Below are 124,220 nucleotides of genomic sequence, written 5' to 3' on the forward strand. Positions count from 1 at the left end.
TGCCCTTGCAGAGACTGCAGAGGGGAATGTAGCTAGTAACTATATCAAGTAAAAAGCATCTACTCTCGACTGAGGAAAGTCTTGTACATTATGCTCTGATAAATAAACCTAGACATCAGCATTAAATACAGGTAATGAATACACCTCTATCTGTAGCTCCTCCACAGGGCCAGTACTGCATGCAAATCATTGATTCATTTGAAAAGAATCTTTAAAATTTGAAAATGGCAACTAAATAAAGATTCTCTTGTTGCACTGCATTCATTTGTGGCTGAAAAGACATCCTTGACTGATGGTATGTCACAGTCTGAACATTGAGTCCATGTAGAGGCTAACATCAGTGTAATCTTTCCACAGTCTGTTGAGTGCGATTATGTCAACAACAAACTGTATTGATCACCCATGAAACACTACCACAGATATCAAGTAGCAACCTTGAATTGTTTGAGTTCCTATTTTTGTGATGGATGGTTCATGTGCCATACTGTGTACATATGAGGGTTCGACTGTACGATATGTTTTCATAATAAAATATACATGCCATTGTAGCTAAGGCTTCATACTGAAGGATTCTGTTTGTAAACGGCCTATGGAATTTTCAAACAGTGCAGGACACAAAAAACTGTCATGTGCAAAATGTGCATTATATTTGGTTTTCTGATATTTTTACAATGTCAGTAGATCTAACTCTGACCTGATGCACAAAGGATAAGAGAGAAAAGGTTTGGAAATGGAAAAGAAAAAAAACTACATACAGCTCATCATACATTTGAGGATGAAAAAAATAGCATAGTTTGCTAAAAAAGGAATCTGCTTCAAAACAATGTTCCACACTGATGCAGAAAAAAGGACATTATCATTACAACTCTGCTACCACATGTGATGCATGTGCTCATTTAGAACTGAAGCAATAATGGAAGGGTGCAGAGATCATTCAATAAAAGACTACAAAATGAAAACAATCTTTCTATTAGCTATATTCATTTCTGAAAGAGCAATGTTTCATTGTGCCAGTAGTGTTATTTTCTGCCAGAAGTGTTATTTTCTGCCAAGCATAATTAATATAAATGAAACACAATTATTGAAACCTATCTGGTAAAAAATGCCACAAAATATGCATATACAGTAGTACCCACTGCATGTGTTGGGCAGGTCTTCTAATTATAAGATCACATTTTTTTACACCATGGAATAGTCCGTAGTAAATGAAAAGTAACTGTACCAGGCAAAATCCTCATTCTTCACTGCTGCCTTGGATTGCTTTAGTTTACCGATACCTTCTGTATAAGGGGAAAAAATGCTGGCTTGCACATGACAGTGTGTGTGCCGTGCTACAATCAGGATCCTCAGGTCTGGTTCAGCTACTGCTAAGCCATTTGTCTTTCCTTTGTGGAAGTGAAACACTTGCGGTAACTACCCTGTCAGTTTGTGCAGGATGCCGTGAGAGTGATGTGGTTACATGAAGCAGGCTATTTTAGATTGGTGGACCAGGGAGCCACACAATAAGACTGCTTGAAACCAATAGAAAAGGAAAAATAGACTGCAGGTCAATTTTAGGAAGTGACAGAGGTTCAGATAAAGAGGGAACGCTTAGTAAAGTGAATACAACAGAAATACGTCTTAATTTCTGTGACTAAAGTATACAACTTCACTACATAATTATGTATGCATGGGAACATCATTATGTATAACATTAATAATAATTAATAGACCTAATGTATGTCTTGTTTAAAAGCAGATGTTGCAAGTTTAATAGTAGTAGAAAATAAATAGTATCCACAAAGACTAATAATAATAATAATAATAATAATAATAATGTCCTTTCATCTTTAATTTTACAGCAAAGGCTTATATTCTACTATGAAGTATTTAAAGGAGTACACAAAAGTAGGTGTACCAGAGATGAAAGAGCTCTGTACTTTGAGAAAAAAAAATATATCAAATTTACAGCTTTTATGATACAAACATGACAACACAGAAATTCATTGCTAAAAAATATACAAACATCTATTGACTGTAAATGTCAATTGAAATAAACCATTACTTTAGTACATCGAGTAGAAATTCCAATAATCAGCCATAGAGAGAAAATATATTCAAGGCAATTGAACCTACAGTGCAAAACTGCTTTGACAGAGCGCTACTAAGATACGCTTACAGTACCATTTACTAGTTTGTTATTCAAAACAAAAACATCTGAAGCGAAACAAAGTAGCAAAAAAATCAGAGCTTTACACTGACATATTCCATCATAGACCAGTTAATTGAAGGAAATACAGGAAAGGGAACTTTAGTGTGCCCCCCTTCTATCTAACGGTGAATTATAACTGGATAGTAAAGAGAAGTGAAAGTGACATGACCGTAAGCATAACAGCAGTAATTAACTAATAAACATTTGAAACCACCGACTCGTACAATGTTATCACAACGCCTTACTGAGAGTCAATAGCAATGAAAACCCTAACATTATCTTTTGAAATCCACAACTGATCTCTTTAGTACATTTCAATCTCCCCCATTCATGTTAGAGATCGAGAGTTTCAGGATCACAGGAACAAAAAAGTCCATTTTTAATTCAAATACTCTTACATTTTCCATTTTCTTCATTTTCTCAAAACCCATGTTACCCCCAAGCTTTCTTTTAACTCTTCTAACATTCAATATTGCAGCACAACATAAACTTTAAAGTCTAAAAAATACACTCTTTCCCCCAACATCACACACATACGCACACACCCTCACGCACACATGTGCATGGGCTCACGGATACAAAACACATATACACACACACACACACACACACACACACACACACACACACACACACACACACACACACACACACACACACACACACACACACATATAAAGAAACACTATGCTTTTTGGCAGTGCAATAAATAAATATAGGATCTGCTAATCTTGCACGTACATTGCTTCTGTTAGTAGAACACCCATTAGCCACACTCTTTGGCTGCTCTCGCCTGTTTACAGATGAAGGCGTTGAAATGCATTCCCAAAATTCCATGGGCTTCCATATATTTGGTTGGCATTGGTTTGGCACAAGTAAAGGAGGCTTGTAAGTGAGTCAAGGCCAGGTTCTCCATCACACTGCAGTCTCTTGATCCTCTCGCTGGATCATCTGGTAGTGCTGACGGTTCTCCAGATAGGCTGCCAGCTCTGAATCCTTGGCCTTCTCAGCACGGTGCTTTGGGGTTTCACCCTGTGAGAGGAAAGAATGGTATCATGTCAAAGAGAAGTGAGAGCTGGAGGGAGACGATGAGATTATTATAAGGTAATCAGTAATAACAAATCATGGCTGTCAAATAAGAAATTGAAATGTAAAGACAGCAATAATAATAAGACCTGTGTGCACTTGCTATATTAAAGGCACCAGCTTAATGTGCACACATCATCCAGTCATGAGTGCAATCTATCCTTAACACCATGTGTTGGTGTGTAGTTTGCATTTAAGTTACCATTCCTTTCAGTTGTTCTGAAAAATCTGGTGTAGGAGGTACCTGAAGATTTATGAATATGAGGCAGTTCCGGTTCCTTGCTCCCAATTCTGCTATTTGGAATTAGGCCCTGACTGCTGCATTATTTCATCTTTTTAATGGACAGTACACAGATACTCAAAAAAGAAGTAAAACTTAATTCTAGATGTGATGTCTTTTAACACTAAGGGCCCTATCTTGCCGATCAGAAACGCAAGTAGGACGGCGCCAAGCGCAAGTAGCTGTGTGGGCGGCTCTATGGCGCAGTTGCTATTTTAACGGCGGAAAAAACACACTTGCGTCCAGCGCAAGTGTCAAAAGGGTTGGTCCAAAGGAGGTTACTCAGCCATAGGTGTGGTTTGGGCGTAATATGCAATAAACCAATCGGAGCGTCATTTCACATTCCCTTTAAGAGCGAGAAGCGCATAGTCCATAGCGGCTTGTTATTTTGATGGCGGAATTACCTGGTGGAAGACCGGAGAAGTTCACAGCCGAGGAGACCGACGTGAGATTTACACCAATTTTTTGGCAAGCCATATATAATTACAAGGAAAATAAAGTATTTACCACTTGAGGAAATCATTGTGAAATCCATATCCAAGATATTTAAAAAATAAGCATACATGTAGCCTACACATTGACCCAAATGATTCAGGTTAATTGAAGCTGCGTGACATTTGATTTATTGTATGGCTTTGTAAAAAGCCGGGAGATAGATATATATGGGGATGCGAGAAACCCTCCAAAAGTAAGCAAAGTCAAGCAAGCATGTCAAGATATTGCCGTGATTGTTTCTGCAACGGGGCACCCGAAAACGTTGCCGAAAACGCTATAATGACGTCCGGAGACGTGGGACATCCAAGCTGGAAGGTAACACACGTTGTCGTGCCTTCACGGGAGGTGGATCTGCCTCGACCCAGGATCTGACGGCAGCAGAGGACATCGCCACGTCTACCCTCACGCCTGAAAGCGACCAGGGATTTGGGGGCATGGAAATCGGCACCCAAGCCAGTGCACCAGCTGACCAAACCCAAGGTACATAAATAAAGTCCACATACACAGAGATGAGTTTACAAGATTTATAATAATACTGGCATTAAATAAATGCAACAAAGCCATACAATAAATCAAATGTCACGCAGCTTCAATTAACCTGAATCATTTGGGTCAATTGTGTACGCTAGATGTATGCCTAGTTTTTAAATGTCTTGGATACGGATATCAAAATGATTTCCTCATGTGGTAAATACTTTATTTTCCTTGTAATTATATATGGCTTGCCAAACAATTGGTGTAAATCTCTCGTGAAGACGACAGAAGTAAAGTGTAGTAGCCTACAGGTCCTATACTGTGCGGGCAAGCACATGCGCCCTTAAAATAGCGTTCTGAATACGCGTTACAGACTTTAGACATTGCGCCTCACATTAGACCAGCTTTTTTTTGGTCAATGGCGCACGGCGCACGGCGTTGTTTTGAAACTGCAAAATACCACTTGCGCCAGAGAAACGCCTTCTCTGTTCCGCCCCCGCCCATGTCGACGCAAGTTCATTTCGAAGCGCGCCTCTGGAGGGAAAATCGCGCTGTGCGCCGGGTGCAAGATAGGAATGATACATGCGTCGGTGACAATGTCAATTGCGCTGGGTGCAAGATAGGGCCCTAAGGCTATGTTTACAAGTGGCACAGAGCGGATATGTGTCACGCCAGTCTAAACAAGCCAAAATTGCATGGAATGGGATATCTTCAAATCCGATCTGTCCCTCATCCATAGGTAGTACTAAATCGGATATTAATCTGATTATGGGCAACTGCACAGCTCAGAATTTGGAGGTACATGCGTACATGATTTTCAAAGTAATTTGTGCAACAATGGCATGGTGTGTTATTCATGTAGAATCACTTATACAAAAGTGGAAATACCCCCCCCCCCCCACACACTTACACACTGCTCATTATCAAGGGTTTCAAACACCACTGAGAAAAAGTACTCTTCCCTTTCTTATTCTTAAATGGAACTTGCATAACAAGCGCTTAATGTTAATGAATATTAATGCTGTTTTTGGCTTTTGTGTCATGTTGTTTACACCCTTGTGTCACCTTAACTTCATTTAGATTCAGGTGTACACGAATGTCGTAAATGTTGGAATAAATAGATGTAACCAGACATGTACTAGTCTAGACCCAACAAGATGATGCAAGTCAAGGAAACAGCTGTGATTCACAATATTTCTGTGCATTCTATGCATTTGGGGTTTTTGTTTGAAGGTGGTTTCTATACATTTATTGAGAATTGTAAATAAAAGGCCTGAAACAGAGAAACTGGGAATCTCTTCAAGATTACATAGTTATTTTAAGTCTGCAAACATTTTTGTTTTTACAACACAAATGTACCTTAACGAAAAATGGAGTGAAAGACAAATAAAAACAGGTTGAAAAACTAACATAACCTTTAAATATTGACCCTGATATTGAGTGACACAGATAGAGTGGGAGTGGAAGGCCTGTTTATTAAGGGTGAATTATGTTGGTCTATCAGGCTAACATAAAAAGCTACTGGATGGCATATCTCTCCAGTGGCTTATATCTACCACGAAAATCTATTTTCTTTGATGGACAGTCACAGAATGCCAGATCAATAAGGGTATATGACTGGTTGCAGGAATAGAGGAAAAGAAAAACAAATGCCATGGGAAAAGGGGTTCAGAGCTAAGGGTTATTAAGGCACATTCTACACCAAAGTGACCAATTAGGTACATACTAGCAGCCATGCAGATGGTATCTCATGATAAACCCTTTGAGCATCAATGAGAGAACAGGAATCTCCAGTAAATCCACTGTTTGGAGGTGGCGAAGATGCTGCTGTTGCTGCTGCTGCTGCTGATGACTAAGTACTGACTGTATTCCACCTCTAGGATAACTAATCAGAATGGCAAGAAGCCTACATGCCCAGTACAGAGCTGACTGAATCTTCACATGACCTTTAACGGAAGACTTATGCTCCCTCTCTTTGCAAGACAGAGTTGCTAACTCTGCAGGGGAGAATAACCCTTACACCAGACGTCTTTATGGCCAGTGCAGTGTTGAGTGCTTTCATTAACATGGTGCAGAGTAAGCCTTTGGAGGAGTAGTGGAGGAGAGGAAATGGGGAGCGATAACAGGAAATGGAGATGGATAGAAAGCGTGATAAGGGAAAACGGGTCTCTGCTAGACTTTGATGTGGGGAAAAAAAGCACATCTTGGCAGCAGTTGTCCCAGCTATTAAAAGTTCATCTGGAAATGAAGTTTAGGATTACAGTGAGTTTCCCAAATGTGCAAATATTTGCCCTGCACAAGGCTTCTTAAAGTGATCCAATCCGTTTTTAAGAAGGTGCATGGTGCACATCAGTACGGAGGCCTCTCTAGCATAGAGGATAAACAGAATAGGAAGATTTGACTCACTTGCAAGTCTGTCTTCATCAAGGAGGCTCCTGCCTCCACCAGGTAGTGACAGATGGTTCTGTGACACAATGACGCAGCTTTGTGCAAGACGGTCTCCCCACTGTCAAACAAAATGACGTCCAGTGTTGTGAGAGGTGAGCAGATACGGCTATTTTCCATTAACTAATCTTTGAGGTAATTAAAGTACAAAATAATAATAATAATAATAATACGTAAAAAATAAAAGCATTGGGGATAATACAGGTTGTCACTGAATGGATTGATATGTTTTACTTGTAGTCATGTTCTATTTTACTATGACACCTACTTTTCTCTTTCTGTTACATCCAATATATCGGCGGGTGCTGTTGAGGAAAAGAACATGGGTGAAATAAAAGCCAAAAACAGATTGATGCTTGTGAGTAAAAACGGAACAGGCCCAAGGTTATTCATGGTTTTTTATACAGTGCCATAAAAAGCCTGCGTAGGAGTGATTTCTGACCAAGAGCACTTCTGCCTCCTCAACCACTGGCATCAGCAATGCCCAAGTGCTTCTGACACACAGTGGCATAATTCACAGAACACATAAACAGAGCATGTGGAGCTTATTCTCTCTTCTGTACGGAGAATTGAAGATAAGATATCTGAATAAATGTCTCCTTCTCTGCTCTCCCTATCTGTAGCTCTGTGCTTTGACTTCCAGAAACATCACAAGACATAACTGCCTTTTCCTTAAAAAAAAAAAAAATCTAAATACATACAGCATAACACAATGTTATATGCTTATGGCAGCATACTGTACATACTATGTAAAAACTCATTGTGCGTGATTTGTAGTATCCTAAACACATGATAACATTAACTTCATTCTGAGGTTTGCTAAGAAAAGCGAGATAATTCCATTATCTGTCATATTAGTACGATGGCAATCTGTAGAAGTCTTACCATTGTCAATAATGTAGCGGACTATCTCTTTGCTCCCCACATCCACTGCATGGTGCAGTAGAGTGCAGCCATGTGAATCTTGCACTGTTAGGTCTCCGCCCATCTTATGGAGGTCTTTCAGCTGTCAAATATAGAAATTGATGTTGTCATAAGATGTATAGGTTGTAAAAGTGGTTGAGAGCACATATAATTTGTTAAACGTGTCACTAGGTCATTGAGAGTCAAGACTTTATCACTATTGATATATTTGGATGAAACTAAAAGCTTTTCAAAACATATCATGAAGTCACACGATGTAAGTACACGAGTATAGAACTACAGTATCACAGATTAATTAATAGCACAAATACATGTCACTACAGTAAGCTGTTTTGTATGAGGTCAAATGTGCAAATCAAATGAATTTGTTGGAAACTCAGGCAAAAGCACCAACATAGACAATAAGAGTATGGATGGTTAGTATTGACTTAATACAAGTGATGAAAAAACTGGTATCTAATCAAACAATGGAGTTGCATAAATATGAATACATAAATACTTAAACTATCATGTGTTTCAAAGCACCCTGAGGAGTTTTTTTCAATAGTGTTATTAATCAGTTATTGCTGTGACCTTACCCTTTGGTGGTCCTTGCTCTTCACACATTCAATCAGCTCTTCAGTTGGGACTGTAAGTGAATAGTATAAGGTATGGCACTCATCAGATCAAATATAGCATGGCCATGTAAAGTAGTTTTGGTAATATTACCAAACCATAATATTGAGGACCACCTATGGATGGACTATATGAGTAGAAAACTACAGTACAAAAATATCATTCATAGTGATTTTACATCCAATCTAGACAACAACACCAAGCTACGTTCAAAGTAGGTATTAGCCTGGCTCAGATGAGCCAATATAATCGCAACTGCCAAGTTCTGTCCGCCTGCATATCAACAGAATGTTTACTAGTAGATGTTGTTTGCCTATTTTATAGTATGGTGTCTTGAATTTCAAGCTAAACTCCAATTAGAATCCATCTCACTTCAGTGATCTTAAATCCATCGTTACAGTATCATACAGTTTACTGTATTCCTCTCTACAAATAACCCATGTGGCAAACTGCATAGTGTACATATATAATGATAAAGCAACATATAGTTGGAGAAGTGGTCCATACTGAAGGTGAATCGCCTATACACAATTATATTGAGTAGGCACACTTTGTGACGCTGACAACAATCTCTATTTTCTACTCTCTGTGGTTCAGTTTTCAAATGAAAGGAAAAATAACATTTTAATTAAGACAGATAATCACATTAGAGTCTGCTGCAGCTCTCATGGTCTCAGTCTCAATATGGCAAATCCTCATCCAGAGAGCAAGAGGCACCCTTTGTAGATTGTGCCCTCTAATCCTCCTGTCATGACATGTCCCACTACAGAGCCAGAACAGCACAAACAAACCCATGTCTTCTAACTGCGTTTTCTAAGTCTGGAATATCCAGCTGAAATGCTCTTGGTAAACTGTTCATCCACCCATAGAAATACCTGCACTATTTTAAAACACTTCACATCTTCCACCAAGTCTGGCGGAGAGCAGGAATGAACATAATACAGTTCCATAGAGATTTGAAGGAACTCTCAGGAGTGTCAAGGCAGGGCATACAAATGTCTGCTGCTCTTGCCAGGACCCAGGATGTCCAGAATACAAATAAGGACCAATGTCGTTTTTCCTACCTTTCAGCCGCTGAAATCCAGATCTGACTGCTTTGAAATATAAATCCAATCCTCTAGTAACCCCACTGTCAAGGAGGGTAAGCCGAAAATGATTTTGCAAAGCCCAAATATCAAGACTAAGTGCTTTGCCAAAGGTTCTTTACAAGCGTGGCCTATTATCAGCCTACTGACAACAGAAACCTTTTTCTTCTACCAAAACATGTTCCTATGAGAAAATGGAGCACTTCTTGTACAGCAACTGAAAAACAGTAGATACCCTGAGTGTCAATGCACATTTGCCAGTGATATTTTTATTCTATTCATAGAAGAGATTGATTTACCTGAGTCTGTACTGCACAATGCATTCCTCTCAGACCTGCAGAAGACAAATGAAGACAGATATTTATGTGCAGTGGTATTTGTCACACTCAAATCACTGTCATTTCCAAATACGTTTCTTTGTTTTTGTAAAGACACAGGAAAGGACGGAGAGACAGCATTAGTGATGTAGGCCTTGAGTGCTGTGTCTATCTAATTCTGATGATTTGATTTTCAGGCTCTTTCTCAGGAGAATTAGATCTTCCTTGGCAAACCTACCTTATTATACGTCTTGGTGTATCGCAGTAAATATCCATAATTGAAAAAAAAAAGCTTGAGTACAATCTCATTTAAGATACAATGACCCCGACTGGTGAATTTGTCCCAGAGAAGATAAGAGATGATGGGTTAGTCAAAGGACCTCTAACTGGAGTGATAACATATCAAAGGGCTACTCTTCGAATCCTCCTGGTTCTCTTCCTGGCCCAGGGTAAGATATTGTATTATGTGACGAAGCACTACAGCTTTTCCAGCCTCCGTATCTCTTCTTCCTAAACGCTTAGCACTGTCCTCCTCCTGTATCACACCCAGCCAAATACACACTCATTTACACCCATGCATATAAGCACAGAACTCTCTGGAGATCACCATCCCCTAATGAGTTTGCCTAGTTTAGAGGGAGGCTGTGTGGCACCATCTACACAGAGAAAGATTGTCTGAGCCTCCTGGTTTTCTGCTTGTCCACAGACGACCCCCTGCCCACTAATCCACCAGGATGAGGCCAGTCCCCTGAAGAATTAGCTAGGATAATTGTCTGGAATGAGGTGGCAGAGTGATCAGTCAGACTTTGAGCAGACAGACCATCTGAATGCCTGTGGGGGTGACCACATCCCCATTACTGCAATTAAAGGATCATATTAAGTGTTAGTGGCCAATACCTAAAGTGTTTTTTTTTTTTAGAGAGAATTTGTTTTAAACTATAGCTATTTTCTTCTAGTCATTTTAAGATTTGTCATACACTCTGGGCTATCGATAAATATTATTTTCCTAAATAATCAACAATGCTCAGATGTTTGTTCCAAAAAGTATTTAAATTATATGTATGAAATACATATTTTAGCACAAGTTTTCTTTCATTCGTTCTGTCTGTTTGTATATAATGTGTGTTTCTCCACTGAGTAAGGATTTATCAAAGAGCTACATGTCCACTGCCACTATGAGCCAGCGAAGGAGAAGAGGCTTAGTACATTCTCATACATTTCTGACAGGTGTTCGGATCTAAAAAGAAAGCCAGTGGACTGCAGAAAAAAAAGAGCAGACATTAAAAGAATCTAAGGAATCTAACCTCATGCCTTTATCCAGTAAGGGGTAATTAAGAGGAGGGATAGAAATGCTACTGCCACAGTCCCTCGTATCTTGTCAGATGTGAGCAGTCAGACACAGCATCCTGCATCAGCGTTGCTCCTGAATGAATATTTGATCAAAGGCTAAAGCTGCCTCATCAGATTTGCTTGTTTGAAAAATGTGGGCCTTGTTTTTCTGAGGCTGGAATCAGTTGGATGCATAGGGAGAGTTGCATAACCTGATACCGGCTTCACCACTTTAAAAAAAGATATTCACACACACTCAGCTTCTAGCCTTCAATGCTGACTGCATAGGCATATAAACATAGATACTGCATTGGGCTCTAATGGAGGAGGACACTTGACAGTAGACATCTATGGAAGTCAATCATAAAACATTAGTCATTATGTTGAGAGCTAGCTTTTCACCAGAATAAGACTTTAAGTTACTTTTAAAGCATTAAAGTTAACCATAGTCCGCTGTTTTTTCAAGGAAACGTAATGATGACATTAGAATGATGTTGCTAAAGTTAATGTTACTCATAAAATCACTTTCTCCGCAGGGCCTATGACATTGTGGTGAGCTACATATAAATGTAAAACATATATAATATTGGATTGACCTAGGTATTAGTTAGGACTAGCTTTACATAACGCAATATTAGTGCAGTGACAGTGTTTACTCATTTGTTATTGCTTGGCTGAGTTCGACGAGAGGCTATACATTGATGATAGGCCTAAAAGATTAGGTTACGCTATAGGTCAGCCTACAATTTATTATTTTTTTATTTTGTGGAATTATAGCACTTGAATGTGCAGATGCCTTTGATGTGTTTATTAGACAAGCATTTAAAATGTTTTGTCATTATTATAATAAAGTAGCAATAAGTTTACTTGAATAAATGTTTTGCTTACTCTATCTACCTCTTCCTATTGTTTTTATCTGAATCTCTTTATGCGCATTACAATTTGGACAGTTCCTGAGCTACATAGTTTCTGTGTAATGATAAATGGTAGTGATGAGCACAATTCAGGGAGAAAACAGAAGCATTCAAAATCTGAGTTGAAGCAAATTTACCTGCCATACACTTTGGTCAACCAAAACGAATCTTTTGCAGATGAACATCACCAACAGCCCATAATTAGGAGCTTTTCAGTAGCAGCAGACACATAACTCACCCCCAGCCTGGCAGCATATCCCCAATCATTATGTGAAGACAGAGGAAACCCCCCAGCATATATTTGTTCCCTAGGTGTATGGTGTGTGTGTGAATGGTGTCTGCGTGTGTGCGCACAAGGTGTTTTTAGTAGGTGCATTCTTGTGAGGAAGCTGCTATTTCTTGATGAACAACTTTATCTCTCTGGATAGCTGACCTAGATTGAATAACTACATTTGTAATTTCTAAAAGTTGATTGGGAGCTCCACACCACTATTTACTCGATTCTGTTAAACCCTTCATGTATATATCAGCCCAGGTAAGGAGGAAATATAACGATAGACATGGGGCAAGACAGGCCATACTTGAGTGTCTTAATATCAATCGTGCATTCCACATTCTAAGAGATATTGTATGGATTTTCTTATTTCTTCTTAGCATTTGGACTCTGTTATGTTCTTAAATATTTTGTAAACAGTTAGTTTCAGATGTGTCAAATATTCATTTTAATGGAAATATTGATGTGAGAGGTCACTTACCTGAATACTTCCTGCCCTTCTGAACTACAGGCAATTAAGAACTAAGAGTCCACAATGCATTGATTAAAAGGCCAAAGGGGATAGTCCAATAAAAGCCATCCTTAGGGAGTTTCCAGAAGGAACCAATAGAAAAGGCATCCACTCAACATTTTAATGAACAGTTTCCAGGGCCCGTTTTCTCTGTCACACTCAATGTTCCTAAAGTCAAGGGCTTGTTGTATCCAACAGCTTGTATTGTTATTTCAAGATGATAATGGGCTTTAGAGTGTTCAAAGTCTGATGAAAAAAAATGTGTGGTGACAGACTAACTGCCAAAAAAACCAACAACAATATTTTTAACACAAGACGAAGTCAGTCCTTAATTTACATCTCCTCCCCAAGGTACTACATGATTTGCTGGGTGTGTAGGTGGATTGTCTGAGTGTGAACACATTTAATGTAAATGAGGTTGTGCAAGAAAATGTTTGCTATTTTTACTTTTCACTGGACTTCTGACAACTAAGTGCAGTCTCTGTGGAAAGTTACCTGTGTAAATCATATTTGTGCGGATGATTTCAAGAGCAAGTCAAGTGGAAATGCACAGCAACTATAGTTACAGCCGTTAACTGTTCAACATTTCTCCAACTCATATCTAAAAAGATGTTTTTATAGGGTAGCTACGTTTTTTTCAACTTAATCTTCTTTATAGTTATTTTGATGTACAGGTTCAAAACACATCTCTTCAGATGAGCCAGCCTTGCTGTTTACTAATGATGTTTTCTAAACAATGCTGAGGAGGAGCCAAAAGGGAAGACTCACAGCTGTCAATTACCCCACTTCTGCATTCTAGGATATTACCTGTTCAGTACATTATGCACACCACCGTAGCAAAGCATCCCACCTTCTCCCCAAGCATCCCCCTCCATTGTACTAGTAGCTCTAAGCTCTCATTACTTTTTATCCAAAGAGGGTGTTAGCGGACATCACACGTAAGGGCACAAAACTCAGCAGCTCAAGTCACTGTAACCCTGCATATCAATTTGCTGAGTCCATCTTGAGGTTTAAATGAACTGTTGCTTTGTGACAAGAGTTAGAAATCAATGGAACGATGGCAGTACAGTGAGCAAAAGAAGGCTCAACAGGAGGCTAGAAGAGAAGTCTGGAACCATAGAAATAGAAGGAGAAGAATGGATGGAAGTGACCTGCTTCCATTTACAGACCTTCTTACTTTATTGGGGACCTCAATGATAACTATGGATACTTCTAAGCACACAAATGCATGTTATGTGTGTCATTTTTTTTGGAACAGTAAGCATTGAACATCATTGCATTATCAGCACCCCCATCAGGCGCCCATTGGTCCATCTATGTTTATGTTTATAGTGTGTAAGCGACTTACAGAACATACTTGAAAAATATATAATATGAACAACAGTCAGAATAAAGCATTATGCATATTACAACAAAATGCGTAAAACAATATACAATATCAAATGACAGTAAAAAAGCATGGATTACTATATTAATAATAATAACAATAATAATTATAATAATATTAATATAAATCAGAGTTGCATTTCCGCAAGAAAATGCAAAGTGTGATTACTTAACAATAGCTTAGTCTTCGAAAGATTGAGTTTAAGGTGATGGTCCCTCATCTAAACTGAGATATCATTGAGCCATGTGGGAGGAAGGACAAGTACAGCTGAGTGTGTTCTGCATAACAGTGGCAGGAGAACCCATGGGAGTGGATGATCTCGCTGAATGAATTTGTGTAGATAGAAAATAGGAGTGGCCCATGTTCAGAGCCATGAGGTACACATGCAGGCAGTGAGTTTTGGACTTGCCTGCCAAGACACATTGAATGCGAATCCAATGAAATACGACTCAAACCAACTCTGTGTTCTCCCCAAAATGTTCAGATCAGATGGTGTAGATGACTGTGCAGAGGCTCATAGTACTCTCAATGCTTCAGTCACAGACAAAAAAAAAAAAAAGAGTAAGAGTAATTTCGGTAGAAGGCAGATCAGCAGAGATGGAAGCAACTGATGGCCGAGGTGAAGGGTTGAGAAGATTGTTAAAAGTAGTAATGTTTTCTACTGTCTGAGGCAACTTTTTCTTGGTAGAAGGCCATTTTGGCAGCTGTGACTGTAGAAGAAAAGGCAAATAGCAGATACTGATAACTCTGGATTTCTCTTAACTCTGGACATTTATTCATTTACTTCATAGTCCAGGTTTCACATGTAACATAATGTTACGAATACGAATGTCGATTCTAAAGTTTCTAATTCTATTTATTGAACCAACAACAAGACATTGGTCATCGTTTGTAATTCTACCAATAAGTCTGTTTTAGGGATGATGGCACAGCAATTCTACAAATGAATGTGAGGCCCAATCTCAATACTTCCCCTTACCCCTTATCTTACCCCTTACCCTTGAAATTGCGCGTTCATGTGAGAGCTAGTGGTGTCTCAATACCCAATTTGATCACGATTAAGGGATAAGATCGAGTGCTATGTACCCCTTATTTTTAAGATTATTTGAGAGCTCACTTGAGAGCTCACTTACCTACAAGGGCTATCCCAGAGCACCTAGCGAAACCAGTTCGGGAATTTAAAAAAAAAAATGGCTGCTTGAAGCGAGGAATATTTTACATGAATAAAGCTATCTACACAACTTTTTATATGTTTATAATGACTCGGTTTGATCTGAAATGTACTACACGAACGATGCATAGTATTGTAGGTCTTAACTGAAGCTTTCAAACGGTAGTTTTAGGATACAATTAGTGCGTATACCACCACTCCATTGGCTTATATGGTAGCTTGCCAGCTATCATGCTACATACACTACATGTAAGTATTTTTGGCTTATAATTAATTTAAAAATGACGACAGTCTTGTTAAGTGCTCTACACAGTTGTATACAGTACCTTGCGTAAGTATTCACCCCCTTGGATGTTTTACCCTTTTATGGCTTTTATAAATCAGTCATGGTCAATATAAGTTGGCTTTTTGAACAAAAAAATTCACAAAATAGCTCTCTTTAATGTCAAAGTGAAAATATATTTCTACACAGTTATGTAAATTAAATACAAATATGTAATGAAAATAAGTGATTGCATAAGTATTCACCCCCTTTATCACCCCCTTTATATAGACTGACCTAATTCAACAGAGGTCCAGCCAATTGGTGCTAGAAGTCTCACAATTAGTGATATGGGGATCAGTGTGCAGTAAATGTGTCTCAAGTGATTGTAGTATAACGACACCTGTGTCTGGAAGGTCTATTCACTGGTCAGTATTCAGTAATCAGTATTCCTGGCTACTGTTACACCATGAAGACCACAGATCACCCTAAGAAACTCAGAGAAAAGGTTATTGAAAAGTACAGGTCAGGGGAAGGATACAAAAAAATGTCCAAGGCACTTAACATCCCCTGAAACTCTGTTCAATCCATCATCAAGAAATGGAAGGAATATGGCACATGTGTAAATCTGCCTAGATCAGGCCGTCCTTACAAACTGAGTGACCATGCAAGAAGGAAACTAGTAAGAGAGGCCACCAAGACACCTATGACTACTCTGAAAAAGTTTCAAGCTTCAGCAGCTGGTATGGGAGAGACTCTGCATACCACCACTGTTGCCTTGGTTCTTCACCAATCAAAGCTTCATTGAAGAGAGCCACTGTTGAAAAAATGCTCCACTTTGGTCTCATCAAACCACAGAACCTTCTTCCACTTGACCATGGAGACTTCCACATGCCTTTTGGCGAACTGTAGTCGATCCTTTTTTTCAACAGTGGCTCTCTTCCATAAAGCTTAGATTGGTGAAGAACCAAGGCAACAGTGGTGGTATGCAGAGTTTCTCCAATCTCAACTGCTGAAGCTTGAAACTTCTTCAGAGTAGTCATAGGTCTATTGGTGGCCTATCTTACTAGTCTCCTTCTTGAACGGCCCCTCAGTTTGTGAGGACGGCCTGATCTAGGCAGATTTACACATGTGCCACAATCCATCCATTTCTTGATGATGGATTTAACAGAATTCCAGGGGATGTTTAGTGCCTTGGACATTTTTTTGTATCCTTCCCCTGACTTATACTTTTCAACAACCTTTTCTCTGAGTTGCTTAGAGTGATCTTGGGTCTTAATGGTTTAACAATAGCCAGTAAAACTGATTACTGAATACTGACCAGTGAATGGACCTTCCAGACACAGGTGTCGTTATACTACAATCACTTGAGACACATTTACTGCACACTGATCCCCATATCACTACTTGTGAGACTTCTAGCACCAATTGGCTGGACCTCTGTTGAATTAGGTGAGTCTATATAAAGGGGGTGATAAAGGGGGTGAATACTTATGCAAGCACTTATTTTCATTACATATTTGTATTTAATTTACATAACTGTGTAGAAATATATTTTCACTTTGACATTAAAGAGAGCTATTTTGTGTATTTTTTTGTCCAAAAAGCCAACTTATATTGACCATGACTGATTTATAAAAGCCATAAAAGGGTAAAACATCCAAGGGGGTGAATACTTACGCAAGGTACTGTACATATATATTTGCAACCATGTTCTTCATTAGACTTTTTTTTAAATCGCTAGTTTCATAGCTCATACAGTCACGCATGACGTACCCGAAACCGAGTGGCGTCTCATTTCATAGGGGAAAGTTTTCAGCCCCTGGCCCTTACACTTGCAAGTGCTAGGGTTAAGACAAGACAAAGACAAAGCAAAAGGGGCAAGGGGAAGAATCGAGATGTGTGTGGCAACTGTGGCATTGAGGTAGCAGAGAATAACTCACTTTAGAGGTGTAATGGGCATTCTTCTTTGCATAGTGGCTCCAATACCACCCAGCATGCATTTTTAAGGGTCATCCAATATCCCTTGCTTAACTACTTTTTGAGATGAATCTTTTAGAGATCATCATAGTATTTGAATTTGTGACACAACACGTTCTTTCTTTTAGCACCACAGATACTTGGCTCAAACATTCACATCACAACCATCAAATTCCTCATTGAGAACTGAAACAAGCTCTCAAGTGGGAGATGTCTATGGTAAAATAATCTCAACAGAGGACCGTTACAATTCAGTTTGGCTGGCTATCTAAGACATGTTGGGGCAATTTGTAGTTAACCCCGATCTAGCCTGTCTTTTTTAGTTCACTACTTTTGAAAATGTGGTTCTTTAAACTTTTTGGCCTTCAGTAGTAGTGATGTCTAAGAAAGATTATACTATATGGTACTTAAAAAAGGTGCTGACCAGCCTGTAGGCGCAGGTAGAACAATGCTCGGCCGCCCAAATGTTAAATTCTGGTTATGCCATTGCCTGTATACATCATGTATACATAAACACGATAAACAAATTTAAAGAGTGAATGTGTTAAATAGTGAGGGTGAGTGGCAGTTTAATTCTGGCAGTGGGAACTAATTATAATTTAACAGATGGGACAGGCATTCCATATAGTTGAAATGCAATGGTGAATGGTGCTTCAGAAAACCCAGGTCTGATTACATTAATCAATACAAAGTAAATTCAGAAATAAGGACAAAAGAATAGTCCTAAACAAATAAATGATGTACTCTCTCACTCTCACAAATGCAATATTTTCCCGTCAGGTTTGGTAACACAGTAATGGTCCTGAAATGTTTTACCCAGACAGTAGACATTGACAGAAAGGATGGGATGGGTTCTCACCTGCTAGTTGGTTTAAAATCAGCTGCTGTTGTGTTTGATCGGTGAACACCCCCCACCCTTTGAAACAACCAAAGAAAAAACATGGAAACAAACTAAGAACAGACATATTATGGTAGATGAGTACAGACATTTGTCACATTTCACAAATGCATGATTAATAACAAAACAACAAATATATATTTGAACAAATATATATTTACAACAAAAAACACTGAGGGAGTACACATATATCCAGTGTCAAAAAAGGCACAAACAGATAGGGAAGACATTTTTGTTGAAGTGTCCCTCTTGAATTTGATATCATTTTATACATTAATAAGACCTGATCAAAATGAACTCTGAACACCCAAGTGGAAGACAAAGGTGGATGTCTACAATGTCGCAAGTATCAGCTGAGAAGGCTCTATACCATATAAGTAAATTTATGCACAGCAACACCGAGGGCAATTATATGTCTCATTTAAGCTTCACCCCAATGACCATGCAGAAATGATTACGGCACTTTCCTATTTTATAGCCAATCAATTTCACCTGAAGAGAATCTTGTAGGAGCAGTGGTTCCCCTTTCTGTGATAGAGATGTGGCCAGAGACCAGCGAGGCTTTAAAAAAGCATGACTGTGACCATCAATATCATTTCCCTCTAATATCAAAGTGCAACGTATCATCCTAATATTTCACAGTAGATTCACTTTGATGGCTGGATGACTTTGTGGTAGTTGCTATGCATTACTTCTTTCAGTCGGCCCTGAAACTAATATAAAAACTGAAAGGATTTTGGCTGTCTATGAACAGTTGATCATTTCTGGAATGATTCTGTACTTTGCTGTACTGCGTACGTTTTCACAGGAGCGGGTCAACCATATAATTTAGAGAAAACTCTCAACCTCTCTCCACTTCTTGGAGACAAGTGGGAGGAATACATATATACCAACAAATCGAAGGGTATTGTAACTGCTGTTCACCCAGTACATTTCACTTTGCACTGTCTCCACAGTGCCAAAGGAAATTATGCAAACCAACCTCTCTCACAGGACACTGAGTCTGTTGGATGAGCATGAACCTCAGGCGTGGAGGATGCATTTCTTCATCAAAATCGAAACGTCTTGGTTTTCACAAAACTGTGATGCCTCCATTGTGACACAACCACTCCACACAATTCCTCTTTAGCAGTTTGCTATCCATTCCCATCATTTGTTAAAACTCCATTCAGCTTATGAATTGTATGTATTGATTATAATATATCAATAATAAATGTTCCTGTGATTTGCGCCTACCCTGTAAAGTTGTGCTCATATTAAAATTAACAACATATTCTGGCAAATCTATGATGATCTAATCTTGTTTAACTGAATTTAACCTATAGGAAACCTCTTCTATGAAGCAGATCACTAATAGAAATATCCACAAAGGCAAATAGGGGGCACATATAATAAACTGTCTGCTTTAATATGCATAAAAGGGCACTATTTGCATTGAAAAAGCTAACATAGAACCATTGGCCTCCCTATAGACACTCTACATATTAAATAAATCAGATCATAGCAGTAACACCAAATTTATGTGCTTATATAACATCATCATAATACCTTAAATGTCATAATGCATTTATTAATATATAAATCCATGTCGACAGATCGTCTATCAGATGAACACATAGATGAAGTGTGTCAGTGGACACCCTTCCCCAAAACCTGCATTTATACTTTTTATACACCACAACAATGCCTGAGGCCAGTCAATACATGTCATCTGTTGGAAAACGTGCAATTATACAGGATTGGTGAGCGTCAGTCAATGCAATCATAAATCACAGTCTTTCTGTGTAAACTGGTTGCCAAAATGCAAAAACAGTTGAGAGCACTATTATACTGACCATTGTGTAATAATCGCTGTGTTGAGGTATGGCTCAAGCTCTTACCTGGTGAGGGCTGGTTTGTTGACCCTCATTGAGTCGCCATGAGCGAGTGCCTCCGCCACCGAGCTGTCACTGGAGACACGTTTTCTCTGAGAAGTCCGCTGAAGCTCTTGAACTCTGTCCGGACAGACAAGGAAAGACACAAAACATAAAGTGCTACTGCTGAGAGTGCTGGAACAAGGTACAAGGTCAACCTCAAGACCACATAAAGTTTGTGGAAAAAGTCCACACCGAAGCATATGACCCTTAGGAGAACAAGTCATACGTGACTAAAGCATGATTTGATCTGAAGGGCTAGATCCAGTGAGATTTCACAGAAGCTGCTGTACCCATCTCTGCAGGGTTTGTCAGATCACGGAATTCACCACATACGCACAGACAGACAGACAGACAGACACACACACACAACAAATGACTGCACTGGTCATACAGCGTGATGTCATGAAAACCTCCTTTAAAATGAATACGTTTCAAAGTAGTTTTTTCCACAGATGACGTAAGGAAAGACCACATTTAATTTGTGTAAGATAAGTCTGCAAGGTCTAATTGCTTTTTTTGGAAAACTCATTCTGTTTTCTCTCATCTACCAGTCCTAGAAAGCCTGCCTCTTGTTGACACGGATCATTATTCTACCCCTCTGGGTTTGATGTCAGAGCAAAGCACAACGATCTGTATCTCGTCTCTGATACTTCTGCACTCCCTTCAGCATTCATCAACATCTCAAAAGGCAGTCTGCTTTGCCCAGTCATTCGCTGAAGGGGAAGCTCACCAAACAAACACACACTCCAAACTGGGTTAGCAATAAACTTTGAGGAGCTGCAGTGCTGATGAAAGTTTGGAAGAGGGCTGCAGTGCCCTTGTCTTTATGTTCAGGCACAATATAATTTACAGTCATTCAATTTCATGTTTCATAAATCAATTCCCTAACCAGCATGTGAAGGCAAGAATAGCTTTTGTTTGTTGTTTTCTTTTTTTGGAGCTGTCTACACCTGACTCAGATGTCTCTGAAATATGTCCTGTAAGCTAACAAAAAAGTCCTATGAAGTATCAACACTTACTTTGGAAATTCACAAGTTGTCCCTAAGGAATATGTCATCAATTGAAATGTTCCTTACTTTCCCAGATCAGGGACACAGAAGTGTAGTTTATTTGTCCCTTTACCTCATGAGAAATCTGTGCCTAGTATACTGTACGTGATGCATACCTGTAGTTCTTAACTTGAGGTCTGAGATTAAGCAATAGCTTAAGCCAAGATTCTCTTCAATGATTTATATATATTTTGCCGTTAGCTAGCAAAAAAGCATACATGGAGCACACATCAAACAGTCAATGAAAGAAAGGGAAGAAAGGCAGGTAGGGTGAGAGATCGTGTGAGTGTGTGTGAAAATATGTGCAAAAACAGGCCTGTTCTTGGCAGGATGCCGAGGCAAAAGGAGAGAAGGCAGCTCTTGTGCTCTACTCAGGGTCTGAGTGTGGGCTGGTGGGACTGAGGACACAACATGGAGGGCAATGTGGGCGGAGAGAGTGGAGGATGGTGGGGGAGCAGGTGAGTAAGGCTGACAGGTTGGGGAAAAGGATAAGCAAAGGACAAACTAGGTGCAAATCAGCAACACTTCTTCCTCCTCTCTCATCTCTCTTGCAATTTTACCCAAGTGTGCGTGTCTGTATGTGGTGTGGGTGTGTGTGGTGTGTTGGTGTGTGTGTGTGTGTGAGGTCTTTTTCATAATTTCCCACGTGTTTTATTCTTTTCACTGATAGATATAAATAACAACTAGTGAAATATGAGACATGTTATCCTGCTCTCATTCTCTCATTTGTATCTGATAGGAGGAGTTCATTCCCCTGCCCTATCTACCAGTCAAGTCATCCCACATTAAGGCTGAAACTTCAGACCATTAAATCTAGGCTTGGAGAAAATATGGTATTCAATATTTTCAGGAGCTAAGGCCATATTAGGCCATAGACACAGGACAAATCAACTGGCCTATCAGTCTGTGTGTGTCCAGTTGACTCTTTCTCCAAATCCCACTCACACTCCCACACATATTTTTATGTTTGAAGACTATACAAATCTAAGGGGGTGGGTGGGTGAGTGAGTGAGAGTGAGTGAGTGAGTGAGTTTGTGAGAGAGAGAGAGAGAGAGAGTCTGCCTGAGAGTTTGCCAGCCCACACACTTTCAAAGTGATAACTGTTCAAGCTCCAGCTGCTGATTCCTCAGTAATGATGTGCCTGTTCTGCCTCCAGGTGTGCTCTGACAACAAGCTGACGAACAGAATGTCACTCGAATGCAGCTTCATGCTATACTTCACAAGTTACATTAAAACAACTGGCATCTGAGCATATGTTGGAGAAGGTTAATTTTGAGTAAAACTACATTTAATACTTACTTTCAATAATATGATTACTTTCTTGGCCTAAACCTCTCAATGTGTACAGAGGTACAGAGGTACAGGGGATAAGATCCTGAAAGGTATTAAACCTGAATATGTCTTTTTATGTCACAGCTTTCCGAAAATAAATCTTAGTCAACAAGGACTGAGGACTGAGAACAGAGCAACCATCAAAAGGAATCATAAGGATGCCCTCCAGTTACTTCAGAATGGTTGGAGCAGGATCAGGTCTCTTCACCACTAGAATACAGTCAGAAAGAATTGATGGGGGAAATTTAACTTGCGTAGCTAGAAAATGTAAGGTAAGGGATATGCCCTTGTAATTATTATGACCGTCACTGCACGCAAGTAGGTGGGCATATAGTGTCTATCAAAGTTTTTAATTTTTTTTTTTTTTTTACAAATGTTTGGTTATGGTTATAGCCCCAAATGTCTAATATGGAATATAAGTTGGGCTAGCACCCCCTGAAGTAGGGAAGGGATCAAAGCACGTTTTAAGCAAAAGCCCAAAACGTAATAAAACATCATGTCATATTACCCAAGCTCATTTGTGAAGTAGTGATTTAGATTGAAAACTTCACTAGCCAATATCTTGTGATGTTAAGGAAATCTGAACACGAAATATGACACCCTGCATCACTACCACATTCTATGGACTCACGTCTAACTTAGGGGGCACTCCAGCGGACACATTTCAATATCTCAAGAACCACTTAAACTCACATTTTGAAATGGTATGCTTATTAAACTTGGCTTCATTTGGTCAAAGCGAGCAGCCTGACTGAATGGCTCATCTCAATAAAATGTTGCAGGCTCAGTCATAATGGCATATAGAAGCTCTTTTATTTTCTTTGTTCTATCGTATCTTTTCATTTTTTTCTTTAAATCCTTATATTATATTTACAAAATTAAAATGGTCTTCTTTCACTAGAAGTTGAAGCGGCAAATCTTACAACCTGGCGCTGCTTAGGGCAGTGCTCACATTCTGTTTGGACCTGGATGATCGCTGCTATATTTAAACGTATAATCATGATCATGTTTACCCCTGTCTTGTTAGCAATATCAATGGCCTATATGTAGAATGTATTCTATTATGAGAACAGTTATACAATGAAGCTCTTATTGTTGCTTATGCGTACATGTAAATTACACCAAATGCTTAAAATAGCACAACAATATATCTGTTATAAAGTTACCGCTGAACATAACTCACAGGTATTGCTTCACACCATAACAGTGTACAGCCACCACATCCACAAACTTGTTTTTTAAATATTCACTCAGAATAAGACATACAAATACACTTTTTTGGTCTATTGTCACCAGAAATGTAATCATTTAAGATTTCACACTGGAAAATATATTTTTATTTCACTTAGTTCTTCTAGTCTACTTATATTACACACCGGTATGCAGTACGTCTAGTTTTCAAAATTATATAAAATATTACCAAATTGTTAAGCATATTGCTTTGTGTGTGTGTGTGTGTGTGTGTGTGTGTGTGTGTGTGTGTGTGTGTGTGTGTGTGTGTGTGTGTGTGTGTGTGTGTGTGTGAAAAATGTCAAGGATATATTACCTGGGGCCAGGAGAAGGTGGTGGAGAGGAGGAGGACGATGGGAAGGCAAATTTGCCCAGGGTGGCTGTGAGTTCTCCTGAGTTCACCAGGTCAGGCATCCCAGGTGATGTACTCACAGTCTCTGTGACAACCAACTCAGGATCCAGAATGAAGAGCTCATCCTGGGAGATCTCAGTCACATAGTTGAGATGCTCCTAAGAAAAATGTAACTGGGTTCAAATCAATTTGGAATGACTTGTGATATTTGTGTTACTTCATAGCTACCTAATGTAGCACAGATGCGGTACAAATGGGACATGTCAATATGAACCATATTGATTTGGATTGTTTAAATCAGGGTTTTGGCAATACATTGAATTCTGGTTCAACTGAATTACAGAATTACCTGTGCACGATCAATCCTGTAAAAGCGGTCTGCAGTAGTAGCTGTTGGCAAGAGATCAGACAATGTTAATCATTACACAGGAAAAACTCTGAGGCATAAATTAATAAAAATGGCATGTAAACCTACACAGCCCTTTAAAACACCAGCGTGTTAAATTGTATCCATTCATAAAGACAACAGTCCAATTGTTACGGTGTCTTTAATCTCAGATGTCCGCTCTGCAACAACCATGTAAATCAGCATGGTAATGAGGTAATATATTTAAGATTAGTGTCATTTAATATAAAAAATGCTAAAATTGATTCGAAGCGCAAGGAAACCCATATTTTCTCAATCAGAGTGTCTCCTTTTAAGGGAAATGGTTGAAGAAAGCAGTATTCAATTGCTGGATAAAACTTTCAACAGCAAAATGACATTTAAGAACTGTTTAAACTGTTTTCGATTGTTGAAATAGGTGACAGAATAAAGAAAGATTGGTAAAAAAAAAAAACATCAAATTATAAGCAAGTCTATTGATAACATAACAAAAAAAAGAAAATGTCATCAGTTTATAAAATAATGAAATTAGGCCTGCTTGTCATTCATTTATTTTTGGCTGAAACCCCTACCATTAATTCTCACTAGCTTTACCATCATGTTACTGCTTTGTGATTCACTACCGACACATACAAATGAAGAAAATAGTGCAAAAGGCACTTTTATGCAATCATGAAAGCTGCGTAAATGGTAGAAGAGGAAGACAGAATGCCATTAACAAGCACATATCTGTGAGTGCACTGTTGTCACACCATTTGGTGTTGACCTGATGATAAACATGTATCAGGTGTACAAGGTATCTTAAGCTTCATCCTTGTACCTACAACTGTAGCACAACAGTGCCAAAATAAGGTGCGCTATCACTCTGCCATTTTTGTAGTTAATATTAACTACTTACTGGCCGAGAGTGAGGTCATGCAGGTAAATATCAGACAGAGGCCGTAAGGTATCGACCGAGCGATAGCGAGGTTGATGCTGCGGGGCCGAAGTCTGATATACCTGCATGATCGAACGGTTGAGGTTAGTAAGTTGTTTATTATATGGCATTTAAGCTCTTTTCATTTTGAAAATAAATGGTAATTGTAAATAGAAAACATGTCGTTTTGTTCAGCTCTCAAGTCTTCTCACGACAGTGTTTCAGGTGTTGCCTAGCAAACAATGACTTGCTAACTTCAAGTTACAATGATCAATAGAAAACGGACAACAGGGCTCAGCTTAAATGGCTTTAATTTACAGTTAAACGCAAGGTTTTCAAACTACAGTAGTCAAGTCTTCATCATCACTTTCACTAACACATTTTCGCTGCTTCTGAAGTCCTATAAAGTATTACCCGATATCAAAATGTTCGCGAATTCTGTCAACTGTCATGTTACCACGACATTCAACTGGTTTCCTGTTCTCAGATAATTTCATAATAGGAGTCCTGATTCTATCAATACATGCTCAGGGCTGTTGATATATCGCTAATTTTTAAGGATGTAATGTTTAGTACTTGGTACATGGTATCACTCATTTTTAAGATTGATGGGGTGTGCAATAAGAATACTTATCAGACCGCAGACCGGCTAGAACGTCAATGCGCGGCTGGCACGACTACCCATTAGCCAATCAGAATGCTCGTACTGTCGTTGCCATATAATAAAATTTAATATCAAAAGCTCTCACTAAAAAGGCGACACTCTTAATGGGGGTAAGCAAGTGTTCCCACCCAACCTCCCATGCAAAGAAAGCAAATTTTTCTCAGTGTTAGTATTTCTGTTGTGCTCTTTCAACGTTATCTTGTCCTGTTCGAAGGAAACAGTCATGGCTAGTATTCATGGCTAGGTGGTAGTATCATGGGATACTAATAAGAATGATGACAGCATTGTAGTAGTCAGCTGTAACTCAAGCGTTAGTTCAGTCAGGTCATGGTTGTCTGGCTACTGTCTAGCTCATTAGCTGGGGCTCATCTGATTTTAGAACGGTCGTCCTTTTCCTCATACATGTCAGTTCCCCAGCTGTTCCTTCAAACCAAACACCCAGCACAACTCTAGCTCCAAGTCACTTCTGTTGTTCGAATTGTTGTACAGCATGTCCTTTAACATCGATCAATATAATTTCTTAACTACAGTACAACTCATTTTTTATTCAAGACTGTCCTGTCTAATTTAGATTTTCTCCTTTGCTGTATAAATATCATGTCAGCTGTTGGCTGTGCTTCAGGGGGGGCTCTAAGCTTCACTCCTAGACTTACCAGTGTGATGAGCAGAAACCCCCCTGGAATAAAGCAGTTCACCAAAGAGAAATGTGCTTCACAATACTCTAGGAAATTGTAAATTCTTGCTTGATGAGAGTGGCCCTGGCTCAAAAGAAGAACATAAATTACAATCACATTTCATGATATATTTTATGTATTTATCTTCATGGGCAGATATTTGGTAGTATACAACTGCACAAGCATAGGAACTCATACTGGCATTATGGGAGGTTGGTATGGGAAGTTCTTCTTCAACCCCCAGAAAATCTTTAAATTCTTCATGTAAATTGATGGTTATACTGTAGGAGAAGCTTACCATATAGTGGGCTTCTCAAAACAGGATGAGTCATGCACATGCACCCTCACTGTAAGTGCATACTTTTGGGCGCCAACAATAAGGAGCTGAGGTCTGGCTATGCTTAAGATTATTACTAATGACATAATGATATCGATCTAATGGTTCATTTATAAACTAAATACTTAATGCATGAATATTTAATGCAGTTCATCATGTCTTCTTTTTGTATCACTTTAGCTTAAGTTGTCTAGAAAGTTCTTCAAGCCAAATGAACAGGTCATGACCACACCACAGTTGCTGGGTGGGAGGGTTGGCAAATTAAACTACAGATGCATTTCCTTAAGAAAATGTGAATGTGATTGCACTGCACTGTTAATGGCCTCCATTCATTGAGTGCAATGCACCTTATCGAGATCTAGGAAAAACGTGACCACTTTTTTGCCCTGAAGAAGGTCTGCTGTGTTAGCCTTCTCTCCAGAGCAAGAGATGGCAATCGAGACTCTTTTCTTTGATGGCACCACATCACAAAGCTTTTAAAGACTCTTTAGAACTCATCTGTCTTCTCATATATTTAACTGTTGTACGCATGTTGCTGTATTATGCAAAATGCTTTGGTTGTTGTTCATTCACTTTCATCTGAGAAATACCATAACCATTGTTATCCTTTGAGTCTCAAGCGTATTTAAATAAAACATGCATTTTATGAAGGCTTGGGGGCTTTCTATTAGTGCATTGTTGTAGATTTAGTTAAACACAAACTATGTGCGTATGTGTGTATTCTGTATAAGGATGAAGAAGACCGCAGTAGTATTTCAGGAAAACAGTGTGCCAGTTGAATTGAGTTGACGTGAGCTGACTAACATTACTGTAATGAACAGCTTTGAAATTTTAAATTCTAAAAGGCTAAAAGGCTAAATTCTGTATGCATATGATAGGGTGTCTAGGTTTGCATGTATAGTAACTTGAGATGTGTTTGGAAGGTGGTGGTTTAAGCAAAACACAGACTTGGTATGCAAGCCATAATGCTCAATTTGCCTTTTGAACAAAAAAAGTATAATCATGCTAACTGACTTGTCATACTCCTATTGGTTGGGTTTGTTGGGTTAGCAAAGCAAACATCTTTTCATCTTTTTAACAGTTTTATAGATCACAGGACCCACTCAAAGTCAGATAACAAAAGTATGTAGGGCAAAACACAGTTTGGTAGGTCTGAGTATTCAAACCCCCAAGCTTGGACCAGGCACTCTATATATGGGCGATATATGTGTGAGTGTGTGAGTGTGTGTGTGTGTGTGTGTGTGTGTGTGTGTCCAGTCTTTAATGTGTATATCATTACATAAAGATGCTTCAACAAAGTTACAAAAAAGGCTACATTATATAATTCATCAACAGCCATGATTCAGCACCATAGCTCAGATGGTCAGACACTCAGCCCTATAGGACTGTCCATCTAATAAGTTATCTGGCAGGCAGGGGAGCGGCTGTGGAGGAAAGCTAGGGCTGAGTGGGTGCAGATGGGCAGAGAGATACAGTGAGATACGCCAGCTTCTGCCAAGAGCCTGTCAACGCCACCCCCCCCCCACACACACACACCCCCCACACACACACCCCAAACACACAGACACACACACTTGCCGGACACACACACAAACACACAAAGTTTCCTCTTGCCCATGGCTGCCAAACAAGATAATCCCAAAGGACACTCATTTATTTTCCGTAAGAACAGTCAGACAGGGTTGATTACTAACAGTGGACAAAATGAGTGCATGAGGTCTCTGCTTTCCAGGTAAATTGACACACTAAAAAAAACAGTTTTTAACTAGTTTTGACATGTGGACACATGAGTTCAAAACTTTGTTGCCCAGTCTGACCAATGGATTTGTAGCCCATATTTAAAAGCTTTGTGAGAAGAAAGCTAGAGTGAAAACACTTGATGTCAGCAGCCTCCATCTATATGTCCACAGCACTACATTGATAACAGTGCAGCACAGATAACTCACCTGTACTTATGGGACTGTCTTTCCAGCCACCTTCGTGACTCACACTCAAAGTTTCTTTGTGCGTACTTTATCACCCTAACTAGCTCAGTAATTACCAACACAAAAATATAGTTGAAGGTTTACTCTGGAATATTAATCATAAGTACTTATTTTAATGAGAAGTGCATAAATCCAACAAGATTTCTTTCAATGGTTGATTTAATTAGCTACTACAAAAAAGAGCTGTGGTTACTTTCTGTATTTACTTCAAGAAATAATAAAAATGACACAGTTTAAGTTTCCACTTCATACACGCTCCTCACAACTGAGAACTCCTTGGCGAGCCTTTAAAGCTTTGGGAGTCTCTTTTGAGGAATTAAAGAAAATGTATCCTCCCTGATCTCCAAGAAGGAGGTGAGCGATTTCATGAGGCCTTGAAGAGCTCTACCACACAAGCACAGCAATTTTCACACCCTTTCAACCATTCCCTCCAGCTCATTTGTATAGTAATGTAATGGACTTCAGCTGCTTTCAGTGGTGTGCTATGGTTTTAATCCTAATCTTTTTTATCCTGATGAACCCCAGAGCTTTATCAAGAATGTTCTTTGTTCACTAATGAATGCATCAGAATTTTGTTAGGGGGAAAGTTGAAATATTCATGGAATCATTAAATAATGTATGCTGAAAATGCAATTTTGCCAGTTAGAATTGTGTACAGTTCTGGACAAAGCTAAAGAAGGCCACTGCACACACTAAATCCTTAATTAGGACAGTTACAGTCCAGCAGCTTGGCATCCCTTTTACAAAACATTGGAGCAAGACCACCCTCGGTTGCCATATTCTGGCCTTACAAGACAGCCACCTGCCCTACTGCTTTCATAGGGGTTGATCTTGTCTAACATTCAATTAAACCAGGGGGAACCGTGACTCACATGAGATTGGAATGAGGGGTGGTCGGCATAGCAGCTGCCTCATTAGGAGGAAAAGTATCAGCAGATATATGTTCCTTCCCAACTGCCCATTTACCATCCTTGCCTGATATCTTGTAAGCAGGAATCTAAATATAACATCAGCCAGCCAACTAAACTGATGTTAACTTTAAGTGTCATTTCCTGTTTGTTAGAATCGCTGCAACTTGCAGATTTGTCTACCTACTCCTCTCTATTCCTAATATTCGAAAAACCCCGGACACCTTAACATTTTAAATCATTTAAAGGATTCAAACTCAGACTTTATCTCTTGATCGAGAAATTCGCCATCAGGATTTGAGGCCATCTTCAAACGTTTTCTAAAAACAACTCTGCTGGATTTAACCTACAGCCTACTACTGGATTAAACCTCCGACTCTCGTCTTTATTGACGCATTCGTCATCCGCATTAAGAAGAATCTCTCTGCCGGACTATCACTTAAATCCAGGTAACCCTTAGGGGAGTGAAAAACAAAACTTTTTCTGGTCAACTTTTTTTGCGGTGGAAAACACCTGCAATTACTATAACTGCCAACTCACAGGTTAGCGGAAGGCGCTGTCGTTCTTTTAACAGAGGGCAGAAGAAGAATTTTATCCTACAAACATTAGGTTTTTGCTTCTTCCTGTGAGCTCGGAGTTGTATAGATCACTAAACTAAATGTATCACTACTAGTCCTCATTTGGACTCTGAACAGCTAGCAAGTCTAGCAAACAAACACCAGGTAAAGCTTAACGTTTAACTATTTCACCGCGAGTCACCGCGACATTGTAGCAAACAAAACACATTAACGCAAGTTTTGCCTGCCATCTGACATCACCACGATGCCTCCCGTCAGTGGTGCACCTGGATGCAACTCCTGCCTCCTACTCATCCAGCAGGTAGTAGAACTCGAAGTCAGGTTAGCGACACTCTACCAGATCAAGCTGGATGAGCAGTTTATTGACTCCATTGTCTCCGTGGGTCCTCATCACACACACACACACACTGGACATCTAAATCCCTCTCCACCCTGCATGCACACCAACCCAGAACACACACTGATGGGGACCCAGACCACCCTGCCTGTGAACTCCACTCCTCACCAGCCATGGAGAACAACAGGCAAAAGCAAGCGGGATGGAAGACGCTCGGGACGACACAATGAGCCAGGCCCACCCCTGCAACTGAGGAACCGCTACACTACACTGATGGATCAGGAGGAGCCTCCTGGGCCTGATGACTCCCCTCCTCAGCCCGCCCCGAAACGCCCCTGCAGACCAGCTCCAGAGCAACACCAGCATCGCCCACGCCGCCCTGCTCCCCATCCTGGGCCCTCAACACAGTCATCATCATCATCCCCTCGACGACTTCTCCCGCTGGATGTGACAACCACCACTCTGGTCATCGGCAGCTCCATGGTCCGAGATGTCCACATCCCCCCTTCGACAAGCGGCCCCTGCAAGGTCCACTGCTTCCCCGGAGCCAGGGTCCGTGACATTCAGCGTAGACTCCCCAGCATCCTCGCTGGCTACACCAAGGTTAGCACCATAGTTGTACATGTAGGTACAAACGACATCAGGGCAAGACAGTCAGAAGCCCTGAGGGCAGACTTCAAAGCACTCCTCACCACCCTCGCAGACACAGGAAGACGGATCGTCATCTCTGGGCCTCTCCCGACCTACCAGAGAGGTGTGGAGAGATGGTCCAGACTGTTCGAACTCCACACCTGGCTGCAAAAAACCTGCGCCTCATCAGACACTAGCTTTGTTAATAACTTTGACTTGTTCTGGGAGAGGCCCAGCCTGCTGAAGCATGATGGCCTCCACCCGAACCGGAGCGGAGCCAGTGTGCTGTCAGACAACATGAGGACCACCCTAAAGAACTGACATCCTGTAGAAAACATCACAGACTCATGCCCCCCAGGTAGTAACTCTAACACTTTCTATGAAAATGCTTCTGAATCTGTCAATGTTTTCTACAGTGCATTAGGCCTATATGATTCCACTACCTCAGAACAGGCTGCTTCATATAATTTTATGGCATGCACCTATAATCCTATTCCAGTTTTAATCTCTACTCGACGCCTAATTAAAAACAAAGGCCATAGTTACAATACTAAAAATAGAAGCCCAGCAAATATTCTATCTATACCCCGGCATATTCCTCCTTCCTGTGACCCAGTATATCCAGAAAATATTTCAATGGCAATACTAAATATTAGGTCACTATCAGGCAAAACATTTCTCATTAATGATCTTATATGTGAACGTAAATTAGACTGTATGTTTTTAACAGAAACCTGGCTAAACATAAATGGGTCTGCAGCTCTTATTGAAGCGTCCCCTCCCAATTATAGCTTTTTTCAGTCCTTTAGAAATGGTAAAAAAGGGGGCGGGACAGCCACCATAGCCACGGATGCCCTGTGCTGCAGGAGCATCTCCTTCGATGAGTTTGCCTCATTTGAATATCATGCCATAGTTCTTAAGTGCCAGCCTACTGTTCTGTCAGTAACTGTGTATAGGCCACCCAAGCAATGTCCCACTTTTCTAACAGACTTTTCAGAACTACTCTCCATTATCCACACAAACTACGATAAGATTATTATCACTGGCGATTTTAACATGCATATTGATAATGGGAACGACTCAAAGGCCCGGGATTTTATGAATCTCTTAAATTCCATGGACTTTACCCAACACATCACTGAACCCACTCACAACCGTGGCCACACCCTTGATCTAGTTATTACAAAGGGTCTTACGACTGTTATATCGTCTATCTGTGACCTTGCTCTTTCTGACCACTTTTGTATTTTCTTTACAGCACTGGTACCTAAAGTTAAAAATAGTGCCGAAAGTTTTATTAAGAAACGCTATCTTAACTCTGCAGCAGCTGAGAATTTCAAAATAATGATAACTAGACAAGACATAACTAATAAAAAAACACCAGAGGCGGGGCCATCATGTGTTAATGATCTAGTAACTACTCTAAATACAAAATTAAGGACAGCACTTGACTCTGTAGCACCATTGAAACAAAAAAAGGTTTTAGCCAAACAAAAAGCTCCATGGAGAAATGAGGAAATTATTAAACTTAAGAGATCCTGCAGAAGGTCTGAGCGTACATGGAGAAAGACCAAGCTACAGGTCCACCTTGATATTTTTAAGGATCAACTCTCAGTTTTTAATAAAGCAATAAGAAATGCTAGGAAGGATCATTTCTCTAAGTTGATATCTATAAACTCTAACAATTCCAGAGTCCTCTTTTCAACAATAGATAGCCTTATAAACCCTGCACCCAAAGTAGATGATAGTCTTTTTTCCACCTCCAAATGTGAGGAATTTGCAGCATTTTTCAGAGATAAGATAACAAACATTAGAAATAATATTGCTCAAGAAATTCCAAATGTTTTGTTTTCCGATCCCCCTCCACCATGCTGTACCAGTATTAGCTTTTTTGCACTGACTGATATAGAAACGCTGAACAAAGTAGTATCACAAATGAAGCCGTCTACATGCCCTCTTGATCCCATTCCCACCAAATTTTTTAAGACCATCTCTGACTCTGTATCTAAGGACATTCTAGCCATTATTAACTGTTCCTTGCTTACAGGTGTTTTCCCATCAGAACTTAAAACCGCCTTGGTGAGACCACTGTTGAAAAAAAGCAGTTTAGACTCTTCTGTTCTAAACAACTATAGACCAATCTCCAACCTTCCTTTTCTTAGCAAAATCCTAGAAAAAATTGTCTTTAAACAGTTAAATATTTTCCTAGATGCTAATTGTGTCTTTGACACTTTTCAATCTGGTTTTCGATCCAATCATAGCACAGAAACGGCATTAGTCAAGGTTGTAAATGATCTCAGGATTAATGCTGACTCTAAAAAGCTATCTGTCCTGGCCCTTCTGGATCTTAGTGCAGCCTTTGATACTGTTGATCATGATATCCTTATTGACAGACTTGAAAAGTGGGTTGGCCTCGCTGGTCCAGTCCTAAACTGGTTTAGGACCTATCTAACAGGCAGGGAATACTTTGTTGCCCTCGGAGACCACAGCTCCAAAAACATTTCTATGACCTGTGGGGTCCCTCAAGGATCCATTTTAGGGCCCTTACTTTTCAGTCTTTACATGCTACCCCTTGGTAGTGTAATAAGGAGGCACAACATCGACTATCATAGTTACGCGGATGACACCCAGCTCTATATTTCTGTAACACCCAACAACTACAGCTCTATTGATTGCTTGGTAAATTGCATTTCTGATATAAATGTATGGATGTCACAAAACTTTCTCCAGCTCAACCAGGATAAAACAGAGGTATTAGTCATTGGTGAAAGAAATGAAAGAGATAAACTATCTGCACATTTAAAAACAGTAGCACTTAACACCAAGCACCAAGCCAAAAACCTAGGTGTCATATTAGACTCAGATCTCAATTTTGAAACCCACATCAAAAATATAATTAAAACATCTTTTTACCACTTAAGAAACATTGCTAAGGTGCAACCGTTTCTCGCTCAGGCTGACACCGAAAGACTGATGCACGCGTTTATCACAAGCAGGCTAGACTACTGTAACTCTCTTTTGTCTGGTCTACCAAAAAAAGCCATTAGTCAACTACAAATAATACAGAATGCAGCAGCGCGAGTCCTCACTAAAACAAGAAGGAGAGCGCACATCACACCAGTATTAAAATCCCTGCACTGGTTACCTGTTAGTTCTAGAATAGATTTCAAGATTCTCCTACTAGTCTATAAATCACTCCATAGTCAAGCACCTGAATATATAACAGACATGCTCTCAAGGTACACACCCAGTAGAACCCTGAGGTCCTCCGGCACTGATCTCCTTATAGTACCAAAAGTTAGGACTAAGAGACATGGGAGAGCAGCTTTTAGCTTCTATGCCCCCAGCCTTTGGAATACTCTGCCAGAATACCTAAGAATGGCTGAAACGGTTGATACATTTAAACATACACTCAAGACATACCTCTTTTATCTGGCTTATCACTCACTGTAAAAATGTATTAATTTAACATATTTGAAACATTTATTTATTTACGACTCCGTGCCTCTTTACAAGTGTTTGTAACCCCCAATTAAGTACCGCTACATCAAATGTGTTTCCTGTTTGCCGAGTGGATGCATGTACGGCCCCGGCAAACAGAACACAACAGAGATGTGGTGCCCTGTTGTCATGTGATGCCCTGTTGACATGTGTCGCCTGTTGACATGTGATGCCCTGTTGACATGCGTTATGTGATGCCCTGTTGCTATGTGATGCCCCGTTATCATGTAAAATGTATCTATTTTACATTTATGGAACGTTTACTTATTTATTTATCTATGTCTCTTTACAAGTATTTGTAACCCCCAATTAAGTACCGCTACATCAAATGTGTTTCCTGTTTGCCGAGTGGATGCATGTACGGCCCCGGCAAACAGAACACAACAGAAATGTGGTGCCCTGTTGTCATGTGATGCTCTGTTGTCATGTGATGCCCTGTTGACATGTGTCGCCTGTTGACATGTGATGCCCTGTTGACATGCGTTATGTGATGCCCTGTTGCTATGTGATGCCCTGTTATCATGTAAAATGTATCTATTTTACATTTATGGAACGTTTACTTATTTATCTATCTATGTCTCTTTACAAGTATTTGTAACCCCCCCCCTTTATTTCCCTTCTTTCCTACTGTGAGGCGCATTGTGTTACCTTTGTGTATGAAATGCGCCGTACAAATAAAGTTTGATTTGATTTGATTTGAAGTGGTTTAAGTGAACGAAGTTGCAAGTATGCAACAACTTAGTTGTTTGTCGCCATATTGCTAATAAATAACGCAACAAAAGATGACAGGTCTATATGGAGTCAGGAAGAGAAGATATAGCTCTGGGATCATAAAGACAATTCAACTTTTAATTTTAATGACAGCTTACAGCGGCTTTGGTTTGGTCAGTCATAGTCATTGTCTTTATCAAGGTCACCAGCAGACCAGCTTATACTTAGGCACTCTGTCCACTGCTGAATTCCAGCAATTTCTCTCCAATGAATGTAATAGTGTTGCCTTATACTAGCATCTAATTCTGACATACAATGGCCTGATTTAATGGCTGCCATGGAGAGAGGTCGTAGTATCCGAGGGACAAAGGATTTGAACAGGAGGTTTAAGAAAGAAAACAGACCAAAAGAAGGTGATAGATAATAACATGGCTCCAATAGAAACCCATACTTACAGTCCAGGAAGCACCACTTTGGTGAAAGCCTCTGAGAGGACAGCGTCTTCGATTTGTTCACATCGCCCTCCTAGGAGAAAAAGTGGGCAACAAGATTATTTCTACGGCAGTTTCCTCTACAGACTACAGCAGAGACGAGACTGAAGAGACTTAACCCCATTTTGTCCTGGCAGCTGGTCTATTAGCTAAGGCGTAAGCTTGGCATAATGAAACCCTTCTGTGTTTCAGGCTGGGTGTAATACTGCCCTTTCACAAAGCTCTGCCTTTGGGGAGCCCCACAGAAGGGCTTCTGTGAAACATGAAACATTTATACGAACTTCCAGAAGATGGCTGTTATATACTTGCACAGTGAAGAACCAGGTTCATCACTTTCCTCTTTTGGAAATTGTATCCTTAGCTGCTCTGATAAATGAAGGATGAATATCAAAACTTGCAGAGGGATATGTATGCTTGTTATTGCTGTGTTAATGATATAGTAAGAAAAATACCACTAAGAAATGATCCCTCTACTCCACAGTTGCTTGTGTAAACACAGAACTGCAAATGATCTAACCCTGATGCCAGATAAAGACTGCTAAAGCAGCTTGTTTTTAATGTTCATTGCTATGTAGAAACAATAATAGGATGCAGCTATGATGGGATGATGCCATGTCTTCTCCTGACCCAATTACAAAGATGTCTGCACTGGAAATATCAGACACTGTGTGCTTAGAATTCATAATGATTTAAAGCCCCATGCACAACCAACATCAGCATCACATACGTCAACACAACCATGCAACAACATCTACAAAGTAATTAAACGTACACACAACCGTAACATACATGCAAAGACTAGACTACAATGACAAACCTAGACCATAGGTACCGGAGTGGGGTTATGAAGAGTGGGGGGAACTGTTTTCATAATGGCAACTTCTCTATACTCTGTTTTATCTCCTTCACAAGAAATTTTGGTTTATCGGACACCAAAACAAATTATCACTAACTACTTACACTGTAGTAAAATGGCAGACAAGGTATATGACTCCCATTTTCGTACTAAGTGCAGATTTTAGTAACAATGTTGATGTTCCATTGATTCATCCAGCTGTCATATGCAACACAATGAACCGAGCAGTGGATTCACACAGGCAATCAATAGGGAATATCAGGGAAGCTCACTGATAGAAAAAGAGCATGTGCAAACACCCCATTCTCAGAGATGAACAGTAATTCTGCAAACTGAGAAGGCTGCTATAAAACCACACAACAGCCACCTGCGAAGGTCTGATACTTTATGATGCTCTCCCCACTTCGTTTATTCCCCAACACCACTGACCTAGACTCAATTGAATGCTATGCACAGAGTCACAGGGAGGGACATAGAGGAACAAGGAGGAGAAGATCCTGATGAAATGGGGACTGCTATGAAAATCTGGGGAGAGTAAACCAAAACCCATACGCAGAACTATCAGGGAAGAGACAAAGTGGGAGAGGTGGGTCTTTAAGAGGTTCTTAATAATTGAATGGGTTACAGTATTCCATTACCAACTGGCTTAACAATACTGCAGAGGATCCGTAGAAACAGATCCCCTGCAGAGAAAACAAAAAGCATCTGGCTAATCAGAAGCAGGAAGTTGCAGCATCTGTTAGAACCAGATATTTGGATTAGGCTACTTCAACAGCTCCCTCTACACTGAAGCAAAATTACTTCCCCATGAAAAAGCTCATATTCTTAGAGATATTCTGTATTTATTGGGTGTGAAAGTGTCAAATTTCATTTTAGCTATAAATTCACAAAATAAAACACACATATTTCAGTGTTTCTTGAGAGATATATTGTTTGAGGTGAGCTTTCATTTCATGAGGGAGTTTCCCCATTTCAGACTGGTTCCTCGTGGTGATCCAGGATTCACAGCTGTCTTATTACAAACCTGGAGCACCAGTCGCTGAAATGAGGGTTGAAAAGAGATAAAGTCCTGTGGAAGAGCCCACAGCATTAGACAGGGAGCACCACATCAAGACATACACAGCTCAAGGGCCCTTGTAAATCAGGGGAAAATGCACCAACGTCAGTGCTGCGCCTCAGTATATTTCCACTCACATCAAATTTTAAATTAATTTGGCCAGTCTATCGTTATGAGAGAGATGATACTACATTTGCATGAGAGTTTATAAGACTCCACTCCCAGCGCTCCTACAATTACACTCCATAGAATCACAAGGCTTAGTATATTCCAAAAAGTATTTGTGAAATGATTACCAATGGGAATATTAAGTAATTCTCAATTACAAAATTCCATTTTGTGTTGCCCAGTGTATAATATGATTATTTCAGTTATCTGGTGTATGTAAGGCTTGTTGAAATGCTTTAAAGCAGGAATACCAATTCACCTCTAGCCATTAAGCAATATGTTAGTTAGGTCAGTGAAGTAATGTTTTGTTGCAAATGAACCAAAATGACATGAAGCTGATACTAAGAGCCATCATGCATTGACTATATCAGGCCTGTGGGCATCCCAGCACAGCATGTCTAAGGGCACGTTTGGGTTAGCATACTTTGAGACTGGAGAGAAGAAAAACACACTGCAGTCGCACCACACAACGAGGCGGCTATTCCGCCCCACAAATTTCATGCACTATTTACTGCATTGGGTATTTTATTAAAAACTGGGGGGGGGGGGGGGGAGAGAAGGAGAGGTTATGGGTTCCCTTATTTTATGCGCAGTTACATCACTGTCCCCTTGAAAATGTACTTTTGCACGTAGGTCCAGCAAAGTGGGCAAAATAATGTGTTGGGAAACCAAGCCGTGATGCATGGCACTGATTATCTTTTTTTTTCTTTGTGTTCTCACATTCACACTCTCTCCTACTTTATCCTGACAGTCTTTCTCCCTACATACTGTCCTTACCTCTTGTAGCCTCTCAATGTGAGAGCGGCATGTTTCCAGGTCACTGTCTCCTGGGACCACGATGAGCCCCAGAGGGATGGCTAAGAGACAAATAGATGGGGAGAGAGAAGGAAAAAAAACATTGTGTTACATACTGATGCACACCTGAGGTCAGGCTCTCAGTAAACACTTGACCCAAATTGCCCAATGTCTGCAAGTAATACTAGGAGACAGAAAAATCTGCTGCCTAGAGCTTTACTTGCCATATACTCATGTACTGACATAAACATAAAATACAAAAAATATATTTAAAAGCACCCCACAAACACAGAATACATATTAATACATTAATTAATACATATTATTTTGCCTCTATCTAAAGCACTTGATTCAACTACGACATTTGTGACAGCCTCGCATGAAAGGTGCTTTAGAAGTTAGTGTCACTATTTGAAAACAAGTATTACAACTAAAGCTATTACGATCATTCTTAATATTATTACTTTTATTATTAAACATAAGGGTAAATAGTCATGAGCTCCTCTTCTCGTCAAAAAGCTAATCTAAGAATATTGCAACATAGTTTTAAGTGAATAACTTGTAGCCTGTCAAACACAGATTTATGAATTTTAAAAAGCTTATGCCTCTGGAGGTCTTCAAGAATCCCAGGCAGAGAGTGGGAGAAGTGGGTTGGGGGATGGGGGAAAGACAGACTTCTTCACTGTGGAATGTTCGGGTTGCTTAGCAACCGCTAAACAGTCAGTCTCTAATTCAATTCAAGTTCACTCTCTCCTTTCTTTTCTGGCTCTGGCTCTGTAGTCAGAGCTCTTTAGAGGTGTCAGGCAACTGTGACAACAGCAAAAAGGGTAGCAGCAGCTTGATATATTTTTGGATCAAAGGCAAGTGAAAAGAGCAAAAGCCAGCCTTGTTTACCATTGCAGATTCATGTGTACCATCAGGGATACAGAAGAGCGATTACAAACAGTAAGATTAAAGCAAGACACAAATGCACCATTCCCTACTGCAACAGTGCAAATAATATTGCATAATGCCTAGAACCGTTTACATAGACCTTTTGGAAGGGTACAATACAGTAAGAAGGTCTGTGGGACAGATCTCCACACAAATCACTCCAATTACATTCTTCCAAGAAAATCTATTATTTCATGTCATGTGGATGAAAAACATCAGTATTTTTAGTAACCATTTTTATCAAAATCCCTCCACGTTATCCCTTGCTTGTGAATTTGATCTGTTTGATCTCAATTTGGTTTGTGAATGTGGTGACACCTAGTGTATGGGGAGATACAAATGGCAGGCAGCATCCAATTACATTAGTCTAGGAATTGAATAACCAACTGAAAATGTGAAAACAAAAATTAAAATGCATTTGCCCAGCAGGCAACAAGAGTGTAGGCTGCTCATTCCCATTCAGGCTATACCCAGAGGAGTTGTCCAACAAACTTCTTACTCCAGGCTAAACAGATGCAGGCCACCAGAGCTCAAACAGTCAAACAAAACATCTTTCCAGGCAAGAAACTCCTCAGGGTACTAGCCTGGAAAGAGCCATGAATGCATAAGCACAACATTTATTTCCATCTAGAACCTTCTGTGCAGGTAGAGACTGACAGAAAGCTCTACTGAGGTTGAAGCGATTTCAGTTTTTTTCTGACAAGGATAGTCAATGCCAAGTCACCACCACAGCTGCCAAGAATATGGGCACCTGGGTCCGTAGGGCATCAATTAGCAGCAGTAACGAGCTCTTCCCCTCATTAGTGCCTGATGGCTGGCCGGAGCTAAACAGAACTGCACCGCTTTTGCTAATCTCATACAGCTGCAGGTTGAAAAAAGGGAGGTGACAGACAGAGCTCTGAGCCTGTGTCCCACCCAGTGTCAGACAACCAGGAATAGACAACAAGGTATTTTGCTTTCTGTGGGACCTTTGCTGGCCATCGATTAATCAAACAAACCTTTTTCCCTTCTCCACAATTAGCCCAGCACAGTTGATGAACATCTCCATGTAATGATTAGTGGCCAGGATGTGTCCTTTGACATCTAGGCAGATGTTTGTATTGACATTCATGTGACAGTAAATATCACTATCCGGCTGGAAGCTTTTGTTTTATAAATCAGTGGACACTGTATATATTGAATATGTTTTGATTGGAGAAAAGTTTAAGCTTTGACATTTCCATGCTCAATCATGTACAAAGGGCATAAATATATACGTAGTAAAAAAAGACAGATCCTGAAAATGTAATCCAATCTGGTGCTCTCAGAGACACAATCACACAGTATCAGTGTTAAAAACCGTCAGTCACGCACTGTCAGCCAGGTACGAACAGCATATGCTGTTGGTAAAATTACTGGGGACACACTGGTGACTATGTGCGAGCAGAATTGTATGTGTACTTACAAGCCTCTTTGAGTTTCTCCTTGTCATAATGCAGGGCCTCATAGTCATGCATGCTGATGCGATTCACACGGATCCGCAACCTCTCTGGAAAAGGCTGTTGGCTGTTGGGAAGACAGAAAGTTCAAATTTTATTAAAACCATAATATAACATATTACAGGATTGAAGAAAAAGAACAATGCAAATGAATTGCTTTCATAGGTGAGTACAGACTACAGCAGAACGCATCTCCTCTCTCACAGGAATCACTTTCAATTAAACAATACAAACTGGGATGCTTCCTTTCATAATTAATGACGGTCTATTTGCATAATGATCACAAATTCTAAATTAATATGAAGTGTGTCCCTCTCCCATGACTGTCATGCATGGGTGTGCCTGGGGTTTCTGTCTGGTAGTGCCAGACTGAGGCACATGTTAGGAATAAAAACAGTGGTAGAGAACCTGTCTTTCAGTGAATTTGCAGACATCGGCATAGAGCCAAACAAAGAAAGCTGCCATTTATAAGAAAGCATTTACTTAAGCAGTTTACGTACAACATCTGGTGCAAATCTCAGAGTATTATGAAAAAAAAATATGGCAGAAACACAGTTTACTTATTCCCCCCCCCCCTCTTTGACTGCTGTTAGAAAACATGACACTTTGATAATGTGGTCATCTTCTCTAAATTCTGTGATTAATTCAAGGGGCTGTTGAAGGTCTTTCCTACCTCTTCACACCACTAAAGATATAAATGCCTTGAATTTTCTGTCACAGAAAATTGTCTCCATCTTATCACTGCCCTCCAAAAGGAAGAGGGTACTGCATTCAGAGGTCTAAATGACATAACATCCTCTGAATGAGTGTGCTGTTACCACGGTAATTGAATTAGTCTCAACTTCCATCTTCTACTCTATAATTGAGGATTTGTAATGGCTAGGCGGTTCTGTGTCGATTCCTAGAGCCTTTGCAGTTTCATCCAAGCATGTAATTAGTCAAGAGGTACAATGTGATCACACTGGGAAAAGATCATTTTATTACGGTCACGGCTAACAGGGCCTGTTTGTCTACTGAATATTCAATTTTTCTAGTTTTCCTCACAATGAATGTGCAAAAGAATGGGGGGTGTACATAGAGTGATTTATAAACTATTATAATATAATACCACTAATAAAATATAAACTATTCTGCTTCAATGAAGATCCATTTAGTGAAAAACAACAGTTCTCCAATAACAAGACAAATTGATCAGATACATTAGAGGAAGTGGATGGAGCTCCATTGCTTGTATATTCTTTCTAACCGTCCCCCCAGCAGCCATACATCTAGAGTGCCTATCTTTGTCAGCACTTTGGGAGTCCGATAAGATTCAATAAATCACACCAAGTCAGCGATGTCTGTGACACATACCTGTGCACCTCTTCAATCATAAAGTGAGAAATTATAAGATGACCTTGTATGAAGAATAACGTCAATCTCTACATCGAAGTATAACAGAATTTATGTCTTATTTTCCAGTGGTGGCACTTGACATCCTAATTTGCCTCCCCCGGAGTGTCATCAAAGATCACTTCCTCAAGTTATCTAGAGGTCTAGCATTTATCAGACCATATGAGAAATGTGTGCTCACGAGAAAATGTGTGCTATCAAACACATTCTTGTTGATCCAGCGGAACAGCAAGGTTAAAAACTCTGAACAGTAACATCATATAGAGCTTTCATGTCACATTATCAAGGTATGCATAAATCTCCCCAGGATCTGTATTTGCATTCGACCCCATAAGTAATGCTGATGCCATGCTTCCAAAAGGGATGATAGGATACACGAGAGCTCATTTATCTCTTTTCCTCAGTCGCCTGATGACCCCGTCTCTGCTTCGGTGGGTATCAGAGAGACAGATGAATAAACACGGGCCAACAGCAAGCTTCACCCGTACACTGTGCTGATGTGCTTTCTTGGATTTCTGCCTCACTGGGGAGTTGACATCTCACTGGATGACAACCAATTGTCTATTCCCCTGTTAGTCAGAGGTAGACAAGGCAAAGCTGTCAGCTGCTTCAAACCTGCCTGCCACGGTGAAGTGGCCACCTGGAGACTCGCTCTTTTTTTTTTCCTCTGGGAAGTTTGAAACAGCATATTTGATGTAGGCTTCTTTTTATAACAGTCTGAGCTACTAGCCTGTCTCTCCAAGTGAAGGCAACATAATGAACACAATGAAAAAGAACATTGCTCACAAATGAAGCAATGTGTATTCATGCCATTTTAACACAAAAAGGTGTTGTATAGTTGGGTGGATGAGATCTCTCTCTGTTTATATATACTGAATGTGTCTATACATCTATATTATTTGCTTTATGCGTGTATGAGTATTTGTATGGATGTGCCCACACCTGTGATTTGACATGTTATAATAACTGCTTATGTTTGTCTGCCACTCACTCATTTAGCAGTGGGATAGAGGTCCTCCTTTTGGTCTTCTGCACCATGTTGGCTTGGTTCCTCAGGGAGATGTGAATGACGGAGGGGGCCAGCTTGCAAGGCTCCCCGTCCACCTGCATGGGGATGGACTTGTAAGTAGTCAGGGTGACTTCCCGGCACTGGTTCAGCCTCTCGCCATGGCCTCCCACCTGCAGTGTGGCCTGCAGAGATAAAAGATCAGCATTAAAGGGGTTAAAACAGTCTGCACACAGGCTTACTGAACAGAGGACAGCAACATGCTGGCAGCATCGCTTCTGACATCCGCTGATGCAAACATAGTGAAACTTAGCCATCATACAGAGATATATATTTGGATGTGCTGAAGATGGCACATACATAAATACGCCAGTAATTAATGGGGACTGCTGCGTGAATAAATAAACTTCTACACTTGCAGTAAAATCATCCTAAAACTTCAACATGGATGACCAGTACAATGGTGTCATCAGCACAGATGCAATGCTACATACTGTTTTGACACATTTTCTTTGTGAAAAAAAAAACCAGTATGCGGAACAGGATTTAAGGATCTATCAGAGAGGTCCACAATTAAGGACGGAGGAGGGAGGCCATACCAGTGAGGTCATGGTGAAGCCGATCACTTCGATACAGCCGTCGTCATGCCGCTGGGGCTCAAAGTCATGGTGCTCACTCGGGTTACCCCACGGCATGGTGCCAGCACAGTACCTACATCACACAGGAACACACACACATACAAACACACACGGACGCATATGAAACAAAATGATAGTTGGATTAAGGAAAATTATGGGAGAGATCACCCTGGATGACAGAAATGAAGAGGATTTACCTAGGGATGTTGAGGAACACGAGGCATTGCAGTTTCAACTCCTGCACCTTTGAGGTGAGATCCGTGCCATCACACTAGTAGGGCAAGGATGGCAGAGCATGCAGAGGGGGAGGGAACAGATGGGAAATCTCAGTTCACTTCACACATGTGTTGAGATTCAGCACACTCAGGGATTCACTTGGGATGGACATCATGTTATTTACATCACTGCAAATTTGAACAAATCTATGTGTTGAAGAATAATTGAAATCTTGTGTGCTCCTAGCACAAGCAAAACTTACCACCACCTTAATGTGCTTGGCCAGATCTTTGGAACTACCCATGAGGAAGTCTGAGAATGCAGTCTGATAGAGAAGAGCAAAGCATTAGGGAGCGGGTAGTGCAGATTTCACTACTTTAAAAATGATTACTCAAATCAGTTCCACATCATGTTCCAATGGCCAAATCATTCTGTGATTATTCTTGGTCCTCTTGCATTGACACAAGGCATTCTCACCCCAGCATAGAACATCTTGTTACGGAAACGGCTGTTAAATTTCTCAGGGTTTGCCTCTGGGGGTATAGAGAAAGGGCAGAGTTTTCACTGGTGTCACACACTATGATGTGTACTTTATTTAATATATATATACAGATATACATCTCAATACAAAATGAAGAACAATTAAAGAGAACTATATATAAATATTAGTATTTTAAACCAACCTCGAGATTCATGGAACTCTAGTGTCACATGGGCGTCAAAGCCAAGGCTGAAGTAGTTGTTGAATACATCCAAGGGAAGCTGTTGAATATATTAAATGCTGTGAAATACTGTGATACAAAAACTTGCATACCTCTCCAAATTTTGGCATACAGTCAGATTCTACTTTTTACTGTGATTGAATAAAACACATGATTAGATCAGATTCAGATAGACATGTCATTGAATTTCCCAACTATCTCTCAGAATACAAGATAGTGGCATAAGGTCTTGTAGTGCTAAATCAGCTTCTCTGAGCTCTCAGCAGTACCTACCACACCCTGTTCGGAAGTAGGTAATTAATAGCAGGTCAGACAAGAAGTCAATTACACGTCAGTGAACATCACTACAGCAATCACTCGCCCCTGTCCGATGAGTGCCCGAAAGACACACACTCACGCATGCCCTAAGGGCAGGGGAAAGAGGGTTGAAATGTCTACTTTATGGCCCAATGGACCCTGCATCAACTGTAATTACAAAACATCAATCACAAACTGAACATTGAAAGAGTGCCTCTTTGAAGACCTCTTCTCTGTCCTCCTCTTTCTAACGATCTCAGTGTCTTTCCCTCGCAGATCCAAACATACACAAACACACACAAACCACACACACACATTTAATGACACAAAGCAGAGACTGGGCTGTAATGATCTCATAAGGGTTTTAATGTCCTCCCTCTGTCCTGTGTTTGCAATCTCCTCTGGGTACAGTCATTCACTCACAGAGATACAAGGACACTATGGTCTCTGGAACAATGGGGCTGTCCTACTGCCTACTATGAGGAACTACTGATAAGAATTCTCTGTTGGCATCAGTCCCTTATGGCACTTGGAGGATAACATTATTGATGCTCTGTATCTTATGTCTTACCTTTCCACCTATTCGACACAGAAACTTCCAGTGGTGATAAAAGCTTTTGGAATGTGAACTGTGAGAAAAGTGGCTTCTATAGAAAGCTACATGTATGGGTGCAATGAAGACAGAATTTTCAAACTATATATGAAGTACTAAAGTATCACAGCATTGAATTGACCTAACAGTATTACAGATTCATCTATAGTATCCTCTCAGAAACTTGGTAAAATGAATGCTAATAACAGCTTAAATGGCAATGCATAAAATATGAAACTAAATCGGCACCCGGAAGAAAATAATGTACTTTAATAAAAACCCTGAGTGTTCCTCCTGCTGAAAGGAGAGAGGGATGGAGAGTGCTTACTTTATCTGTCTGCTGGTCGTCTTTATCCTCTCCTGAAGCCTCAGGGTTGGACTCAACAATGAGGTTCCAGCGGTCCAGCTGGACAACATTTCCATCTTCAACATGAGACAGGATCTTTGACACAGGTTCATCTGTATAGCCCTATGACAAAGCAGAAGAGATTATTGTGTGATTTTGGGCACCATGTCATGCCAGAGATCTGCTCATCATGGTGCCGATAGCTGATGACCTCAGGGCAGAGTACAGTGTATCAATTGTGAAACTATAAACAGAAATGTGATGAGTGAAATTGTAATCTGATTTTAGGATAGATAGAAAATCTATGTACATTTGATTATTCTAACTGAAAAACCTAAAAACTACATTAGAGAAATTGAGATGGCCATCGAGCACAATAAGTGACAATAGACTCTGGTATTACTGGACATACCCCTCCCCAGTTAAGTGTCCTGGCCAGATCATTTCCCGTGCCCAAAGGAAGAACAGCCACAGGGGGCTGAGGATTCAAATTGAGCTGATCCAAGGTAGAAAGGATCCATCCCACCTATAGTACACCAGTGACAAGACAGAGGAGAATGAGAGAAAGAAAGAAAGAAAGAAAGAAAGAAAGAAAGAAAGAGGAGGAAGAGATGAAAAACATTTGTTACCAAAAACATTTAGAATGCTCTAGATCTGTCTTTTGAAATCTTGATTTCTACGTTGATTTTTTATTATTTCTCACTCATACGGTCATTAAAAACATATTCATTATTCATAAAGCATCTCTGTATATAGATTCAAGCGGCAATCATCAGGGTCCAAGCAGCATCTCCCGAGTGCCCAGAGTGGCAAAAGGTTGAAGGATTTGAATGCTTCAACAGGAGAAATAGGACCATTTGAATTTTGGAAATGTTCCGTAAGGATTTAAAAGGCTAAATTAATTTTGGATGTAGACCAAACCATGCCAGAGGAAAACGTGTCGTAGCATGTTGTAGCAACATCTTATGGCTGATTTGTTTGTATTCTGTATACATTTATATTTTCCCAAAGAAGCCATGGGAAAACAGGCTGGTTTTGGACCTAATATGAAATGAGCTTCCTAAATCGGTGCATTGCAGTTAAGGCATAGATTTACACTACTTTAATCTTTTTTGATGTAAATGTATTATAACAAACATAAAACAAGTATCGTTTGAGTGTTTAAAGCAACATTATGCAGCAAATATATCATACCTTACAAGTAATAGTAGGCATTTGAGGATCAATCTTTGTAGCACTGAATAATGAGGCTTCAGATACCCAATCCAGGAGGTTCAGATTGGTTCATGTTTCAATACTGTGTGACTGCTTTGTTTAGAAGCAGATAATGGTTTGAACCTCAGGTGTTGTTTTTAGTCTGAGCGTACCCATATAAGGACATGTATGTTCATTTAGCTTGATGGCTATGACTGCTAGGAGAGGTTTCCATGTAATGGAGTGGCCCAATATAAGGTAGTAATTGGATGTTGGTGTTCCTTTTGTCATCAATACTTTATGACCCATAAGGGTAGGAGCCTGCCATTATAAGCCAATTTAGATGTTCATGCAGCCCTATAAGCACTTCCTACAGTTCAGCCATCAATCCTTAAAGCATTCTGCTGTCTTTACGCAGCTCTTTGTAATGTTTGTATAGTTAATTCAAGTTGGTTTCCGACCGGTTGGTTTATCCAGTTGCAATAGTGGCTCTCTCATGAGTGTTTTGCAATATTGGGGAAGAAGTTACTTCTTTATTTTTGCTTAACCGTTATGATTTTCTGCTCTTGTTTGGTCTATTGGTCCCATTGGTCATCACACTGCTATTTTGATTTTGATATACAAGTACATTTTACATAACGAATCAGATAAGTAAGGGATAATGTATTGTCCGGAGGTCATTATCCAAAAATTAATCCTGACGGGGCGAACAACACCCCTTTAAAAAAAAAAAAGCTGAACAAGAACAACAATGAAGCGGAGACACTTGGAGCCAACACTGGTGCCAACACAACTAGCAACGCATGCACAGGTGAGTTGGGTCTCTAGTCCCCAGAACCAGGTCAAGTTGAGATTGAGGGAGACGGAGGTGATGCTACAGCTGCTATCATAAGTAACCTGGGTGAAAAGTTAGGGGTTTATTGTGTAGAAAAGCAATGAGCTTGCTGTTTACTGTTTATGCGTTTATTTGAAAAGGGACAGTGTACATTGATAAACATTTCCCCCCCAAAAATGTAAATGCACCTGAATAAGCTAGGTTAGCAAGTTTAGCAATCCACACAGCACACTCAGCTGTGTGGATTGCTGCTCTATGAAAAGGGACAGACACCCCGAGAAGAATAAATGGTGAAGCTAGTGGTCCCGATGCAGAGAGGAGCGGAAAAAGATCTACAAACACAGGGACAGCCAAGCCCAGACATTGTCAATGCAAATAGTCCAAGTGAAAGGTAGGAGATAAGATCAATTAATATAGATGCATTTATTTCAATCTATGGCCTTAATTGCTGTGACTGAATTGTAGGTGAAAAGGGTGAAAATGTGTACAGCAAGCAGTCAGGTTGGAGTGTGTGCGCATGTCAGGTAAGGCGAGTGTGCTGTGTGGATTCTGTTGCAGGGCATAGTTGTTGTGTGGTTGAGTAGTTGCGTGAGTTAGCCTTTGTGATGTGTGTGAAGTGTGTACAGTAGTTGATTGCCTTGGCTTACATCCATGGAATCTTGAGTATTGCATATCGAGTCTGTGTAAGACATCAGCATAACACTGGAGCAGGTTAGGTTGGGGGAACCCCTCTGATTTACTCTGGGTATTTTGCACATTGGAGACTATCAATCAAAATAATTTCATTGCCAAAAAAAAGGTTTGAAAATCCACTGCTGTATCACCCTCTACTACAGGGTTTAGAGTTCAGAGACAGGATTGTTTCGAAGCACCGATCTGGGGAAGGCTACAACATTTCTGCTGCATTGAAGGTTCACAACATCACAGTGGCCTCCATAAATCGCAAATTGGAACAACCAGGACTCTTTCTCGAGATGGCCGCCCAGCCAAAATGAGCAATCAGAGTCCAACCTCCACTGGCTGCATGTAGCGGCTCGCATTTAGTTAAAATCACTTATGCTTGCTTACAGAGTGATTGCTGGTTCTGCTCCCACTTACTTAAATGCTCTTGTAAGGGCAAATGTTACCTAATGAGCTGCCTCGTCCTACCAGAGCAGGGGCGTCCCTCTCTACCAACTCTTCGGAGAGCACCTTCTTTCTTAACTTGGACTTCCTCTACCTCTCGGTATCTTTGCTCTAATGCTATCTCCTCTAACCAGTAATTAACTCACTCTTACAGTAGTTACATTATTGCACTTTTTACTCCTTATGTAAAATAGTATTTATTTTATCACAAGGTCTCTAATGCTCGTAAAATAGTATTTATTTTATCACAAGGTCTCTAATGCTCGTAGCTTGATTGGTTTCTCCTTTGTACGTCGCTTTGGATAAAGGCGTCTGCTATATGACTAAATGTAAATGTAAATGTAAATGTCAATGATGTCCATGAACCCGATGGCCACTGTGGCTGAGCTCCAGAGATCCTGTGTGGATATGGGAAAACTTCCAAAAGAACAACAATCACTGCAACAGTCCACCAATCTGGGCATTATGGCAGTGTTGCCAGATGGAAGCCTCTACTCAGTGAAAGACACAAGAGAGCCTAGTAAGAGTTAGCAAAAAAGCTCCACTCTCAGACTGTAAGAAACAAAGTTATCTGGTCTGATGAAACCAAGATGGAACTGTTTGGCCCACAATTCTAACATGCCTACATGATACATGGCTAGTGTATTTATCACCCAATACAATACCAACAGTGAAGCATGGTGGTGGCAGCATCATGGTGTGAGGGTGTTTTTCAGTGGCATGGACTATGTGACTGGTCAAGGTTGAGGGAGTACTGAATGGAGCAAAGTTCAATGATACCCTTAAGGAAACCTGGTCTAGAGCATTCAAGACCTTAGACTGGTTCCGAAGGTTCACCTTCTAACAGGACAATGACTTTGAGCACACAGCCTAGACAATGCAGGAGGGAGAACTCTGTGCATGTCCTTGAGTGGCCCAGCCAGAGCCCCAACTTGAACCCAATTGAACATCTTTGGAGAGACCTGAAAATGCTGTCCACCGACAGTCACCATCCAATCTAACAGAGCTTGAGAGGATCTGCAGAGAAGAATGGCAGAAAATACCCTGTGCAAAGGTTGCTGCATCATACCCAAGAATACTCAAGGCTGTAATCTCTGCCAATTGATGCTTCAACTAAGTACTGAGCGATGGGTCTGAATACTTATTGCAATGTGATATCAGTGTTTTGTTTTTAATACATTTGCGAAAATGTTTTAAATAGCCTATAATAACAAAGCAACAACAGGATTATAGTGTTGATTGACAAGGTAAATCATTTATTTAAACAATTTGAGCACAAGGCTGCAACATGTAAAGTGAAAAAAATGAAAAAAGTGAAGGTCTGAATATTTTCTGAATGCACTCTACACCACAACAACATCATATCACACATATCTCTTTGCCTGAACAATGTATAATGACACACCAAGACACCTTACTATTAGAGGCAAGGGACCATGGAAGAGAAGAAAAGACAACAATAATAAGCCACGGACTTACCGTCCCATCACCTCCGCATGCTAAAATCCGCAGGTTGTGGACTTTGCGATACATTTCTAAGCTTAGGAGGACAAAAAAAAAGCAAAAATAAATTACCCAAACAAGCACCTGCAAACTGTTGAGTGCAATGAAGGATTAGGACTCAATGCATACCCCTCTTTGGGCCCTCCTTGGCTAAGGTCAAATACTTGTCTGGGATTGAGGTACCACATGAAAGACTGGATGATCTTGGCTCCCTGGAAAATAATAAAACAAATCTTGCAGCCTTGACCATGTCAACCACATATTGAATAGATTAATATTGTGACAAACAAATGAGGATAACTGGCTTCCAGATGGCAGCTGAGGATTCCTTCTCACCTGATTCCCCCCACTCTTAGGGTTGACAAATACAAGCACAGGCTTCATTAGTTGAGAGGGAATTGGCCTGACAATGAAAGGCTTCCAGCGAGTCTCCTATCAGGAAAGAACAAGGAAAAACATCCAAAAGTATTGTGAGTTGAAAATGTATTAACGTTGTGTGTGTGTTTAGTACTTAAGAGACCCCCATAGGTTAATTCCAAGTAATTTATGTCAGAGGCCAGTCATTAGCATCATGAAAGCTAATCAATACAGGCTCAGTATTGACCTCAGATGCTGAGCCAATGCAATTAAAGGCTGAGCGGCCCTGTGGATGCCGCCAGGTCTCGTCATATGACATGTCTCTGTACCGTCTGTGTCCGTCTACGAACAAATGTGCTCTTATTGATTTAGAGTTACAGTGAGCTCCTGGGCCTTACCTCAGCTCCCTTCTTGCTGGATTTGCGTTTGAATGAGGTCCGTTTCTTCTTTTTACTAGCTTTAAGTGATGACTGCAGAAAGGGACACAAAGACATAATAGTTATCCACAATGTACAACTGCATCATACTGCCCAAGAAGGAAATGAATGAGTGTTCTGATTCCACGGAATGTTAAGGACTGCACGCGGTCTCTGCTGCCATCTGCTGAGAGAAGCGGTTGAATAACACACAGCTTCCATCAGCAGGCATAAAGCAATGAAGCATAGAAACTAACTATCTCTGAGTGGTGGGGAGCGCTATAAATATTGTGTAGCCCCCCCCCCCGCCCCCCCAAAATGTGCTTCACTTAATTAAATCTGTCAATGTATCTAAAGCAGCCAGCTATTATTGAACAAATCCAGTGGGAAGGCTACTGTTGCCATGACTAACTGTAGTTCACCTCTGCTAAAATTGATTGAATCACCAAACTAAAACCCACTGTGCCATCTCAAAATCTCAACATTGCCTTCCTATCCACTGAAATAATAGCTAGGCCTACTTGAAATAAAATATATGGGCCATTCTACCGAATTCGTGTAATATGCAGTCCCTCAACAATAAAAACAATTTACAAAACAATTAGGTATTTAGGCATAGATATTTAATTAGAAAATGTTATGGTCTAAATAAACCCAATGCATTACATGAGATAGTAATAAGCTAAATATATACAAAATCATCATTTATAGGGTACTTTCTATTGGGAAGTAGCTGTCCCCAACCCTGACATCTAAATTTCAATGCCTTTAAATAACACTTTTCAATTTTTTTTGATTTTTTTCAATGATTTAATTTCAAAGATCGTTATGATTGGGTTGAAACAGAACTTGGAATATTTAGATTTATTGTGGGTTTAATTTTTAAATCAATTTACTATACTCAAAAAATCATGTCCCTAGTTTTCATGTCACTACCGAAACACAAGAGTTTTAGTCCATTGTCTGAGCCTGTGTTTTAGCCACGACTCTACATTTTTGACCATGCAGTGACACTGCATCTCTGTCCCTCATGGTTGAATGGTAAGTAGCTAAATCCCATAGTTTTTATATAAATGTGTTCCAAAGTCTGAAAATCGACGTGTAACCTTCAGAATTGTCACTACCGAAACGCATGTTTTCTTCAATTAAGTAAACCTTTTGGGGTTTCATGGAAAATCTTATGTTTGTATGTGTGTTCACCTCTTCAAAGATGTGTTTGAAAGCCGTGTGCTTGCTAGAATTCTTTATTTATGCTTAAAGTTAGCTAGAATTGTCACTACCGAAACATATGGTAGTGACCAGATGATTTGGGTAGTGACTAAATGAAATGGTAAGTAGTTCAATCCCATAATTTTTAAATATACGTGTTGTGTGGACTAAAGGGAGGCCCAGAGCACCTTTTGGATGATTTTGGGAGAGAAATGAACATCCATCCAACAGTGCAGTCGCTACCGAAACAGTGCAGTCACTACCGAAACAGATAAATTGAACTTGAAAATTTGGTAAAAAATTGATTTCTATGGATTTCATTGTGAAAACCTTCAAGAAATATTTGTAAAAATACACTTCAGAGAAGGGAAGGAAACACAATCTGAACAGGTCAATAATAATACTTTTTTACTATAGTAAATGTGATGTTTCGGTAGTGACAATTTTTGGAAGAGGAAAAACATTCCGACACATTCTGAAAATACAATATAAAACTTGACTGTTCTTTTACTAGATATATGTACTTTAGATATGGTACAATATACATACGGACAAAGTTTTGGGAATAAACCATAAAAAAATTCTAAATATATCCGACATGACTTTGCATCAATTCGGTAGAATGGCCCATATACCAAAAAAATAAAGAAGGTGGCAATATGTTCAATGTTTTCAGCCAGCTCTCATTTTTGGTGGTTAAACTGCAACCTTAAATGTGTGTGTGTGTGTGTGTGTGTGTGTGTGTGTGTGTGTGTGTGTGTGTGTGTGTGTGTGTGTGTGTGTTGTAAACTAAACTATATGACTGTACTGTGATACAAAATTACCATTGTTATAAAAAAAAATGTGTACTTTGTGGGTAAAAAAATAATAACGTCTCAATAAAAGTGACATGAATGAGAATGAGATTAATGTAGGGCGACAGCTATAGTAAAATAAGTAGCAAGAATAATGTTTGCCTTCTTCTCTCTTCAGTAGCCTGTAGGCCTAGTCTGGGAAGTCCCGCCCCACTTCTTCCGGCCAAATTGATTTTGCCTCAGAACTGGGTCTGGCCAAGTATGGATACCCGTTCATTTCAAGATTTCCACAATCCTTGGAGCCAATCACAAACTGGCTTTTGGCTACCTGGCGCGCCATTGGCGGATTTAAACTTACCACGGCTACGTTACAAATTCTACTGCACGGAGAGTTTTTAAACATTGGACATGGTGGCCGCCGAAGCACCGCAAAACTTCGATAAGGCAAGTTTTCTTTGAAAACAGAACAGAAACTTGCCCTGGAACAATTCATACAGAAAAAATATGTGTTTGCTTTATTACCGATCGTTGTATTGTTGTATAGTATCGTTGGTCTGATTGGTTAAAGGCGTGTCCAATTACGTGAGTGAAGTGGATCGCTGATGATAGTTGGCCAGACTAACTGAGCAAATGCAATGCAGTGAAGGGGCAGGGAATTCCCAGACAACTGTAGGCCTTTATCAGGCAGGAAACAATTGTTATTTTTTATCACTGGTTGGATGATATAGCCTACGAAAAATTATATGGGAGGGGGCTAGAATAAACCGAACATTTATAGACCTATATCTATGCGCACAATGAATGAAATCGCGATTTTAGAAAACACCTGTAAACACGCGAGCCGTTTGTTGGTTTGGTGCAATGCTTATTTATCTCAAATGAATAACAGACACAATGAGGCTAACTTTTATCCATGGTGTATAGACATCCCTACAGATGATAAAGTTCCCCCACAACCATATATGACATCCCTGACCGTTAGGCCAACCGAGTATTTGTTAATTTAAACTCTTCTTCGCTAACATCAGGAGCTAGTGGTTGGCTACTAGCGAAGGTCTTTTCACGTAATAATGAACTCGAGAAATCTAAACATCTTTGATGTGTCTGTTGCTAAGGAACTTCCGAATGCTTCGAAGACTGAATAACTACAATCAATGTCACTAGCAAGTCTTTTCTACCAAACCTCGCCCCAGTGCTGTGGCTGTTAGCACAAAACCAGGTGAGGTGAGTAGCCTACTATTGAGATGCAGGCACTAGCAGAGCTTTAAATAGATGGGGGTCGGCCGTGTTAGCTAGTATACTTACTATGAAAGATGTCTTCAACAAACGTGTTAACCACAGTTTCTGGTGTTTTTTAAACTGATATTCCCCTCTAAAACACACAACACTTGTCTGGAGATTGACGAGCTCTCCAATGGTCAGGTTTCAGCCTTTTTTTAAATAGCCAATGCAATTCCCAAATCTGGCTGCCCTTTGCGAAATACACTTTGAATGTGGGATCAATTTACAGGCTGTTCGCCTATTAAAGGATCTAAGAATCAGTTGTATGTCTACTCAGGGGTTAAATTGGGATTTTCTATGTAGGGGGGCTCTGATCCGGAGGGGCAAATTTCACAAATCTTTCGAGGATTATGCAGTAAATAAGTTGCCAAATTAAACAAAAAACACATCACCGTTAAAGTTAACTTTGTGAAAAGTAACCTACTAACAAATACTTTCCATTTTCCACCACTTGTTTGTCATGTCATCCATTCATATGGATGTGAATCAATCAATACTAATACAATTATTAGTATTTGTTAGTAGGTTACTTTTCTAAAAAAATATTCACAGGGTCAATGCTAAAATACACTACTCACCCAAAAGCCAGATATCACTAACTTTTTGTGAGTAGTGTATGTTCAAGGACCAATGCATAGCCAGGAGGAAGATTCAGATGATGAGCAACCATCCACAAGCAGTGAAGCAAGCCGCCAACAACTCCAGCATTTTTTATATGTTGCTTAATATGTACTCTGTAGATTTTGAGTGTGTTTGATGAGGTCACATTAAGAGCTGATTCATTGATACAAATAAGTTTGAAATTCATCCAGCTAGGAATGAGAAATGTGATTCGGAGATCGCATAGACTACTTGCTAAATCATTTAGAATTAGCAGCATTGTTCTTTTTAACTAGCGCTTGCGAGTTGACACACCAGTAGCAGGCTATCCCTGCATGTCTAAGGTGAATTTTTCCTGCTTAATGAAAATGCAAGCCCATATCTAATGATATTAGCCTATTGGTGATGATCGACCTCTTTCAAAATACCGTGCACCTTTAATTTTGTTTCTCTTACCTCGCCATTCACCTGTCTACTACGATATGTCTGATGATGACCGATTGACGTTGTGTCGTCTGATCGCGGAGGAGGAGCTGCTGCGCAAGTTTCGTGCGCGATATGCCTACTTCTCAAACTTGCTCCAGATGTCTAGGCCAGCCTTTCCCTACCATTATTTAGATTTTTGTTTTAAAACAACATAGATTTGCAATGGAAAAGTTGTAAATGAGTAGGACAACATTGCTTGTGAATGGACTAGGCAGATTGCCAAAATCGGCTGGAGCTGCTGCGCAGCAGATCTGCTTTGCAGAACTCCAGACCCGGCAGCTTATGTGCCGGGGCTCTGCCCCGGACAGCCCCGGCCCAATTTAACCACTGTGTCTACTACATTAATGCAATATATTGTAAAACAGTTTGTTAAATTAATAATGTTAATACAATGTATTTCTACAGTTAATATGCTGCAAATTAAATCTGTTCTGTGGGTAGGATAAATCTTTTATCCAATGCCCATTAGTTACAATGATTGCAGATGAGTTTTCGCTATTTGCAGAAAATAAAGAAAACACACATGCACTTACAGATGGACATAATAAGCTAATAAAAACGTTGATTTCATATAATTTCACTAACTTTGAATAAGTTGATTGTTGATTTAATTTCCCACAAAACAAACTAAACTAAACTAAGTTTATTAGGAAAGCTGCAGTCTGATTGGCTATTTGTTTGTCAATCAGATATATCCTGAACTTGCAATAGGTGGAAAGCTCAGGCATCCTGTAATTTGTAAAAAGGATAATACAAATAAAAAGCTGTGTATGTACAAAAGTAATGATCAAACATGATTTTCCTGTTAGGGTTGAGCATATATGGTTGACAAACTGGTGGCCCTCAAAATGGAGGAGTTTGAAACCAGTGTGTGCAGAGACAACGCGGCTAGGATGCAAAACACATTTACAGGGGGTGATGGAGAGGTACGGATGCAAAAGGAAGAGACGAGTCAACAACCAAGGCAGAAGAAGGACATGGTGACTGTGGCTGATGAGAAGTCCAGGGTCACACTAAGCAGTGTGAAGTGTGTGAGTGGAGAGGCCAACATCAGAGCAAGAACACAAGAAGACACTCTAGTGAAGGTTAAGGAATATCATGAAGTGGCAGAGATGAGAGAGAGGCAGAACACGAAGGAAGAGGCAGGCCCTGAGAAGGAGAGAGACATTTCAATAGATGTGGAAACACGACTAGAAGAAGTGGTGAAGACGACCAGTGTGAAAGAGGAGATGGTTAATGACATGGTAAATGTATCTGCAGCCGCCAAAATACATAAGGAGATTAAACTACTTGTTACTGAGGAAGACATTGATCCTCTGAACTGCACAAGGCAAACAGAGCTCCAGGCAGAGGTGAAGGTGGGGGAGAGTGACACAGTGAGCTCTCAAGAGGCAAAGTCCACTGTGGAAGAAGTCATAGAAGAAGGTCCAGAAGCCATCAATGGTGGTTTTATAAACCAGCTCATTGAGTATCTGAACACAAAGGTGGAGCAGTATCAGAGAAAAGAGTTTGTTGCCAGCCTTGAAAGAGAAAAGGGCAGGAGCAACATCATCGGCAGGATTCCGGTGAGGACCATTGGAGTGGTGGAGGAAGAGAGAAGAGCACACATCATTAGAGCTGAGTTGTGGAGGAAACGCTGCCTGAGCAGATGGAGAATGTGGGAGAAGAGGAAGAGAGAGAAGAGAGCCCTGAGAGAAGCGGAGATCAGAAGCACTCATAGGGCGCGTGCATCGCAGTGGCCTGCATTCATCAGAGCTCTTCAGGGAGTTAGGTATGATTCATGGGAATAAGGTGTTTTGCCCACTTAAGGCAATGTACTTAACAAATTGCCCACAATAAAATTGTCTGAAAGAAGTCAGGAAGATGTCTGTAATTATTCTTATTTTTTTTTAAATAATGATTAGTTATTATTTACAAGTCCCCTGGTAGACTAAATTAGCATGTTCTCTCTGACAAGTAGCCTAAGCCCTTCACTATTTGAATTTTCACCTGAATTTGCAGGCTGCAACATTACAAAACGAAAGTTAGAGAATATTTGAGATTACCTTATACCTGACGTTATTTTTAGAGGGGTTTGCAGAGAGTAAATATTTTGAGTCATACAAATGTGTAGTCCTCTAAAAGTCAGTAAAATGCCCTGACGAGTGACTCATGTAAGACAGGTCTTTAAACATAGGTGCTCACACATCATAGGTGACCATACCTTCTCTCCATGTAAAACGAATCCCACCTGACTAGGGTTTCAGACTAATAAGGTTAACCCTCATAGTAACCACATACTACTCTGATCAGTTTATATTTGTTTCACATTTTACACCAAACATTTGGTAATGCATTCCTGTTTACACGTTTAGGCATTATTACCAAAAAATGGTTGAGAAGGTTCAATGAGGTGATGCACTATATAAAGTGGACAAATGGCTGCTAATAGTGTGCAAAATGTTTCATGTACTTAAGATGGTTCAATGATGTGATGCACTATATGAAGTGGACATATGGCTGCTAATAGTGTGCAAAATGCTTCATGTACTTAAGATGGTTCAATGATGTGATGCACTATATGAAGTGGACATATGGCTGCTAATAGTGTGCAAAATGCTTCATGTAGTTAAGAAACAGCATGGAAAATGGGAATAGGAATAGCGGCCTGAATAGCTGAGCACAAAACTTTATGAAGGGCAAAGTCTAACCAAAAAGAATAAGAGTAAATTGCTGTTGAAGAGAAACCCACCAAAGTATGACCAACAACTCACAGTCTGACTGATTACCATAAGAGCTTTTCATGCTTATACGGATACCCAACGTATCTTCCATGAGTTCAGTCTGAAGTGTAGGATGTGTTAATTGTGAATCGTGTGGAAGCGAAACATGATTAAATGTGGGACAAGCATGTGATCTGGTGTTGGACTGTACCTGAGGTCTGCGTACACGGATGATCCATGTGGGTGGGACAATGACTGAAGCATGAGCACCCAGAGAACAGGCCTCCTCAATCTGCTGTAGCATGAAGCATGACACCTTATTGTGGTACTTTAGGAAGGGGTGGAGGAGAGAGAAAACAAAGAGTGGTGGAGGCACATCAAAAAACAGAATCGAGTATTCGCCAAATACCTCCTTGGGGTGGTCAAAGGAAAATGACCCAAGTTGGCCCATTTGACACAAATGTATCATTACTTTTGCATACAAAAATGACAATTATGTGAATTTCATTAAGTAAATCTTCACAAGGCTGTATTGGTACTACAATGGCACACTGGACGTCTGACATTGATTTTCTGTCCCTAAATAAAGTTAAAGGTACCCAGTGTGAGTTCAATGAAAAATCATTGATGTTTCAGTGCCCAAACAAACTGTATGTCCCTGAAACCTACCCCACGGGATTAAATCATTTCCAATGACATGAAATGTAAACAAAGTTATTTTGAAGGTTACATTGTTACATCATACATCTCACTAGCAACTAATCAAGCCAACACACACAACACGTGGATAACGGTAACATTTGGAAACCAATGTTCTATAGTGCACCCATGTGGCGAAAGCCTATACTGGGTACCTTGAGACTACAGTGTTTACCTCCTATTAGAAAAGTCTGCTTGCTTCTTTCATTTGACCAGAACCATATCTAATGAACACATCAAAACATGTCTTGCAACAGTGCACTTTCCAGGAACTGGAGTAGACTTACTGCTTGCTTACACCACGAACAGCTGATGGCCACAATCTCTTTGCTATGAAATGCAAACTTCTGCTGGAAGCCCTGTAGGAAATAATGAAGTGCATGAGGAAGTTTCCTGAACTAAAAACAGATTTTACTGACAGATTTTAATTCTGAAACAGAGCTTTTTTTTTCTAGCATTCATGCTAGTGCCTCTTCTACCAGTCTTACAGCAAAACATGTATTTAACATGACTAAGTTTGTTTTGTTTTATTTACTTCATGAGGAGTTGATACACTGTGCAGTGGATCTTTTTCATTTGTACACTTTCCTTAAATGCACTATTTGAGCTTTCCTAGTCAGCAACATTATGTATTTTTTGTTATTTGTGTAACTCCTGTGAACAGCCTTTAAGTGTCCCAGTTGATCTCTGACTAGAACTCTTAGTCTGATCTAAAGGTAATGGTTACTCACCTTCCCACACTGTCGACACTTTCCATCCTGACGGCGCCTGTGGACCCAGTGATGTCGCACTACTGAAGGCTGTAGTGAAAAACATGAATGTGTTGTGTCAACATTGCCATGTTATTGAAAATGACACATCTTTACCACCATTGTACTACATCTGTTAACTTCAGGCTCTCAAAAGTATTGACCTAAATATAAAATAGCCCTTCACACTAAAAAGGTTTGCAATTACTTCTTGAAAAAATTACAACAAATGACAAATGTTCTGATACAGATGATACAGATGATTATTTCTCAATTCCCCACAACTCTACAGAGTATCCTGCTTGGATTTTTTTTTTTTTTAAGAAAGAAATCTCATTAATACAATTTGTTGAAATGAAAACAGTTGCAGACTTCTGCCTCTCTTTGTTAAAGAGAGTGAATTCTTTGTTACAGAATTTCAAATTGATGGAAGAGTTTAGAGGAACAGTACACATTTTAGTACAGCAGAGGGCGCTTTAAACAAAACGACAATTCAGCATGTTAGGGTCAGCTTCTGCCAAACAGTATGCAGAAACATGATAAAAAGACCCTGCTATATTATAACTTTTCCTAGACTGGTATCAATTCAGCAATTACATATATGAGGCCTTCAAAAAAGATTCTTGATTTTGGACAGGGAGAGCACCGAAATAAATGAAGGAAATGATAAACTCCTTAAAAAAAAAACGTATTTTCGTATGATAAACGAATTACTTCACAAGTGATCCCATAGCTACAAAAAATTAAGGACTCACTGTGAATCAAGAAATACATACACCCAAATAAATTAAAATATTCTATAGCCAAACGTGGAGAAACAGTTCAACTTAAAAGTTCATGTTTTTGTGGAGTTATAACAAAAAGAACATAGAGAATCAGGGACATTTGTGAGTGTGAAGTGTTGGGAGGGAAACATTAACATGCACTGGCTTATGGGGTACGCTTAGAACACAGAGTGGTACCTTCTGATTGGCTACAAATGCAGTTGCCTTTGGTTTAGCCACACGACTGTGCTTTAGCAAAGCCCAGGGCCTTTTGAAGGCCCTACGGCACCAGGGTGGCTAACCAGAGAAAGGCATGATGGGAAAAGGAAGGTCAAAGGGCACACACAGGAGGAGGCACATGGAAGAGAGGAAGGAAAAAGAGAGGAGATAGGATGGTAAACAAAGTAGTGGAGGGGAGGACGTTTCCTGGAAAAGTATCAATGGAGCTTGTTTCAACACAACATGAAAGGTGATTTAGAAATAGACACGGGACCGTTTACAATACCAAGCAATGAGTGATGTATGTACTCACCTCCCGAATGTTTCTGGATCCCGATTCCCTGAATGATGGTTTACATCTAAAATTAATCTGAAGGCAATAGAGAATCGCACATGTGTAAGTATGTGCACTTTCATTTCACTTCAGTGTTGGTAAAAAGCCCATGAACCAAAAAAGAGAGCCCACACAGTCAATGACCCAAGAGCGAAAGGTTAAAGGTCAGTATGTGTTAATACTGATCTATTTGTCCAAGAGGAGATCCCAGCACGATTGAAAGACCATCCCAGAAAAATCATTCACAAGGATTAATAAACAAACTACCAAACATGACACAAATAGATGGGAAAACAGCACTACTAGTTAATCTCTCCTCATCTCCAATGCACAGTGCATAGAACAATGGGTTCAAACCCTGGTGCTGTCTAATACTCTGATCGATTTGACATGATTCCTTGAGGTATCTGTAAATGGTGACCAAAATTGAGCGCCTGAGCTTTGAGAATCCAAGATGATAGAACTCACACAATGGAGAGACATTTTGATTTAAAAAATTAAATGGCAGGCATCCTCTGGGCCACATGTATCAATCTTTGTGTACAGCTTGCTGTAGTACCATGTGGATGCACAATCCCATAATGGTTTGTCGACAGAGTTATCAAACACAATATACATGCAAAGTATATTGGCAAAGTATTCCTGCAATTCTCCATGTTGTAATTTTCGCCATACATTTCTTTACCAAAGAATTAATAAATAATGCAGGGCACTGCCCTACAATGTTTTTAAGTGTCATAGTAAGGTCTCAGATTTCTTTTTTTTAATTATTACAAATCTATCATCCTCTGTTGGTGTCTGTATGTCAATATGAATATAGTCAGTTACTGATAAGCTTACATTGTGAAAACCTAACATTGTTGCTAAATGCATTTTAATATTGGCCTCAGTAGTGTTCTAAAGTCAACCGGGTGGTCCCTTTTCCACCCAATTACCATGATAGCTCTTTGTCAGTTCAGTTACGGCAGTGATAGGCCTACACAATAAGCATTCTGTGTGCAAGAATTCCTGACTGGAGTGATACACAGACCATTTAGCCTACTTGCATTATAGTTAGTTTCTCTTGGTGTTGCCAATCTGCAGATCACAAACATTGCGGGTAAGCCACCTCAAGACCATATGCAGAGGAACGCCTGTTTTCCCAGCACCTGCACTTAAGATAACTTATACTATGCATATTTTATGAAACCGGTCCATGCTGTTTTCAAAAGGTAAGTATTTTTGATAGATTGGATGCAACACCACAACCAGAGGCCAAAGCCCTCATTCAAACCCTGGTTACCACACATTCAGTTGGAGATCAAAGAGCTGATCAAAGCCTATTACACATTGAAAAAGTAGATGAGATGAGAAGAGAGGCAACTGAATGAGGGAGCCCGCAGGAAATTCTTTGGCAATTAAACCCAATGCTATAGTTCACGTTTGGAACAGCTGCAAAACGCAACTTAAACTGCTTTTAAACATGCTTAAATGTGTTCTGGATGGATCAATCAAGGCTGGATGATCTTTATTTAAAAGAAAACCCACATCATAAATGTTAACGTTCATGGCCAAATGCTTTCATATTCCATGCCTAGTCAGTGACAAAGCAGGAAGCTTATAGTGGCAAGCCAGAAAATTCCCCCGGGGTCTCTCCTACGATCAGAGCACGGATTCTTATCCCAAATAGACAGCTAGAACTGCGGATAGGGAAGGGCACGGTGTTATGATGAAGGTCTCACTCGGAAAGCTGGGTCTCTGTGGGGCAGGTTATCCAGCCACTGGCCCTCTGTTTGCGACAACTAAAGATGGAACAGGAAGGTGAGACAGATCTTGGGTGGGACAGAACACCAGTGCATGTTCTGCCTCTGGGTTCCAGTCCCTTCAGAATGATTTCTAAATGGTAGGGGAAAAAATCAGCACTGTTACCTTCTCCAGCTGCTCGATGCAGATGGTATGAACCACTATCTTGCAGGCCGCACATTTTTTTCGTGTGACAGATTTTTGCTGTGGGAACAGAAAGAGGAAGAGGGATAAAAATATACTTCTAGCTATCTGTTCTGGCAGCACCATTTTGCTGAAGGGCTTATAGCCTGCAGGTGCATAATACAATGTTGGGTCATTAGTTCTAGGCTTCAGGCTGTTCCATATTTGCCTGAAAATAAATGTGCCATGTTGTGTATTTTCTTCCAGCAGATGGCAGACTTTTCTTTATGACAATGAAAACACGTCAACAAACACAAAAACTAGAGCAAACTAGCCTTGGGAGGTTCTGCTTGCAGCACATCTTCATCCTTTTTTGAATACCCTTTCTCATTCCCACTTTTATTTATGTTCCCACTTCAGCTTCTGTTCCACTCCCTTCTTTTCCCAAACAGATCTCTTGTTATGCTCTCCCTTCCTCTTCCGCTGTAATTCCATCTTCCTTTCTTAGCAACCCCCCCCCCCTCCCTCCCTAACTCTCCCCACCTCTATTATTCCGCTCTTCCTCTCTACCCTTCTGCTGTGCTTTGTTGTTGTTTCTCCACAGAAGCTCTCGCTCTGGCCATGCCTGTGGGGAGAACTGGTCTAGCAACGGCCCAAGAACCTGGGCCTGGGGGAGATCTATCTCTGTGTGACGCAAACAATATATCCAGGATATTTCATGCATAGCATACACACAAACATGAAGGAACATACACATAGAAATGCACAGAGACATAGACATCAGACGACGCACAAATACACACGTACACTCACCAGTGTCTTGGCAAGGCAGTGCTGCTCTCCAACATAACAGAAGTCCCCAGAGACATTGGTCTCAAACCAGATGTGCTCTCCATACACAGCAGTCTCCTATAGGGAACACCAGACAACCTGAGCCCAGCCATTCACACGGAGCAGCTAGAGGTGCACTATAGCCTCTGTCTCTGATACTTAGACCATTAAACTCCTGTTAGCCCATATCTAAAGCTTACAATTCTAGTGTATTGCTATGGTTTGGACTGTTTATTATCATTTCCTGAAAAAGACATAATATTTATGTAGTAACATAGACATATACACATTGAACCTATAATCACATAATCAATAACAAGGCCTGACCAATGGAGTGCAGCACAGGCAGGCAGCGTCTCTGGAGACATCCACTACTTACACTCCAGTCCACACAGGAACGGATCTCTCGGTCCAACTCACACTTGGCCAAGGCGGAGGCACAGGGCTGGGCTGACAGGTGCTGCAGACCCGATTTAGCAATGGCCTTCCTGTAATACAGAGACATTGGGAACATCTGTGTTATAAATTCACAACAAGGTTTCAGGAATGACAGCTACCTTAGTGTTCATTCAGTAGTGTAGTTGAGTTCTACAGTTAAGTTAAGAAAACCTCAAAGTAAAATAACATAAAATGTCCCACTTTTATGTCAGTTTAATTCAGTAGTTTACTCAATTATGCCTTAGTTTATAAAACAAGAAAAACTTATTTCAGAACATAATTTATTAAACTGTGTGTGCAGAATTTTCCTGCTTCTATGTTAGGGCCATCAAGTAACCACTTTTATGGTAAATTAACCAATATATCTCTAAAGCAATTATTTCTCAAGCCAAGCATCAAGGCTTTTAAAAATAAAAAATCTTCATTAGGTTGTGTGAAAAAACCCAAAACAATTCATTAGTTCTGCCTGCCAATTTTCTGTTGCAATGGCTTGTGTACAAAAATGAACCTTTTACTTGGGAGCAAATGTCAACCAAAATGGAGCCCAAATCCAGATAAAACCCTCTGATCTACATTTGCTGCAAATGGGGAAAAAAGTTGGAGGCAAATTCATTACTCTTTCACTGACGAGACAGACACGAGATGTTGGTTACATTAAAAAATCATACCCTTTTATCAAGGAGTGGTGGGACAACCAAAAAGGACATACAATAAAAAGAATATTCTTTCACATGTCAGTCTAAACTGTACATCAGCCTCCCATTAAGGAGAAGCCACTACTGGGCACAGCTCATCCCTTACTCTCAGATTACGACTTCCCAATTGGTTGTGAAAGCTTCTAAACAGTTCTAAATAATTTTTTTGGTGAATTCATGAATTCAGGAAGGCAGTTCCATCCCTTATTCCACGGTTGGGCTTGGCCCTAAGGTGTGTGAGGGGTAATCAGTGTCACTAGAGTCATTCTACACACAGCGCTACACTCAAAAAGCTAGCATCAAGCAGTACAGCGCCTTTAAGCTCTGCAGATCACCTGAATATACTGAGCAAGGAAACAGTGGAGAAGGATGTAAAGAGAGTGACTAAGAGAGCAAGACAAAGGAGTCAGGGAAAGAAAGATAAAACAGGACAAAGGATAAGAAAAGAATGAAAGGAAACTACTAGGAAAAGTTTGTTTTTGCGAGAAAGAGCCAGACAGAAAGGGAGAAAGAAAGATAGAGAGAAAATCAGTTAAGCGCTCTGATTTTATGAAATTAGTGCTCTAGACAATAACAGTTTAACCTGGTGCAAAAATATTAGCACACCCTGGCTCAAATTACAAGCTGTCTTTATGTCCCTCTAATCTCTAAAAGACTGTGATCAATTCACAGGTCTTTGGTTGCATACCACCCACAAGACAATCTGGAACCTTTGCAACTTGAGCTTGAGAAACTAGGTCAAAAATACATGACATGGAGATAACAGATTCCAGTCCTCCTCAGGTTGCGCTTTGTCAGTTTTTTTTGTATCTTCAAAGGATTGAAGTAAATCGAACAGTTCTTCCATTAAAAATGCAATTTAAATTCACTACTAACAATCTGTCTCATTAAGGAATAGGTTTTTTCAGTCATAGCCCAATGGTGCTCTTGACCCTTTCAATGGTGTCTCACTTTCAGGCTAAGGTTTCCATCCTGTGTTTGTTACTGAATGTGTACTATAACCTCACCTTTGCATGTCACCACTTAAAAACTAAGTGATGTGTACAAACCACATTGAATGTTTCCAAACTACAAAATATTTAAGGAACTGAATTCGTAGTTCTGTTTTTTTCTGATCCATTCTTATTTTCCTTACTCAAAAAATTGCGCAAATACATGCACATATAATGGCAGTTGCTGATGGTAGCCTGCAACCTGGATAAACATAAGGGTCTACATACGAGAGGAACCCACTCCATGTTTCCACACGGGGGTCATAGTATGGGCACTGGAGGTAGCCCAGGGAGTCTCTGCGCCCAGAGAGCCTCCAGCACGCTGAACAGTTCCTGTAGAGGGACGTGGAGCCCCTCCGGCCAGACACTGAGCTCCTGCGCCCAGCTGTCAGTCTTGTCTTCCTCTGACAGGGTCCAGGTGTGTTAGGGCTGAGGGAGGGCCGATGGACCTGGCTGGACCGGCGGTACTGTCCATAAAGACCATATGATGTCCTGCTGTGGTACACAGCATCAGCTGGTAACAGGTGAGAAGAGTTGCGGCGCAGGCAGCGAGGTGCACGAATCAAGGGCCGTGGCTGGATGCCCTCGGCCGTTGTAGCCTCCAGGCCTTGCAGAAGGTCCCAGTCCATCCAGGAGGTGTTTGCGGTTCGCTCATCCAGGCACGTCTCCGCCCCATCCTCAAAATCACTGCTGCTATCACCCTGAGATTCAAAGCCTGAGGCGGAAGAGGCATCATCCTCACATCCCTCCTCCGTCTCCGCCTCATCCACTGGCTGAATGTCTTCCTTCTCTTCGCTCATCTGCACCATGCTGGCCAGAAGCATGGAGGGCCCGAGCAGATGGGTGTCAATGGTGCGTAGCTTAGCGGCGCGGCGCCGGCGCACAGAGAACCGGGGACTGAGGCAGGTGGTGGTGCTGGTACTGGAGCGCCTGCGGGTCATATGCTGCCTCCTCAGCGGCTTCCCGCCAGAGGCCTGAGGCGTGGAGGGCCGGCGATGGCCCAATATAGCCACGGGTCCCGGGAGCCCCACGCTCGACCTGCGGCGCTGGGTCAAAACAGCGCTCGCCAAGCCCACACTTGAGCGCCGGCGGGCTTTGCTGGCAGGCACGGCAACACTGGGCCGGCGACACCGGCATGGATCTGGTTTCCGGCGGAAGTGCCGGCGGAAGAACATGTCCATGATGACAGCCACAGGGTGGACAGATTTATTTGGATTTCACTTCACTTCACTTCACAGGTGGCTGTGGGTGCAAAGGTGTCTGTCAGCAAAATCTAGTAATCAAAAGGGTCTAACTGTGGACTGACGAGGGCAGTGCTGCTCTTTTGATCTCATGAACACCAAGGTGTGTATCACCATAAAGGATGAATGGCACTTCACCAGAACAAGGCAAAAAATGAAAAGCTTTGAACAATCAATGCTGATTAAGGCACAAGTCAAAGCACTTGGCAAACACCACACGAATGGACGTACACAGCTAAACAAACAGTGAATCTAATCCACCACCTCTCGGCAGTCTTGCAAGTTAACATACAAAATAGCGCAAGCCCTGTTAGGCTATCCACCAGTAGAGTCCTAGTTAAGTACGTGTCCAAGTGTAGTACGTGTCCTATTACAAAGTGCTGCCAGTATCTAGGTATCTACACATGATAGTCTGCACAGTCCAGCATCCATCACAAAGCATGGGACTATTTTCTTTGCTCCTGAAAACTTCTCAATGACCACATAAGTTCAAGTAGACTTGAAAAGTAACCTCATTCTCAAGTATCCAATTTTAAAGGACAGTTAAATAAATGATTATACAATGTGCAATTAGAACTTATTAGATTCTGACAGGATATTTTGGGAATGTTCTCGGATCTAAACCACCTATAGTATTCTAGAAAAAGACTCTGCCAGTCTTACACTTGTATGCCATCTGCAGATACAGCACCACTGGTATTTGCACAGCTCAGCTCAGAAAGGTCATATAAGCCACAAACAAACACTATGCTATTTCCACTGAGTTTTCAGAGAAACATGCAAAGTGAAGAAGATGAACTTCTTCAAACACATAGGCCAAAGTTTACTTCCATCTGCAGGGTGCTCACTCTGAATACTAATTAAAAGAGGGGCTATTCACTCAACAAGAATTTAAAAGTAGCCACATACAGAAAAAGTGACTGATGTGGAAAGACTGCAGTTGAGGAGTGTACACTGTTTTCTTTGTGGTCTGGACACCGTTTGCTTAAGAAATGTAGTCACCCCAAAAACACAAGGTTTTTTTAAAGGTCAATGAGACATTAAAGGAAATGGACAACAATGACATAGTCAGGGAAAGGTTGGTTATATAACTACAGATGAAGTATCCTACAGGGAAACTATTTGAAAATATTAAGCCTTGCTCACCCCTTAGTTCTAGCCAAACTCCTTCAAAGTCAGAATGTTATTATGAGGGCAAGAGAAAGAGAGAGAGAGAGAGAGAAAAAAAGAAAGAGAGACGGAGCATGCCCATAATTAGCCCAAAAAGGAAGAGGCTTTAAAAGTTGACAGAAAACCGTCAACGTGCCCTTGACTATAAAAAAAGTTCACAGATGAATAGTAAGGAAATGGAAATATCTGGTAAATCATACACATGAGGACATCTTTGTCATGGGACAGTCCATTAGGAAAGTACCCGAAGCCAGATTCATTATTTGGAAAAGCACAAACAGTCAGTTTCTTCAAACCAAAGTTGAACATTATTATGGAGAGATAAAAGTCAGATTCATGATTGACACGTTAGCCAAATGTTTCTTCAATTCACAGATCATTGTGGATGGCCACAAGATAAATATGCCCATTCTGTTTGAAACATACAACATTAATTTCACTAACTAGTCGTTTAATTTACTAGACCATTGAAAAGTGATCAGCAGGCAGCGGGCTGAGAGCTGACTGTTCGCGGCTATTAAGGAAACTCTTGCATTCAGGAGGAGGAAGAGTCATGTAGGGACCTAGCTAGACATTGAGGAGGAGGAAGAGTCATGTACCGGACCAAGCTAGACAAAAGCAGCTGGTGTGGCACCCGTACTTTTTGGTTGTAATGGTTAATTCCCTCCATTAAAAAAACCCATTTGAAAAAAAAACAAACAGATGTTTTCTTTTAATTTCAATCAATATTCACTAATGTTGTCTGCAAATTGTGCAAAGCCGCAATAAGCAGAGGCAGGAATGTAAAAGCCTAGGCTATCAACAGACAGTTCATAAAGCTTAGTTCAGTTAAAAATAACAAGAGAGAGAGATGAAAAGTACAGTATGAGCATGTGGAAATGTATTTCATTATTAATTATATGCCCATATTAAATAAATGTGATGCTCTGAAAGTACAATTGCATTGCCAATGAATATTAAGATAGAAAATACAGCATTTGCCCAATTTACTGTGACTTCCTGTATAAACCACGCACAATTCCGGTTTTCTATCCAAATACAGACAGAGACAGATCATTTTGTTTGGGGAACAGATACAGATACAGATGACACTTCGAGTGTCCATTATGATTTGATCTAATTCAAAGATGTTAAGAATGACTGTAAACACACTTTGGTGATTTGGCAATAAACTGAAGAGTATTAACCACTGGTTCTATAGTTGGCTGCAACTACAGCTGTGGAAACACTTGTATGAACACTTTCATGAGGAAGTGCCAATCTCTCTGTTAACACTTACACACATAAGAATATGTTATACAAATAAGGAGAGAAGACATCACCCACCATAAAGCAACAACATGCAAACACACTAACATTACAATGGTACTGCATGACATGCTCCCCCTAAACACACAAACACACACACACACACACACACACACACAGACACACACACACACAGTTCAAGGACTTCAGTGAGAAGTGTCTTTGATCTTCGTAATTACTTAGTCTGCTCTGAGCATAATGTAGAAATAATGAAATATGGTCTGCAAGCAGCAAATGAAGGCGAGAGAACACGAGCAGGAGGAGAGAACAGGCACGACGGAACCTTTGAATAATAATACTGTAAGATGAGAGGCCCATAGACCTGTGCATTAGTTTCCATAAATCATTTCTGTATTCCAGCTATATCAGGAAAATGCCGAAATCTGTCCTAGAGCATATGAGACTCTGAAGCAATACTATGAGTCTGACTAAAGCACATTGTTGTGGTAGACATCTTTAATAATGAAAGATGCGCAACCAATAATTCATACAGAATGTTTTCAGGCTCTTCCAAGTTTTGTACACTATATTAGGTTTTAGACTCCTCATTAATTGGATTAAATTAATGTATTTCTCGGTTTTGTTAATTTATTATAAATAAAATACTAAAATAAACCATTTGCATAAGTATTCAGACTAGGGGTGGGCGATATATATCGTCTGCGATAATATCGTCATTGTTGTTCAAACGATGTGCAAAATTACATTATCGAGTATTTAAATGACTTTGCCAAAAACAATGACACACATGGGGAAACTGTTCACATCATGTTCTTAATATAGCCTACGGCGCAGCAGCACTCCCCACAGCACGGCAATCACACGACTAGTGGGTCTACGTGATCACGTGACATGGCTTCTCGCATCCACTTTGCAACAGGTTAGCAGCGCATAGTGATGTCTGTTGTGCCTCCGTTGGTGTAGCATAAAACGTGAGTTTTATTAAAACATAGCGTGTGTAATCTGTAGCTATTTCATTCCGTTTGTTAACATTTCCTGCTGTCTGTCTCTGAACGTAGTTGAATATTGCAGGGGAGTCAAATGCTCCACGGCCGAAGTAGATTGTATGTTTTTAACTTCAGGGTTAATTCCCTTTCCTTTACGTCTGCTGCTGGTTAGTAAATACAGACAGCAGGAAATGTTAGCAAACGGAATGAAATAGCTACACATTACACACGCTATGCTTTAATAAAACTCACGTTACTCACATACTTTCACAGCACATAAATGTTTGTTGCTACATCCACACTACAACACCGTTGTCCCTCCCTGTACATGCTCCTTAAAGGAGCCGCACCATTTTACTAAACGTTCTTGCAATGTGAATCATTTAATTTAAATATACTTATTGGCCTTATTGTGTACGCTTGTGAGTTTAACAACGCTTGTTTGTGAGCGAGAGCATTAACTGCAGGGATTAAAGCATTCCGGCACCGTGCCGGATTTCCGGCGTGTGGCGTTTGGCTGCGGAAAAAAAGTCTAATATAATTATATATATATATATTTTTTTTTAACACACGTCTCGATATCATCACCATTACTTTCGAGTTTATGAGTTCGTCTGCCAATGATATGAAAGGAGCACAACTTTCAGGCGCTCAAAATAACATTATTAGCCAATCAGAAGTAGATTGGGGCGGGTCTTGTGAAAATGTGCTTTCAGCACCGGCTTTTCTATATGGCTCTGCCTTATGCTACGTAGAGACAAACGTAGAGATACTGTCACACCGAAGCAGAGTAAATTCAAGAATCCTTGGGATGATGCCCTCCTAGTTGATAAAGGATTGAAAAATACATGGCGCTGGGCATGGATAGAAGAGATGGGGAAGGACGGTAAGCCTTTTGGTAGCCGGTGTAAGAAGTTAAGAGAAGCAGGTGCTCTCTTGAGCTCAAGAAAGCTTCTGTATGCAACTAGCGGGGGAAAAGTGCTTCCAGTGCTTCCACTTCATCACCCGCTCATAGAGCAGTTCGCGCTATCCAACACACAACGCTTTTACAACCACATCTGATGTACCAGCATCAATAACTGACCGTTAATGTGCCTGAAATACGCTTGTGTACGTTCATCGCAGAACACAATCTGTCTTCCAGGCTCGCCCAACCCCTGTTGAATATATGCCAAAAAATCGCTGAAGTCAAAATTGCTTTGAATAAACTGTCAATATCCAATCAGCATGCCAGCTATTTTAACACATGGCATAACACCAGAGTCCAAAAGACGTATTTCGGAAAAGCGAAAAAACGGCATGTTTTTCTTAAATGTCGACAAATTCACCAACAACAACATAGACAATGTCCTCGTTCGTTTTTTGGATGAAGATGACAATGCATTCAAAACGTAACACTTGCCAGGCAGGAACATGAATATAGCCAATGCCTCAGCACTTACTGCTAGAATAAAATATGTACATTTTAATTTACGATTATTTCTTTTGAACAAAGTAATTATGGAGCTGTTGCAATATAAATCTGTATTATCTACGTGTATTATCTACACTGTTGCACTTCAACGGTTTAAAAAGTGGATCACTGTCCTTTTTCATAGATCCTCAATGAAATGGTTGCAAATCAAATCTTCTTCCACTGACTGAATTTCACATACCCTTATAACATGTCACCTTATGATTGTAGGTCATCTTGAAATCTTCCAAGGACAAAGCTTAGCAGCAAAACTTGATATCAAGAGAAATCGTAAATGCTACATGTGTTAGTACCATATTGTAGTGAGGTGGAGTACTATTGCTGACCTTCTTGGGATTGCAGTTTCAAAAGTCCCACCATAATCTGCCATCATTCATTTCTAAATGTTTTTTTTTTTTTTTTTGACCCTGTAAATGTGTGCACCATCGGACCACACACCCCCTCGCACTCAACCACATTCAAAAAAAGTTCAGGCACAGGATTTTTTTTTGCTTTAAACCCTGTAACTGTTGATGCCCCAGTTTAATAAAGCCAGGCTATTCATAAAAAAACGTACGTCAATGTGGCATTAGTACTATGAACAGTTGAGAAATTGATTCCGTTGGGCTGTAGGACTCGGTCCGGGCTCGGTTACTATTCTGTCGGACTGGGCCGGGCTCGTACAGAAAAATTCGCCCGATCCATGCTCTAATGCTCATGTATTTGTATTTTTGTACAATCCTGGACAGAATTTTAAGTTTAATAAGGCCATAAGAACTGCTGTTGATGTGCAATAATTCTCATGGATGCATGCACTTTATTACAAGAGTTCAATATTTCTGCATTGCAGTTCAATTAAGTTATTTTTGTTTAATGGCAATAAAGAAGTGTTTTCCTTAAACATTATGCCCATTATTGTAATCTCCAAGAAGGTATAACTCTGAGAATTCCAATCACATTTAAAAAAAAATATCGTCTAATTATCGTTATCGTCAAAATGAAAAAAAATATCGAGATATTATTTTTTGCCCATATCGCCCACCCCTAATTCAGACCCTTTTTTTTTTTTATAAAACTTGCTATGGTGCAGCGTACTTCCATCAAAAGTCCTTGACATGCTTCTACAACTTGACTAAAGTCCATCTGTGCCTCACTAAAGTCACTGGACATAAAAGGCACACTCCTGTCTATATTAGGTCTCAGTTGATGGTGTCTGTAAAAACCAAGCCATGGGGTCTAGAGGTTTGCATCTCAGGCTGGGGCGAAGGTTTACATTTCAATAAGACAATGACCCAAAGCATAACGCCAAGAAAACACAGGAGTGGCTTTGGAAAAACTCTGTGAAAGACTGGGAGTTGCCCAGCCAGAGTCTGGACCTGAACCCAATTGAGCATCTCTGGAGAGACCTGAAAATGACTTTGCACTGACACACCTCATCCAACCTAGTTGAGCTTGAACAATTCTGCCCAGAAGAATAGGAGTTACAATTGAAAGGTGTGGCAATCTTGTAGGATCAAGGACTTGAGGCGGTCATTGCTGCCAAAGGGGCTTTAACCACGTAGTAATTGCCGTATGCTCTGTATATATTTTTTTCTTAAAGTGATTGTGTGGAGTGTTTGAAGATTTTCCTTTCTCAAAAACACCACCGGAGATTGAGCATACTGATGGAAATTGATATAGTCATATAATTACCATTGCATACATGTATGCTCTTGTGTGTGTGTGCGTGCCATGTGTATTCACAGTCTGGCCTCACCCTCACACATGGCCTATGCTAAACGGAACCTTTCCAGACATCCCCTCTCTACTCATGGACTATGTAATACACATCACCTTCTTACCATGATTCCTTTGTGTATGCATGTTCCGGAACATTCCGTGGGGGGTGGTGGTCACCTCACCTCCCCTCCCACTCACATGCCCCTTTGCCCACCTTGACCTATCACCCCAAGGTATCCTCCCATGATCGACCAGTATTTAACTTGTAACACTGTGATACTCTTTAGTCTTTACCCTGTCTACTTGATGTGGAATTGGCTCCCTGCAGGCGTACGTGAGAAATAAACACCAAGACCTTTGATTCACCTTGTGGTTCTATTGTCTAAAGTTTATCGCCGGATTCAGAGCTATCAATACCATATGGCAACTGTAGGTGACTTTATTTTGTCAAAAAGAAAAACAATTCTGATGAAAGAGAAAAGATGGAGTCTTAATCTTAAGTACAACCAAAACTCTACACACAGCATTGTATAGGTCTACCATAATATGGTCCTGCAGATGTATTTCACATGGGGCCAAACACATGTTTTTCATCTTTCACAAGTAAATTATTGTATGGAGGAAAAATTAAGTCACCCATTAATTTCATTACAAAAGTAAGCAAGTACATGACTCCCAATATTTGGTTTTGTTAATGACTTAAATGTATCCTTTGTTTACCAGACTTCTGTAACATGGCCCTATATATGCAGTTGAATATGTAGATGAGTATCATACTCCAAATGTCATTGTCTATTAAAAGTAGTCTTTGTGGCGAGATAACAAACTATCCATTACATTAACTTTGGTCTTAACACCCTCAAGATTTGGCAATGTTAAGGCAATTTTTAACCTGTCAATAATAAGAATTGAAGGAAATGAAATCAACAGTGACTGGGCCAACTAGGGTTATATATCAGAAAAAAATGACTTGTGAGAAACATTACCAAAAAATACTCAATTTGATTTGATTGGATAAAAGAAGGTTTGAATAGATTTGTTAACTACCAGTAGGAGCTTAATATGCTATATTTGCTTGTTTTATTAAGATCATAAAGTGTGTACGTTGGCTGGAAGTGTGCTATTTTTAGTGTTGGCATTTTTACACTTCCTGGTTCTAAAGAAAAAATCTCTATAGAAAAAAGAACAGGTGCAAAATCTCCAAAAATAAGGTGTGTGAAACGACGGCAGTAAAAAAAAACTAAATCCAAACCGCTTGGTCTTTTGTAGCTTTCTGTTATGAAACTTAATGTAACAGTTCTAGCACCTCAAACATCTGATTTATTCTATGCAACACGTTGCGGCCAAGAAAGCCTCAGGGAATCGGTGTGTTTTGGGGAAGCTAACTATGGTTAGCTTCTGCTCCCCTTGTAAAATAGCACATCAGCTGTCAGCTAAGTGACCTGCTGTATAGGGAGTTATTTTCACTGTGAGCAGAGGGATAACAAAAGACATACAGTATTATGAAGATATAAAGTGTCTACAGTCTATACGGAGATGACAGACACATTTTTTTAACAGAATTGAAAGCAGGGTCTCTCAAGCAGTTATTCAACTACCAAAGACGTTTTTTGTTGATTTTCCAAAACCCTGTTCATTGAAGCCCTAGGCGAGATTTTACTTTGGCGCATAGTATAAAATTCAGTGCAGCACTGACACAAGTGATTTTTATATTGCCTTTAATGTTTTTGAATTAAACAAAAACTACATACCAAACAGTTAGCTCTTACCAAACCAAATATTACTACCACATATGACATCAAGAATGAAATGGCATCTTTCAAAAATACAAATTCATAATGAAATGCAAATTGCCAGGGACCAACGTAGCTGAAATGCTAAATAAGAGGACACCACCACATCTCACAAACACAACATTGTTTGTCATATTGTGTGGGGGCCTTGTCGGAATGCAAAAACATGGGGATATTTCCATCTCATTTGGTCGGTAATAGGTTGTGGTTATGTCAGAAGGGATTCTCTCTGAAAACACAGGTCCTCCAGAAAGTTAAACAAGACTAAACATGTGACAAAGTATGGAAGACATAAGGACTAGAAAGAATCCTCTCTTCTCTAACTCGATGTGTCAAATGTAAACAATTCTTCTGACAATGTTTACCCACACACATTCTGTTGGAAGGCTGCAACAGAGGCAGATATTGTCTTTCAAATGTTTGGCAAAGCGAGAGGGGCACAGGGACTTTGAGACACTTAAAGAGAATGTTTGGTGGTTGTTGCAGAGGCACCAAAGCAGGTTTCAACAAAAGAGAGGACTACAGCACTGACTGTAGGCTGTGACTTGGTTGAGCTACCTCATATTTATTAAAATGGGAGTCAGAGGTTGAAGGAGATTAGGAGGGTCTGATGTGAGACTAGCATGGCAATGCACTATTTATAGAAGCCTGTTCTGTTTATGGCAATCTCCTTTGCCATCCGTGGCTGCCTCTGGGCTCCTCACTACACTGCTCGTCACGGATCAAAGTCACAGTGAAGCCATGCTGCTCCACAGAGTAGGACAAATATTAACTGCCTCAAGCCCAGGAAACCCACCTGGCAGGTCATCACCGTGGTAACAGGAGGTTAACCTTGATGACCAAGTCCTTGCTGTTGGAAGTCACGACGTGAGGTGACCCAAGTCCATAAGAGCTCAGCCAGTCAGGAAACAAGACTTTGAAGGAAGTATTCCCCTTGTGTTGCCTGCAGGTAGCCATAAAAGTAGCTGTAATCATGTCATGAGGTCTATTTGAGCTATTTTGTTGTTTAACATGGTCATTTTTTTCAAGTCCATTCTTAAAAGGACATTTCTGTTCAGTTCAGTTTACAGCATGTTTTTTTTATTTTTTTTTAGATATAATAATTTCATAATTAACACAACAAGTTGAAGTAAGATCTAAGGAATATGAATACATATATGGTTTGGAAATCAACTACTACTGATTCAGTTGGACAGCAATTTAGATCCAAGACGCTTTCTATCACTCAAGCGGATTTATGTCCAGTCCTTCTGGTATTGCCGCTCACAAGCTGAAAGCTAGTGCACTCAGCAGATGATGCATTACTATCCACTGAACCAGTGGTGACATCCAGTTACCCCAGCAGGGTCCCAGTCTAATATGACCTCCATCCCCACACAGAGTTCACACTGGTGAGTCTATGATGCATCTCTTCTCCCATGGGGTGATGTCTCAGAGCATGGGAATGGAGAAGTCAGTAAATCAACTCTGCGGCGTGAACTTGAACCCAAGTGTGTCACGTTAGACGATCTAAATGTTAAGGACAGTTAAAAGATTGTGTTAAACATCTTTGATGAGCACTGTGTTTAAGGTGGTAAAACCCATATGAGAGTTTGGACATACTTGGAGAAACAGAGATCATTTGGTAGAGACAGAGGAGGAAATAAACTCACTGGGTGAGTATAAATTATACATGTATGGACTGCTGCTAAAACGGCAAACTGAGAAACTGTGATCACAGCAGGTTTTTTTTTAATGCAACTGCAAATGAAGGCTCTCAGCTGTGAGCCAGACATCTTGCATAATGCAAACACAAAAATGAAACTTGAGTCTCTTTGGCAGAGTACTGCCTTTACAGTATATCGAAAATTAATTTGTGCGGTATATAATAATAGTTAGTGTCACTCCTTGTTACTCCTATGGGTACAACAGGATATATTACTGTTTCTAGGATGGATACTGAGAGTGGGAAAAAAGCATTTATTTCAAGTCAAGTAAATATTTACATGTTAAGTGAACAGCAGACCCTGGAAATGAAATAAACTATACTTGTTTCTCCCACATGGTGGCAGACAATGGGATGTGTTTGATATCAAATGTTGCTTTTCTGTTCTGTAAACACTTCAGTCACATGAGGATACAAACAGTCACTAAAAGTAAACTCTTGCTCTCACTGGCATCAAAATAAAGGTCAGGCTGAGCACTTAAGTAGGATCTAAAGTAGGTGTGATGGCACAGCCATGGGCCTTTGCTCTGACCCAAAGTCTCCTTACTGAGAGGTGAAACCATGAGGGAACCATCAGAGTGTGATTTGCATGGAGGTGTTGCAAAAGCTTTTACTAGTGAACTCTGAATGAATATGCAATCTAGCTGAGGACAGAGGCAGTAGGTTGTGGCTCCGCATAAATTAACCCTGAGGAACAGCCACCTAAGAACAGCATAATTCCAAGAAATTTCACTTACTTTCTTTTCATTTCAAACATCTATCCTGTGGTCCCCAACTCCATTAAACTTGCATGAAACTGCCTTGTGTGCACTAACCTTATAACCTTTTATACATTCAGAGTTTACTTCATCAACATAATGAAGTTAACCTATGAAGTTAACCTTTTAACCTTTTATACGTTCAGAGTTTATTTCATCAAGAGAATGAAGTTAAACTATGAAATTAACCTTGGCTGACTATGCCTACAGTTCACTTTTCTAGAAACAGCTTCCAAACTCGAAAATTCCCTCTGACTATGCAGTGGTGTGTTTGGACACTGAGCAGGGATCAGTGGCTCAGAGCAGATTTTTCCAATGCATCCAGTCAGGGTTAAGGACGTTGATTACTTGTTCTGGATTGCTGCCCTGTTGTATGTCCCACAGCCAGTAAATTACAGGGAGCACGTCCTACTCCCATGTGAGGCCTGTTTTAATTAACAGACCAACAGACCTCACAAAGAGTCATATGCAGTGCTGCTTCATGTCCTATCTGACTCTATACAGACACTTTTGTGGATTTGCAAAAGTAAGGATGTAAAAAAAAGGCATCATGTGTAATCATGTCTGATGCTTTCAGTTTAAAAGGGATTGTTCGAAAATGCTATTGGTAGGCTTTAACCTTTCACTGTGTAACTTCAGCTTGGTCTCTGCCCACTTAATGCCCTTTACCGCTCTTTCTCAAGCATGTCCTTTTTGTCTGCATGCCCTGGCATTTTCAAATTCCCTTAGTGAAGAAAACACTGTTTAATATTTCTATAGGCTGCCTTCATTTGTTTTTTTCCTTAAAGGTGCTATGTGTGTAGGATTTGAGAATGAATTAACTAGAAATAGCAACAGAATACAAAATATGCCTATGCACGGTTTCCAGATATCCATAAAAGTTAGCATGCTAATCAGCTAGCCCCGGCATGTACTCTCACCTAGGCAGGCACTGAAGAGTCACTCTAGCAAAAAAACAGCAAGGCATAAGCCCACAGTCAGGAATGGTGATTTTAATTGCTAAAATCCCATTTCAGAGGCTGAAATAATGACATTAACCCATTGGCGCCGGATGCTGCGTAGCGCAGCATAGGCTTTCCTGCCGGTTGCTGCGTAGCGCAGCATAGGCTTTCCTGCCGGTTGCTGCGTAGCGCAGCATTTTGTACACGTGCTGTTTTCATGACGAATGCAGCGTATAACTCACTCTGGTTGGTTAAAATTACACATGGGATGGGTCTTAAGGCTTTGCTAAAGATCAGATGACCACCAAAATGAACTTTGGGTGGCTGAAAATCACGTCAATCAATCAGATAGCCACGCGATATTCTGTGCTTGTTTTCAGTGATACCATGCTGGCTAGCGAGAAGTAGCAGTGAAGAAGTAGCAGTGAACATGGAGTATTTTGATAGCGATGTCAGTGATTTCGACATAGATTTTGAAGGATTTGAGTCTGAGAGGGAGAAGGATAATGACTTTGTGTCAGAGGATCCATTAGATACGGCACAGGAGTGGGATTTTGTGGGCACGGAAGGAGAGGAGGAGGGATTCCAGGTGGACTGGACAACCGGCAATGATCTGGAGGTAATTATTTATGTTTTGTTTTCTTGTGCGATCTTCCGAGTTCTCTTCTCTTAGAAAACGGAATGGGCAGTAATGATAGTGGTGCTATAGCGATTACTAATGGTGATGATGGTTGATAATATATACATGCAATAATGTTAGTTATAGATACAATAATGGCATAATGAATAAATAGCATTTACATTTAGCAGACGTTTTTGTCCAAAGATTTTAGATAAGAAAAATAACGTGGAGAACTGTATAGCATAATACATCATAATGAATAGTAATACAATTATGAATAAATATAAATACTATAAATAACATTGATGGAACTGGAAATATACTATTCTGTTAGTGTAGCTTTATTGTGTATCCAACTTGAATGTGTACTCCCTGTCTGTGCCTCAAAGAGACCTGAACAATTGGCATATGAACACCTATAACCCCTATACCCTATAGACAGTCTAGTAGGCCATTGTCTTAGCACCAGCTGAGAGGGTGGGTCTCATAATAATACAATGATTGAATGCTTTGCCATACGTTTTTACAGATATCTCCATCTCCAGGATAACGTTGACCCCGCCATGGCTTCATGCTCCATGTGAACTGCGAGGCCAGCTCCACCCCAGGATGTCTCCATCCCTCTCCTCTCCTCCCTCCCCATTTCTCTTTCCCCCTCCCTCCCCCTCTTCCCCTCCCTCATAATGTTTGCATACTTTAAAATTGTATTTATTGTATTTTATATCATTGATTTATATTGTTTTTGTGTGTTTGAGAGTTTTTTACAAATGTTATTGTTGTTTGTGTGCTCAGGGAGCAGGTTTTAATAAAACCTGCAGTTCTTACCTTCACAATGCTTCTTATTTCATGTTTCTAAGTGCTACAGAGGCTTAGATATTAAGGTTTTTGTAGACGTTGACAATTCTTACTGTTTTCTCAGAAAACCCTCAGGAAATGAGGTACTTTCTCATAGAATAGCATAGGATTTAACAGGCGTTTTTAGCAGGCGTTTTAGGCAGAAATGGGTTAAATGTCAAAGTGTTTTTGTTAGTTCGTGAAGAAATGTCTCTTGACAAAGAGGTAGGTTCCACAATAAAATGACTGTCTGTTTGTGGGCTCATGTCTTATAGATTGGTGAAACTTGCTCGTACCCTGCTCTTAGGGTGCAATCACACCAGAAATAACTAAGTGAAAGCAGAAGTGGCAAAGCATTAACGCAATGCTCCCACCATAATGGGATGACTTAGTCATAGTGGTTGCTAAGTGATGATCAATTTCTTCTTCTGTGATTCCCAACACTCCAGATGTCCCACCCTATTTAGAACCTAACAGGTGGGCATTGCCGCATTGAGCATTGCATCACGCTTTGCTGCTGGCACTTTGTGATGTCCAGTGTGACTGTCACCTTATGCTTGTGGTTCCACGGCTGAGTCATAGCAAACAATAGAGAGTCTTCCACTTCTCCCGCTACCACAACTGGTCAGTGTGGTCAGCTCTTTAGGCTCTGTTCATGAATTTAAATAAGGAAAGTAACTTTTGTAACTTTTGCGTGTGACATGTCGGTCCTAGGTGCTACTGCTACTTAACAGGCTAGCTAGATAGACACAGAACCATTTTTAGCACACTAGTGTCTAAGGTCGCCAACTCTACAAGTCAGCATCTGCTGCCAACCTCTGCTGATTACATTTTGCTATTGGATTCTGCCAAAGGAACGACTGGCTTTCCTTCGTGGAACCCCACACAACTTGACAAAAGCACCTTCACCCCCTTCTATTTTTCACAAAGAGCTGCATTTGAAATTAAAACATCAAGCCCTGCTGTTAGTTCCTCCTATTCTGCATTTTGAACAAATATTTCTCACACTGACACCACCAGTCTATATATTGCAAACAAACAAGTCCCTTCACTACAACACCTGGATAATGTGTTTTACTTTATGCTTGGAGCTCATGTCTACATCCATGTAAATAAATATGTACATAAAATATGTACACACCGAAGTACATTAGAAACAACTGATATCACATAGCCCAGTTAACACTGTAATTGCAAGGATGGCAGAGGTTGAGTAGCATGGTGAGTTTCTAAAATATGGGTCTAGGAAGAAGTTTATTCCGTGGAAAGCCAACATTGACTTGTTTGACTGGAGTCAAAATCTGATGTGCTATAAATATACACCTTGTCCTTGTCCACCTTTGTCCAACAGCATGATTAAAGCACAGGTGTTTGTGGAACCCTAACTCAAACTGTCAACAACGGCAACAAACGACTAAGATAGCTCTCAAAATCTAACAGCTTTGTAAATGTTCTGCTTTCAACCAGCACATGAGGATCAGGTTTCAAAACATCATAGAAGACATTATCGATGGCAATGAAATGTCTGTCAATTATGAATTACAACATGAAACGTTATATACGTTATATTTTTTATGGGTGTAACAGGACAGAGCGGTACACTTTATAGGACCAGAAGATGTCATGATACTATCTATCTTCTCTACTTCCTGTCTATATTTCGTATGTGATCTTTAGGGTGTTCTTGTACACAGTATATAGAGATACAGAAATGTCACAGCTCTCTTGGGTGTGATAATCCCAGTACTGTGCAATGCAGAGCCATGATCCTACAAATGTCTTTCCCCCAATCCCTTAGATGGGAGAGCGTCTGACATTTGCTACACATTAGATAATCCATCTAATGTGATACACATTTTACACAAACTATCCCTGCAGGAAAGTCAGCACTTTCTGTTTAGAGCCGAAGCACGAGGAGGATGGGAACAAGGTCCACCGCTGGAATCAAACCAAACTTTCTGACCATTATGTTTCAAATCAAAGGTTGAAGAGCAGAAAGAGCGGGAGAGATAAGTCAGTACTTAGAAGTAGCAGCACTGAGACGGAACAGTGCAAACTCAAATTTAGTTCATGACCACATTTGCTGGGTCATTGTACGATCTCACAGATAAGTGTGAAGTTGCTCACATGCATGCATTAACATCTCAGCCCTCTACCCTGTGTCCAGAAACCAAGAGAGACAGCACTGCGCCCTGCCATGAGTCTAATGCACATAAAGAAATCAACAGTGATAGTCTACAATAAAGAATTATGAAGATTGTATACAACCTGGCAGAAGGCAAAGAAGAGTAATCCAGAGTCTATTTATCTGTGCTCAATAGTGTAATATTCACTTCATGTGATGAGAGAGAGAGAGAGAGAGAGAGAGATGAAAACGACTGTAGCTACAGTTAGGCTAGGTTAGGAACTGCCACAGTCAGTCAGCCGTGGCTGAAGTAGGACTGTCTGGAGGGGAGGGGGAAAAGAGCGACAGAGCAACAGTGTGCATGAGAAAAAGAGAGGGAGGGAGCAAAGGAGAGAGAGCTAAAGAAAGCAAGGGAGGGGGCGGGGTGTAAGCATTAAAATAAACGCAGTAATGAAGCACGCTTCCTCCATTCAGTGGAGAATGTTTACATGCAGCTGCCTGGTAATTGTCTTTTTGGTCTTTTATGTCTGGTTTTTATGTCTTTCCTAAAATTGTCAAAGATAATGTACTTCAAATATTTAGCGATCAACCTGATGGCATGGAATCTTTGTAAGCAAATGGTCTAAACGTCTTTCAGTTCTGAGATAAACAAAGATACTGAGATGTATCTCAGAGACCAGAGGATGATGTGTCCTTAACCGTCATGGCTATCCCACAAGCAAGGTTAAGCCAGTGCCATTTCATGTTTTGCCACCCACACACGCATGCAGACATGAGCATGCACACACAGTGGAACGGCTGGGTGGATTAACACACTGTGCATAACCTCCCCTATAGAGGTGGTGAGGGTCAGAGAGTAAAGGAAGTATGGAGGAGCCCACAGCAGAAGCCACATCCTCAGAGGGCACAGAGTAATGAGAAAGAGGACCTGAGGCAGAAATTACAGAATATGGAGAGACAGTGTATTATAGTAGCTATAGACTAGTTGTGAAATACTCTGTGCCTTTGTGAATATAAAGAATGCTACTATTACAACTATGTTAAAACATCATATTGACTGATGGAATACATTGTGAATTTTAAAGTACGCCCACATAAATGTATGGATTTAATGATCATTTTATGTATTGGAACGTATTTATTCTGCACACGCATGCAAACACCAATAAACACAAACACGACTTGAGGACGTCTTATCTAGCTTTGGGCGCATTTTCACTCCTGCCTTGGCCCTGTCACTGAGCCTGTGTGGGGGAAGAGTGACAGGACACTGCTAATATAGATAAGCCCTCTAGGCCACCATGGCATCCCCATGCCCCTGATGTCTGACTTGACACCTTAACCCACCCCTTCTTAAACAAACCCACAGCCGGCTGTCTCAGCAGCAGTGTGGGTGACAGTGTCACACTGCTCTGCAACTTTGGCTTCGCACGAGGCCTGCCTGCATCCGACAGGCGAGATGAGTCACTCAGACAGTTACAGAGACGTACTCACAAGCCACCGACGGCGTGGGCAAACCGCACTATCTACATGGGGGCTGCATTGACATGGCGCAGAAGAACCAGTGCTGTAGGAAAGAGATGAGGGGGGCCAAAAACCACAAGTCACATCAACAAGTGATGAGAAACGTGCAGAGGCATTACATGCCGAAAAAGAGGCCATGTGTAAGAATAGACTCAAGAATAGGCTTGAGTTGTTCCACTTTTTATAATGTTTCACAAAAGACATAAATTACCCCATGTGACTGCTAGTTTTGAAAAGAAATGAGCACTGCATGCATACAATCCCACCAACAAAACCACTTCACATCACAGAAGTCAGAAGGTTTGGTTTGAAACACCTTGGTTACCGGAAAATGAAACTGTGTTTGCATGCACTCACTAGACTGTGTGCTTGTGTGTGTTTGTTTGTGTGTCTGTCTGTGAGGGTTGTGGAAAAACCTGAGCTATGATTTGGTGCTACAGAAAACGACTGTTAAGCCTGTGCCAGATGGACACTTCAAAATCCATCATCCATCAATTAAAATCATGTCCAAAATATGGAAATAGCCTTCATAGCTTGTCAATTACAGCCACTTTAAGCATCCCCTGGGGTGAGGTGTCTGTAAACCAGGCTTTCATAATTTTAAAGACTTAAATACAGGCACATATGACAGGCAAATAAGAGAGATTTGTTTTTCAGGTCACATCTTGAGGAAGGGAGCAGGCAGGGGTAAGAGATTGTGTGAGTCACTCTTAGTACGCCTTGAGGCTAGGAGATATGGGGCTTTGGGTCTCAGGTTGACTGAGATACAGCAAGTAAGCGAGGTATTTGGTGCGCCTGTGAGTCAACAGGAAAACCAAACCTACAGAAAAATAGCTTTGTTTGAAGGTGGGCGTTAAGCATTGGTGGATGTAATGAATTGAGACGAGGGGTCAGCTTAAGGTTTGTACACGAAAGCTCTCTGACACCCACACACACACACATCTCCTCATACCCCTAGGCCCCCACCACTTCCCTTGCTGGTAGCAATGAGGGGGCTCATCGCCTTGGCTGTCACGCCACCTGTGCTTCCTACACTTGCCAATCTTCGCACTCTGCTTGTCACCATAACAGAAAGGAGATGGTGTTGCTAGCCGTTACATGTCCCTCCTGGCATGACAATCATGTCTGTCTCCCCCCCGTCTCCAGTCACCAGACAGGCAAGCTATGTAAATGATCAGGCACAATGCGCAATGTGACGTAGAGAGAGTAGTCCCAACCCATCGTGCTGTCCCTCAGCCTCCATACCCTCTAAGGAGCACCACTCTGAGTAGGCTTCCAGCCTCTCCCTCCCAGTGGGTGCCAGATTATGAGCCTGTTGTGACAGCGTTGGCCCAGGGTTGTGAAGACTAACAGAGCTGCACAACTGCAAACACCAGCAGTCAAGTCTCCACCACTGTGTAGAAAACAGGGGAGAAATAAATAGCACTGTGTTATGACAGTGGTAGAGAGATAGAAAAGGAGGGAAGCGAGGTGAGGTCTATAGGTGGTCCATATTTAACCATGTGTTAGCGTCAAGATTCAATGCCAAAATGCTCTTCAACTTCATTCAACTCAAAGGTCCACCTGTTGTCCCTTGCTTACTAACTCCTTGATTATATAATTTCCAACACAACAACTATAAATTAATGGGACTAATATTTTACTTTCTGTACTAATATGTTTAACATAAATGAAATTGCCTTAAGCCTATGGAGACAATATTTTTTTGAGTGTGGGAGAGGAAATATGAAGAGCGTATTTAGTACCAGGAAAGAGATCACACCAGGAACAGGAAGTGTCTGGATGACTAATGTCAGGTGTGTAGGATTAGGACTGAAAGGAACAGACACAAACATGAAAATATGAGGAAGTGCGCTCACAATAACAGTGAGTTCTTAAAAACTAGTGACACCACCTTATGACACTGCCTCAAATACCAGTGTTCACATGCTACATTTTACAACATAATTTCCTTGTCAAGTCAAGTAATTTTATTGTGTCTCCCAGGGGAGAAATTTGTTTGGATCTGGGTAATAGCTGCATCACATCAGTACGAAATAACATACAACCAGTTCATCACATGGGCAAGAAAAATCACAGATACGAAAACGATCAGTAAAAACTATTGGACAAACAGAGCAAAATTGTTGTACATAGTGTTGTGCAAACAAACATTCATGTGCAAAAATAGCAATCTGTAAATTCCCACACTCCTGTGCAAATAGCAATCACACCAAACACTCAGCATTCATCCTGACCAAACTGCTCCTCCATTCATACATCCTTGTAGCTGAAAAGGAATTACAGCACCTCCCTAATGAGACTGCTTCCTCTCTTAACCAAGTTTATACAAACAACGGACAATTTCGGGACAAATTGTACACATCTCCCAAGCGAAAAAGGTAAAGTAAAGGTAATGAGCAAATCTAAAAGTTATTATGACAATGCCATTATCTTTGCGAAAGGCTTTGCACACTGCCTACAAATGGTTGTAAGATTTACAGGCAACTGAAAATAATCTAAACTGTGGGCTGAGTGACTGATAATGAGCCTGTTCACTGCCACATACAGTGCTCTTCCCATGACAGTTCTGTTGTCATCTAGATCTGGGCCTCCTGGCCGAATTCAACTACTGCAGGCATATTTTTAAATGTACAGACGAAACCTGAGTGCTCATTCAGGAGCTCAGGTCCTCTGTCTGGCCTTTCGGGTTTCCACTTCAAACCACACACACCTTTTACCTATTATTTATCGTAGCATTTTCAATTAATTGGTGGGAATTTAAAACTGCTTAACAGATCGAGCTGATGGCAGAGTATCAGGTTTCTGGAGCTGAGTGGAATGCAGCCGTGTTCAGAGCGCTGTGCTAGCAGAGGACCGCTTTTGTTAAGAGTGGATGTGTGATTGGGATCAAAGTGAGCACAGACACTTGAGGACTTACAATAGCACACAGTAACCCAGCTGGACTTACTTCAGTGGGTTATTGGCAAAGACCCATACAGGTACACTTGCTAGTTGCCATGGAGCTCGGTATGGCAACCTTACAACATGAACATTATACTAATTGAATCTCCTTTTGATTGTAAATCGTCATCATGTAATTGTCCTTGCCCAACTCAGAGTGGTACGAATCCTAGAGTGATAAAATATCTAAATGTGAAACAATGTGATTGCAACATCAGTAAGTAAAGAATGCACAATCAGAATTCTTACATCTGTTGCTGTTTTAGTTGTCAATTGTCACTGCAACATACAAAATATTCTATGTGAAAATTGTAAAAGTTAAACCGTTCACATTTCAACTTAGATACCACAGCGTTTCAGTAACTGTAATGACATTATGTGAATTTTACATCTTTTACCAAATGTAACACCATTGTGAAGGTAACCTTATTTATTAACATACTGAGGGTAAAGTGACCAGTAAGACCTGTAGGCCATCTAGTGGATAGTATTCATCACTACAACCATCCAGCACTCTAAATCACAACCAAATTCAGTTACAACTCTCGAGACCTTCAAATCAGTATGGACAAACTTCAGCTAAAACATGTGCAAGACAGCAGAGGAAATATTAAGGCAGGGTAGACTGGAAAATATCTAAAGTAACTCCAAGGTGTGTTCCTCCTCCGCTGTAATGTTTTCATAAGAACATTAACCACATCTATCTTAACTGTCACACCTTAATGCCTGAACAATTATTTTCAGCGTATTTCCAACCTTAACAATTAGCTATATATTCAGCCATTATTTCTATCTTATGAACAAATACTGTTGTGTTGTATGTGTACTGGTCACTGACGGGGGGAAGTACATTAACGGTGCAGTCCGCGATCGATTTTTGTCAGATTGCAGTTTCAGCAAAACTGGTGTTTGTCCACGGTCCTGGAAAACAAATAAAGTGGCTTGGACTGTGCCATACACCATTCCAACCAATCAACACGTCGCATCCGGAGCATGGAAGGGATGGGAGTAATCTGGTGGGCTGTTGAGCTCAACTATCAGCAATCTTTTACCAGAATTGCGGACTGTAATGGAAGGAATTAGTATTAAACCAAAGCACCAACGCAATCAGCAATAACTCTAAGTGCTCACTCAGAAGCACACTCTGCAAGTGTCAGGATTTTCACAGGCTGATAAAATAATCAATGGCAGTAATCCCCAAATTGATTTACTGGGCCAAAATGGTAGAACCAGTAGCTTTATTTAGACCTGTGTTAGGTTCCGCCTCTCAGTGGATATCTGTATCCATCCTATATAGGTTGACTTGTTTGACACATAAGCATTTAAGTCATGGAAATATATGTGAAGTGTAGAACATATATTTTCAGTGCGGTGTGTCTGCACACACATACTAGCTTGTGCTAATGTGCAGCAAGACTAGATTTCATATTATGTGTCTGAATCCACTTTCCACTAGGAGGCATCACAATTCTATTTGATCTTATTTAGTCCAGCCTCATCCTGAGCTCATCTGCTTCTGAGGCCATGATTGGAGTTTCATACAGAGAGGGATATGCCAGTTCTCAGTAACAGATCTCTGCACATCAAATGATCCCTAAGACACATTCTACATTTGCTGAGGCTTTTAAAAATACATTGGTATATTTAATATACGATAAGGCCTGTGAAATATAAAGTACTAAGACCAATCCTTTTGCACCTTTCAGACTTTTAACTCGCACTAGAAACTGTGAAGAAGTTGACACAAATGTAATGAAGCTTGTAAAAGGTCTCGCTTGATGACGGAAATTACAAACTAGAATGACAATTTCAAGAGGACATTTGACCTTGCCTATTTGTGATCAAGAAGAGACAGAAAAAAAAAGATTATCACTGCGTTTAATGGAGGAAATATGATTCTTTTTAAGGACAAGCTATCTGTGGGAATGCCTAGGAAGTTCTGTTACATCCCTTATTCATGTGTGTGTGTGTGTGTGTGTGTGTGTGTGTGTGTTTTGTGTCAGTAAATGTCTATCTGTGGCAGGCCCTTGACAAGTGATGGAGACAGCTTCACGTCCACTGGCAAGGGCACCGTTTCATCCACTGGGAACTTGTGAGTTCTGAATCCCCAGGCGGCTAGTTTGCTTGTGACCCCCAGTGACCCAAGCACTCCTCTTCCACTGTTTTGTTAGTACTCAGGGCCTGTCCTGATGGTGGGTGTGCTAATTAGGTTTGACAAATGCAATGCCAGGGTGTTGGTGCACACACACACAAACACACACACACACACACACACACACACACACACACACACACACACACACACACACACACACACACACACACACACACACACACACAATAATAAATCATATATTTTTCCTTAGAAAAATGCTACTGACAACATAAATGGGTTGTGACAAACGCCAAGTAAACTGCTATGAACGTCATTGACAACTCATCTCTTTTGTCTAATTTCAAACCCTATCAATGGATAAAACACCTCTCGAGCCACACCATAACACATCATTTAAGGATTCCCCTTTAAAATATACAGAGGTTTATCTTAAGCATGTACCTATAAGAGTGACTAATCAAGAGAAGGCAACCGTGGCAACCGAAGAAGAAAACACCTGAGCTTTACCTGAACTGAGATTAAAGTGCAACTATTGGACAAAGTTACACTAAACCAAGTGGACATCATGGACTTCAAATAAATCTTATAAACCTTTCTATAAACTCAACCACAAATGTGCATCAATGTACAATACACTGCCTAAAGACTTGTTTTTCTGTTTGATGCAATGACCTTTCTTCGTTACTACTTAGAGAGGAGCAGCCCCTGAGGTATTAAAATACCAGAGACGCTTTTTAACGGCAACACCACAACCACAACTCCCCCTGAAGAGCTGGGCACTTAGCTCTGAAGATCAATTGCTCTTCTGCTGTTGGAGGAGGCTCAGGTCTCATGAGGTTTCACTAGAAGCCTCCAGTTGGGACTTGCTATGAGGCTGGACAGCCTTGAGCTCCGCTTTTTTTTTTACCATGAGAAGCTTAAGAAGAACAGCACCACAGAGAACAAGGAAGTATCTCTTCAAAATGCCTCCCCTACTACTAAACTGTACAAGTCTGCTTATGATGGTTTATGGAAAACATCATAAATCATAATCTACCATTTTTGGATCGTATGTGTCTGAAAAACACAAGGAGAAGCACCGTCCATTGGCCTACAAAAATAACTTCCCTGGGTAAATGTCTAGTGGTGTGATTATGTAACTCTATTACTGTTGTGAAAAGTGCTGATAGAAGTGAGGCAGGTCACGGAAAAGAGGGGGGTTGGCTATAACTCTATTCTATCCCAGGCGAATCAGCGCTTACTCACAGGCTTTTTCTCTACTATTTTTAACATACTTCAGTGTTACACAACTCCATCACTCTTATCTTGTAGATGTATAGCAGTTACAGAGTTCAAGTACAAGGGTGAATAGAAGACCTGTGCAACACAGTTATACAACTAAAGGCGTGGAAACTAGAGATACTATACCAAGCTCACTCCTTACATTGGTCATCTATTTGTGGCAAGAACAGCTATGCTTTCCAGAGATAATAATATTACAACTTGAGATGAGACAAACACCCATTGTAAGTCACTTAGAATCGGAACTACAATCATATATAGATGTTTCTGCTTGTGTTAGCAATACTTCCACACCAAAATCATGACAACAGTTACGTTTAAAAATGTACAATCAATAAATATTATCAGTTAACCCATACATAAATAAAACATGGATTGGTGACACTCAATTATCAGACATATTTTTCAAGAAGTCAGGGATTTGTGGGGCTTACACTGATATAGACAGCTGGTGAGCTGCATAGTACATTTGCAAGCTTTGTTGACCTTTGGTATTCTATCGGACACTTTTCAAAGGTATTGGAATATTTTTTAATCCACACCTTTAGCACTTCTCAGTAGTGTTTTCCTAATTTACAGATTAGCTGATATCTGTATTAAACAACAAATACACCTAACCTAAACAGTCATATAATCATTTGTTGCACAAACATGGTTTATATCATTTTCAAAAGGCAAATATCCGGTTACACTATATTATTATAAACAAACTCTCTGTTGAAACTCGGTTAACTACAATGTATGGTTTATTTATGGTGTGCATACCATATAAAATGCTAAACATTTGGTTGATTAACTTATAATGTGTGACAAAACTCACGTACAATTATTTGAAATGTTTGTTATAACATTTTATCATAGATTGCTTGTTTTCCTCCATAACATCATTTTTCACCTACAGTGAAAACTGTTTTTTTTGTGTTATGGTGGGAATGGACCCCGATAATCTTCTGACACACTTGCAGTGGGAATCGCAACTATTGAAATAAACATGTTAAGGAACAGCCCTTGCTCCCATTATTTCTCTCAGGATTGTTTAATGTCTATGTGAATCCATTTAGCATCCTCCACAAGTGGTTGTGATCACTTTGAACCCAAGACTGCCTTTGGCTTCAGGCTTTGGAGTAAATGGTGTTCCCAGGTTGCTATGGTTGGCAGCTAGTGAAGGGAACTTTTAAATAACCTTCAACAGTTTAAATGTCAGCGTCCCATTTGCATCAAAAATGATAGCTAGTTATCTCGCTGATGTTACAGTCTCCTGAATGTAACTGATGAAAATATAATAGGAAAAGGTAGAAACCCTAAGGGTGCCTTTGCAGCTTTATATTAACACTTTTCATATTCACTTCATAACACTGGAGAATTAACCTCAGGGCTGCAAAAATGTTACCATATCAATGCAGTTCATAGTCAGCAAATTATGGTAGTCGACCAGAAGGTTACAATAACATAATGCGTTTGATACATTTTATGTGTATGCTCAGTGCACAGGTCTGGACATTTTAGAATAGCTTTCTCGTTCTCGTGTGGATAAAAAAAAATAAAAAAAAGGTGTGTACTGTGGTCCTTTTGTGATCCATATCTGAATATGTGTCAACAAGGCCACTGACTGAGCCAAAAGCTCCATGAGGATGGCAGCCCTCTCAAGGTGGTATGATGTGACTTGCTCAACACTGCAAAACTGCAATTGTATTCTAATCAGATTCAAACTAAAAAAGTAACTTACTAAAACTAAACTAAAACTGACAAAGCGGTTTTAATCAGATTCCTGATACTGGCTTGTCAGCCTCTTCCTGGCCATGCCATGGGGAGTGGGGATGTGAACCCCTTCATGACCCTACTCTGAGGATTACAAACATTTGAAATATACAAACAAACAGAGACAAGATTACAAACACTAATCAATATGGCCGATAAGGCAGTAAGTCATTTTTTTTACACCATTAATGATTTTATTTAACTAAATATGCAGAATTTGGTCTCTATTTGCAGTATAGGTAACCAATAGTCCATTACCATCAACTCTGGCAATTTGACTGGTTCAATACTACATAGATTACTAGAAAATATTTGGGATACTTTCATATATCAAGGAGACATTTGTATAAATAGGAAACACAACTCAACAACAGGATTACTTCCATGTTTCAGTCTTCTGGGTGAGTCAGCCTGCTGTATTGCTTTGATCAGGAGCTTGTCATCCAGAAACACATTCACACCCAAGTATTAGAGCCTGCATGTCTTTCATGAAGGCATCAACACAGCCCGGCAACTCTGTCTGAACACTCCCTCTCATTCTGTCAAGACAAAGGGCAGCGCTTCATCAAATTGGGCAATGTTTCAGCATTGTGTGATAAGGCTGTTCGTATGACACCAACCAGGCTGCAAGTCACTCGCTGCAGCAAAACAGGAAGGCATTTGCATGTCTAACAAAGAGATAAAAACAGGCAATTGTGTAGAAACTGAGGAAGTGAGCTCGTCAAGTGCAATTGACTCGTAAGGGTAAAAAAGAAAAAATCCACAGTAATACTTAATGCAACAAAGAAAATACATCAATATACTTTTACTGACAAAAAATAAGACGCTACAACAGTTCATGTCCAGAAAATCATTTCATCCCTTGCACATTATAATTCACTAATGAATTGTAGTATACTCTGTTCCTGTAAAGGCTAGTAAATATAAAACGTAATGTAAATATGAACAATATCATATGCTTTGTCAGTCAATGAAAGCATTGGAAAGTGTGGAGTGTGAACAGAAGGCTTCAAGACATGTTATTCTCTGGATCTCCAGAATATTGTATGGTGTCATCATCTGTATGGGCACATTGCCTTCCCATCTCATGTCTGCAGTCACACAGCTGCTGATGGTCTTGGCTGAGCGAGTATGTCTCAGTTTGGTCCAATGGGTTGTTCAGGGAAGGCATGATGAACACAAACTGAAGCCCAGACACAAAATATCTCAGAAGGGAGCAGCTTTACCAAGAGCAGTGCTAAGGAGGAGAACATCCTCAGCGGGCTATTACTCAGGAAGAACTAACCAAAATGGCTCACAATAAAATGGCCTAGTACCTAGGCCTAGCACAGAATGCTACACTGTTAAAACATACAATTACTTGGTCAGGCTAATGTAAACTGTTTTAGTACAGGCTCAAAAAGTGGATGAAAGAAATTGTAAATTGTTTACGTGGTTAGGCTGGTGGCTATGCAGTCACAGGAACAGTTAGAGCAGTAATCAAGTAGGGTCTGACCTACCCATCAATTTCTCAACCTTAATATGGCAGGTAGGAAAAAATCTTTACATCTTAGATCATAGAGAAAGTGCATGTGTCTGCAGCCTGCAGTTCTACAGCTGAGAGGGATACACATGACAACTTAATATGAAAATAGGTGTGAGGACTTTTCTCACCTAGTATTTGTTTTACAAGACAGTTCAACAGTTCCAAGATCCCAAGAGGATCATAGTGAATTCAGATGAAGAAAATGTGTTTGGTGTGATAAAAATGGATTTCCCATGTCAGGCCAACACTCTCAAGCATTGTGCAAACACTCCTACCTTTACAAAACAGCATATCAAACACAAACAGGAGTAGTTTCAGCACCATGCTACTCTCTTGCACCTTGCCAACTCGTGAAAATAGTGCCCTTACAGAAAGTTAGAGATGCCATTCTTCCTAAATGCCATCAGGCCCGGCCACAAATAAACTGGCAGGATGTGATAACTGGTTGTTACAGTCTTGAGACAATTGCCATTTGAAATGCTAAAGTATTCCAAAACACTATTATCATCAATAGCAGCTTTCACGCTTACTTAATTCACACAGGTTTTGACGGATACTGCTGAGTGAAGAATTACTGATAGATACCTTCTGACAGAAAATAGGCCAAAGCTGTGGCTCTATTTGAGCGGGACAGTAAGCAGATGGCAGCTCAGTTTGGTGGAGCTCTAGTGAGACTTCTCACACAGAGAGGGAGATTGGCAGACATAGAGGGAAGCTGCTGCCATTGAACCCCCCCATAATGACTGGTAGAAGACCCGGACAGATGGCTTGTGTGGCTAGGCATATGGGAGCAAAAAGCGCAGGCTCTACTGTTCTCCTTCGTTGCTTGTAAATGTCATCCGTGCGATGACCCTGTCTAACTGCACATTTTGAGGAAAGTCTTTCTTTGAATACAAATATTTACATATCTCTTTACATATTGTCTGTATTGACAAACAAAAGGAGAAGCATCTTCACTACATGTGTATGCACAAAAATGTGTGTAGGCTAGACACCAAAATTATATTCTTGAACAGATTGACTTGTATATTGGCTTTGGCCATCCATTACACAGCATTGGTCTTGGTAAAATGTTTACAAGTGACTCACATGGGTTATGGCAGAAACAGTCGTTTGCAACAGATGGATGTTTACTAAAGCAAAGCAGTTCAGACAACATGGCTGCTTAAAACGATTTACTAATTTTACTAAACATCTGCGATTAGCAGATAGATTGAAGGTTATACAGCTAGAAAAACTAAATTGTTATTATACAAAAATATTGTATTTATCATCTTAAATTCCTGGTGTGGGCTTTCTATACCATCATTGGGCCTTCAAATCGTCATCAGCTCAAAAACATGTGTATCTTCAATTCCTGCTTTTCTAGACAGCTAACAACATGGACATCATCCTTTTATGTACCTCATGTCTCACACAAGAAGAACATTTTTCAATGAGACCTTTCTTGGCAAAGAACCCAAAAGACTGCTAAATGAATTGCTCTAGAGTTATTACAGCTAGTAAAGTAGGCAAGTAAACAAAAAATCCAAGGCCAACATGATAGCGCCAAGAACCGCCAAGAAATCATCCAAGTGTTTTGATATCCAATTGAGCACCATTGGATCCATATGAATAAAGTTCAAGTGGCAATCTGTTGTAAAACTAAGGCTTGGGAGAGGGATTACCTACCAGTAGGACAATTGCCCAAAGTTCAAGGCCAAAACAACAGTGGAGTGGCTCAAAAACAGTAAAGTGAACATTCTAGAATGACTCAGTCACAGCCCTGATCAAAACCCTGCTAAAAATCTGTGGCAGTACAGAAGAATGGGGGTAAAACACAGCAGAACAATGTGCAAAGATGGTACTGTCTCACTTCAGAAGACCTAAAGCAGTTACTTCAGGAAAGGGGTTCTGTACCAAGTATTAATGTATAAGGGTTTCATTTCTTTGCAAGCAGAATATATTAGAAGTCTTAATTATTAGAAGCAACTTATTTAGCCTTTTGAAATATACTAGTCCTAATTATACCTATATAAGTGTTTGCAATGAATATACTGATTGGGAAAATATGTGTTGTTATGTATCTTTTGTAAAACAGAAAATGGTCACGACTTTTAGGGGGGGTTGAATACTTTTGCAAGCCAATGTATCTTTCAATCGTATAAATGTATGCTACAAGCATTTAGCTTCCACCATCCTGCCTTAACTTTTTGATTACTTCTGCAATGGAAAAGAAGTAGAGGTGTGCAAACCTAAGCTCTGTTCAGAATATCCACTCATTCACTCACTGATTATGCAGTAAAGTCATTATTGGAGATGACCTTGTCTGGAATCTGACTTTTTACCAATGGCAGATTTCAAACACCACATCTGTACATACCAAACTATTTGGTAAACAGAGTAACAGTAATGCGGCAACAGTAAACTGAACCAACTCAACCCTTTGTGGTCGTTTCTATTCTAAATTCTAATGATACACTGCCCCTTGTATGCTTGAGAGTGTGGAGTATAAAATAATGTAGCTCTTTAGTCAGACCTGCATTGAGCTCCTTTAATGAAAAACACATCAGTGCTTTGCTAAGTGAATCCAATACAGAGATGACAGTGTTTTTAGCAGGCTTCCAACATTCAATTCTGTTTTACATGTGTTGGAAATCTCTTGAAACCAACTGTACCCAGATAGCAAGCATATATTGGTCCACCTGGTAAGCACCTCAGGGGCTGTTCTAAGACCACCATCCACTACTTGTTTTACTGGACGTAGATAATAAGAAATTTACATAAAATGAGAGCATTTCCTGGAATTTCTTAATCATATCCTTGACTTGAAAACATGAACAGAAGTTCATGGCAGTAGAAGGTTCTCAAGGTGAAAAATGACTTGGTCCACTGGCCTTTTGCTATCTGGGATACCTCCAAAGTTATGCATATTTCATAATTTTGCATCCTCTAAAAACAAAACCATTCAATAATATGCTTGATGAGGGGCTAAGACATAGGACAATGAAACATTTATATCACAAATTGACAAATTGACAATTTACAGCACATGAATCCCATGTCTTTATGTTTCCACTAGACAGCAGTTCTAGTCAGTGGAGAACCAAACATTGAGAATGCCCTGCTACTATTCTGCTTCTCTTTGCTCTGGGGGTGGGTGGCAGGCAGAGGCTCCATATTTAAAGAGCACAAAAGCATGAAATACAACACCATTCACACAAGGTCTTTTCACCATTTTATGCCACATTTCCAGGTGAGAGGGAAGCACAGAAGGCAATCACTGTATTAACTTGAGTACAAAGGACAGTGTTTTAACATTCATTGCAGTCAGGTTGTATTGAGTATAAAATGATTATACTCAATACAAGCTAGGCGAAGGCTCATGAGATAAAATGCACCATTTTGAAATCTCTAAATCTCTTAAAATGCTTAAATCTCATTTTAATTTCCCTCTAGAATGACTGAAAATGAGGTAACTAGTGTTCAGAGAAATTGCATATATAGCTTTAATCGCACCTATGTGTATTCTACTTTGTTGCTTGCAACACCTGGTACTACTTACTTAAAGCAAAATTGTGCAGTTTTTTGTGCTATTTTAATGCAGGTTTTTATGTTGGTACTAGTTTTTTTTAAAACATCCTCAAATGTGTGCTGATGGCATATGGCCATGTGAAGGAGAGATGCATACACCGGTCATTCCCGCTAGCCATCCAGGCACTTCACAAGGTTGTTTTGTAATCCAGGTCAGAAAAGCAGTGTAAATGTAAAAACAGCTTCTCATAAAATGTATGCAAAAATGAATCATTAATGAAGTAAGCTAGCTTTTGTCAGTGCTTGTGCTGTCAGTGTTTGCAAAGTAAGTGGTTGTTAGCTTGTAAGCTCACTAGTTTTAGGCAAAAACTAATGAGAAGCTCACACATTCTTTTTTTCTTGATGTTGGAACCATTGCCACATGTAACCATTGCCACAACAAGTTATCAATTTAAGTTAGGCAAATAACTGCTAGAAGTACAAAATGAAGGTCACATGTTCTGCCCTGGCTGCTTGTGTTGTTGGTTGTAGATCAGCTCCTTCTATACAGAGATGTGGAATTGAGTGCACTTAATGAGCTTAAGGAGGATAGTGTGGCCATTTGCCTGGAGACAGGCCTCGGACAGGTGTTGACCCTTCACATATTTATAAGGGGTCCGGTAGATAATAGAGGATAAAGTACATGTCCACATTCACACATTTGATGCATGTGGACAAACTCAGTTTGTTGCATAGTGCGACATTCTTAATGAGCACTTCAAGAATCCAGAAGATCCAGTCTTAAAGATACAGACAGGTTTAATATGGCTATGAAAAGATAATTAAGTTAAGGTAAATTATAAATTATGGTTACACAGTACTACTTCTCCTAGATTGCCAAGAAGTATGAAGGAGCTTCTTAATCCTGGATTAGGGCTTTCATGGTAATGGGATGGAGCAAATCCCCTGCATTGCATAACTGACTCCTGACACACAAACACACTACATGATGGCCGCATCTCAAACTCCTCTCTGACATCTTGGCATCCAGTCATGGTGAAAATCTGAATCAGACTGACATGCATCAGTCAGATGTCTTTGCCAAGCAGGTGTTTGATCCTGCGTACAGACTTGGAACAACTGGGGGGAAAAATGCAGTCTTGCACCAGCACTCTAACATATCTGGGCTGAGATGCCCTTGCACTTCATCGCAATTTTCTTGTCCTCTTCACACCCTGATCACACAACGACAAATATAAGCTGTCACCCAGAGTACTGTCTGGTGACACTTAACATTGTTAAGCGTCAGATTCCCCAAATAGATGCTGACAGTCTTTCAGACTCTCTTTTTATAGGACACTCTGACACCTACAGAATCTCTTTGCTGAGAAGTGAAATGACTGATTCTGAGCATGTCCAAAGCCTCAACCACAGACATCAGACTGCAATGTTGCAATCAGAAGATTATGTAATACCATAAAGAGATGTGGAATTGAGTGGGTTGGGTTGGGGTGTGGGGTGGGGGGGTAACTAAAGATTATTTAAGGCCACAGCTGATTTTCCTTCTAACAATCACCACTTTTTCATCTTATTGATCTCACTGTCACATTGAGCAAGGCTTTCTCTGTGAGTAAGTCAGAGACAGCTTCCTATTCCATCTGACCTCATTAAGGATGTCACAGGACTGGTGTTTGTTGTATTCTGAAAGTGTTATTATTGGTGACAGCATGTGGACTGTTTCTGGGATCATGTGCTTTCTAAACTTCTAAAACTCATGTTATCCAGCAAGAGATCACAGGGACCTACTAAAGCAAGTCATGTAGGCACCCAAGCAGATTCAAAACAGAGATCGACTCTAAGGATGGAAAACGAGTGGATCCGAGTTCATATATTCCTTGGAAAAGTCCTTAACGATTCCGCTATCGATTCCAGATTGCTGTTTCACATGCGCGATGACATCACACGCACGTAGCATTGTTTTGTTTCGACCGCAGCCTACATGGTGTCTAGGCAGAGATGTGCAAGTGTGTGGTTATATTTAACGCGAAAAGATGACCAAAGGGCTACCTGCAATGATGGCAAAACATCTATTTCGTCAAAGAGGGGAAAGACTACCAATATCCAGAAACATTTGTCCACACAGCATGCAATAACTTTGCAGAAATGTCACGTTTTTGATGCGCTAGGGAATGACGATGAAGTCAATTGTGTAAGTGCCATTTGTTTCATTGTGTAAACCAGCTTTCACTATATGAATAATCTCCATTTCCATTTAGAGTTTGTTGACCTATTCTTAGGTTTGTTTTTGGTTATTCAAAATATGTAAATGTATACATACATATTGTACGTATATGCTGTGCATCATCTATTCAGAGAATATTATATGAAAATGAATGTTAATAAACCGGTTTGTACTCAATTTTTTTGCCCAATGGGAAACGATAAGAAGAATCGAAAAATAGAATCGTTAAAACCTAATCCATTCACAGACACACAGATACACAAACACACACACATAAACAAGCCTTTTTACAGACATCTCCTTACAGACACACAGATAGACACATACATAAACACGCTTTTTTACATGTTGGGATCCATACAACACAATCAGATAACACACACACACACACACACATTAACATGCAAATCACAATCGCACACTATACAAATGCACCATACAATTCATGGTGTGGTAAAGAGCACATATCCCCATCGACTCTCGTTACAAGCAACACTCACATACAAGACGATGCTAAACAAGGACCCAACCTCTGTGTGCATGAAGCCTGCAAATGACAAAGACAAAAAGATTGCACACTTCCATGCAGTCACTAACCTTCCTCTTCCTGTTCCCCACCTGTTCATTTGAATAACACTCAACACAAGCCATTGCTGTATGCTGAAGACATAACATGCTGATGTCATATCAAATACAATATAAACCAAAGGCAGTCAATATTTTGATTTCATTGTCAAAAAAAGTATAAAAACTGAAAGAATTGATTTCCTGATAATGAATCTTGCCTAATTTCATTGAATCCTTAGAGATTTCAGATCTCTAGATGATGCATTCAGTGTGCTAATAAATGTGTCAGTGTCACAAATTGGCATCCTCACAGTCACAATAACATTCAGTTAACTCAACCAAACTGGCATTAGTTTAGAGTGCTTCATCAACCCTTACTTAAACACATTAACCAGTTCAAATATCCATCAGAGTACTGCAGGTGCTCGAGGAGAGGTCAGGGCTTCCCCTGGCTGATTGATCTTTGCACCCTTTTCAGAGGGCAGTAGGTGGTGATGACACAACTGGAGGGTGCCATGATGTCTCGTTTGGAAATGCATATCTTAGCTTTGTGTCCTGGGCTCTGATAAACACATCTCTACCGGAGATCCTTCATCTTTTCATCTCACATCTTCCCTTTGAAGGCTTGTGGCAATGGATGAGGGTGAAGAGGGGGCGATCCTAATTAGGTTTATAAATAAACTGTGACTGAGAGGGACGCATCCCACAGGGCTGTTAGGTCTACATGGCCGCTGCTACCTGTTGGCTGGAGTACAGAGGTCCACTGAGGTTTTCTGTCAAACTCCTCCCACCTCATTACCTCTGTCAGCCATGCATGCAGGACACTGCTTACAGTCAATGAGATCGCACAGGAGAAGACTGATACGGAGCAAGAGCGATTGCATACGAGAAGACTGATACAGAGCAAGAGAGGTCGCATAGGTCAAGACTGATACCGAGCAAGAGAGATTACATAGGAGAAGACTGATACCGAGCAAGAGATCAACACTGTGCTGACAGAAAAATAAAAACTCCAAGATTCTAATTCATTACAACAGCAACAACATATTGATCAACAACTAATTCTAAAGTTCAAACTGTTAACTTTTAAACATAAGCTCCTACCAAGTCAGCTCAACAGAGCCCAGTTCTTCTTCAGTCTAATCAGAAGCATGGTGTCAGGTATTTTCTACGGCATTCAGAGATGACCTCAAAGAACGGATTCCACAGAAGTCCAGAAACAGTTGCATTACACACATACGTACACCCACTCACAGTTTCTGAATAATCTCTGGATAACAGCGCTGGTTAGACCTGTGACTCATACCATAGTTGATAACCATCCTAGCAGCATGGGTCAAATTCTAATATTTGTAGCTAGGAAGCTAAAACGCTATTCTAATGTAATTGTAATACAGGACAGATGCAGCATGGCACACCCACTCTGACATACATATACACACCCGTATGTGCAGATACAGCTGCTAAAAAGAGCTTTCATTCACACACAGTGGAATCTACTGACTGTCTACATGTACCATAACTCTATCCCGCGCAGTGTGGCAGTGCCTATCAACAGATCTTAGTCAAGAACTGATGACCAACACAAAGACTTGTTTACTTTATCATAGTTTGCTCAGCCTAATGGCACAAACACCCTGGAAGATAGAGAGTGGTCCACCATATCAAACCGTATACATAACCTCAGCTCGACTAGCAACAGAGACTACTCTACCTGGAGTCCAGCTGGCACTGTATACCAATGAGAACCAAGCCAGGAGCCTTCCACTCACCTCCTGCCAAACAAACGTAGTCCAGTGAAGGCCTTTGTAGTGTGGCGGCGTCCAGTGGCTGCTCTTTCACCCTCAGGCAGCAAAATGGACGGAAGATCGGAATTTGAGGAGGAGGCAGAGGTCGCGGGGTCATCCACCTCTTGCTGCCCCCCCTGGCTTGAGGGCTCCCCAAAGGCATCACACCTTGCCCCTGTGTCACACTGCTGCTCCATGGCAATGTCAGAAGCCCAGATCCAGTAAGGAAGGAGCAAACAAAAAGAGCCGCTCTTTAGGTCATAAAGGTAACATGAACGAGGTCAAAGGAAAGGTCAGTGTCGGCGGCGGTAAACAAACAAAGAAACAAAAAAGGGCAACTTTAAATCCCACCCAAAGCACCGGCAGGTCAGAGGAGAAGAAATTCTTCTAAGGCTTGGCCAGTGGGACCCTCTCCCACCCTGTGTCTCTCAAGAAAAAAAAAAGAGAGAGACAAGGACAAAATGAAACCATAAAAGAAAGGCAAATGAGTGATCACTCCTTCAGGTCCTGGTTAGCTTCCACGTGCGACAGACTTCCCATTTTGCCATGGGGAGAGGTAATCCTATAAGCTATGCCCCGCATTCCTCTTTCTCTACCCTCTCCCCTTTTTCAGTCTTTTGTCTTTATCTCTCTTTCCCCTTGTCCGTCTTTCCCCGGTTTAACAAGTTCCACACAAACACACTCCAGAGGAAGTTCAGACTTGCCCCAACAATCTCTCAGCTCACTTGCCTGAGTCCTGTGCCTTCAGTTGTTCTCTGTCCAGGGCTGAGGGACAGAGTCAGCCAGCTGGTTGTTGCTTTCTGCTAAGTCCCCCTCTTCTCTCCCCCCACCCCCTCTCCTTCTCTCCCCACCTCCTGTTCCCTCTTGTTGCCCCTCTCCAACATGCACGTCCGTGTAAGCCTCAGCGTTGCGTCTCTCAGCTGTGACTGCGAGTCTTTCTGTCAAGTACACTTACGTTCACACACACAGGCACGCACGCTCGGCTTCTGGCTCCCTTGCTCCCTCCCACACATACATATATGCACACACATACACACACACGCGCGCACACACACACACACATGCATGCGCATTCACGAACACTCTCTAATGCTCTCTAGCAAGATCTGCCGGCTCCCTGTACAGAACACTGAAAGAGTCCAGGAAGTGTCAAACTCAGAAGAGAGGCAGTCAAAGGACCCCAAACATAGGTGCCTGTTCAACTGCCTAATTGTTTCCTCTCTCTCTAAAAGTCTGCATTTTATGCTCCATTCAGGCTCTCCTTCAACATGAGTTGTTTTCTACTGTAAGCAAAAAGTGGTTTTATTCCTAAGTCTTAATGTATTGCTAACATGTTCTATAGGGTATATTTTCCTAAATCAAGAGTACTCCCTCACTGGCAAACAACCACTGAAACGTTTGCTCTCTCCCCTTCTCTCTCTAGCCCTCCCTCACTCCTCCTCAAAACAGATTAGCCCGAGGTGGAAAGAAGCAGATGCATTGCCCTCCACTGGCAGATCATTAGAAATACATGAGACAGAAAGAGGCCAGCCAGGGTGGGGAGGAACCACACATACACATAGACATAGACTCACACCTACACATAAACATACACATACACATACACATACACATACACATACACATACACATACACATACACATACACATACACTTCCACATACACATACACATACACATAAACATACACATAGACTTCCACATACACATACACATAAACATACACATTTACACATACACATCTATACACATACACTGGACTTACACGTTGGCATGCAGAAACATAAGTTGTGAAACCTCTTACATGTCAAGATTAAGCCAAGTGGCTGATATCAGATAGTTTTATAAAGGCAATCCTCTAATCTTTTCTTGGCTCTAACATCATCACCAAGCTCAATATGGCCCAGAGAGAAGGGGATTGATGTCACATTGGAAGAGACCCATTTGGATTGCTTACTGCACATCTAACTGCTCATCCTTTATTACACAGTCCACAGTGTGTGTGTGTGTGTGTGTGTGTGTGTGTGTGTGTGTGTGTGTGTCTATAAGACATGTGTGCCTAGAGCTTTTTATGGATTACTGTGAAAGTATGTGGGAGTCCAAGTCTCTCCAGCTTTAGTGCCTATAACTCCAACACAGAGTATGTATGGAGCTCTACCTTTACTGCCTATAACTCCAACACAGAGTATGTATGGAGTAAGTACAAAACAGATTATGTATGGAGCTCTACCTTTTCAACAGTCATCAGATGAGTTTGTAGAGCTTGACACACCAACAGGACAACAATGAATAGAATTTCAGAAGTTTTTGTTTATGTTACGAAATACAAAAGTATGTTCCATATCTGCTATGTAAGGGATATCAGACACTAAGCTGTCCCGTTACACGAAAATATGGCGGAGAAATTATGAAATTTAAAACAAGAAAATAAGGATACCTTGTCTACACTACATTTGGTTTCTGGAGGCAATTGACACTTATCCCTACATAATGCCAGAAAATAAAACTAAATTCAGCGTCCGTCCCTACCACATAATGTGACTGGCTATGCTTCACAATAATGGCAAGTGCATTTTTTTCACATCCCCATGTGTGTGCATGACTAAAATGTATTGCGTGATTTCAACTCGGCAACAATTTGTGCCTGGGGTTGTCATAAATTCACTCTCTTTAAGTAACATATTCCACAGAAACACAATGTAGTGAAAACACTAGTTCTAAAGGTATCCTTATGTCCTTGTTTTACATTTCTCATGCACACACATTGGAGCATGTGATGCAGGGGGGTGGGTAGCTTGTGTGTTGCTGAGAGACAAGTAGGTAGTAAAACAGTCATTACCAAGCCACCAAATGACATCAGCCGCTAATGGAGCTAATTCCTGGGCCACATCCTCCCACCAGCTTGGAAAATACAAACAGTAGATTGGAGGAGGGAGGGAGTGGCAGAGCTGTGACCACAGCAAAATGGATTAGGACAAAGAAAAATGGACCTTCATCTGAATGGGGGGTCTGCAGAGTCTAAAAGCCTAGTGTTTTATGAGGATCTCTTGGTGCAGGTTTTACAAATTAAATACTACATTTCTCATGGCTTAGTTTTCAAGTGAACTAACTGATGTTCCAGGAAATATGAACAGATTAGACAAACAAACTGTGGTTGAGGGCAGATGAGATGACACTCAGGACTCTGTTTAGACAGTGGATAAAGATACAAAGACTCTACATCCTTAAAAGGCCATACCTATATAACTATCAATAAGGAAATATGCACCTCACAGAGACATCAAGTGCATCAATGCAACCTCCAAATATAATAAATATACAAATGCACAAACGCAAAAGACTGAAGAGTGCATATCTCTGTTGAACAGAAACAACCCAACGGAAAGTCATTGTAACTTGAAGTCAGCAAGTAACAGGTTCCCACGCAACACCTCAAGTTGTATTCGCATGAAGATTTTTTTTCTCCTAAGCAGAAGTCACGAAACGGCAGTAAAACCATTAAAAATAGGTATTTTGGAGGAATGTCTTAATGTTTTGGCTCATTCTTCCCGTCAGGATTTATTTTCCTATACTGACCTGCGACCTATACATTATCCCTTACATATGGCGTCATATTCTGTATGGATTACAAATAAAAGTGCTTGCAAATGAATGTAGGATTAGGCCTCGCATGGGCGTACTCCAGCATATCACCCAATCTAACATGTGGGGAGCCCCCTCACACCTGCAGCCAGAGAGGAGCAGAAGCAACAGTGTAGCCCCTCTGCTTTAACCTGATCCAACTCACTTGTGTCTTCCTACACAGGAAGGATATAACGTCATAAGCAAGCGAGTTGTACACAATTACGGTTTGACCACAAACCATGAGTGGCTTCCTGCTATTCTTCTGCCAGTTTCCTGCTGAAATCTTTCTCTTTCATTTCTGTTACAAGGGGGATTGTGATTGTATGAGACTGTGTGTTTGAAAATAATCTGTATCTTCAGTAAGTGTATACCAAGTGTGTGTATATGTGTATCTCTCTATCTCTATGTATGTGTGTGTGTGTGTGTGTGTGTGTGTGTGTTTGGGGGGAGGGGGGATGTGTGTGTGTGTGTGTGTGTGTGTGTGTGTGTGTGTGTGAAAAGAAACTGTATCTTGAATAAGTGTATAGCAAATCAATTAAACAATTTAACAATTGCTTTAATACAGCATACTGTTTCATGTAAAGCAAACCAGACACAGATCAGCAAATTCCGACCCTATCAGCACCCATGCACTTAAGACTGCTTTAATCCCACTGAAGGGTTTCAGATAACCAATCATCCTTCAGGTGGAGCGGAATTGAATCTAGAGCCATCAATAACATGATGCCAGATGAACGTATATTATGGAGCTTTGAAGCTAGGCTTGGGTGGCTATGATCTGTTATGTATATGTCAAATAGGTAAGAAAACGAGAATTCAATTTTTTGTCTATATAGTCATACATCAGTACAATAGAGCATGCTTTAATTTAGCCTCTCAGAATAATACTGTATTTCCATATCTGTAAAAGTATTTCAACTTCTCTTGAAACCTACTAAGATGATCCTAACATTTTTGTTCAGTGTACTTAGTCCTCCACCTAGTGGCTGTTTTATTTAATTGCATTATTTTCCATTTGCACTGGAGTGACAGTTTTTTGCATGCATGTCTTTGAAAATGGTTTTGAAAACAAGTTATGGCCCCTAATTAAAACTTGGTTCAGCACACCGTGTTTTGACCTGCAGACACTCGATGAAACCCATCATGAACATGTTTAAAAGCACTAATCTAGGGGAAATGACCTTCTATTTTCTGGTTCCTGGCTTGAATGGAGATTCTTTATGGGTTTAAACAAGAAGCATGCCTGATGATGAAATGCTTATTCTGATTGTATAGCAGACATTGTGTAAATGCAATATTTGAAAATAAAACTCTCAAAGAAGAAGGCTGTGTATATATACATCAGAGGTGATGACAGAACTGTTAGAGCAAAGCTTCAGATGCCACTGAGGAACACAACTGTTCCGCTATCTAGAGGAAGTTTGAAAAGTAATTTCAGTATGAACTCCCTTTGAAAATACGGCAAACTAGAGCAGGCAATATTGTACTTCCCTGTACACCACAAACCGTTACAGAGATGGCTCTGTTCAGCATAGAGTAAGACACCAATCCAGATGTAAAATGTGGACAAAGTGTAAACAGTGAAAACTGTTAAAACTGTGCAGGAGAAAGAAAGTGAAAAATGCAGAGTGAAAACAGATTGAAAGTAGGTCGTCACCAAACATGCATTTCCTACTGATTTCTCACCAGTGCTGAATTCTGCTACTGATGGAGATTGCAGAGGTTACTTTACCTTTGAAGAGTGATTGCAGGAGGGGTTGGGGGTACATCCCAGTTCCCCCGGTGATTCCACATCAGTGCTCCGCCGCTATACTGAGCCTAGCCTCGGGGCTGTTTGGAATGTAGTCATCCGTGCTGGATGCTCTTCTCAACGTGGCCTTTACCACATCTCCACTGTCTAGCACTCTTACGCTCGAACTTTATGTGACCTCTGTCTGATAGAGACAGAAATGTACAATCTCCCCTCTGTCTTGTCTAACTTTGCTCTCAAATCCTCCTTCTGTCTTTTCCTCTCCCTCTATTCTGAGGACAGGAGCTTCCCTGAGTCGTTGTCAAACAGTGATGACTGGGTTTCTCTCTCAGGGCGATCTCATTTCTGTCTCGGACCAAACCCCCACCCCCCTACTAACTTCCTGTTTTATGACTTCCTCATGGCTTATGACACGAGACTGTAAAGAAAATGAGAGTGAAGGAGGGGGGGGGGGGGAAAGAGAAAGAGACAGAGCTAAACACTGAGAAAAGAGAAACAACATGTACAGAGAGAAAGAGAGAGAGAATAAGATACAGGAGAGTGACAGAATTACTTTTCATGATCTTACACGAGTTGTTGCAAAAAAAAAAGCATGAGTTGGCCAAACTGGCCGCAGGCCCACTTCTGGAGCTATTTATAGACTGCTGGAGGAGATTCCCTCTCCCCTTTCTCTTTGCCAATGTTTGTCTTTTCCTGGCAGTGCTGAAATACTGACTGAGGATCAGGATCTATGATCACTACAGCACAGAGCTTGAGCTGAAATACTGACTGAGGATCAGGATCTATGATCACTACAGCACAGAGCTTGAGAGAGCCCCTTGGCCTTCAGGTCAACTGTTAACAGATGACAGTACTGCTCTTAGAGAAACTGAGGCCTCTAGAAGTCTAAACAGCTATGGAAGTACTTAAAGCAGTGAAGCGTTTTCCTCCTCTCTTAAATAGACTTTTTCCTTGGGAGCTTTGTATCTTTATTTTCTATTACTTGCATTTCCACTACTTGCATTTCCGAAAGAAATTTTGGTATGACCTATGGTAGCTATTAAAACGTGTAGAAATAGGAACATAATCAAACACGATCAAGGAACCCATGGAAATAGTAAAAAAAAATCTAACCACAGCTAGTTGTGACTTCTTTACTCATATCCGTATTGAGATAACACAATCTATATTCTGCGTAGAGAGCTGATGTAGGGCAGCCAACATACATGAATACATGCTGAAAAACACTGAAAAGCACTGACTGCACATCTTCAGTCGTATGCAAAAGTTTAGGCACCCCTGATAATCTTCATTACTTTCATTTATACATTGTTGGGCGTTTGGATCAGGAACATCTTTGTCACATATATTACTACATGGACACAGTGATATTTTAGAAGTGAAATAAGGTTAATTAGATAACAGAGAATATGCTAAGTGTATAATAACAGAATTAGACAGGTGCATAAATTTGGGCACCCCAACAGAAAAATCACAATAATATTTACTAGAGCCTCCTTTTGCCAAAATAACAGCCCCTAGATGCTTCTTATAGCCTCTGATGAGTGTCTGGATTCTGGATGAAGGTATTTTGGACCATTCTTCCTTACAATACAGCTCCAGCTCCGTTTGAGCTGAAGCTGTTTGATGGGTGCATAGCGTGGACAGCCCGCTTCAAGTCATCCTATAGATTTTCAAATATATTCAAGTCTGGGGACTGGGATGGCCTTTCCAGAACATTGTAGTTGTTCCTCTGCATAAATGGCTTAGTGGATTTGGAGCAATGTTTTGTGTTATTGTCCTGCTGGAACACCTAACTCCGCCGTAACTTCAACTTTGTTACAGATTCTAGAACATTATTGTCAAGATTTTGCTGGTACTAAGTTGAATCCATGCGACCATCAACTTTAACTAGATTTCCAGTTCCTGTACTAGCCACACAGTCCCACAGCATGATGGACCCCCCACCAAATTTGACTGTGGGCAGCAAGTGCTTTTCTAGGAATGCTGTATTCATTTGCCTCCATGCGTAACGCCTCTTGTTGTGACCAAATATCTCTATCTTTGTCTCATCATTCCACAGCACTTTGTTACAAAAAGAGCCTGGCTTGTTCAAATATAGTATGGCAAACCTCAAGCGAGCTTGTTTGTGGCGTGTGTGCGGAAAAGGCTTCTTCTGCATCACTCTCCCGTACAGCTGTTTTCTGTGCAATGTGAGCTGAATGGTTGAGCAATGCACAGTGTCACCATCTGCAGCAAGATGACCTTGCAGGTCTTTGGAGGTGGTCTGAGGGTTGTCCTTGACCATTCTGACCATTATTCGCCTTTGCCTCTTTGTTATTTTTCTTGGCCTGCCACTTCTGGCCTTAGCAAGAACTGTGCCTGTTGCCTTCCACTTCATAATAAAATTCATCACAGTGGCTGATAGCTGAAACCTCCAGGATAACTTTTTGTAGCCTTCCCCTAAACCAAACTGCTGAACAATCTTTGTTTTCAGATCATTTGATAGCTGTTTTGATGCCCCCATGTTGCCACTGTTCAGAGGAGAATCAAAGAGAAGCACAACTTGCAATTGGCTACCTTAAATACCTTTTCTAATGGTTGGATGCACCTTTCTATGGAATTGAAGGCTTAACGAGCTAATCAGACTAAGGCCCAATCTCAATACTTCCCCTTACCCCTTATCTTACCCCTTACCCTTGAAATTGCGCGTTCATGTGAGAGCTAGTGGTGTCTCAATACCCAACTTGATCAAGATTAAGGGGTAAGTTTAAGGGGTGTATGGCCCTCGTTTTTGAGATGATCGGAGAGCTACCTTACTCCTCCAAGGGCTATCCCAGAGCACACCGCGAAACCAGCTCGGGAATTTTCAAAAAAACATGGCTGCTTGAAGCGAGGAATATTTTACATGAATAAAGCTATCTACACAACTTTTTATATGTTTATAATGACTCGGTTTGATCTGAAATGTGCTACTCGAACGATGCATAGTATTGTCGGTCTTAACTGAAGCTTTCAAACGGTAGTTTTAGGATACAAATTAGCGCGTATACCACCACTGCATTGGCTTATATGGTAGCTTGCCAGCTATCATGCTACATACACTACATGTAAGTATTTTTGGCTTATAATTAATTTAAAAATGACGACAGTCTTGTTTCGTGCTCTACACAGTTATATATATTTGCAACCATGTTCTTCATTAGACTTTTTTTAAATCGCTAGTTTCATAGCTCATACAGTCACGCATGACGTACCCGAAACCGAGTGGCGTCTCATTTCATAGGGGAAAGATCTCAGCCCTTGGCCCTTACACTTGCAAGTGCTAGGGTTAAGACTAAGACAAGACTAAGCAAAAGGGGCAAGGAGAAGAATCGAGATTCGGCCTAATTCTGTGTTGCAGTTTATCAGAATTGAGTAGGTACAGGTATTCAAATCAACAAAATTATGAGGGTGCCCAAACTTTTGCACAGCCTATTTTTCACATTTGATTTAATTTCACACCACTAAATACTGCTACACTAAATATCTTTGTCTGCAAAACACCCCAGCACTCAGTGATAACTAGAAAATTAATATTTTTTGGGGAAGACTCTGGGGAGAGTAAATTATCATGCAGCCTTAGAGGAGTGCCTAAACTTTTGCATACTACTGTACACCAAACTCCATCCCCTTCAGCTACAGCTGAACGTCACCCTCTCATCGCATGGTTAAACACTCTGATCATACCAAGCAGAATCCATTATTTGATCTCAATCTCTATCGCAACTGTGTCTTTTCATACATATGTTCAGTCTCAAGGTCTATTTCTGTTTCATTCCTCTTAAACCAGTGCATGGTTCTCAGGTCAGTGTGACTGTGCGTGGGTGACAGGGGAAAAACATAAAGCAACCCCCTGCCTGTGGTGAACACATCACACAAAGAACTATATACAGTGTTCTGCAGTGTATAAATAAGACCTTGGGTACAAAGTGCTCTACATGTTCTCAGAAGCACTGGGTGGAAAAAGGAAGCAGACCGAAGCACGACACTCTTTATTTGTAAACTGTGCTTGTTTGAGCATAAATGTCATGACTAAATTAAATAGAATCTGAATCTAAATAAATGTCTGGACAATGACAAAAGAAAATCTAAATTGCTATGGAATATATGCAACAAACTTAAAATACTTTTGGGGTAAAAACCACTACGTACAAAATGTGCACAAATACACATTTGATTCATGTGGTTATTTCTGTCAGGCTGCAGTAATTATCAAAATCTCTTAGCTTTAAAAGAAAAAACAGGGCTGAGAAACCATCCTTAATACTATGCATGGATATGACTATGCAAAACTACCACTAGAAGGTGTAGTGGTGCACTTTCCAAATGACGGTCGCTTCAGTAGCAGAAATAGCTATCCAGATCACACACGTCTACTGCTATGTAACTCTCAGTCAGAAAGCAAAGTGCTTCAATCCTCCCACACTGGGCTTTAGCTGAATGCCGCCCACACTCCCCGGCCCGGCAGCTCCCACACACACAAACAACAGGGATGCCACTGCTCCTGCCTCTCCTGATGGAGCTGGGGCTGGACCCAAGAGGGCCAGGGTGTCCTGCTTCTCCTACTCAAGCACACTCACCCTACAGAGGCAGGTGGAGCTATAAAAAATAACTCTTCTGAGGGAGCACTTCTGAGAGAAACTCCTGAAATGGGATGTGGAAGTTGCTTGTGAGGCATATGTGCACTCGGCAGCATTGGGGAGATGTTGGAGGAGGCTTGCTTACTGGCACACGGTTATCTGACAGCCAATAAAGCTCCAGGAGATAAAGAACTGGTTGCCAGGACGTTGGTTACCAAGTGACTGTTTTTGATAGCGGCTTGTGGGTGGATGGGATGAGGAGCTGAGAGCTCACAGCACTCTTCACACTAAAGAGCCCAAGTGGAATCAAGGGATGTTCCAAGTGAACTCAGGAGTGTGTGCCAGCACTGTACTGAGCACAAGTAGTCCCCAAGTGTTATTACTACAATATTGTGACATAGACTTTAAAGTTCATATATAAAAAAAATATAGAACTTATCATTTATTAAAATTTCTATCTATATAATTTGAAGGAGTTACAGTTGGAACCGATGCCGGTACAATGAGGCTTTTGCATGTGTAGGTCAATGTTCTGATAAAATAGCTTCCTCACCCGTTTCTGATGAAAAAACACAGCTGTAACAGTGGCTCTAACTGCTGCTGGTAGGGTAGTCTTATGATTTATCTATTGCATGCTTTGAGCTGGCCTTTTTATTTAATTTAAACTGGATTTGAGTTTTGGGTGGTGGCTCCTCGCACAAAGCGGATGATTGTATCCTATGGATTATACGAAGGGATTACAAAGATGCTCCAGAGTACGGAAGACCGGCAGACATCTTGCTTGTCACACAATGTCAGCAGTACAGCAGGACAGGACAGGTTTAAAGTGATCCGACCTAACCACCAGCAGGCACTGACATTATGACAGTTAGTGTGTCAGTAGCCCCCTCTACAAGACTTTATCTACTTTAAAATGTCCCCCCTGTGACCAGAGGCTCAGTGAAGTGCTTTGTAGTTCTGTTCAAACTGCACCATCAAAATTAATTCAATGAACAATGTGTTTGAATCTTTCATCATCCATTTTGTTCAATTACTTCACAAATGGATAATTGTCTCAATTTCGTTTTGAACTGTTCGCTTAATTATTTTAACAGTCTAGTTTTTCCATGTCTGCGTTTTGCTCTTGTGGTTGGACTGTACCATTAGCTTCCTGGAGGGTCCCCTACAGCCATCTGGACCCAGCAGCGCAGCCACATACTCTATTATGTAGTAGTGCATCTGACCATGCAATCATTTATTGGCTAACCTCTATGCTAGGCAATACTCCATGCCTGGAATGCACACATAATCCTGTCAAAGGGTGCACTAGATTTTCAGTTTACGGCCCACCTGAGGACCACTCGGATCCCGCTCAGTTTCCAGCTTGCTGTTGACATTGCAGCTGACTAATTTAGTAGTGGAGGTCCTCTAACCTATCCTGGTCAACCTGTCCTTGTGATAAATGTGTTGTGCTTGTCTTTCAGGTCACAGTGAACAGGAGGCTTTGGAGGTGTACATGAGTTCTGCTTGTCTTCCCGGTCACAGTGAACAAGAGGCTTTGGAGGTGTACATGAGTTCTGCTTGTCTTTCAGGTCACAGTGAACAGGAGGCTTTGGAGATGTACATGAGTTCTGCTTGTCTTTCAGGTCGCAGTGTAGAGGAGGCTTTGGAGAAGTTTATCTGTTTTGCTTGTCTTTCAGGTCACAGTGAGCAGGAGGCTTTGGAGATCTATATAAGCACCACTCATATTTGACTTAACCTTTGCTTTAGATGACTTCAGATTAAACATAATTCTGAGTGTATCACAGCGTCCCCTTCCCCCCTGCAACTGGCCCGGAGACAGGGGCAGAAAACACAGGGGGGACAAGGGGTTCTTAATTTCCATATTGCTAATGCATTTATCCCTAAATGGGATTTATCCAAACGTACAGAAACAAAGCAAGAGAAGGAAAACCACAGAAGAAACAAAATGGCAAACGATATAATCACCTGTGTGTGTGTGTGTGTGAGTGTGTGTGTGTGTGTGTGTGTGTGTGTGTGTGTGTGTGTGTGTGTGTGTGTGTGTGTGTGTGTAAAGACAGGAGAGAGTAAAACAACCTCTTGGACAGAGACCTTTCCTTCTCCGTTACAGAAACCAGGAGGTGCACCTCGTGGAGCAGTCAGAGGGCACACCTTAGTCAAAGCTCCATCGACAGGTGAAAAAACACCAAGTAGAGCAAACACAAAGTCAGGAGGCACACATTCACAACACTTACAGTGGGGAAAATAAGTATTTGAACCCCTGCCGACTTCTGTAATCTAGAATTTTAATGGTAGGTGTATTTTAACAGTGAGAAACAGAATATCAATGCAACAAATGCAAATAAAGTCATAAATCTTATAAAATGCAGTTTTCTGGATTTTTTGTTGATATTCTGTTTCTAACTGTTAATATACACCTACCATTACAATTATAGATCACACATTTCTTTGCAAGTGGCCAAACTTGTGAAATCGCAAGGGGTTCAAATACTTATTTTCCCCACTGTATATTAACTTTGGCACTGTAGCCTTTCATACTTCTGTACTTTTTCAGGTAATTGAAGTTAAAAGCACTGCTCTCCCATGCCCACATCCACGGCTGAGGTGCCCTTGAGCAAGGCACCTAACCCCGATCACTGCTCCCCGGGCGCCGCCAATGGCATGCTCCGGGTACGTAGCATAAAGCAGTCCAAAACCAGCCATTCATATAGACTTGCTGCAATAACAACCTGCTCTCCTGTAGGAGTGCTTTCCACATGAATTTTTAAACTGCAGGTTTCACACTGCATCAATACCAAAGAGGTCCTCTAGCTTTTTACAGTGGTAATGTAAATAATGTGACTTCTTACATCACTCAACATTTACCTTTTTCCCCGTCGCTCACTGACAAAAGCACCATCAATTCACAATGGAGGGGCTATGGATGTGTTGGCCTGCACCATAGCAACATTTAATTAGCATAGATTGAACCTGCATATTCCATTGTGTTCGCCAATAACATGGAGTTGTTCTGCAAATGGACGTCAGCACAGGATTGTGTGATCGGCTCAGACTGATATGGTTAGAAAATACGTATCGAAATTAATCTGAACAGTACAACAAAAGAATGAGATCTTAGAACTCAATGAACAAGAGAGTGCCAGTGTGATGTCTTGCCCAAACTATAAAAAACTGCTATAGTCCATTACTCACTTACCAGGTCTTACAACTGTTACATTTAGGCAGAGAGTGCCCCTGGCAACAATCAAACCAGGATATTCCACTACGCTGCGAGAAATTGAAGCTAAATGTATCACTCTAGACAACACATTCCCACCGTCTCGAGTTAAGTCAATGGTGGGACACCAGTTCTTGCACTCATGCTGGCCTGACCAGTTTCAAACTTGGTAGTTAGTGAGTGTTGCCACTGTGGACAAATGACCTTACCTCACTTCAGGACTTACTTCACAATAACAGTACTTAAATTTGACTTAAATTTGACTAGCACTGACAGTATGGGATAAAGGGCACTAAAAACTACAAAGATACAATACTGTTGTCTCTACAAAACAGAGCAGACACGGATGACTGGCTTCATCACCATATCAGCCCTTCAGGGAACACAGAGGCTCTGTTCCATGACTCACAGGCGAGAGCAGCTGTGAACACAAGTTTTTGGATGGCCTTTTTGTGTCTGAAAGCTCCTCTTCCTTAGGAACTGGCTGGCGTTGTTCACGCTGACGGTTCCAATCATATTTTTTGATATTATCTGAATTTGTGAACTCATTTGTAACTGGGCTCAAATGTCTACATCTTATTGTTACAAAGGGTTTTCAGTCTGACAGCTCAGATCATGTGTTTATTCATCACTTACAAGGCAAAAGACTACCTATTTTGGCGGTCTACACTCACCCTTGTCCTCAGTCTCACACACCGCTGTTGGCGCACCATCTCACGCAACACTGATCGTTGGGGACTTGATCATCGGGCATGTGAGCCCAGACCTTCTGTTTTCCTGGAGCTGAGGTCTGTGATATTATCGACCAACTTCCCAAGCTGCAAGCCCAGTTTTCTTCATCAGCCACGAATCTTGTTGTGCATGTGGGTTTAAACTATGTCTCTAAGGGGAATAGTATATGTTGAAGTGCAAAACTTTTGAATGTTCTAATGCACACTAAAATGAGCATTTTTATTGCTGGGCCAATCTTCATGTTGGGGTGATTCGTGAATTCAGAAAAAATACAAAGAGATTACATCCAAACTGTTGCCGTCCATTTATTCTCTTATGCTTCTAAAGTCAACAATAGACTTTCCTAAGCTTTGAAAGACATCTCTATTTAACCAACATGATATGTGACAATTTTCACAAATTACTTTAGCTTATAAGTCTGTGAAACCAAAAGTGAAAAAGATTTAAGCAATGCTGTCTATTCTCGTTTAAGATTCTGACAATTCTAACACCCATTCACTCATTTTACCATCAGGTTATTTTAAGAGAGTGTGGATAGGATAAAGTATATCTTTCAGACTGGAAGTGGAGTGTGTACGATTCCTTTAAAACGCAGCAATGCACCAGCTCTAGGATTGACTAAAGCGGAGAAAGAAGCAGGAATCTGAGACTATGCCTTGGTCTATTTGAATAATGACATATACAGATATCTGCGAGAGCTCTGACTTAGTTTAGATAAACTGTATCTTACAGACACGTATGTAAGGGATAATGTATTGTTCGGAGGTCATTATCCCCAAATAAATCCCGACGGGGTGAACAGCACCCCGACGCGCAGCGGAGCCCATTTTGGAGCCAAAAATAGAATTAATTGTAAAAGAATTTTTTTCAGCTATGAGGTGTCCAGAACAACATACTTAAAGTCTTAAGAAGTCCTAGTTGAGGAAATATGTTTAATTCTAATCAATCTGAGATGTGTGCTAATAATGCATGGAAAAAGTAACTTTTTTTGGTACTACAAGTTTCTTTTGAAATTAATTTGAATATGCACATGAGCGTCACAGTTATTGAATATCTCTTGATCGCATAGGCAGAAACACCATACCCCTGGCAGGTACTACCAAGCCAGGCAGTTTTCAGGTTAGAGGCCAGTCTAAAATTAACATTGCCATCTCCCATTGGCAGTAGGATGATTGGATGAACCATGGGCTGATGTATTTGTCATACATATGAATGGTGTTTCTGCCTGATGGACATATTCAATAAGTGTGGAGCTCATGTGCATATTAAAATGAATTTCACAAGAAAGTTGTTCAAAGTTCAAACATTTTTACTTTTCATGGGTACTTTCATTGGGTAAAGTTTCATATGGTTTGATATGGTTAAGAATTACAAAAAATTACATTTTTGCATGCATGCATCCTTAGCACACAACTCAGATTGATAAGAATTAAACATATTTTCTCAACTAGGATTTCTTAGGACTTTTAGTATGTTGTTCGGTCTCCTCATAGAAATAATCTATGCTGATATTTTTTTTTTTTTAACAATTAGTCTGTCGAAAAACGCAATTTTGCCTGGCCTATGATCTTTCTATTTTGCAAGAATGTGCAGGTGCTGTTGGGGAGGTTGTCTGGATTTGACTTGTATTAGCAGAACTATTTTTGTAATCTGATATTTGCAATAAATTATTCACCTATTGTGTTTGGTCTGTTTCTCGCCCACTGAGGTTCCAGCTCTGGGTTATAAAGGCCTCTCTATTTTAGTTTGCTATACTGACTTTTGACCTTTTTCCATTTATTCTTAAAGCCTTCACAGCCTATAAACACTGAGCTAGTTTGCACTTTCTCAGTGGGTTCACTACGTCTCTGCTTCTCCCCTACTCTGCTGCAACATGACTCAAACTTAATATCCAGTGGAGCTGGATTCATTTAAATTGTATTTGCAAAAATGTATTACTGACTTCCAGTCAAAACATGTGGTGAGTAAACACCAGGACTGAGTTATTGTTCATTTAATATGAACACAAAATTGGAAATCAGGTTCATCTGCAGAGAACCAACATTGGAAGACAAAAATGCATCTGTATGACAAGAAAAAGGGGATGATATTCACTGAACTGACAGCTATATTTGATGATGAGACAAACAATAAGGCTTCACAGAACCTATGGGAAATTGAGTTTAGAATGGCTTCATTCACACCACACAATCCCATTATCCCTATAAAAACTTACAAAATAATAAATTACTTAATATAACTGTCAGCAGTGATGCAGGGAACAATCAACTCATCGTCTCTACATGAACATGCAAAACTACAGCAAAAAAATAAAAAGAGATGTACTCCATACACTTTGCATAATGTCATATGAGAACGCAAGCCCATGTTGATGAATTGAGATTATTGTTCTATCTGATATTTGCAAGCATCAGCAGGCTTATGGTGATATAACAGTTAACCATTTCTAGTTATTAGCATTTAAAGCATTCTTGTTAGATCGTGGTGTTGATATATATCTATTCAGCTAACTAGCTAGCCAACAAGTTGTCTTACAGTGTTGCTTGGTTCTAGGACAATGTTTTAAAACCTGTGAACGAAACCCTGTTTCTTACTTTTTAGCTAAGGTTAGTAACCTAGCTCAACTGCATTTATGACATTTGTGATATTTACAAAATGAAGCATTGTTGCAAAGCCACATGAGTATATTATAAAAGTCACTGTAGAAAAATGTCCTTAATGTGATCTGCTTAGCTTTATGCTAACATTGTATGAAAATTCCCTATTATGAGCAAACAGGATTAGGTCCATTCATAATGCTTTTACAAAACTGTGGGGTTAGGTTTCAAAAGATACAAAGCCAAATAAAAAATAATTACACTAAGTAATTACAACTAACAACAAGGTGTTCGGGAAGTAGAAAAGAATACATGTTCAAAGTGGTTGTTAGTTCCAGTAGCTTTCACTTTCGTAGCTCTTACTTTCATACTTCTATTGCCAAGATAGCATACCCTAGCATTCTATTGAGCCTTAGTTCAGTAGAAACACTGTGTTCCTTAGCCCAAATGTAGTATAACAGTACTAAAAACTATTTCAGACAAATGTAACATTCTGCTTCTTTCTGTACTTCCATTGGTCAACTTATCTGTAACTGTCACAAAGCAACAGTTCATGGCTTGATCTGAACTGACTTAACATCAGTGAGACCTTGGTCATTTAACCCTGATGCGTCCCAGGTCATTGCTTTGTTTATCTTGAAACCCTCCAGGCTAGATGAACACAGAAAAGTGTCTACTGAACTCATCCAAGGCACACACCCTTATACAGAGAATCAGGGGAACAGACCAGCCATGCAACTATAGTAAAGGAAATCAAAAATCTGCCACAACCACCGTTATCTAGGAAAAAACTATTAACCACTAAATTCAATTGCTTACACTTTACTGATCCCTGCATCCACAACAACTAATGAAATTTAATCAGGCACCAAAAGAAAGTTCTTTCATTCCTGTAGCACCGCTCAGTATCTGTCATGGTAAAGCATAGTATACCATATTCAAACAATAGTAGTTCAAATATTTGGAAAAAAAAAAATCCTTGCTTCTGGCTGTTGTTCAAGCAAAAGCTAATGGGATGCACTTGACTTGAAAACAACAGAACAACAGCAAGACCGCTCTCCAGTGAGATACAAGGTGACCACAGAGACAGCATGCATCCCAAAATGAGCTCCTTACACACACACACACACACACTAGTGTTTCATTATCTACACCCTCTCAAGCCATCCTCCCCACAGCTAACAAACTGATACTGGACATGTTACCATAGCAACCACTGTCAGCTGTTGCTGTCCTCAGTACCGCTAGTTCAAGGAGATCCAGCATAACCTTCACGTTGTGCCTAACAACTCCCCTTACCTGTTCTAAAATCAGCGCAAAACACGGCCTCTTGGGGCTTATTGCTTAATTATAAAAGCTGGAATTGTGACCTGTCATCGCTGTGATTGCTGATTTACCACTGTGGAATACGGCTGAGAATGTGGCCCAACAATGTAATAGCACAAAACACAATTTATATCTGGCAATTATAAAGCACCAGCACTAATGATTGTACTTTGCAGTCAGTGCTCATGGGCACAGAAAACAATGTCACATTAGCAAAAGGCCTGAACAAATGCATTTCAGAATGACAGACTATAACCATTTATCCACTTACTGGGCTCTAGCGTTCCAGAGTTCATTACACATACCATGCAAGCAAACAGAGCCAGACATGGCAATTAAGTCAGCATGTAGTTAAGCAACAATAACAGTCCCATTTTAGTTTATAATGCACTTGTTTTTTCTTTTTGAATCGGCATGAACAAACATGCATTAACTCTACATCAATGCATACATGGTCTTTATGCACGTTGGTGTGCTTAAAACGGCTATATATATATATATATATATATATATATATATTTATATATACAGTGCCACTTGAAAGTAGTGCCACTTGAAAGTATGTGAACCCCTTGAGCAGAGTTTTCTGTTGTTTTACCATGATTTTTCATTTTTTTCATCACCAACTTTCCATAGATGAAATATCAGGTTTATGTTTATCATTTGCATGTACTTGTTTAGAGGGAATTGTTTGAGTAGCCAAAAAACTACACGAAACATGGAATTAGTGTATTTTCAAAAGTAAGTGAACCCCCAGCTGCATTGGTAAAGTCAAGCAGGTAACAGATTCGGTGAAACATATTTGGATGCTTAATTAGTCAATTAAGCAAACCAATCAACTGAGACATCCTTAGGAAAAGGGTTGGGCAAAACAGATTAAAAGAGAGAGTAAACCAACCAAACTACTGTAGTGCCAAGGTGTACCCACACAGATCAACAATGCCGAGAGGAAACGAGATATCCGAGAACATCAGGAAGAAGGAACTGACAGCCCATCAGTCTTGGGACCCCAAAACTAAACGTTGGGGGAGGGACTACCACTGACTGAAAATATTCAATCAAGATTACAACATAGTCTCAGTTGGTGTCTGAAAATGTGTTTTGTGGTTCCTGATGTCAGAAGTCAACACTGCATCGCTTTCTCTAGCTTGCATTAAATGAACACATTCAATGAGCTAATTGATTATTTAATATTCTAATCACACACCATGAACAGTTCACAAAATACATAATATTTACAGTTATCATAAACTAGATTTACCCAGGGTTGACTGCACTCCTTTGAAATGAAGGAAACAGCATATATCTACTGGTAAGGATCTGTAAGATATGGTTCATACTGAAATGATACTGTACTGTGTTTTGTTTTATTTAAACACGGTCATGTTTACCACATTTACCATATTCCCGCTGTTGATGAGGAATTCTGTACATGAAGACCAATCGGATTTATTTGTGTGACGTGATTGCTACATTAGAATTTCGATTACGATGTTACATTTTTAATCCACTGTGTCTGCGAAATAAAGATATGGTCTTCAACAGAAAGGTGTTGTTCTTTGTGCTGATGAGGAAGACGCAAGATGTCTCAATAAAAAAAATGGGGACAAAAACACTCAGCTTAAAAATACCCCAGCCATACTGAATAAGAGGTAGAAAGTACTGTGTGGATTACGTTCAAATTGGATAAAACTTGAATGCAACTGCCTCTTTTGAGATTAAGCAAGTGAATTTACAAAATTAGATTGATCTAGATGAAACTACAGATGAAGATACTATCAGCTGTCTTAGGGCCTCATGTACTAACAGGATTGCGCCCATTTCAGGCGTAAAATAGCGGGTAAAAACACAAAACCGTATTTACAAAGGCGCCGCACTTTAGATTACCACTACTGGGCGGAAGATGGGAGGAGAATCGAGAGTGCGCCTAATTATACATTCCGTCGTATTTAGTAAGACTGCCTGACGAGAGTGCGTTTGTAATTTGCATGATAATTCTCTGCCTCATAAAAGCAGGTCTAAACCAGGTCGGTTCCATTTGTAATGAAACAAGAGCTGTTTTAGCATGACATATCAGCTCAGAAATGTTAGGCAATTCATTGAAAATATAACAGAAATATTATTTGTTTACATGTTTATATTTCATATATCATTTAATATAGGCATATACAAAATTGTCCCACCAGGTAGCTGTTTGGCCAGGTCTTACACGTTCAAGCACACGGAGTACAGCGCTCGCCTTCTGCGTTGGAGTAATGCGTATCTATTTAGGAAAAGTACTTGTACCTGAAGTACACTAAATAAACTAAGTAAATTGTAGAGTCAGAGCAGCATATTTATTTCACCTTCCATGTTTATGTTGACGTAATAGTCTCTCGAGCGCAAGCTACCCCCAGTGCCATGGCAAGCCATGAGTAACCCTGATGGTCAGCCTGCCAAACCCTAGGTGTAAGAAAACGTTGAGTACTGTAAACATTGTATCCCTTCAATCAGAATTAATTTAAGATGAAACAGACTCCACTGGGCCTTCTTGAAATCAGAGCACATTATCCTTCCTCTTCATGTGGTACGTGACACCCAGTCATGAGGCACAAAGAACATGTTTCATAATTCATGAGAGTCTGGTAGCTTTAATGGCATTAGGCTACTTCAATGAGCCATGCAGGGGCTTTGAAAAAGCACAGCTGGTACCTCATAATTTGTCTTCATGGATGAATATGGCCTGGGTCTGGAAGTAAGAGCATGCCTCAGCTGCCATGTCCCCATCCAGTTCACAGGTAGGGAACAGCCAAGGAAAGGCACCACTCATGTTTGAAGGAACTGGGATCAAAGCAAGAGCTTTTCCAGTACAGACGCCCTATTTAAAAATCAAAGGATGTGACTCACACCACCCATATTCTTACTAAATGGAGAGCCCAGAGATGATTAAAGAATATCAGACAGCAATGTGGCTGAATATTAGACTGAGCTTCAGCTGTGGCATCTTTCAGCAAATCTATTCAGAGTACAGTCAATGGTGTGATTACATGTTTTGAAATTATATGTATTTTATTAGTATAACACTCTGATCAGAATTTAAATAGCAGCACACTCTTATAATGGTTCTTAAATCATATTCTATGGGTCATCCTGTTACTCAGACACAGACGACCCAAGCAACTACCAAGATGTGCTTGTTTTATTAATCCCAATCCGGATTACACTGAGAGTTAATCTCCTTCACAGCATAACCCAAGATAGCCTCTCGCTTTATGAGAGCGGAGA

General features: G+C 40.4%; 1 protein-coding gene across 4 annotated transcripts; it reads right to left on the minus strand.

Annotated features, from left to right (window-relative positions):
- Positions 1-1,880: 1,880 nt before the first annotated feature.
- On the minus strand, positions 1,881-103,365 carry dgkza (diacylglycerol kinase, zeta a). Of its 4 annotated transcripts, XM_080843605.1 has the most exons (36): positions 84,018-84,087; positions 67,487-68,500; positions 65,513-65,621; positions 65,116-65,211; positions 64,306-64,383; positions 64,119-64,178; positions 62,377-62,433; positions 62,043-62,141; positions 61,063-61,131; positions 60,619-60,690; positions 59,844-59,960; positions 52,543-52,614; positions 52,124-52,219; positions 51,917-51,999; positions 51,764-51,824; positions 47,543-47,656; positions 47,113-47,253; positions 45,857-45,935; positions 45,651-45,706; positions 45,436-45,498; positions 45,155-45,228; positions 44,919-45,030; positions 44,305-44,504; positions 41,888-41,988; positions 39,493-39,572; positions 36,599-36,668; positions 24,867-24,907; positions 24,482-24,675; positions 20,519-20,632; positions 18,600-18,656; positions 9,895-9,929; positions 8,474-8,523; positions 7,857-7,977; positions 7,240-7,276; positions 6,933-7,032; positions 1,881-3,223 (listed from the first exon to the last, which is right to left on the minus strand). In XM_080843605.1, exons 2-36 carry the CDS (start codon positions 68,437-68,439, stop codon positions 3,107-3,109), a joined length of 3,978 nt encoding a protein of 1,325 aa, XP_080699731.1. In that variant the 5' UTR covers positions 68,440-68,500; positions 84,018-84,087; the 3' UTR covers positions 1,881-3,106. The 4 variants fall into 4 exon arrangements, with proteins under 4 accessions (XP_080699731.1, XP_080699732.1, XP_080699733.1 ...); XM_080843606.1 differs by lacking the exons at positions 67,487-68,500; positions 84,018-84,087 and adding an exon at positions 103,095-103,365; XM_080843607.1 differs by lacking the exons at positions 64,119-64,178; positions 67,487-68,500; positions 84,018-84,087 and adding an exon at positions 103,095-103,365.
- Between the last annotated feature and the right edge of the window lie 20,855 nt (positions 103,366-124,220).

The sequence above is a fragment of the Sprattus sprattus genome (assembly GCF_963457725.1).
Source record: "Sprattus sprattus genome assembly, chromosome: 8".
Classification (NCBI taxonomy): Eukaryota; Metazoa; Chordata; class Actinopteri; order Clupeiformes; family Clupeidae; genus Sprattus; species Sprattus sprattus.

Bases quoted from the DNA above. Each gene is read 5' to 3' on its own strand.
- dgkza (XM_080843605.1), bottom strand. From the start codon at position 68,439: ATGGACATGTTCTTCCGCCGGCACTTCCGCCGGAAACCAGATCCATGC. The intron at 64,179-64,305 runs GTAACAGTGCTG...TTCCATCTTTAG, and splicing joins GCATCGAGCAGCTGGAGAAG to TTGTCGCAAACAGAGGGCCA. The intron at 51,825-51,916 runs GTATGCATTGAG...TGTCCTCCTAAG, and splicing joins CAAGGAGGGCCCAAAGAGGG to CTTAGAAATGTATCGCAAAG.